This window comes from Schistocerca cancellata, chromosome 2, assembly GCF_023864275.1.
Source record: "Schistocerca cancellata isolate TAMUIC-IGC-003103 chromosome 2, iqSchCanc2.1, whole genome shotgun sequence".
Lineage (NCBI taxonomy): Eukaryota > Metazoa > Arthropoda > Insecta > Orthoptera > Acrididae > Schistocerca > Schistocerca cancellata.
The window spans coordinates 546,735,429-546,879,607 of NC_064627.1; the positions used below are offsets into that span (position 1 = coordinate 546,735,429).

At 40.4% G+C, this 144,179-nt stretch overlaps 1 protein-coding gene across 4 annotated transcripts; it reads right to left on the bottom strand.

Moving 5' to 3' along the window:
• Positions 1-22,517: 22,517 nt before the first annotated feature.
• LOC126162125 (zinc finger protein 883-like) lies at positions 22,518-118,394 on the bottom strand. 4 transcript variants are annotated; one of them, XM_049918414.1, is made up of 10 exons: positions 118,125-118,394; positions 115,650-115,829; positions 114,821-114,883; positions 89,329-89,391; positions 85,443-85,505; positions 80,356-80,462; positions 67,499-68,071; positions 67,299-67,382; positions 58,832-59,164; positions 22,518-23,296 (listed from the first exon to the last, which is right to left on the bottom strand). In XM_049918414.1, the coding sequence occupies exons 2-10, from the start codon at positions 115,650-115,652 to the stop codon at positions 22,783-22,785; spliced, it is 1,803 nt and encodes a 600-aa protein (XP_049774371.1). In that variant the 5' UTR covers positions 115,653-115,829; positions 118,125-118,394; the 3' UTR covers positions 22,518-22,782. The 4 variants fall into 4 exon arrangements, with proteins under 4 accessions (XP_049774371.1, XP_049774370.1, XP_049774369.1 ...); XM_049918413.1 differs by lacking the exon at positions 115,650-115,829 and having other exon boundaries at positions 67,499-68,068; positions 118,125-118,393; XM_049918412.1 differs by lacking the exon at positions 115,650-115,829 and having other exon boundaries at positions 22,519-23,296; positions 118,125-118,393.
• Between the last annotated feature and the right edge of the window lie 25,785 nt (positions 118,395-144,179).

The following is a 144,179-nucleotide window of genomic DNA, read 5'->3' on the forward strand; positions in this document are numbered from 1 at the left end:
TTCCTTCCATGAAGCAGAGACAATCCATCCTTCATCTGTTGCGTGGATAATGTTATACCTGAATAAATTATTACACATGCTTTTTATCAAGTGTGGGGTGTCAAAAAAAGTAGATCTTACTCCCTTCTTGTACTAAGCATGGATTAACTGGTGTGATACCCAGTCTGTGCCTCCATTCCACAAAATTCGAGCCTTGGTCAGTCACACATGTTTTTACAACCAAACCAATCTCTGTGAGTTTTTTGACAACTTCAAAAAATATGAGCATCAGATGGATGGCTCCTACTGGTCCTTTGGAGAAATAGTATGTTAATGGCTGTTTAAAATTTTAGAAGATGCCGTTAATCATTATAACTAATGCAGTATTGGCGCCGGCCGGAGTGGCCGCGCGGTTCTAGGCGCTACAGTCTGGAACCGAGCGACCGCTACGGTCGCAGGTTCGAATCCTGCCTCGGGCATGGATGTGTGTGATGTCCTTAGGTTAGTTAGGTTTAATTAGTTCTAAGTTCTAGGCGACTTATGACCTCAGAAGTTAAGTCGCATAGTGCTCAGAGCAGTATTGGCAACCACAGATGAAACCCATGTCTTCAAATCTAATAACACGATCCCTAGAGCTGTCATATATCAAATTTTCCATTAGTGACATCTCATCCATAGACAAATTAACAAATATATCAGTTTCTGGTAACTGCTGCACTTTCTGCTTTAAAAGATGAAATATGTTACTATTTATCCCACAATTTAATTGTATATTTTCCACATACCTTTGTAAGGTACGTACTGATGGAAGGCTAAAACAGTGTGAGAAAAAACTGTATGCCTGAGTACTATAACACAACAAATTAAGTGCAAATAATTTAGTTTCATCTTTCCATCTCGCACCACGTTTTCCATTCAATGGTATACTGATTTGGATTATCAATAAATCTAAAGCATCTTTTTTCAAGTACTTGGAACCAATACTTTTTAAAATGAGCTTGTCCTTTTGTAATTGTGTCCTGTGACGTTGTGGTTGCAGTTTATTCTTACGATGGGCACTTTCCTTGTCACGTAGTAATTTTGTATGAAGTCTAATGATTTGCACGTTTTTACATTTCACGTAATCTAAGCATTTCATCTTCAAAAGATGTCTGTGTTGCAGATTCCGTTTTTAGTGATTTTACATATGTCTCTCGTGTAGGAACACTTGTGGTAGCTGTTTCTGTATCAGGAGACAGTTTTATTGTTTTGGCTGTAACACTTTCACGTTTGTATGGCAATTTTCTCTTCATTGTCATTAGTTGTGGCTTATTCGGCACGTCAAATAACGTAGGAACTGCATACCATACCAATGTCTTCTTTTCCGGGCTCATGAACTTCACATTATTGTGCAAATAAAGGACATCTTTTTGCAGCAGGTCCTGTCTTCTACTATTTATTAACAATTTCTTGTTCCTAAAATAGAAAAACAAATTCAGTAATTCAATACAGTTTAGAAAAAAATCGTAAATAAAGAGCGCACTAATGTGATGTTTCTTACCTCAGGGTCCTTAGGAAACCAGAAGAATGACAAATGTGGCGTCTTCTTCCTATTATTACTCCAACTGATTGCGCTACATACGCTGCCTTTCGTAAAAACCATGTTAAAAATGAATATAAACGATACTGTTTGCATTTACTGAATACCGTATTCAGCAGCGTAGCTTCTCCACCGCTTGGTGCGCTGTTGTCTCGGTGTATAACAAAAATCAGCGAGAGTGTCGCGACTGTATATATTAGACTGTGGTTGTAGTTTTGCGGTTTAATCAGTTTGTAAGTAGGCTGTTTGGGTTTTTATGTTGGTAACGCCTGGTAGCGCTCTGCATGAAAATCACTGACTGTGCTGTGTGCAGTCTGTGGCTGCTTGGACTCATTGTTGGAATATTCGCTTCTGTAGTGTTGGGCAGTTGGATGTGAACAGCGCGTAGCGTTGGGCAATTGGAGCCTCCAGCAGTGGTGGATGTGGGGAGAGAGATGCCAGAGTTTTGAGCGGACGACCTGGACATGTGTCCGTCAAAAAAAGGAAATTTGTTTATGACTTTTGAACGCTATTAAAGTAAATAATTGTTTCCAGAATGAGATTTTCACTCTGCAGCGGAGTGTGCGCTGATATGAAACTTCCTGGCAGATTAAAACTGTGTGCCCGACCGAGACTCGAACTCGGGACCTTTGCCTTTCGCGGGCAAGCGCTCTACCATCTTTTTTTTTTTTAATCTCATTTTATTCGCTTTTGTTCGTTGAATCTGCTCGGGGCGGACGTCGTAAGACATCCGTTTAAGTTCGTTGTTGATCGATTAACTCAGTTTTCTTGTTACAGAGGGCTGCTAACCCTCTGACCGAACACGCTGAGCTACCGTGCCGGCTTCCCATCTGAGCTACCGAAGCACGCCCGGTCTCACAGCTTTACTTCTGCCAGAAGTTTCAAATAATTGTTTGTTCTCTATCAAAATCTTTCATTTTCTAACTATGCCTATCAGGAGTTAGTGCCTTCAGTAGTTAGAATCTTTTATTTAGCTGGCAGTATTAGCGCTCGCTGTACTTCAGTAGTTCGAGTAACGAAGATTTTTGCGAGGTAAGTGATTCATGAAAGGTATAGGTTATTGTTAGCCAGGGTCATTCTTTTGGAGGGATTATTGCAAGTCAGATTGCGTTCCGCTAAAAATATTGTGTCAGTTTAGTGATGATCAGAATAAGTAAAGAGAGGAATGTCTGAGTACCTTCAGTTTTGCTCAGCTGTTTGAAAATCAAATAAGGTTTTACTAGCGCAGTCGGGACGTTTCAAGTTCCTTTATGTGTAATGGAGCTTGTTGTGGTTTTCAGAACAAATATCTTCATGTTAGTCTGTTCTGTGCAAGCCTCATCATCTCTGAACAACTACGGCAATCTATATCGATTTAACCAGCTCATTGTATTTATGTCTTGGTCTCCCTCTACAAATTTACCCCTCCTCCCCGCTTCCCCCAACACACAGACACGCGCTTCCCTCCATTATCAAACTGACTAGTCCTTGATGCTTCACAAGGACCCCTTGAAGGCGAGTACGCAAGTTCAGTCTTTAGTAAGGCTCATTTGAAGATGTGTTAACAATTGTGACAGGATAAATATTAGCGGCTAATGTCTCACCAAGTGCAGCAGGAGGGCGGCAGAAAATGAGTGCCCGAGAGGTGCATACATTAACCATCTTTGGGATGTATGTATTATATTTCGCATGAAGGACATCTCAGACATTCAAGAAATATTCAAAACAAACCATTAACTCGCACCATTAACGCCGAATGAAAAATGGCGCGTCACAGGGTCACAAGCGTTCGCACCATCAAGATCGAAGGCGAACTCCTTGGGATTTCCAAAACGTGCAGGACATTGAGCTAGGTAGCCACTCATGAAGAACGCATCTAGGATCATATTGGTGTAACGGGCTGATGAGAACTGGTGGAATATGACGCCATGCAACGGAATGCGATACAGTCTGCCGTGAACCTTATCGTTAAACTGGCTGTCCTTTGAAGCGTATCTGCATACATTGCCAAAATGTGTTTTATTGTCACGGAAATCAAATATCCATCCAGAAGCTGAATTGGTCCAGTGGTTCCAAGTGGTATGAATTGCAATGTCGTACACTTTTCCGGAGGGATAGCTTGCTCTAAAGGAGTGAGATTTTTATACACAGGCCAGGAGTGAAGCATAAGCAATGTATTTTGACCAGCTACTGGGCAAAAGCAGCGCTCATACCATAGTTTTAGTAGTCTTAAGTCCATTTTCTCAACCTTGTTTGCTGTGACGTAAATATTCCCTGTTGACCTTGCAAGATCATCCTATTGGCCTTGCAAGATCACGCACACGAGAAGGAATCGCAGGAGGCAAGGCACCTCCCACCTCTCACAGCACAATAAATAACTTTCCAGCTAATTTATCACACGGATTAACAGTCGACATAATTGTCGTTAAGGCACTGATATTAGCTGATCTTGATACAAGTCCCTTGGTACCTCTAATTTCCAGCGTTACTTTCATATGCATTTGCTCTTCAAATCCCTACTGGTCGGAGTTAAAATCAAATTCGTTACTGAATTTCAGGCTGATTTCGTGCTGTGGCGAAATGTCGTTATCTTACGTCTTCCAGTTCTGTAGCACTGTTTAAGTTATGCAACCACCCACTCCTTCCCTTGAAATCACTGTAACCTATGTCGCTCGCAATGTGATGTGCGTAACGTAGTAGGTCACTATCATTCACATCCTATAAATTATATCGAGCATCCTTGGAACCTGCCAACACACTCCGCCGCTCGTGGTCTCGCGGTAGCGTTCTCGCTTCCCGAGCACGGGGTCCCGGGTTCGATTCCCGGCGGGGTCAGGGATTTTCACCTGCCTCGAGATGACTGGGTGTTTGTGTTGTCCTCATCATTTCATCATCATCCAGGAAAGTGGCGAAATTGGACTGAGCAAAGGTTGGGAAATTGTACGGGCGCTGATAACCGCGCAGTTGAGCGCCCCACAAACCAAACATCATCATCATCATCAACCTGCCAACACCAGATTTTGTAACAAGTGCGCCTTGAACTCCATTGAATATCCGTAGTTTTTCTTATGCCCTATATGGTCGTACTGCTGCGGACTTACTCGAAATCTGTTCATAATTGTTTTTTGTATTCTGTGCATGATCTTCCATGTAGGTAATTATGTTTTGTACCCGTTCCTTGGACAAACGTTGTCCTTCATTACGTTTCACTGGAGAAGAGTTTTGTGGCTACCTGTCCAACAAAAATGATGAACTACATGGCTCGACACCTATTTCAATATCACTTTCACTTGTTAAGCACGAGCCATCACCATTCTACTCCTCATGTACATTATCTCGCATTTGAGCGTATAAGACACCATATATGCCACTGACTCATCCTGCAGAAAAGGCCAGTATTTCATCTGCTACTCCTTTCTCACTCTGCGAAACTCCTTAGGTTCCTTTCTGACGAAATGTCAACTTCGGCAACTGTTGTTGTAGATATAATGCAATGTTTGCTTTGGTTGTCGTTGCCATTGCTCTGCTTTGTATAAACTCACCTAGCACTGTAGCACTATTGTAAGCTACTCGCCGACTAAACAGTTCAACTACGCTCTGCAGGCTCATGCTGTGCTCATCATTGGATACTACCAGTCCCACCCTGTTGCTATTAGCAGGCCGGCCGCGGTGGTCTAGCGGTTCTAGGCGCTCAGTCCGGAGCCGCGCGACTGCTACGGTCGCAGGTTCGAATCCTGATTAGATTAGATTAGATTAGAGTAATACTAGTTCCATGGATCATGAATACGATATTTCGTAATGATGTGGAACGAGTCAAATTTTCCAATACATGACATAATTAAGTTAATTTAACAACATACTTAAGTTAATATAACAACTCTTTCATTTTTTTGTGTTTTTTATTTTTATTTTTTTTAATATTTTTTTTAATTTATATCTAAAAATTCCTCTATGGAGTAGAAGGAGTTGTCATTCAGAAATTCTTTTAATTTCTTCTTAAATACTTGTTGGTTATCTGTCAGACTTTTGATACTATTTGGTAAGTGACCAAAAACTTTAGTGCCAGTATAATTCACCCCTTTCTGTGCCAAAGTTAGATTTAATCTTGAATAGTGAAGATCATCCTTTCTCCTAGTATCGTAGTTATGCACACTGCTATTACTTTTGAATTGGGTTTGGTTGTTAATAACAAATTTCATAAGAGAGTATATATACTGAGAAGCTACTGTGAATATCCCTAGATCCTTAAATAAATGTCTGCAGGATGATCTTGGGTGGACTCCAGCTATTATTCTGATTACACGCTTTTGTGCAATAAATACTTTATTCCTCAGTGATGAATTACCCCAAAATATGATGCCATATGAAAGCAACGAGTGAAAATAGGCGTAGTAAGCTAATTTACTAAGATGTTTATCACCAAAATTTGCAATGACCCTTATTGCATAAGTAGCTGAACTCAAACGTTTCAGCAGATCATCAATGTGTTTCTTCCAATTTAATCTCTCATCAATGGACACACCTAAAAATTTGGAATATTCTACCTTAGCTATATGCTTCTGATTAAGGTCTATATTTATTAATGGCGTCATACCATTCACTGTACGGAACTGTATGTACTGTGTCTTATCAAAATTCAGTGAGAGTCCGTTTACAAGGAACCACTTAGTAATTTTCTGAAAGACAGTATTGACAATTTCATCAGTTAATTCTTGTTTGTCAGGTGTGATTACTATACTTGTATCATCAGCAAAGATGCTTCGGGCATGGATGTGTGTGACGTCCTTAGGTTAGTTAGGTTTAAGTAGTTCTAAGTTCTAGGGGACTGATGACCATAGATGTTAAGTCCCATAGTGCTCAGAGCCATTTGAACCATTTTTGCTATTAGCAGCCAATATTGTGGTTGCATGGTACGCAACATGTGGGGCGTCGAGTGTCGTAAACATTATTGGCCTTTTGCGACCTCGCACTCAAGAGGTTCCTTGTGAGACTGACTTTCCAACCGATCCCTTCTTGTAATCAATTTCTTTTTTCCCCCAATTTTATTCAGTACCTCTTGATTAGTTTTTCGATTTACCCGTTTAATTTTCAGTATTCTTCTAGCACAAACTAACCAAGAACTTCAACTTTTTTCGATCGAAGAAACGAGAGAAAAAATAATTAAGACGTACTGCTTGCCGAAACTTTCTTCTGTGAAAATGTCTTCCCTGATTTTGTATTGGCTAGCTGTTCACCATTATTCGATGGAAGTGTTAAATACCTAGCAATGTTACCAACAACAAAGAAGACATTCCAAACATTTTAGCGCCAATAATATGTCTGCTACAGCTGATGATTGCATCAGCATCACCATCTCAGGTGACAGTTTCTTTTAGGGACTCAATAACAATTATTACTGTCGCTTGCTGAGTATTTTAAGTGCACAGTTTACTGATTCAATACTTAAGACTATGACTAGCACATACCAACAAGCACCATCTTGTGGTGTGTCCAAGTGCTTTCTTAATCACTTCAAAGATTTCTGAGGAATCACGTCTGATGGTCCCATAATACTTTCTAGGTGTTTTCTGCATGTATTTAGCACCAGCTACGTATTACGTTACTTCAATCTACTAGTAATCTGCTTCCATACTGTTATCTTCATCATTCTCCTGAAAAACCAATATTTCTCAAATTGAACCTAATACTTCAATAGGATTCAGATTTGGTTTTTTTTTTTTTTTTTTTTTTTTTTTTTTTTTTTTTTTTTTTTTTTTTTTTTTTTTTTTTTTTGAGACGATTTAATGTACCAAATACTTGAAACTTATCCGATAGAAGTTTGATAAAGACGTGACGGTACTACGAAAGCATATTCTTTGCTCTGTCTAATCTCTAGCAAGAATTTTGAATATTATGATGATGTCATCTCCTGATAGATACGCATAGTTAAAGCATTCGTGTTTAATCTATCTGGCGATATTGCAGAATCATATTTCGCATGCGATATCGAAACGTCTGCGCACATTGCTTTCACTTAGGACACTCTTGGAACCTGAAGCCACGAAGACTGACAGTTTCCAAATCGATCTCAAACTCTCTTTCCTGAAACAGCGTTTCGTAACGGTGCTTCGAAGGAGAATAAGGCGGCTTCCCCATGCATAAACTGCTCATAGCACAGAAAACAACACGTGTGAAAATAATCACTCATGTGAAAATGGATTAAATATACCAGATGATCCACAATAATAAAAAAGTGGCAAATCCATAAAATACAAAGACTCAAGGAATTTATTGTTATTAACTATAATTTTTTCGACACAACAATGAATATTCTCCCAGCCTCCTATCCTCTGCAGATCCTCATGATCCCCATGTGAGCGATATGTAGGGGATTGTAGTGTATTCCTAGAATGATCATTCTGCAAACCACCCTGAGGTACATGGCAGAGGCTATGTCCCACTGTACCAGTTATTAGGGTTCCTTTCCATTCCATTCATGTATTTCGTGTGGGAAGAATGATCGTTTGAATGTCTCTTTGCTTGCAGTAATTGTTCTAATCTTATCCTCATGATCCCTGTGTGAGCGATACGTAGGGGATTTAGTATATTCATTTAAAGCTGTTTCTTGAAACTTTCTTAATAGAATTTATCAGGACAGTTTACGTCTATCTTCAAGAGCCTTCCAGTTCAGTTCCCTCAGTATCTGCGTGACAATCTTCCATGAATGAAACAGACCTGTGACCATTTGCGTTGCTCTCTCTGTATACGGTCAATATCCCCTGTTAGTCCTCTTCGGTACAGTCCGACACATTTGAGCAATAGTTTGGAACTGATTATATAAGTGATTTGTATGCAATCTCCTTTGTCGACTGATTGCACTACCCAGTATTCTACCAATAAACCAAAGTCTGCCACCCGTTTTTCTCATGACTGAGCCTATGTGATTTTTCCATTTCCTATCCCTACTAAGTGCTACACCCGGGTATTTGTACGAGTTGGCCAATTCCAACAGTGACTCATTGATATTATAGTCATAGGATAATACTTTTTTAGTTTTGTGAAGTGCACAATTTTACTTTTCTGAGCATTTAAAGTGAGTTGCCAACCTTTGCACTGCTTTGAAATTTTATCAAGATCTGACTGAATATTTATGAAGCTTCTTTCAGATAGCACTTCCTTATAGATAACTGCATCAGCTGCAAAAAGTCTGAGGTTACTGTTAATATTGTCTGCAAGGTCTCTAATATACAACATGAACAGTAAGGGTTTCAACACACTTCCCTGGAGCAACCCGAAGTTACTTCTACATCTGTCAATGATTCCCCATTTCACTGTGTCCTCCCTACCAAAAATCCTCAATCCAGTCACATATTTTACTTGATACTCCATATGATTAGACTTTTGACAATAAGCATAGGTGTGGTGCTGAGTCAAATGTTCTTCAGAAATCAAGAAATACCACTTACTTGCATGCCTATATCCAGAGCTTCCAGTATGTCATGTGAGAAAAGTGTGAGTCGTGTTTCACACAACTGATGTTTTCGGAATCCATACCAGTTGGCATTGAGGAGGTCTTTCTGTTCAAGATACTTAATTATGATTGAGCTCATAATATTTTCTACGATTCTACAACAGATCAGTGTCAAGGATATTGGATGGTAGTTTTGTGGATCACTTCTACTAGCCTTCTTTTAGTTGGGTGTGACCTGTGTTTTTTTCCAAGAACTGGGCACAGATTTTTGTTTGAGGGATCTACCATAGATTATAGTTATAACACAGGCTAACTCAGCTGCAAATTCAATATACAATGTGACAGGGATTCCATCAGGCTCTGGAGCTTTGTTCAGTTTTAATGATTTCAGCTGTTTCTCAACATCACTGACACTAATTTCATTCATCTTTCCAGTGGTACAAGAACTAAATTGGTGCAATTCTCCAGGGTTTTCCTTTGTAAAGGAATGTTTGAAAATGGAGTTAAGCATCAGCTTTTGCTTTGCTACACTCAAATTTCAGTTCCTGCCTCGTTCACCAGAATTGGAAACTAACTTTGGTGCCACTAACAGCCTTTACATATGACCAGAATTTCTTTGGATTTTGTAAAATATCATTTGACAATATTCTGCTACAGCAGTCACTGAAGGCATCACATATTCCTCTCTTGACAGTCATGAGACTCAGAGGGCCATAGACACGGGTTCCCAGGTAGATGCCATGTTTCTTGACTTTCACAAGGCATTTGATACAGTTCCCCACAGTCATTTAATGAACAAAGTAAGAGCATATGGATTATCAGACCAATTGTGTGATTGGATTGAAGAGCTCCTAGATAACAGAACACAGCATGTTATTCTTAATGGAGAGAAGTCTTCCGAAGTAAGAGTGATTTCAGGTGTGCTGCAGGGGAGTGTTGTAGGACCATTGCTATACACAGTATTTACAGTATTTATAAATGACCTTGTGGATAACATCAGAAGTTCACTGTGGCTTTTTGCAGATGATGCTGCAGTATATTGAGAGGTTGTAACAATGGAAAATTGTACTGAAATGCAGGAGCGGGGGGCAAAGAATTGACGCATGGTGCAGGGAGTGGCAATTAAATCTCAATGTAGGCAAGTGTAATGTGCTGCAAATACATAGAAAGAAAGATCCTTTATCATTTAGCTACAATATAGCAGGTCAGCAACTGGAAGCAGTTAATTCCATAACATATCTGGCAGTAGGCATTAGGAGTGATTTAAAATGGAATGCCCATATAAAATTAATCGTCGGTAAATCAGATGCCAGACTGAGATTCATTGGAATAATCCTAAGGAAATGCAGTCCATAAACAAAGGAAGTAGGTTACAAATAAATGGCTCTGAGCACTATGGGACTTAACTTCTGAGGTCATCAGTCCCCTAGAACTTAGAACTACTTAAACCTAACTAACCTAAGGACATCACACACATCCATGCCCGAGGCAGGATTCAAACCTGTGACCGTAGTGGTCGCGTGGTTCCAGACTGTAGCGCCTAGAACCGCTCGGCCACAAAGTAGGTTACAGTACACTTATTCGCCCATTGCTTGAGTACCGCTCACCGGTGCGGGATACATACCAGATAGGGTTGATAGAAGAGATAGAGAAGATCCAATGGAGAGCAGCGTGCTTCATTACAGGATCATTTAGTAATCATGAAAGCATTACGGAGATGATAGATAAACTCCAGTGGAAGACTCTGCGAGAGAGACGCTCAGTAGATCGGTACGGACTTTTGTTGAAGTTTCGAGAACATACCTTCACCGAGGAGTCAAGCAATATATTGCTCCCTCCTACGTATATCTCACGAAGAGACCATGAGGATAAAATCAGAAAGATTGGGGCCCACATAGAGGCTTACCAACAATCTATCTTTCCACAAACAATACGAGACTGGAATAGAAGGGAGAACAGATAGAGGTACTCAAGGTACCCTCCGCCACACACCGTCAGGTGGCTTGTGGAGTATGGATGTAGATGTAGATGTAGATTTGTTTCATTTAGCATCTGTCTACCTATAGCCCTATGTTTTGTTTTACACCTATCATGAAGTGATTTCTATTTCTTTAGAAATTTCTTTACAGTGGCTGTTACCATGGAGGTTCCCTCCCATTATGAACTGTTCTACTGGGTACATATCTATCCAGTGCATGGTCGACTATTCTTTTAAACTTGAGCCGGAGTTCCTCTAGATGCCCCTACCCTCTGCTGAAAATTTCAGGCTAGTCATTGAGATATGACACTACTGATTTTTTTATCTAGTTTACCGAACATAGATATTTTTCTGTTTTTTTTAGTGATTCTTTGTACTTTGGTAATCATTATTTCACAGTCACATCAGTTACATCGGGAGACAAGTATGGTGGACAACCAAAGGATCCAGTTATCATTTTATGCCCACTCCTGATACTGAGTCTTGCCCAAGCACTCTCACATGCAGCTTAAATTTCTATCTCAGTGGATTTGAGTTTCTTGTCTACTGCGACAAATACACCACCTCCGTTTCCCATTTGCCTATCCTTTCAATATATACTTAAATTTTCCTCAAAAATCTCACTGCTATCAGTTTCAGGTTTCAACCAACTTTCTGTTTCTAGTATTAGGTGAGTTTCACTGCTTCGAACTCTAGCGCTTGTTGTGAATGCTTTGGCAGTTTACCATTAGGATTTTAATTCTCTCACCTGTGGAAGGCATTTCTTTTGACCTTACTCTGATACCGATACTGATAATTATATGGATTGGATGGAGAGTCACCTAATCTAAAAAAAAAAAAAAAAAAAAAAAAAAAAAACCTGGTGTAGCAGCCCCTGATGTGAAGTGCACAACTGAGCCATCTAGGGGGACCCTATAATTCTCAGTCCTATGGCACAAGTCAAAGTCGCAGCCTTGCTTGTCACTGAACCTTAAAAGACTCTGTTTCAGTTCCTCCTCTCAACTCAAAACCAAAGAACCAAGATCAGTTCTGGAGACAATTCTGCAAAGTGTGAGCCTTGTTGAAACTCCATGTGTAAGGCTGGTCTTCTCAACCTTCTCTGCCAGTCACAGGAATGACCCAAGTATGGCCCTGAGGCCCAGATGACAGGCATCATTTGTTCCATTGTATGACACAATCTGCAGTTGGTTGCACCCTGTTCCCTCGATGGCTGCTGGAATAGCCTCTTCAACATGTTGAATGAGGCCCCTGGCATACCACAGTTAGTGAAGCAGGTATCCTTACCTGTTCCTTGCTGCCATTTTTCTAGGGAATACCTTCATTTGCTGTACATTTGAACCACCAACAATTAATGGATCCCTACCCTTTCATGTTTGCCTCCTCTTGACACTGGACGGAACAGATTTCCTAAAAACATTTGAATGGAGTCCCACTGGCCCAGTTTCACATTCAGTGAAAGACAGCACCTAAAAATTGTCAGTTCGGGGAATTGGTACAACATCTTGAGTCCTCCCTTGTCACCATTCATCCTGTACATGATGCACACCACTCACAGTTAAGTGGATGAGTAATAACAGATCCTGTGCTTTCAGGTACACAACTCTGAGGAGCTCTTCCAATACACCAGTTCATAGCAGTTGCCAATCATTTGACAGCATTTAGGGTAAATTCCAGCTGTTTACAAACATCAACCAAATCATCCGGTGTTCAAGAACATCATTAACAGTGGACTGCATTTTGGCTGGTGCAGTGTATTACAAGGCAGAGAATAAATAACTTTATTTTATTTATTTATTTATATACTTGTTCCATAGATCTGTGCATGTGAGCAAGTCACTCAGATGTGGAACATGTCAATGTACATAATAAAATACATAGAATAAAGACATTGTTATAGTATTAATAACAGTGCACAAAAATCATACTTATTAGCTTAAAAACTAGTCAACATAAATGTGAAGATAGCAGTTTCATATTTAGGGCATTATTGCATCTATTTTAACCTTGAACAGTAATCAAAACTTCCCACTTTGGGTTTAAAAGTGACCCAAAAATGGAAATGAGAAAAACAGGAATTTTTACATTAGGGCATTATTACATTAGTTTAACAGTAAACAGTGTCAAAAAATTTAAAAACATCTTTCCAATCTGGGTTTTACTTATTTCTCTGAAAGAATTCCTCTAGTGAATAAAGTGAGGTCTCAAGTAAATAATTTTTCAAGCTACGTTTAAATACTGATGTACTACTCCTTATACTTTTGATACTGTTGGGTAGGGAATTGAAAACTTTTGTCCCAGCGTACTTTACCCCTTTCTGAATAAGTGTCACGTTCTTTAACTCACAGTGGAAATCCTCTTTTCTTCTGGTGTTATGTTCATGATGTAGGCAATTCGTTTCATACAGAGTGGGGTTATTTATTATGAAGCACATCAGTGAATATATATACTGAAATGTTGCTGTCAGTATTTCAAGTCGTTTAAAAAGATTTCGACATGAGGTTCGTGGGGGTACACCACAAATGATTCGTATTGCTCTTTTTTGTGCTGTGAGGATTTTCTTTGCGGCAGGTGTATTGCCCCAGAAGATGATGCCATAACACATGACTGAATGAAAATAGCCAAAGTAAGCTGACTTTGAGATGGTAATGTCATTGAAGCGTGACAAAATTCGTAAAGCAAATGTTGCCGACATCAGCCATTTTAGTGTTTGTAGAACGTGATGTTCCCAGTTCAGCCTACTGTCCACATATATGCCTAGGAATTTTGATAAGTACACTTGCTTTATCATCTGATCATTCTGTGTGATAACTATTTCTTTTGGGTTTTTGTGGGTTGTCTGGAACTGGATAAAATTGGGTTTTTTTTCAGGTTTATTGAAAGGGAGTTAATACTAAACCAACCCAGAACTTCTTTAAGGATATCATTGACCTCGGATTCTAAGTCAGTAGTTGACACATTATCCACCACAATGCTCGTATCATCAGCGAACATTGTAAATTTACACTTCTTATTGATGGATAAAGGCAGGTCATTAACATATATGAGGAACAGCAAGGGCCCAAGCACTGATCCCTGTGGCACTCCATGCTGCACAATTCCCCACTCAGAGTCCACTATATATTGTGATACACTATCTGAAACATCTAGAATAATCTTCTGCTTCCTATTTTCGAGGTATGATTTTAACCAGTTCCCTACAGGTCCTGTAATTCCATAATGACAGGCCTTCTTGAAGAGTATCTGGTGATCTACACAGTCGAACGCCTTTGATAGGTCGCATAAGACACCAATTGGCAGCCTCTTGCTGTTTATAGACTCTAGAACATCATTTGTGAATGAGAAAATTGCGTTATCTATTGAAACTCCCTTTTGAAAACCAAACTGCTGACTGTTAATGATGTTCAGGTCACCAAGGTGTGCCACAATCCTGTTGTACAGAGCTTTTTCTAGGACTTTTGAAAATGTTGTTAATAGAGAGATAGGGCGATAGTTTGACACATTTGTAGCATCCCCTGCTTTGTACAGGGGCCTGACAACAGAGTATTTCATTCTGTCTGGAAACACTCCTTGTTGCATGGATGTGTTGCAGATGTGAGACAAAACTTCGGTCACTTCACTACAGCAAGCCTTCAACAGCTTGCTTGAAATATCGTCTATACCAGCAGAATGTTTATTTATCAAAGACTGTATGATTTTTTTGATTTCATTGGCAGTAATGGGAAGCACACTTATTTGACTGAAAGGTTCTGGAAAATTATTTTTCATTATACAGGCAGCTTTATCTACAGAACCATGGCAACCTATCTGTGTTGGGACAGTTAAAAAATGTTGGTTAAAGATTTCAGCAATTTCCTCACTATTAGTTATCTCTGAGTTGTCAACAGTTAAAACAATATTTTTGTCTTTGGTGTAGTTTACAGTTCCTGTTTCTCTCTTTATCACATTCCAGATTGTTTTAATTTTATTTTCAGAATTAGTAATTTCAGATGCTATACACATACTTTTAGAGTTTTTAATTACTTTGGCAAGAATTTTACAGTAGAGTTTATAATGTTTTAGCTGAGCAGGGTTGTTAGAAGTCTTTGATGCTATGTAGAGTTGTCTTTTTCTCTGACAGGAAGCTATGATGCCCTTAGTGAGCCATGGTTTTTTTGCAGACATTAAACCCCACTGATTATCTTTTAATCTGTTGAGCTATAAAGCTGTTAATTCCCTATCAGAATTCAAGTGAATACATGAAACAAGATTTCTATTAAGGCAACATAAAAACCAGTGGTAAAAGTTACTAGTTACATAAAACATTTTGAGGTCAATTACAGTTGTTAGCAAACTCAAAAATGGAGATAATTTATGATAAATGTAGGTAACATATGGAGCTACTCTTCTTTAATGGAAAAATAAATGTAATGGAATATGTTGGTATATCTGCTACAGTAACTAGATCACAATCGCTGATTTATTACAAAGTGCTCATATATTATACAAAGGACAATAGTAGCTTCTGAAAATTCTCAAAAATGCATATTTATTTGCATTGATATACAATGAAATATGATGTATTCTTTAGCAGAACTGTGACCCAGAAAGGCTGATTTGCTACAAAATAAGATATGTATCTAAAACACTCATACAAGTAACTTACAAAAATATAGTTTTGTAATCATCTGGAAATTCTAAAAAATAACCTGTTTCTCATGTAATTGTACAATGAAATTAAAGAATGATTGTTTTGAATGAAGGCACGCCTACCCTTCTCAAAAATTTTAAAAGGGCACAATTAAGTTTAGCCTATAACTGACAACAACAGTACAAGTTTATCGCAGCTCTTGCAAATGTTCAAAATTTCACAAATATAGCAATACAGAAGTGTACTGATACAATCAATGAAAGATTATGCAGAAGCAACACGAACAATAAAATATGCAGAGCTAGAACCTCAAATCGACACATGAATCTTGTACACTAGGTCTCACACAAAGAAAAATTCAGAAGTTAGCATTCATATATAAATAAACATGCATATTGATCAGATTTTTCACTTACCTGTTTCTGTGCACACTTCTGCACTGGTGTGCTGAAGAATAACACTGCAGTGTGAGTTTGTCTCAGTCAAAATTGCTAAAATGTGCCACACAAACAAAGCAAGTCTTCTGCCTGTTGCAGCTAACTACAACTAACCTACAGTGAATGTGAGGCCAAGGAACCAGTTTAGAAGATTCAAACGTCTGTGAATAATCCTGGTGCCATCACAATGCCCAAGCTAACAAAACAAGTACCATGAGGTTGTGTATATGTCCATTATGAAAAATACATTCATTGTGCACAACTGCATACAAACTAATGTTGAGTCTCAATGGATTTGATTATGCAGCATATGCAGCTCTCATCACAGTCCTAGCATACCCTCAGAACCCAGATGACATGACTTTCAATGATACTGACAGTAGTGAAACTACTGCACCTTCAGTGATTCTGGATGGCTGTAAGTTTCATACAAGAAACCAGTTTTTGAAGAATTATTCTGCAGTACATATCTCAGTTGAAGTCTGTGGCAGAACACTGTAAAAAGATAATCTACAAGAAGTGCTACGAGACAGATTAGTGTGTAGTTTAAGAAATGGAAAACAAGCTGTTTGGAGAATGCAACTTACATTCAATAAATGTCAAGAATTGCAATGATTATGGAGTCTACTAAATGATTATGGAGACTGCCACAACTGATGCTGCAGTGGTTGGCCACAGATACATGATCAGGCTTCTTCTAGCAGAAAGCCTCAAGTGAGTTTGCAGTCTAACAAAGCACAATGTTACTGTAGTGGCAAACAAGAACACATGAAGCCATGATGCTCACTGAAAGGCTTCACTTGTAAAATTTGTAGCATTCAAGGGCATGTTCCACAGATGTGTCACAGAAAAGGCAGCAGTCAACAGTATATAAGTTGGGGCCCAAAGGAAACCAGTAGGAGAAGAAGAAAGAAGAAGAAGAAGAAATGCAGGAAAATGTACAAGATGGTGTTGGAAGATTCTGACACTGATTCAGGAGAATCAAATTCAAACAATGGGGCAGAATTAGTATTTAAAAATTTCATACTTAGAAAATGGTGCTTCAAAACAAGTGTGTATCAAAAAAGTGATCTAAATGAAGAAAATCTCATTGTGTGCCAGGTGTGTCACAGTGCTGGTGTGTGTTCAACTATGGCAGAGCAAGTTCCAATGCATAAAATTGACACCATTAAACAAGTGGGCTATGATGCCAGTTGTAGAGCTAGTTGTGGGTGAAAAGAAAATTCCTTTTGAGTTGGATACAGGTATATACATGGGTGCTGTGAAGATAAGATTAGAATAATTACTGCACACACAGAGGCATTCAAACAATCATTCTTCCTGTGCTCCATACATGAATGGAACAGGAAGAAATCCTACTAACTGATACAATGGAATGTACCATCTGCCATGAATCTCACAGTGGTTTGCAGAGTATAGATGTAATTGTAGATCTAGATATGTACATGCCACTTTTATGGCATATCACAAATGGCACAAGTGTTTCCTAAAAGATAAGTTGTGCAAAATCAGTACAAAAGTTATTCATTATGATAACATGCATGTGAAGGGCTCTGTATATTTGGTTAATGTCACTGATGAAGTTGATAAAGTAAGCTGTTTATTGCCTCTATCTGTTGTAAAGTCATCAGCCAGCTCCATTGTGCTGGGGAGAAACTGGCTAAGATCCATTCCACTTAACTGACACAATATTTGTCAAAATACATAAAGTGAAATAATTATAAGTTTTTGACCCAGAAATAGATTCAGTGGAAAAACTTGTGAAGTCATATCCAGAGGTTTTCACAAAAAAATCCAGAGACCTTAAAAGGCATCAAAGGTACCCTAGAGCTAAAAGAAGGGCCTCAACCTATTGCACTTTATGCCAGGTCAATTTCCCTAGCTCACCAAATTCTTGTAGGAAATAAAATATAAAATATGGCTGAGGAAAAAACCCCTGTCAGATTGTCAGATGGGGAGTTAGCCAAAGCCATGTGGACCACATTTATTTTGCCTATCATTCAGCAGGCTAAACACCAAGCACCTAAAGTAAGAATTTGTGGGGATTTTAAGGTAACTGGAACCCAAACCTTTTCATTCCCCAGTTTCCCTTACCAAAGATAGATGATAGTTTCACCAAACTTGCTTTGTATTTACAATTAGAAATGGCTGAGCAAACTATTGTTATTGCTTGGTGTCTGTTTCAGTTTACTAGACTTGCTTTTGGAACTGCATCCACCGCCAGTACATGGCAATCAGAACTGGATAATATACATGTTGGTCTTAAGAAAACATAACTATTTTGCAGAATTTTATAAGACCATGTTAATTGTAGTGGATGTCCACAGCAGGTGGCCAGAAGTAATCAAGATGCCTTTTACCAACATTTCTGCTCTATTGGATGCATTAATGCCTTTGTTGCTCAGTTTGGTCTGCCTAAGTGACTGCATCAGACAATGTGACCCAATTGGTTGGTGATGACTTCACATCATTTTGTGTGAAAAATGAAAATAGACATTTAATCATTGCACCTTACCATCCCATCCTCTTTACCAGTGTGTTAGGTTTTGTAATGGTTTGCTCAGTAATACATAGACATAAAAACCACACACTTTATTTCACTAACTATATGCTTGCGTGCACGCGCACGCGACATGCGCGCACTCGCACACGCACACGCACACACACAAACACAAACACAAACACAAACACACACACATACACACACACACACACACACACACACACACACACACACACACACACACACACACACACACACAAGACTACACTGCAGATCATAATATTAGCAAAAAACATAGGAAGGCAACTTAAGCCAACTTAATAAGCAATACAGGAGTTATGAGGGAGGAAAAGACCCACTGTGGTTCAAGAACCTTGTTAGAAAGCTGCTACAAAAGCAAAGAGGGCTTCACTACAAATTTAATTGTACTCAAAGCCTCACAGATAAACAAAAATTAGTTGAAACCAAAATTCGTATTGGGAGGGCCATGTTTGGATCATTCAATGAATTCAAATTCTGGTTGAACAATCCACGGGTGTACTGCTGGTGCAAGTGTCCAACAGGCACAATATTTTGGCGATCAGACATGTTGCCATCATCAGTTGTGCTGACAAACTGAGCTCCTGAGGTCGGACAGCCATATTAAATCCACTCCCCTCGCGAGGCGTTCTCTCCGTGGTCCACGCCTGCATGTCAGCGGTCGCTGAGGTACTGGCGTCGGCATCTGCAATCATTGTAATTGCCTCATCTGCCCCAGCTGCCCGTTCATTTCCTTTGCTGAGCATCCTTTTAATTATACTCAGTGCTGGTTCCCATGCCTGCTGAGGTTGTAGCTGCAATCTCAGTTGAAGAGTCTGTCCCTGGTAAGAATTTCAATAGCCTCTCTAACAATGCTGTCCCATATTCAGATGTCTGTGCCAAGACCCTGGTATGTTGGTAGTTCATTTCGTGATTTTCAGACAAACAGTGCTCTGCAACTGCCAACTTGTTGGGGTACCCAAGTCGACTGTGCCTCTGATGTTCTCAGCAACAATCTACGATGGTGCGCACTGTCTGTCCAATATAAGTCTTTCCACATTGACATGGAATCTGGTATATGCCGGCCTTCCACAAACTGAGATCATCTTTGACACTTCTCATAAATGCTCGTGTTTTATTTGGTGAGCAAAAGACAGTGCCTACTCGGTGTTTCCTCAATATTCGTCCTATTTTCCCCGATAGTGTGCCAGTATACGGTATTTAGACAGTTGCTATCTTCTGTCTCCACATACTGTACTGTAGAGGTGGGGCAGAGAGCGCTTCTGATCTGCCATTCCAAGTACCCATTTTTCTGGAACACAGTTTCGAGATGTTCCACCTCTTGGGGCGGACTCTCAGCAGCAGAGATAGTGCGTGCCCTGTGCACCTGTTGTTTTTAGCACCCCATTCCTCTGCGCAGGGTGGTGGCAGCTATCCGCATGCAAATACAGGTTGGTGTGCATTTTCTTCCTGTATACCCCATGTCCCAGGGTGCCATCCACTCTTCTTTTGACCATGACATCCAGAAATGGTAATCTTCCTTCTGCTTTGGTTTCCACAATGAATTTGATGTTCGGATGTATGGAGTTCAGGTGTGTTAGGAAGTCTAGGAACTTGTCCCTTCCATGGGGCCAGATCACAAATGTGTCATCCACATAACGTAGAAATCAAGTAGTTTTCCATTTAGATGATGCCAAAGCTTCCTCCTTGAAGTACTCCATATAGAAATTTGCGACCACAGGTGAGAGTGGGCTCCCCATTTCAACTCCTTCTGTTTGTTCATAGTATTCTCCATTAAAGAGTAAATGCGTGGAGGTCAGAACGTGCTTGAAAAGGTCAGTTATCTTCTCATCAAATTTCTGGGCAATAAGCTCAACTGCCTCTCAAAGAGGCACCCTGGTGAATAATAAAACGTCAAAACTCACCAGGATATCTCAGTCTTTCTGCCCGTCCTCAGGAGCTCAGTTTGTCAGTGCACCTGAGGATGGCAACATGTCTGATCACTGAAATATTATACCTGTTGGACACTGTGGACTGGCAGTACACCTGTGGACTGTTCAAGCAAGAAATACACTAGGAGAAACTGAAGAATCACATCAATTCAAATTCTGTCTCCCAATTTTGCAGAAAATCCTAGGAAGTTTTGGTATTACATTACATAGGTAAACAGGTACATGACACTGTTTTTAACATAATCACCGAGTCTCTGTAAACAATGGTCAGAACATTCTGCCCATCATTCAGTTTCTTGATGATAGAAATCCACTGCTTGGTCGTGGAACCACAGTTCAAACATTCTCATCATTGAAAAATCTCTTTCCCCCAGAATTTTTTCCCTTGATCGCCTGAACATTGCCCTCTGTTATCAATGTTAATGACCTTCCTCTCCAATCAGCATCATCCACATCTGTGCACCCTTGCTCAAATTGTTGGCACCATTTTATTAGAGTTGGAGGCAACATTACATTTAGTTTACACATCACCAAAATTTTGCTATGAATCTGTGTGCAACTGAGATGTTTTGCCCACAAAATTCTTACTGTCCTAAGTACTTCAACTTTGGAGTTGTCTGCACTGCAGTGGATCTGTGTCTGCAGGAGACACAGAAAATGTACTCTCTTGTAACAATGTGTGATTCTTGTTGTGCATTGGTCTTAGTGAGGAATGATACTTGTCACTTACTTTCTTAAAGTCCCTAAGTACTGTACTGAACTTAAATGTTCTATTAATGTTCCTAGTTGCCCTTGCAGCACTATGATTTAGTACAAACTTGTAAAAAAAATGATCATTTCCCTCCAGTTCATGTTTTGTGTAAATTGGTGTATGACATGCTTATAATAAACTACCAACTTGCTCAGCTGAAGGTAAATATACTCATTTCTTTCCAGTACCTTACAGCATCTGGCATTGTTTAGAAAAGTGGACTTGCACCATCACAAAATCCATCATTTCATGGACAATTTATGCATTGAATACAGGCAGTGTCATGACACAACACTTTCTTTGACTGATATTCAACTAATTAAATAAAGCTAGCTACATTTATCACTTAAAATGCTTGAAGATTTCATTTATTTTATTTTACTGAACTAGAAAGAATATCTTAAATAATTCTCTGTAATTTCTCTAGGAATGTCAATGGCAGTCTGAAAATAACTTATGTATATATTTCCTTTTTCTGCTTTCATTCCAGCTATGCTGCAGTACACAGAAGCACTTCCTGTGTTGTGGAAAATGCTTAACACAAATGCTGACCAGTGTTCACAGTACTCAAATATCCTGTTATAAAAACAACAGTACATATCATATATTTTTCCAAATTTAAGATACATAATGAAAGTCAAGCACAACAATTCTGAACACAAAAACTGTGTGAAATGCAGGCACTAATCACTACAAATGAATACTTCAAACTGGTTCAGAATAGCCAAGAACAGAATTCTGAACCAGTTTAAAGCCTTCAGTTGTAATGATTAGTGCCTGCATTTCACACAGTTATTGTGTTCAGAACTGTTCTGTTTGACTTTCATTATGTAACTTGGATTTAAAAAAATCTGTTATATGCATTGTTGTTTTTATAATTCATATTTGACTGCCATGAACAGGTTCCTGAACTGAAACTGGTCAGTAAATAAATTGCATTAATCAGCATTAGTGTTACACATTTCTTACACTATATACATGCTGATATCCACCCGGGCAAGATGTTTTCCTGCACTGCTGCTGGGAAAAGTATGAGAGATTTATGTGTGGCTCCAACTAGAGGAACTAACAGAAATAATAAAAGCTAGTACTCATTGCAGTCTATGTTTACCAAAAAAGACACTTGACTGTTTCATTCCTCATTTTCCATTGATCACTTTAGGCACTGTTTCCTAGCTTGAAATAATATTCCTTGTTCTAATATATGGAAACACACATAACAAAAAGCACTGATTTAAACAGAATGACAGTTTATTCAGTAACAGATACAGAAAATCCAGAAACAAACAAAAAATTAACAAAAAATAATTTAAAGTAAAGAAAAGTGCCAACAGATCTTATTAAGAATTTTAATACATTAATTTATTTTTCTTTTTACAATGGGACTGTGGCAACCACTCACTTTTTACAAGGAAATCTTGGCCCTCACAATAACACATTTTATCTATACCATTAAGAAAGATCTCATTACAGTTATCACAACATTAATAAAAACATAAAAACATAATATGGAAAAAAATTGGTGGTTATTAAAGCTGCTTAGTATCCCTTGGACAGCACTTGTGTCTACTGAGACTATATGTGGTAGTAAAACTCTCACAGCACACAGGACATAAGAAAGGTTGTTCCCCAGTATGTGTGCGCATGTGTTTCATAAGACCACAGGAACGAGCAAATGTCCACTCACACAGACGGCACTTGAATGGTCGCAGCCCTGCGTGTGTTTTCTTATGTGCTGTAAGATCAGAAGGTTCTGAGCAAGCCCAGCCACAAATGTCACACTCCAAAGGGAGTTTTGTGATGGTTTCTGTCAAATGTACTTGTGAAGATATTGCCAGTATCCTGTTGTGGTCTGAAGTATTATCATCTTTTTCTTGTTCACTCCCTTCGTGTGTTGTTTGATGTCTCCCATGAATAAACTCTGTCTCACAATCATCACATCTGCAGTACTGTTCACAAATGTGTGTGCAAACATGTGAAGACAGCTTTCCACAATGTGGACACAGTGCTTGTTGGTCATCATTGTTGGAGCACATATGTTTCCTGTAACAATCAAAAATTTGGAAGAGGAATATCATATCGCAGAAATAAAATGGCAAAAAGACAGTTCTAACTGGTATTGGTAACTATATTTTACTTAACCACTCCATTAATTTTTCAGTATTTCTTTTAGCACATCACAATTACACAGAATCAGTATTGTTACTTTGCAAGCACAGCTTTGTTGCTTGCTTTGACTATCAAGACTTTTATCACAAAGATATCATAATTCTCACATAATTCACAGGAAATAACTTACATTATGAATGCGGGGCAGATTTTTCTGTGAATTGTGAGAAATTATCTGTGCTTTTTGTGTTCAAATAATGCATATCTGAGATAGAATCAGAAAGCCACATTAGTATTTCACTAAATGAAGCTGTATATTGACTGACCATGATGCCAGATCTTAAGTGCATTTCCGATAATCCAACCTAATTGCATTTTTATCTTAAACTGTGCCTTTATCAGTCTTGATAGGAAAACTTTAAAAAGTTACATAGCCTTCCATTGTCACTAATGTTTCCATTTATGTTTTCAAAAACCTACTAGCAGAGGTTCTCCCACCAGGGATGTGGGAATAGCACTACTGCAGATTCAGTATATCTAAAAGGTCTTCACTGACATTATAACATCTTCATTCATTTTTTCAACTTTGGTCTATTCTTTTCATTTCAGTGCATTTAATTTTAAGTGACACTGAATTGTTAATCATGAGGTGGACTTTTGCCTTTTTAGGTTGATGTGTGTTGATGCAATGTTTCAGCAGTTGGTATTGTCAGAGGTTAATCTTCGGAACAGTGGCCTAGCAATTGTTATTGTATAGAAATCATGAACAAATTGTGCTGCTGCTGGCAATTTGTTTCCTTTGGTCATAGCCAATCAGATGATAGTATAGAGTAGCCAATGAGAACTGCTGAATCTAATGACTTTAGTTTGGTGGAAAATATGAATAGTTGACTTTTGTTTATAGACAGATAGTACAAGATTGATGATTATTACTCTGTGTATTATGTATTGTAAAGCTCATTACTGGTTTTTGTATGTATTACTTGTATTGTGTGTTCCTTGGAATATGATAGTATATCTTGAAATATTGTTTTGCATTCCTGTGTTATAGTTTGGTTTTGAGCTGGCAAAGCCAACAAATGTGACTAGAGGGAAAAAAACACTGTGATGACAGACAGATTTTTAACGTGACCAACAGTGTAGGTTAGGTTGAAACATAACGGTTTGATTGTGAGCTGCCAAAGACTACAAATGTAATTGGAAAAGTGGCTGTGGTGATGTACTGATCTGTAGTGTAGTTCAATGATCATTTTGAAAACTCAGTTCGGTATTTTAGGAATATCCCAATTTCCAAGGTTGTGGTTACACAGGAACAATTTCTATTTTACAGAATATTGTTCTGTTTGACATTCTGCACAGTATATTCCACTATGCCACCACAGAGCTTCATACACTATACATTATGTCTATGTTCATCAAAAGCTATTTTCACATTGGTTGTGGCTAATTACTCGTTGTCTTCACTTCCTATCATTCACCACACAAACAGTTACCAACTGCAGCATGCAATACAAAAGCCGTAAGTGCACTTTTACTTCAGTTCTATCTTTGATAGAGTACACAGTGTCAGAACTTAGTTGCCTTGTCTCAACACCCAGTGACCACTGAAGATGTATAGCAGCCAGCCTACTGTTGGGTCACCTGGAAGGTACATGTGGAATATTGCAGCTATCAACAGTTGCAGACCCTGTAAGTACACTCAGTGGTGACAGAGTAAATGCTGCAATGAATCTTGAAACTCAAGAGGTAGAATCTAGCACAACCAGGAAAAGACCAGGTGGGTGGAAACAAAACAATAAAGATGCAGGTAACAGACTGGTGGTAAAATAGGAAATGAAAAATAAGGACTTACTAAGTGTAATAGTAAGGCCTGTGTTGGAAAAGACTTGGTGGCATGGAAACAAAACAATAAAGGTCCAGGTGAAAGACGGGTGGTATAATTGGAAATGACAAATAAGAACATAGTGTAATGCTATGGCTGTTGTTGTTGTATAATGTACACAAGAGCTTAATAGTGGATATCTGCATACTGAATCATAATACAGTTATATAAAGCAGCAGAAAAACATACATACATTGTCTAAGTAGAAGAATCAGACATGAATATCTGATATGCCCACAGATGAAACTTGGAAAATAATTCCATCAAAATATGCCACGAACTTGCAAATTCATTATCTATAGCACTGTATAAACACAAATTGTTGTTTAATGTCATTACCAAAAGTCTCAAAATGTTCTCAATCAATTTACTTCAGAGCTTTACATAATACTCTAACAAATGTTAGGACAGACATAGGCTACTATTTTGTAAATACATGTGGTATATAAATATACAATATATTACATAAAGGTGAAAGATCAGTACCAAAAATTTTGAAAGTGCTTGACCAGTTTACTTCAAATAATTACATGATGCTCTAATAAACATTCAGATGGACATATGCTATATATTTCTTAATATATATGGTATATAAATATATATCTATACTACTATATCAAGACAAGCAGTTGTGTTATGTTGTTAGCAACAATCTTGAAAAGTTCTTGACCGAAATCGTAGGTGTGTTCCTGGTGATATATACACTCCTGCAAATGGAAAAAAGAACACATTGACACCGGTGTGTCAGACCCACTATACTTGCTCCGGACATTGCAAGAGGGCTGTACAAGCAATGATCACACGCATGGCACAGCGGACACACCAGGAACCGCGGTGTTGGCCGTCGAATGGCGCTAGCTGTGCAGCATTTGTGCACCGCCGCCGTCAGTGTCAGCCAGTTTGCCGTGGCTTACGGGGCTCCATCGCAGTCTTTAACACTGGTAGCATGCCGCGACAGGGTGGACGTGAACCGTATGTGCAGTTGACGGACTTTGAGCGAGGGCGTATAGTGGGCATGTGGGAGGCCGGGTGGACGTACCGCCGAATTGCTCAACACGTGGGGCGTGAGGTCTCCACAGTACATCGATGTTGTCGCCAGTGGTCGGCGGAAGGTGCACGTGCCCGTCAACCTGGGACCGGACCGCAGCGACGCACGGATGCACGCCAAGACCGTAGGATCCTACGCAGTGCCGTAGGGGACCGCACCGCCACTTCCCAGCAAATTAGGGACACTGTTGCTCCTGGGGTATCGGCAAGGACCATTCGCAACCATCTCCATGAAGCTGGGCTACAGTCCCGCACACCGTTAGGCCGTCTTCCGCTCACGCCCCAACATCGTGCAGCCCGCCTCCAGTGGTGTCGCGACAGGCGTGAATGGAGGGACGAATGGAAATGGAGGGACGAATGGAGACGTGTCGTCTTCAGCGATGAGAGTCGCTTCTGCCTTGGTGCCAGTGATGGTCGTATGCGTGTTTGGCGCCGTGCAGGTGAGTGCCACAATCAGGACTGCATACGACCGAGGCATACAGGGCCAACACCCGGCATCATGGTGTGGGGAGCGATCTCCTACACTGGCCGTACACCACTGGTGATCATCGAGGGGACACTGAATAGTGCACGGTACATCCAAACTGTCATCGAACCCATCGTTCTACCATTCCTAGACCGGCAAGGGAACTTGCTGTTCCAACAGGACAATGCACGTCCTCATGTATCCCGTGCCACCCAACGTGCTCTAGAAGGTGTAAGTCAACTACCCTGGCCAGCAAGATCTCCGGATCTGTCCCCCATTGAGCATGTTTGGGACTGGATGAAGCGTCGTCTCATGCGGTCTGCACGTCCAGCACGAACGCTGGTCCAACTGAGGCGCCAGGTGGAAATGGCATGGCAAGCCGTTCCACAGGCCTACATCCAGCATCTCTACGATCGTCTCCATGGGAGAATAGCAGCCTGCATTGCTGCGAAAGGTGGATATACACTGTACTAGTGCCGACATTGTGCATGCTCTGTTGCCTGTGTCTATGTGCCTGTGGTTCTGTCAGTGTGATCATGTGATGTATCTGACCCCAGGAATGTGTCAATAAAGTTTCCCCTTCCTGGGACAATGAATTCACGGTGTTCTTATTTCAATTTCCAGGAGTGTAGGTGTTGTCAATTGGGAACGACAAACACTGATTATATATAGGTGTTGTCAATTGGGAACAACAAACACTGGTGTATTCTCTGATGTCATTTCAGTATTAGATTGTTCAACAGCCTAGATGTTTTCCTGTTACCACATGTGAGCCCAATGTTATTGATTTAATTATTCTTTCATTTTGGTCTACATATAGCCCCTGTTGGGCCTTCTTCACGTTATTTTTATAACATTTTTATTTTAAGTGCTTCTGTCACATTCTGAACATAAATTATCAGTGACAATTGGCTTTATGACGTCTGACATCCATTGCTGGTTGCATCAGTAATGCTCCTCGTCGCACCTCAGAACATGCATTAAGCCATATAGGTTTTGTGGGACATTAAACATTTTAAGTAATTTTGTGATAGTGGCTCATGCCTTTTGTTATTAATTCATGGGCCATGGTTTTAATTTTTAGTGTTAAGGATTCTGAACTTTGTAAGTCAGTAGTATGGTTCTTATAAAATTTCTACATAAAAATTTTGTTATGCAGAAATACACCTGAGAATGTATGTGCATCATAAAAACTGGTTGTACCAGTCTCTGAGCAATTACAATGAAACAGCTAACACAGCAAATTCAATTCTCAATGAATTTTACCAGCATTTCAGGAGCTCAGTATATTTTAAGTTTTTAGTTTTCCTTTCGGTATGCAAAATAATGATAGTTGTGGGTGTCCTTGTTATAAGACTGTTTCCTAATCTAAGAGAAAAAATTATGATAATCAATTAACCCTTTAACTGCTCTGGATGTGTTAACATGCATGCCTTTGTACCTGTCCCTGTGTGCTCTGAAAGTGTTTATGCATGCCACCAGTCCTTCTACCTGGTCCCCTGAATGTGTCTACACATAGACACATTCAGAGTACCAGGTAGAAGGACTGGTGGTGTGTGGAAACACGTTCAGAGCACAGGTACAGCTTCAAAGGCATGTGTGTTAACACATCCAGAGCAGTTAAAGATGTTTAAAATTCACCTCAATAGAAAAACATTATTTATCATGGCAGCATAAGATGGAATTTAAGATGATGCATATGTAGAAATACAACTTGCATTAAATATAAGCACAATGTGTTAATTTTAATTACTGAGCCCAGTAGTTCATGAATAATTTCCAAACTATGTGTCATATACAATTATGAAAACTACCACACAAAATTCAGCACAAAATGTATATTTTGTTAGTTTTTATTTATGGGAGAGTACATTGATATGATGGATAAAATTTACAAGTAATGTTTTCCTGGTAATCACTACAGATAAATGATCTTGTAAATATTAACTCAACTGATAGTACATCATGTGTCTATTGGTGCAATTAGAATTAAGATTAGGTCAATATTAAGAAAGATCCTGTGTATGCTGTACAGCAAAAAGAACAATGACTGATGCTGACCTAAGTGCAGGTTGCTATTTTGTATCTGGATCACTCTGGTATAAATGGGCAGTTCAAAAGGTTGCAAGCAGTTGTGAGATTTAGTGAATGAATAGTCTACTTGTCACAATTTGGAAAAAATAGAAATCCAAGCTAGGCCATGACTGGGACTGATTTTTTGAGATGTGATGAACTTTGAAACATTTTTGCAGTGGGATATGCACTCTCAACAGTTAAGTGCAATAACGTCTTTACAATATTTCATTTAATATTATACACAATTGTGACACTGTTATTACTGGAGCTCTCAAGGAATTTTAGCTTGCATCACATGCCACCATCTTACAGACATTTGGACTTCATCTCAATTAATAATTTTAAAGAAACTTAGCTCATCTGTGTAGGAGAGATCTCCTTTAACTAGCTCACATCTTTTTAACTGCAATTGAACAATTTATTTGACAATGCAATGACTATGTGGCCACTTCTGGACAACGTAGTTATCTGCATAAAGATGGAAATTGACCTGATACCGATATGACAGGCTTTCACCGTGGAGGGCGCGAGGTGCAGCGCACGGGGCCGTTTTGAATGCGCACGCTGGGCACTGCATGCGCAACGTCACCTCAGTACGGCTTTAAATAGCGGAGCTCAGCATGTACTCACCAGTACTACTACAGTGGCACTCACGTGAAGATGGCCAGAAGACTCTGCGCCGAAATATCGTTGCAGGACATTACTGATATCTGGCAGTTCTCCCGTGTTTTTATGGAACAGTGCATTTGTGCTTTGTATTATGCACTGTTTGCTTAGCTTCATGGAGCCTTACTTATCAACAATCTGTATGAAATGATAGATAATGTCATACTTGAATGTCTTAGAATTAGATAGTATGGGTAGCTGGAGAATTCATAAAATTTCATTTGTTGGTTTGCTGACAGTATACAAAAATTACACTGCAATGCCAAAGAAACTAGTATAGGCAAGCGTATTCAGATACAGTAATATGCAAACAAGCCAAGACAACAAGTGTCTGGCACTGTTGTTAGATCAGTTACTGTTGCTACAATGGCAAGTTATCAAGATTTAAGTGAGTTTGAACATGGTGTTATAGTCGTGCATGAGCGATGGAGACAGCATCTCCGAGATACCAATGAAATAGGGATTTTCTCATGTGACTATTTCATGAGTGCATTGTCAGTAACAGGAATCTGGTATAACATCGCCACATTGCTGTGGCTGGAATAAGCTTCTGCATGAACAGGACCAATGACAACTGAAAAGAATTGTTCAACGTGACAGAAGTGCAACCCTTCCACAAATTTCTGCAGATTTCAACAAGTGTCAGCATGTAAAGCATTTAGTGAAACATCATCGATATGGGCTTTCTGAGCCAAAGGCCCACTTGTGTACCCTTGATGGGATGACACAAAGCTTTACGCCTTGCCTGGGCCCGTCTACACTTGCACTGGCCTGTTGATGACTGTAAACATGTTGCCTGGTCAGATGAGTCTTTTTTTCAAATTGTATTGAGTGGATGGACATGTAAAGGTATGGAGACAACCTCATGAATCCATGGACCCTGCATGTCAGCAGGGAACTGTTCAAGCTGGTGGGGGCTCTGCAGTGGTGTGGGGCATGTGCAATTGGAGTTATATGGGATCCCTGATATGTCTAGATATGACTCAGATGGGTGACACATACGTAAACATCCTGTTTGATCACCTGCATCCATTCATGTCCATTGTGCATTTCAACAGACTTGGGCAACTCCAGCAAGACAATGCAACACTCCACATGTCCAGAATTGCTACAGAGTGGCTCCAGGAACACTCTTCTGAGTTTAAACACTCCCCAATTGACCATATCTGGGATGCCTTGCAACATGCTGTTCAGAAGAGATCTCCACATTCTCGTACTCATATGGATTTATAGACAGCCCTGCAGGATTCATGGTGTCAATTCCCTCCAGCAGTACTTCAGACATTAGTCCTGTCCATGCCACATCATGATGTGGCACTTCTGTGAGCTTGCAGGGGCCCTACACGATATTAGGCAGGTTTACCAGTTCCTCTGGCTCTTCAGTGTATTACAGCTACAAGATTTTCATAACCACTCCAATCCCTCACAGTAGGTTGACACCTCATGTCACACTTCACAAATGTTTCCTCTTTGATGAGAAACAATGCTGCTGCTGCTGCTGATGCTGTTAATATTTATGGCACCCCGTGTGAAAGAGAAATTTAATGAAAAAGCTTTTATAAACTTGTTTGCAAGCACATACAGGTTCCTTTCAGGCTTAAGATTACTCTTTTAGATCATTTTCAGCATTATGATGACTGAGTGTTCACACACAGAACAACAACATTGTCCATATTCTTCATATGGTTGATGTTGGTGGTAAACTGTGCAATATAGTCCATGTGATGGGAATCGCCTGGGACATGTGTCTTTCAATGGATTTCAGACTGAGTCCACTAGCAGTTGGTGGTCCATGTAAATGACTAGTGATCTGCCTTCCATGTCATATATAAACTGGCAAACTGCTTCATAAACTGCTAAAAGGTCACAGTCATAGGTGGACCAAGTAACCTGTGAAGCTGTCTGTTTATGTGAGAAAAATTAAAGTGGCTGCTTTATACCTGTCACTTCTTACTGGAAAACTGCCTCTGACTCCACATCAGAAGGTTGTAGTTCACATCACATCAGGTCACCAACATTACGTACTATCCCGGGATAAGATCGGAGGGATAGCAGTCCCTTGGTTAAAATAATGAAAAAGCACAACAGGAGAAACATCCATACAGGAGATAGCCATAGAACTAACTAGGCCTACGTTGTTGTTGCTGTTGTGGTCTTCAGTCCTGGGACTGGTTTGATGCAGCTCTCCATGCTACTCTATCCTGTGCAAGCTTCTTCATCTCCAGTACCTACTGCAGCCTATATCCTTCTGAATCTGCTTAGTGTATTCATCTCTTGGTCTCCCTCTATGATTTTTACCCTCCACGCTGCCCTCCAATACTAAATTGGTGATCCCTTGATGCCTCAGAACATGTCCTACCAACCAATTCCTTCTTCTAGTCAAGTTGTGCCACAAGCTCCTCTTCTCCCCAATTCTATTCAATACCTCCTCATTAGTTATGTGATCTACCCATCTAATCTTCAGCATTCTTCTGTAGCACCACATTTCGAAAGCTTCCATTCTCTTCTTGTCTAAGCTATTTATCATCCACATTTCACTTCCATACATTGCTATACTCCATACAAATACTTTCAGAAATGACTTCCTGACATTTAAATCTATACTCGATGTTAACAAATTTTTCTTCTTCAGAAACACTTTCCCTGCCATTGCCAGTCTACATTTTATATCCTCTCTACTTCGACCATTGTCAGTCATTTTGCTCCCCAAATAGCAAAACTCCTTTACTACTTTAAGTGCCTCATTTCCTAATCTAATTCCCTCAGCATCACCCAATTTAATTCAACTACATTCCATTATCCTCGTTTTGCTTTTGTTGATGTTCATCTTATACCCTCCTTTCAAGACACTGTCCATTCCGTTCAACTGCTCTTCCAAGTCCTTTGCTGTCTCTGACAGAATTACAATGTCATCGGCGAACCTCAAAGTTTTTATTTCTTCTCCATGGATTTTATTACCTACTCTGAACTTTTCTTTTGTTTACTTTATTGCTTGCTCAATATACAGATTGAATAACATCGGGGATAGGCTACAACCCTGTCTCACTCCCTTCCCAACCACTGCTTCCCTTTCATACCCCTCGACTCTTATAACTGCCATCTGGTTTCTGTACAAATTGTAAATAGCCTTTTGCTCTCTGTATTTTACCCCTGCCACCTTTAGAATTTGAAAGAGAGTATTCCAATCAACATTGTCAAAAGCTTTCTCTAAGTCTCCAAATGCTAGAAACATAGGTTTGCCTTTCCTTAATCTTTCTTCTAAGATAAGTCATAGGGTCAGTATTGCCTCACGTGTTCCAACATTTCTACAGAATCCAAACTGATCTTCCCCGAGGTCGGCTTCTATCAGATTTCCATTCGTCTGTAAAGAATTCACGTTAGTATTTTGCAGCTGTGACTTATTAAACTGATAGTTCGGTAATTTTCACATCTGTCAACACATGCTTTCTTTGGGATTGGGATTATTATATTCTTCTTGAAGTCTGAGGGTATTTCACCTGTCTCATACATCTTGCTCACAAGATAGTAGAGTTTTGTCATGACTGGCTCTCCGAAGTCCGTCAGCAGTTCTAATGGAATGTTGTCTATTCCCGGGGTCTTGTTTCGACTCAGGTCTTTCAGTGCTCTGTCAAACTCTTCACGCAGTATTGTATCTCCCATTTCATCTTTATCTACATCCTCTTCCATTTCCATAATACTGTCCTCAAGTACATCGCCCTTGTATAGGCCCTCTATATACTCCTTCCACCTTTCTGCTTTCCCTTCCTTGCTTAGAACTGGGTTTCCATCAAAGCTCTTGATATTCATGCAAGTGGTTCTCCTTTCTCCAAAGGTCTCTTTTAATTTTCCTGTAGGCAGTATCTATCTTACCCCTAGTGAGATAAGCCTCTACATCCTTACATTTGTCATCTAGCCATCCCTGCTTAGCCATTTTGCACTTCCTGTCGATATCATTTTTGAGATGTTTGTATTGCCTGCTTCATTTACTGCATTTTTATACTTTCTCCTTTCATCAATTAAATTCAATATTTCTTCTGTTACCCAAGGGTTTCTACTAGCCCTTGTCTTTTTACCTATTTGATCCTCTGCTGCCATCACTATTCCATTCCTCAAAGCTACCCATTCTTCTTCTACTGTATTTCTTTCCCCCACTCCTGTCAATTGTTCCTTTATGCTCTCCCTGAAACTCTGTACAATCTCTGGTTCTTTCAGTTTATCCAGGTCCCATCTCCTTAAATTCCCACCTTTTTGCAGTTTCTTCAGTTTTAATCTACAGTTCATAACCAATAGATTGTGGTCAGAGTCCACATCTGCCTCTGGAAATGTTTTACAATTTAAAACCTGGTTCCTAAATCTCTGTCTTACCATTATATAATCTATCTGATACCTTTTAGTATCTGCAGGGTTCTTCCATGTATGCAACCTTCCTTTATGATTCTTGAACCGAGTGTTACCTATGATTAAGTCATGCTCTGTGCAAAATTCTACCAGGCGGCTTCCTCTTTCATTTCTTAGCCCCAATCCATATTCACCTACTATGTTTCCTTCTCTCCGTTTTCCTACTGATGAATTCCAGTCACCCATGACTATTAAATTTTCATCTCCCTTCACTACCTGAATAATTTCTTTTATCTCATTATACATTTCATCAATTTCTCATCATCTGCAGAGCTAGTTGGCATATAAACTTGTACTACTGTAGTAGGCATGGGCTTCGTGTCTATCTTGGCCAAAATAATGCGTTCACTATGCTGTTTGTAGTAGCTTACCCGCACCCCTATTTTTTTTATTCATTATTAAACCTACTCCTGCATTACCCCTATTTGATTTTGTATTTATAACCTTGTATTCACCTGACCAAAAGTCTTGTTCCTCCTGCCACCAAACTTCACTAATTCCCACTATATCTAACTTTAACCTATCCATTTCCCTTTTTAAATTTTCTAACCTACCTGACCGATTAAGGGATCTGACATTCCACGCTCCGATCCGTAGAACGCCAGTTTTCTTTCTCCTGATAACGATGTCCTCCTGAGTAGTCTCCGCCCGGAGATCCGAATGGTGGACTATTTTACCTCCGGAATATTTTACCCAAGAGGACGCCATCATCATTTAATCATACAGTAAAGCTGCATGCCCTCGGGAAAAATTACGGCTGTAGTTTCCCCTTGCTTTCAGCCGTTCGCAGTACCAGAACAGCAAGGCCATTTTGGTTAGTGTTGCAAGGCCAGATCAGTCAATCATCCAGATTGTTGCCCCTGCAACTACTGAAAAGGCTGCTGTCCCTCTTCAGGAACCACACATTTGTCTGGCCTCTCAACAGATACCCCTCCGTTGTGGTTGCACCTATGGTACGGCTATCTGTATCGTTGAGGCACTCAAGCCTCCCATGGTTCATGGGGGGAGGACTAGGCCTACAGCATGCTCAAATTCCAAATCACTTGTGCAAGACCACAGTCAACAGTCAGCAAGTTTAATATGCCATGGTGTCTGCATGCCTTTGGTATCATAGCAAGAAACAATATGAGAAAAACTGGTAAAAAGTAGCCAGTTAATTGTTTTAAGGAGGTGGTTTCACTTTGGAACCACTGGGACATACAGTTTCCAAGCACCCATAATTTCATGAGACACATTTGAAAGCAATTTCACATTCTTCCTAGATGCAACAGCAAAACTTCCATGAACTCCTAATACCCAAAACAGGTTATAGTCATAAATAACAAGCAAAAATGGGCCTAATAAATTTATGTCAAAAGTACATAGTGCTCCACTGGTTTCATTTTGAAACAACTCATAAAAGCAGTAATACAAACTCAAATTTCCAACAATGTAGGAAAAGATAGACAGCTACTTATCATAAAGATAATACGCCAAGTTGGAGACAGGCACAATTAGGACACTTGCACATCAGCTTTCAGCCACAGCCTTCATTGTAAAAAAGAGAAACACACACCATTCATTCACACAAGCAAGCACACGTCATGCACACATGACCACCAACTATGGCAGCTTGGGCCAAAGTGCAACCATCATGTGGGATAATAGCTACAACCTGGAGGGATCGGAGAATCGCCCCCTTGAGACTGCTGCTACTATCCCATGTAATAGCTGCCTTCTGACCCAAGCTGCTGGTGTTGGTGATCATGTTGCATGAGGTGTGTTTGTTGTGTGAATGAATGGTGTGTGTTTCTCTCTTTACGACAAAGGCTGTAGCTCAAAGCTTATGTGTAAGTGTCTTTTAATTATGCTTGTCTGCAACTTAGCATGTTTTCTTTATGGTTTTCTTGAGTTTCGCTCCCATTTCTGCTGATTTAAATGTCAGTTTTTTACCCTTCACTATGCCATGGAGTGGGCGCTTATGACCATAGCAGTTTTGCACCCTAAAACCAGATTAAAAATAAAAACAAAAAATAAAAAAAAACAGCAGAGGTAAGCACATATTTGAATTTCTACTACAAAATAGTCTGGATTTCTTAAAGAGGGGTAGGGTCCCTACCTTCCAGGATAGAAGAAGTAACTGACATAACTTGCAGGCCTACTCTAACAGGTACTTACGTCAAACAATGGTCTTTGGCAATGGAGCCATCCTTATCTGATCACATGTATATCAAGTTTGATGTTTAAATGGATGTTAAACAGACCATGGTCCATAGAAATCCTAGGGAAACAGACTGGAACTCATATAGGAAAGACTTAAACTCACGCCTATCTGAAGCCAGAACTTCTATAAGGAACCCAGCAGATTTTGAGGTAATGGCAGATTCAGTGACACTGGTTTACAAGTAATAAAAAGGAAACCTGGGGAAAAAATTATGTGGGCAGTGGAAACATTTCAACCATTCAGCTCACCAGACCCAGATTGTATCTTTCCAGCTCTACTGCTACAAAACAGGAGAGGATTTAATGGCTTTAATTAGATTCCTGTGTAGACTGTTTAGGGTCAGGCTAGCAGCATGAATCATTCCTAATGCTTGGAAGACAGTGAGTGTTGTTTCCATTCTGAAACCAGGGAGAATTACTCATACCAAGGCCAAGGATATGAGACCAATCAGTATGTCCTCCACTTTTTTAAAGGCATTAATGTGCATGTTAGGGAGAAGAGGTTAACTGAGGTTCCTTGGTGTACACGAACATATATACAACCAATAAATCATATGAAACAGCACTTCACCAACTTGTAGGGAAGGTGGAAAAAGCTCTACACTTTCAGGAAATAGCTCTCTGAAGCTTCCTGGTTAGAGAGAGCTTTTAGCAATACAACCTTTGAATCTATAGTTAGAGCTGCAGAAGAGCATGGCACTGAGACACCATATACAGGTGGATTAAGACCATGCTCAGTAGAAGAATGGTGGAAACCACCATGATAAATGAGAAAATGTTGATCAACAACAGCAGGGGATGTCCACAAGGAGGGGTCCTGCCCCATTGCTGTGGAACCTAGTGATGAATGAGCTCATTGAAGAGTTAAATATTATATGCTATTTTTTTCAAGGATATGTAGACAACTTAGTCATAGTAAAACTTGGCAAATTTGCTAATACTGTGAGAACAATGGCACAAGGTGCAGTAGACATTGCAGAAAACTGGCGCAGAAAACATGATCTAAGTGCTAGGCCCAATAAAACTGTTGCAGTACCATTTATGAGGAAGAAAATCCAGCAAACATACTGGAATCTCAAGCTCCCTGATGAAACTCTACTAATAGAATGGGTAGTGACTAGAATAACCCTGGCCTTCTCATATAAAGAATGGATGTTTCCAGGCAAAAAGTACTCTTATGAGTACCAGAAGGGCCTGTGGTAAAAACCAGGGTCTAAACTGCAGGAGTATATACTAGATATACACCACTGTATTAAGACCTATGATAGTTTATGGGGCTACAGTATGATGAAATAAAATAGAACAGAAGGTGACTGCTAAGGAGCTTGGCAAGATGCAGAGATTGGCCTGTCTAGCCATAACAGGTGGAATTAGCAGAACAGTAACTGCTAGGATGGAAACCATGCTGGACGGGCCCCATTACATCTCTGAGTCACAATGGAGGCAGCAGCAAGGACAGACAGTTTAAAAACTAGAAGTAAATGGATTCCTTTAGGATATCCAGAATCTCACACCAACACAGTGAGTGTGGTAAATATAGGAATGGTCAGGGAAATGCCAGTTGACCGTATAGTAATTTCCTGTTGCTTCAATAAATCTTTCATTATAACATTGGAAGAAGGGAGCAGTGGAAGAATGATCCATGACACTGTGCAGGAGACATAGTCTGGTTTACTGATTGGTTGAAAACAGAAGAAGATGCATCAGCATGAGCATAAGGAGTTCAGCCTAGAGAAGAGACAGCTGTCTCTCTAGGGAAGCTAGCCACAGTATTACAGTAGGAAATATCTGCTAGCAGAGTGTGCACAGAAGAGAATTTGCATGGATGAGAGCAGGATTGTAGCACCTGCAGTTATTCAGACAGCTAAGCAGTTCTGAAATCTCTATCAGCCCCTCCAAGGAGATCAAAGATAACTACAGGATGCCCTTGGGAGACTAAAGGAAAGAAACAGGGTAAACCCACTGTAGGTTCCTGCTAGAGATCAGAAACACACTACATGAACTCACTTTAAACACCACAGTGGGTCCTCTGGCGTCATCTCTGAACTCGTCATCTCCGCGTGCTCAGAGACTTGACTCAGGAGTCTCTGCTGCTCCCCTGTAACCAACAACATGTCACTTGAGTCTGTTGTCAGGTGTTACTGTATTGTGCCAACATGGAAAAGAGAGAGAATACATGAATCTGAAAGTATAACCAAGGACTTGCAGCAGTCCCACTAAATGCACACGTCTCGGGATGATGACTATATACATGTTCTTGTTATAGTCTCCAGTCTGAAGACTGGTTTGATGCAGCTCTCCATGCTACTTTATCTTGCGCAATCATCTTTGTCTCCAAATAACCACTGCAACCTTCATCCTTCCGAACTTGCTTAATGTATTCATCTCTTGGTCTCCCTCTATGATTTTTATCCCCCACACTTCCCTCTGATACTAAACTGATGTTCCCTTGATGTCTCAGAATATGTCCTATCAACTGATCCCTTCATTTGGTCAAGTTGTGCCACAAATTTCTTGTCTCTGTGATTCTATTGAAGACCTTCTCATTAGATACGTGATTGATCCACCTAATCTTCAACATTCTTCTGTAGCATCACATTTCAAAAGCTTCTATTCTCTTTTTGTCTAAGCTGTTTATCATCCTTGTTTCACTTCCATACATGGCTACACTCCAGAGAAATACTTTCAGAAAAGACTTCCTAACACTTAACTCTAAATATCTCTTTTTGAGAAATGCTTTTTTTTTGTCATCACCAGTCTACATGTTATACAATCTCTACTTCAGCCATCATCAGTTATTTTGCTGCCCAAACAGCAAAACTCATCTACTACTTTAAGAGTCTTGTTTCCTAATCTAATTCCCTTACCATCACCTGATTTCATTCGACTACATTCCATTAGCCTTGTTTTGCTCTTGGTTTTTATCTTCTATCCTCCTTTCAAGACCTGTCCATCTTGTTCAACTCCTTTTCCTAGCCCTTCGCTGTCTCTAACACAATTACAGTGTCATTACAAACCTCAAAGATTTTATTTCTTCTCCCTGAACCTTAATTCCTACTCCAAATTTTTCTTTGGTTACCTTTACTGCTTGTTCAAAGTACAGATTGAACAACAACAGGGATAGGCTACAAACCTGTCTCACTCCCTTCTCAACCACTGCCTCCCTTTCATACCCCTCGATTCTTATAACTGCCAACTGGTTTCTGTACAAGTTGTAAATAGCCTTTTGGTCCCAGTATTTTACTGCTGTTACCTTAAGAATTTCAAAGAGAGTATTCCAGTCAACATTGTTAAAAGCCTTCCCTATGTCTTCAAATGCCATTCTTATAAGATAAGTCGTAGGATCAGTATTGCTTCATGTGTTCCTACATCTCTCCGGAATTCAAACTGATCTTCCTCAAGGTCAGCTTTAACCAGTTTAGAATTTTTATTAGTGTTTCACAACAATGAGTTATTAAACTGATAGTTAAGTAATTTTCACACCTGTCAGTACCTGCTTTCTTTGGAACTAGAAGTACTATGTTCATCATGAACTCTGAGGATGTTTGCCAGTCTCATACATCACACCAGATGGAAGAGTTTTGTCATGGCTGGCTCTCCCATGGCTATAGTTTTGTCATGGCTGGCTCTCCCATGGCTATCAGTAGTTCTGATGGAATATTATCTACCACCTGGACCTTGATTTGACTTACATATTTCAGAGCTCTGTCAAATTCTTCTCACAGTATAATATCTCTCCTCTGATCTTCATCTACATCCACTTCCCTTTCTATAATATTGCCTTCAGCAAACACCTCTTTAATTTTCCTGTATGCAGTATCTGTCTTTCTCCAAGTGAAATATCCTTCTACACCTTTACATTTGTCCTGTAGCCATTCCTGCTTAGCCATTTTGTACTTTGTCAGTCTCACTTCTTAGATGGTTGTCTTCCCATTTGCCTTTTTCATTTGCCACATTTTTAAATTTTCTCCTGTAAATCACTTAAATTCAATACCTCTTGTGTTATCCAAGGATTTCTACTGGTCTGGTCTTTTTACCTATTTGGTCGTCTGCTGCCTTCCCTTTCATCTCTTAAAGCTACCCATTCGTCTTCTATTGTATTTGTTTCCCCTGCTCTAGTCAATTGTTGCCTAATCCTCCCTCTGAAACTCTCAACAACCTGTGGTTCTTTCGACTTATCTGGGGTCCTTCTCCTAAATTTCCTACTTTTTGCAATTTATTCAGTTTTAATCTACAGTTCATAACAAATAATTTGCGTTCAGAGTCCACATCCAACCCGGGAAATGTCTTACAATTTAAAATCTGGTTCCTAAATCTCTGTCTAACCATTATATAATCAGTCTGAAAACTTCTCATGTCTCCACATCTCTTCCACATATACACCCTTCATTTATGATTCTTAAACCAAGTTTAAGCAATGATTAAATTATGCTCTGTGGAAAGTTCTACTGGGCAGCTTTCTCTTTCATTCCTTTCCCCCCAGTCCATATTCACCTACTATTCTTCCTTCCTTTCCTTTTCCTACTATCAAATTCCAGTACCCCATGACAATTAAATTTTCGACTCCTTTAACTATCTGAATAATTTCTTTTAGCTCATCATACATTTCTCCAATGTCTTCATTATCTGTGGAGCTAGTTGGCATGTAGACTTGTACCAGTTTGTGGTGTTGTGTCTTACCTTGACTACTGTAATGCGTTCACTATGCTGGTAATAGTAGCTTACCCACATTCCTATTTTCTTATTCATTATTAGACCCTCTCTTGCATTATTCCTATTTGAATTTGTATTTATAGCCCCGTATTCACCTGAGTTCTGTTCCTCCTGCCACTGAACTTCACAAATTCCCACTATATCTAATTTCAACCTATCCATTTCCTTTTTTTAAATTTTCTAACTTACCTGCTCAATTAAGAGATGTAACACTCATGATTCCATGTTAGTTGTGTTTCTCATAATGAAGACATTCTCCTGAGTAGTCCCTGCCTGGAGATATGAATGGGGGCTATTTTATCTTCTATATTTTTTATCCAAGAGGACACCATCTTCATTTAACCGTACAGTAGAGCTGCATGCCCTTAAGAAAGCTTACGGCTGTAGTTTACCCTTGCTTTCAGCTGTTCACAGTACCAACACACTGAGGCTGGTTTTGTTGATGTTACAAGGCCAAATCAGTCAATCAACCAGACCATTACCCCTGCAACTACTGAAAATGTTGTTGCCACTCTTCAGGGACCACACATTTATATGGCCTCTCAACAGATAACCCTGAATTGCGTTTGCACCTATGGTACAGCTATCTGTATCACTGGGACATGCAAGCCATCCCACTGATGACGAGGTCCATGGTTCATGGGGTGTATCTGTACATAGTATAACTTAAGGTTCCACATCGGGGTTTTCTGTCTGTATGTAAAGAATTATCTCAGAAACTATAGTAGGGATTTTGATATGGTTTCACTAACAGATAGACTGATTCACAAGGCTGATTTGTGTGTATAATTTATTACTGCTATGCCAGACAAGTCATCTGACCATAGATAATTAGTGCAACTCATGAAAAATTGGGGCAGATTGCTGTTTATTTACTGATACTGATCTGTCATATATATATATATATATATATATATATATATATATATATATATATATATATATATATATATATATATACCTAAAAACAAAGATGATGTGACTTACCAAATGAAAGTGCTGGCAGGTCGACAGACACACAAACGAACACAAACATACACACAAAATTCAAGCTTTCGCAACAAACTGTTGCCTCATCAGGAAAGAGGGAAGGAGAGGGAAAGACGAAAGGATGTGGGTTTTAAGGGAGAGGGTAAGGAGTCATTCCAGTCCCGGGAGCGGAAAGACTTACCTTAGGGGGAAAAAAGGAAAAAAAGGGGGAAAAAAGGACAGGTATACACTCGCACACACACACATATCCATCCACACATATACAGACACAAGCAGACATATTTAAAGACAAAGAGTTTGGGCAGAGATGTCAGTCGAGGCAGAAGTGCAGAGGCAAAGATGTTGTTGAATGTAGGTGAGGTATGAGTGGCGGCAACTTGAAATTAGCGGAGATTGAGGCCTGGTGGATAACGGGAAGAGAGGATATATTGAAGAGCAAGTTCCCATCTCCGGAGTTCGGATAGGTTGGTGTTAGTAGGAAGTATCCAGATAACCCGGACGGTGTAACACTGCGCCAAGATGTGCTGGTCGTGCACCAAGGCATGTTTAGCCACAGGGTGATCCTCATTACCAACAAACACTGTCTGCCTGTGTCCATTCATGCGAATGGACAGTTTGTTGCTGGTCATTCCCACATAGAATGCATCACAGTGTAGGCAGGTCAGTTGGTAGATCACGTGGGTGCTTTCACACGTGGCTCTGCCTTTGATTGTGTACACCTTCCGGGTTACAGGACTGGAGTAGGTGGTGGTGGGAGGGTGCATGGGACAGGTTTTACACCGGGGGCGGTTACAAGGGTAGGAGCCAGAGGGTAGGGAAGGTGGTTTGGGGATTTCATAGGGATGAACTAAGAGGTTACGAAGGTTAGGTGGACGGCGGAAAGACACTCTTGGTGGAGTGGGGAGGATTTCATGAAGGATGGATCTCATTTCAGGGCAGGATTTGAGGAAGTCGTATCCCTGCTGGAGAGCCACATTCAGAATCTGATCCAGTCCCGGAAAGTATCCTGTCACAAGTGGGGCACTTTTGTGGTTCTTCTGTGGGAGGTTCTGGGTTTGAGAGGATGAGGAAGTGGCTCTGGTTATTTGCTTCTGTACCAGGTTGGGAGGGTAGTTGCGGGATGCAAAAGCTGTTGTCAGGTTGTTGGTGTAATGCTTCAGGGATTCCGGACTGGAGCAGATTCGTTTGCCACGAAGACCTAGGCTGTAGGGAAGGGACCGTTTGATGTGGAATGGGTGGCAGCTGTCGTAATGGAGGTACTGTTGCTTGTTGGTGGGTTTGATGTGGACGGACGTGTGAAGCTGGCCATTGGACAGGTGAAGGTCAACATCAAGGAAAGTGGCATGGGATTTGGAGTAGGACCAGGTGAATCTGATGGAACCAAAGGAGTTGAGGTTGGAGAGGAAATTCTGGAGTTCTTCTTCACTGTGAGTCCAGATCATGAAGATGTCATCAATAAATCTGTACCAAACTTTGGGTTGGCAGACCTTCACCTGTCCAATGGCCAGCTTCACACGTCCGTCCACATCAAACCCACCAACAAGCAACAGTACCTCCATTACGACAGCTGCCACCCATTCCACATCAAACGGTCCCTTCCCTACAGCCTAGGTCTTCGTGGCAAACGAATCTGCTCCAGTCCGGAATCCCTGAAGCATTACACCAACAACCTGACAACAGCTTTTGCATCCCGCAACTACCCTCCCAACCTGGTACAGAAGCAAATAACCAGAGCCACTTCCTCATCCTCTCAAACCCAGAACCTCCCACAGAAGAACCACAAAAGTGCCCCACTTGTGACAGGATACTTTCCGGGACTGGATCAGATTCTGAATGTGGCTCTCCAGCAGGGATACGACTTCCTCAAATCCTGCCCTGAAATGAGATCCATCCTTCATGAAATCCTCCCCACTCCACCAAGAGTGTCTTTCCGCCGTCCACCTAACCTTCGTAACCTCTTAGTTCATCCCTATGAAATCCCCAAACCACCTTCCCTACCCTCTGGCTCCTACCCTTGTAACCGCCCCCGGTGTAAAACCTGTCCCATGCACCCTCCCACCACCACCTACTCCAGTCCTGTAACCCGGAAGGTGTACACAATCAAAGGCAGAGCCACGTGTGAAAGCACCCACGTGATCTACCAACTGACCTGCCTACACTGTGATGCATTCTATGTGGGAATGACCAGCAACAAACTGTCCATTCGCATGAATGGACACAGGCAGACAGTGTTTGTTGGTAATGAGGATCACCCTGTGGCTAAACATGCCTTGGTGCACGACCAGCACATCTTGGCGCAGTGTTACACCGTCCGGGTTATCTGGATACTTCCTACTAACACCAACCTATCCGAACTCCGGAGATGGGAACTTGCTCTTCAATATATCCTCTCTTCCCGTTATCCACCAGGCCTCAATCTCCGCTAATTTCAAGTTGCCGCCACTCATACCTCACCTACATTCAACAACATCTTTGCCTCTGCACTTCTGCCTCGACTGACATCTCTGCCCAAACACTTTGTCTTTAAATATGTCTGCTTGTGTCTGTATATGTGTGGATGGATATGTGTGTGTGTGCGAGTGTATACCCGTCCTTTTTTCCCCCTTTTTTTCCTTTTTTCCCCCTAAGGTAAGTCTTTCCGCTCCCGGGACTGGAATGACTCCTTACCCTCTCCCTTAAAACCCACATCCTTTCGTCTTTCCCTCTCCTTCCCTCTTTCCTGATGAGGCAACAGTTTGTTGCGAAAGCTTGAATTTTGTGTGTATGTTTGTGTTCGTTTGTGTGTCTGTCCTCTCTCTCTCTGTGTGTGTGTGTGTGTGTGTGTGTGTGTGTGTGTGTGTGTGTGTCTATAATATTACTTTGCCCATGGCCTTGCCACAGTGGTAACACTAGTTCCCATCCGATCACCGAATTTAAGTGCTGGATGGATGACCATCCGAGTCTGCCAAGCACTGTGCTGACCACATGCCTCTCCATACCCACATCCATTGACAACATTTGGCTGACCTATCGGTCCGTACCATTGGGCTTTCCAAGGCCTGTTCTGATGGAGTATAGTATTAATCTATGTCAGAAGTATTTTAATAGATTATTGTTATTTGAACCAATAAAATGTCATCCACAACATTAGGATCCAGATGACTGCGAAGTTTGGTAACAACCAAACCTGTAGCACTGAGGTTCCTTTCACTAGATCCGCTTGAGGCTGGAATACACAAGATGCTCTTAGCTACACCTGCCAGAGATGGCACTGTCATTTCATGTTCTTTCCACTATCAAAGAATATCAGTTTCCGACTCTGCATCTTTTTCAGTGGTAGTGACTGAGAGGTACAACAATACTTTGCAGTGTTTGCCTGTATGGTACAGACTTCTCGCACACCTCTGCAACTTCTACAGTTGCGGCAGTTTAGATGGGCATGGTGTACTTTCCTGTGAACCATGAGTAACTAGACAGAATGAATGTCACAATTTGTAGGAACAGTCACTGATAAACATGTTCCACAAGCAAAGAATATTTGGAATATTTAGTTGTCACTCCCCTGAAATGTTCGCATGCAGAGCACCAACCTCTTTCAAAACATTATCTCTATCTTATGTGCTCAGCATCAAAAGATCATGATATGGGGGACACAAAAATGTTATGATCCTGTGGTAAAAGTGCACTTTAATCTTCTCATTACTTCTGTCAATGTAATTTCTGCATCTTAATTTAAGTATTGCCAAGGCATCACTATCTAATTCATTAGGGCTCAAGTGCTCATCCAGAAGTTTACATCACCAAAGTAACACTAAATGGAGAGTCGGATAGTTGTCATGTTCTAGATCATTACTAGCTTGTTTGAATGGCTCGAGGAACATTACAAGCTCATTTAGGGTATGTTCGTCTGTACTCTGAAGTGTACTTAACTCTTTTTTTTAGCAATCCCTAACTCTCAATCAAATGATCATGTACTGAAACTGCAAGTCGGACAAACTGTTTGATTGGACTTTGATCTCTAGTTTCAGTGGTTTTGCAAGTCTTTTCGAAAAGCCAAGTTTCCTACAATGTGCCACTAGTGCTTTACACAAGTTTACTGTCTCTCCTAAATGAGTTAGTTCTGGTTGTGATGTTTAAAACTCTGACATGAAAGTATAACAACGAAAACAAACAATTATTGACAAAATAAGGTAACTAGATACATTAAAAAAATCTACTCACAAAGTGGCTGCAGAACACACACATAAAAGATTATAATTAGGCAAGCTTCTAGAGCCAGTGGCTCCTTACAGCAGAAGGGTTGAAGAAGAAGAAAGAGGAGTGAAGGAAAAGGACTGAAAAGGTCTAGGAAAAGGGATAGATTTCAGAAAGTTACCCAGAGGGGTACTGCGAACGGCTGAAAGTAAGGGGAAACTACAGCCGTAATTTTTCCCGAGGGCATGCAGCTTTACTGTATGATTAAATGATGATGGCGTCCTCTTGGGTAAAATATTCCGGAGGTAAAATAGTCCCCCCTTCAGATCTCCGGGCGGGGACTACTCAGGAGGACGTCGTTATCAGGAGAAAGAAAACTGGCATTCTATGGATCGGAGCGTGGAATGTCAGATCCCTTAATCAGTCAGGTAGGTTAGAAAATTTAAAAAGGGAAATGGATAGGTTAAAGTTAGATATAGTGGGAATTAGTGAAGTTTGGTGGCAGGAGGAACAAGACTTTTGGTCAGGTGAATACAGGGTTATAAATACAAAATCAAATAGGGGTAATGCAGGAGTAGGTTTAATAATGAATTAAAAAAAATAGGGGTGCGGGTAAGCTACTACAAACAGCATAGTGAATGTATGTATTATTGTGGCCAAGATAGACACGAAGCCCATGCCTACTACAGTAGTACAAGTTTATATGCCAACTAGCTCTGCAGATGATGAGAAATTGATGAAATATATAATGAGATAAAAGAAATTATTCAGGTTGTGAAGGGAGACAAAAATTTAATAGTCATGAGTGACTGGAATTCGACAGTAGGAAAAGGAAGAGAAGGAAACGTAGTAGGTGAATATGGATTGGGGCTAAGAAATGAAAGAGGAAGCTGCCTGGTAGAATTTTGCACAGAGCATAACTTAATCATAGCTAACACGTGGTTCAAGAATCATGAAAGAAGGTTGTATACATGGAAGAACCCTGGAGATACTAAAAGGTTTCAGATAGATTATATAATGGTAAGACAGAGATTTAGGAACCAGGTTTTAAATTGTAAAACATTTCCAAGGGCAGTTGTGGACTCTGACCACAATCTATGAACTGTAGAAACCGCAAAAAGGTGAGAATTTAAGGAGATGGGAGCTGGATAAACTGAAAGAACTAGAGTTTGTACAGAGTTTCAGGGAGAGCATAAGGGAACAACTGACAGGGGTGGGGGAAAGAAATACAGTAGAAGAAGAATGGGTAGCTTTGAGGAATGAAATAGTGAAGGCACCAGAGGATCAAGTAGGTAAAAAGACGAGGGCTAGTAGAAATCCTTGGGTAACAGAAGAGATATTGAATTTAATTGATGAAAGGAGAAAATACAAAAATGCAGTAAGTGAAGCAGGCAAAAAGGAATACAAACGTCTCAAAAATGAGATCGACAGGAAGTGCAAAATGGCTAGGCAGGGATGACTAGAGGACAAATGTAAGGATGTAGAGGCTTATCTCACGAGGGGTAAGATAGATACTGCCTACAGGAAAATTAAAGAGACCTTTGAAGAAAAGCGAACCACTTGCATGAATATCAAGAGCTCAGATGGAAACCCAGTTCTAAGCAAAGAAGGGAAAGCAGAAAGGTGGAAGGAGTATATAGAGGGTCTATACAGGGGCGGTGTTCTTGAGGCCAATATTATGGAAATGGAAGAGGATGTAGATGAAGATGAAATGGGAGATATGATACTGCGTATAGAGTTTGACAGAGCACTGAAAGACCCGAGTCGAAACAAGGCCCCCGGAGTAGACAACATTCCATTAGAACTACTGACAGCCCTGGGAGAGCCGGTCCTGACAAAACTCTACCATCTGGTGAGCAAGATGTATGAGACAGGCGAAATACCCTCAGACTTCAAGAAGAATATAATAATTCCAATCCTGAAGAGAGCAGGTGATGACAGATGTGAAAATTACCGAACAATCAGTTTAATAAGTCACAGCTGCAAAATACTAACGCGAATTCTTTACAGACGAATGGAAAAACATAGAAGCCAACCTCGGGGAAGATCAGTTTGGATTCCGTAGAAATGTTGGAACACGTGAGGCAATACTGACCCTACGACTTATCTTAGAAGAAAGATTAAGGAAAGGCAAACCTACATTTCTAGCATTTGTAGACTTAGAGAAAGATTTTGAAAATGGTGACTGGAATACTCACTTTCAAATTCTGAGGGAGGCAGGGGTAAAATACAGGGAGCAAAAGACTATTTACAATTTGTACAGAAACCAGATGGCAGTTATAAGAGTCCAGGGACATGAAAGGGAAGCAGCGGTTGGGAAGAGAATGAGACAGGGTTGTAGCCTCTCCCCGATGCTATTCAATCTGTATATTGAGCAAGCAGTAAGGGAAACAAAAGAAAAGTTTGGAATAGGTATTAAAATCCATGGATAAGAAATAAAAACTTTGAGGTTCGCGAGTGACATTGTAATTCTGTCAGAGACAGCAAAGGACTTGGAAGAGCAGTTGAACAGAATGGACAGTGCCTTGAAAGGAGGGTATAAGACGAACATCAACAAAAGCAAAACAAGGATAATGGCATGTAGTTGAATTAAGTCGGGTGATGCTGAGGGAATTAGATAAGGAAATGAGACACTTAACGTAGTAAAGGAGTTTTGCTATTTGGGGAGCAAAATAACTGATGATGGTTGAAGTAGAGGATATAAAATGTAGACTGGCAATGGCAAGGAAAGCATTTCTGAAGAAGAGAAATTTGTTAACATTGAGTATTGATTTAAGTGTTAGGAAGTCGTTTCTGAAAATATTTGTATGGATTGTAGCCATGTATGGAAGTGAAAGTGGACGATAAATAGTTTATACATGAAGAGAATAGAAGGTTTCGAAATGTGGTGCTACAGAAGAATGCTGAAGATTAGATGGGTAGATCACATAACTAATGAGGAGGTATTGAATAGAATTGGGAAGAAGAGGAGTTTGTGGCACAACTTGACTAGAAGAAGGGATCAGTTGGTAGGACATGTTCTCCAATTTAGTACTGGGGGGCAGCGTGGAGGGTAAAAATCGTAGAGGGAGACCAAGAGATGAATACACTAAGCAGATTCAGAAGGATGTAGGCTGCAGTAGGTACTGGGAGAAGAAGCAGCTTGCACAGGATAGAGTAGCATGGAGAGCTGCATCAAACCAGTCTCAGGACTGAAGACCACAACAACAACAACCCAGAGGGGAGACTTATCGGATGGGATCAGAAGGAAAGACTGATTGTTGGGGATTGCACCAGACGAGGTTTGAAAACCTGAGAGCTTAAAAATGGAAGACAGGGTAATATCCAAGACAGAGACTACTGCTTAAACACTGTGCACTAGTTAATAAGAGTGAAAAGCTAAGTGCATTGTACGTAACAGAAGAGGGAGGGAGGGTGGCGAAAAAGACATGTAAGAAATTGAAAGATGTAGAAAATTAAAATGGAGTGAAGAAAGGAGTAGTTACTGTGAATAATGGTTGGTTGGTTGATTTAAGGAGAGGGGACCAAACAGCGAGGTCCCATCGAATTAAGGAAGGATGGGGAAGGAAGTCGGCCGTGACCTTTCAAAGGAACCATCCCAGCATTTGCCTAAAGTGATTTAGCGAAATAATGGCTGGCCGGATGTGGGTCTGAAGTATCATCCTCCCGAATGTGAGTCCAATGTGCTAACCACTGTGTGAAGAATGCTCAGGCAGAAGAAATTAACCTAAATTAATGCCAGGTGGGTGGCGAGAACCAAGGACATGTTGTAATGCTAGTTTCCACCAACAGAGTTCTGAGAAGCTGGTGTCTGGCGGAAGAATCCAGATGGCATGTGGGGTAAAACAGGCACCAAGGTCATGATTGTCACGTTATACAGCATACTCTGGAACAGGATATTGCGTGTTGCTAGTATTTCAGGCAGAATGGATCTCATTTCAGGACATGATTTTAGGACGTCATGGCCTTGTCAAAGTAGCTGATTAATACATTCCAGACCAGGAAAATACTGGGTGACCAGTGACTTGCTCCGAAGTTGTTTCTAGGAGCAATCAGAAGTACCCAGATTGGAATTGATGGCCCGGTGAATCTGCTTTTGAACTAGGCTGGTGTGGACAGAAATGTGTAGCTGGCAGATGTCATTCATGTACCTAAAACAAACCAGGGTCTGAAGACTTATAGATCCCAGGAAAGCCCCCTCAGAGAGACCCATGAAAAGGTTCGCATAGAAAGGAGCCATCCTGGTTCCCATGGCCGTACCCCTGATCTGTTTGTATGTTTGCCCCTCAAAGGTGAAGTAGTAGCTGGTAAGTAGGAAGGATGTCATAGGTTTGGAATCAAGTGGGTACTGACTGAAGATATGTTCAGCAGCAGACACACCATGTACATGGGGGATGTTGGTATAGAGGGAGATGGCATTGGTGGTGACAAAGAGACATGCACAGATTTTAGATGACCTAGGAAATGGTTGGTATCTTTGATATAGGAGGTAAGTCTCTGTACTATGAGCTGCAGGTGCAGATCAACTAAGGCAGATATGCATTTGGTGGGTACTTTGAAGCAAACAACTATAGGATGGCCAAGATGATTGGGTTTGTGGATATTAGGAAGAGGGTAAAAGGCGAGGGTGTGTGATTTGGGTGGGGTGAGAAGTTTTAAAGGCAGATGCTGTATGTAGAGACGTCACACAGCTGGCATAGACCTTCACTAACATACTCCTTTCGGTCAAGTACCACAGTGGTAGATCCTTTGTCTGCTGGGAGGATAATGATGGAGTCATCAGTTTTTAGGGAATGCAGAGTGTGGAGTCATGTTGTAGGGATCCGAGGGAGGGTTGCAAAGCAATACTGGATGTGAGGAATCTTGGAAAGCTTGTAAGAAATGATTTTGAGGTGGTGATGGTGAATCAAGTTGGGATTGCAGTTGGAACTGTTCAACACAGGATCAATGTCAGGTTTGCTGTTGGAAAGGTTTTGGGATTGGGTTGCAAAGTGATATTTCCAGTTGACATTACATGAGAAGGAAAGTAGGTCCTTCACCAAAGCAACATGATCAAATCCAGGTTTAGGGCTGAAAGTGAGGCCCTTGGAAAAATTATATAATTCAGGAGGAATAATGCTTCAGACAAGAGGTTGAAGACACTGTACTGTTATGACTTGTTCTTGTGATTACAAGTTATTTTTTGGTCTTGCAGGCAGTGGTGAAGGCTGTGAAATGTTCAGGAGATTGGCCAAAAGTATGTTTGAGCAAAGAGTTAAACCATGACAAGTGCAAAAAAGTCTTTTGAAACCTTTCAGAGTTGCCACTGTATTAGAATCTCAATCTGTTACGAAAGGTGCGGACTTCATTGCGTCCTCAAAAATTGTAAAGGACTCGAAATGGCGAACAAGCTCCAATAAAATGTTAGCTGCTGTTCTTTCCTCATCACGCAATTGACATTGATCTATGTCCTTTTTTCTTTTGATGGAACACATATGTTTCCTCATGGTAGAAGTACAGTAAACAAGAATGCAACCATTTTGTATGCACTGTGCAAACTTTTTCTGTTTTGCATCTGCAGTGTACAAAAGAGCATTGAACTTTTCTACTTGTTACTCTTCCTAACCTGGAGCACATTTGAAGTTATGTAAACTTCATCACATAATTTTCGTTCTACCATCCTCTGGGCCGTGGCATGCACAACCACACAAATGCAACGGTCGGCTACCATGACAGAGTTAAACAGCGCCTGCAACTTAGTACCGGCGCGTTCCGCCAGCCAGCGCTAGAGGCTCACGTGCACTTCTTACTTCCAGGTTGACCGTTGAGTCATAAAAACTAAGAGAAACTTTTATGACCTCTCACTTGTTGAAGAGTGTCTACAAACCCTCAAACATTTCTTGAACATTACCGGATAGACCAGTCTCGGAAAAATTATATTTAAATGATTACTGATGTTTCAGTATACTATAAGACATTTTAATGTATTTCTACATCAGGGGCAATATAATGCTTTATTTTGCCCATTAATTATACATTAGCCTGGATTCATTCTCTCTGCAGACACAGTAGCTACTTAAAAAGTCACCATCACATCACTGGATACAATTACATTTTACACATATTAGTCCTGTCTTTTGACGTCTCTCTAGTATCAGTCTTCATAGAGTTATGAAGCAAGTGTGTCTACTCTGCTTAATTTGCTCTTAAAGGAACACACAGCAACAATATGACATGTACACTAAGGTGAAAAAAGTCTTGGGATCCCTCCTATTACTGTGTTGGACTTCCTTTTGCCTGCCATAGCACAGAAATTCAATGTGGCACAGACTCGACAAGATACTGGAAGTCCACTGTAGAAATACTAGTCATCCTGCCTCTACAGCTGTCAATAATTGTGAAAGTTTTGCTGGTAGAGGATTTTGTACACGAACTAAACAATTAATTATGTCACACAAATGTTCGATGCGATTCATCTCGGGTGAGCTGTGTAGCCAAATCATTTGCTCGAACTGTCCAGAATATTTTCCAAACCGGTGACATGGGCCCCCACTGTTATGGAGCCACAACCAACTTGCACAATGCCTTGACAACAACTTGGGTCTATGGCATTGTGGAATCTGTGCAACACTCAGTCCCTACCATCAGCTCTTACCAACTGAAATCTGGACTCATCTGACCAGGCCACAATTTTCCAGTCATCTAATGTCCAACTGATATGGTCATGGTCCCAGGAGATGCACTGCAGGTGATGTCATGCTGTTAGCAAAGGCACAATGTTGGTCATCTGCTACCGTAGCCCATTAATGCTGAATTTCGCTTCACTGTCCATATGGATATGTACATCGTTCATCCCACATTGATTTCTACAGTTATTCCATGCAGTGATGCTTGTATGTTAGCACTGACAACTCTACACAAATCCTGCTGCTCTTGCTCATTAAGTGAAGGCCTTCGGCAACTGTGTTGTCCATGATGAGAGGTAATGCCCAAAATTTTGTGTCCTTATCACATTCTTGAGACTGTAGATTGCAGAATATTGCATTCCCTTATGATTTCTGAAATTGAGTGTCCCATGTGTCTAGCCCCATGTACCATTCCGCATTCAGAGTCTGTTAATGCCCATCATGTATCCATAATCATGTCACAAGCTTTTTCAAGAGAATCACCAGAGTACAAATGACAGCACTGCCAATGCACTGTCCTTTTATACCTTGTGTGTGTAATACTACCACCATCTGCACGTGTGTATCACTAACCCATGACTTTCGTCACCTCAGTGTACAATGGACTTAGTGGTGTTGCAGCTGATGTATTTTGATGTCATGAAGAAACTTTAGTTGAAAATATACATTTTTTAAAGAGAAGTGTACCTATTTTACTGTGTTGGCATTCCAACTTATCTAACAACAAAGTGAGAGTGCTACAAGGTAAAAGGTTTTATTCCTCGCCGATCATCTTGAATAACTGGGTAAGAAAGAGAGCCTGCTTCACAGTCTTCATTATTTGCCACCACTTACATGTCATTTTTATAATTCCACACATTAAGAGAGATTTACATTATTATTACTATTATTATTCTTAATTATTAATTCTCTGTTGAACCTTATTCAATCGTTACTTATTTATTTATTGGAGGCCACACTATCCAAGAAAGTTTTCGTTTATTCAAATAACACAATTCAGTAAACTTGTATAAAGTATTAACACGTAAAGTGACAATTACAACAATATGAATATGAGTTAACACAGATAATTAAATGATAACTACTTTACCTAAATGCATTATAGAAACAGTTAACAATCTTATTACAAATATGGTATGTGATTTGTCAGTGAACAACCTGTGATACATGTTGTCTGATAAATCCACATTTGAGTGTGTATTTATTGGTTTAGCAACCTCATGCATAGTGGTAACAGAAAGAATCAGTATGTAGCAACCACGAGTCCAAGATGCTTGCTATTATGTTGCTGACACAGCTCTGCATGTTGTGGTGGTGAGCTTAATACCTTTCGATTGGCACAAATCTAAAGCAATGAGATTGTTTTAACTGATCTGGAAGTATGGAGAATGAAGAGTCATTTTGATTCAGATTGGGGAGGGGGGGGGGGGACAAGGCTTACTATGATCTACTCTTTGTTGTAAATATAATATGGCACCTGTTAAACTGACTTCTGTTTTAGTTGCTAATATCCTTTCACAATTCAACAATTTAAATTGGCTTCACATTAATCACTGACTAAATTCACTGTTCCAGTCTCAAAATCATCATTTGAAAAGTTCCTAGATCTGCTTTATTATCTACATTTAATTGCCAATGGTAAATTAATGTTCAATTATAACTAGTAGCTAATCTGTAGGATTGCACAATTGCTGCATTAAAAATACTGAACAGCCAGAACTAAACCTGGAAGTAGTCATGACTCCTTGGACTGTGGAATCTTTAAAATTGTATCCCTGAAGTATCACATTTTCTTGTCAAGTATATTTACAGTGTGAATGTGCATATAATTCCAAGTTGTTGATGTCTTGTTCAAAACTGTCATAGTCTGCATTCAGCCCTGCATCACACAAACAGCATTGCTGTGTATCACCAGTTTGTTCTATGATACCAATCACAATTTTTAGGGAACTCTAGTACTTTCTGCTCCTTAAAGTTCTGAACCAGACAGCCTCAGTGAGATAATTTGGTCTTCTAGATTTTTCTAAGATACCTAGGTTTCTGTGATTGTTTTTTGGTGAACCTGAATTGGGAATTTTCCATATAATTTGAAACACAAAATCAATGCCCAAATTCCCAACAGATTTGGCCTATGTATAACTAAACTGAACTCCCACATTTATTCCTACTGCTTCGCAATCAGTACAAAGCATAGAGTTAATGGCACACTCACGAGTGATCAAGTTAAAATTTCTCTTACATTTGCAGCTAACAAAATTAGTATTCAATATTGTGAGAAGGAAAGTTGCTACTCATCATATAGCAGAGATTCTGAGTCGCATACAGGCACAACAAAAAGATTTTCACACTTAAAGCTTTCGGCCAATGGCCTTTGTCAACAATAGACACACATACGTGCGCGCACCCCCACATGCACACACACACACACGCGCACACACACACAAGCGCGCGCGCTCACACACACACACACACACACACACACACACACACACACACACACACACACAAATGCAACTCACACTCACGACTGCAGTCTCAGGCAACTGAAACCACACTGCAAGCAACAGTATTAGTATTACTACTATTCAAACTATTATCTTGTAATGCTGACAATAAATGTCCCCCATAATACCACTTTGTGCTCCTGGTATGGAAGTAGCTTTTAGTAACTAAAAGTTAAGAAATTCTCCAGCTGTAAAATGATGGTTTCTGCAGAATTAAAGATCAAACGCTTTCCACCCCTCCTCCTACTAATGGCCAAACAATAAAGATGAAAATTTGTTCTATCAAGTACCTTCTACTGAAACTCCACTATACAAGAGAGCTTTAGCAACAAGCGGAATGGGGCAGAATATTGTGACATTAACAGAGCACAATGTGGTATAGTGAACTCTGGCTGCTTATAATATTTACAATGTATTGACATTTAAATTTCAAAAAATGGCTCTGAGCACTATGGGACTTAACTTCTGAGGTCATCAGTCCCCTAGAACTTAGAACTAATTAAACCTAACTAACCTAAGGACATAACACATATCCATGCCCGAGGCAGGATTCGAACGTGCGACTGTAGCGGTCGCGCAGTTCCAGACTGTAGTGCCTAGAACCGCTGGGCCACTCCGGCCTACATTTAAATTTCACCAACACTGATCTGGAAGATGAATTGTCACAACATAACCACAAGCTAGTTTTGTCCTGAAACATTCTATAGTCAACACAGCTAAAAATATAATTTCTGAGGCACCACCAATAAACTATACAGCAATTTATTTCTAAGTGTACATTTACACACAATAGAGAGTTCAGTTTATGTTCATTTAATTTAATAGGATGGTTATGTTGACAATAAGCAAAAATTCTCCTACAGAAGAACAGTCAACTTCATCACCTGTCATTACAATTTTATTAGTTTCCATATTTACCACACAGCCTGTTCTACTCTAATCTACTCATCTCCCTACATACTCAGTACCTATTTCAATCATTCTTCCTCCAATCCACTCCTACCTCACCTGAAACCAACCGCATCAATTATTTCCCATAACTGATGGTGCATCCATCCATCGGTTTTCCCACAATTTCATTTTCTCACTATTTGTTTCATGTTTTCTACCTTTTCCTATTGTTCTAAAAACAAAGATGATGTGACTTACCAAACGAAAGCGCTGGCACGTCGATAGACACACAAACAAAAATACACACAAAATTCTAGCTTTCGCAACCAACGGTTGCTTCGTCAGGAAAGAGGGAAGGAGAGGGAAAGATGAAAGGATTTGGGTTTTAAGGGAGAGGGTAAGGAGTCATTCCAATCCCGGGAGCGGAAAGACTTACCTTAGACATATGTCTGCTTGTGTCTGTATATGTGTGTGTGTGTGCGAGTGTATACCCGTCCTTTTTTCCCCCTAAGGTAAGTCTTTCCGCTCCCGGGATTGGAATGACTCCTTACCCTCTCCCTTAAAACCCAAATCCTTTCGTCTTTCCCTCTCCTTCCCTCTTTCCTGACGAAGCAACCGTTGGTTGCGAAAGCTAGAATTTTGTGTGTATGTTTGTGTGTCTATCGACGTGCCAGCGCTTTCGTTTGGTAAGTCACATCATCTTTGTTTTTAGATATATTTTTCCCATGTGGAATGTTTCCCTCTATTAATTTCCTATTGTTCTTTGCACATTAGCCTTTTTCGTGATCTGGTTCTTAATAAGCTCATACTCTAGATAGCTACTGGATAACCACCCCACCCACTAAACAATCTCTGGCACCATCTTTGACAGAAGCACCTCAAAACCGAAATGGCCCAGTTTTTACAGTCATTTCGGTTTTTTTTCCATTAATGGTTAAATTAACCTGTTATGGGATACTCCTTACAATATACTTTTGGAACATCTCTAAGACATTATAAAAATAAAACCTGTCTTCTCTTCAGATAACATGAAGATTACTGTGATAAACATTTACATCAACTCTGGAAACTTCACATTTAATTTTATTGTAAATACAATATAGTATGCATTATATCCCACCTTTATTAAGGAAACCATAATTTGTTCTCAGTTTTTGCAATTCAGATCAATCAGAAGTTGACAGCACTATAAGTAAAACACATATGTTAAGTCATACAGAGACCTGCTCAAAAAAATAATTGCTTCCTACCACTAATAGCAGAAGTTACATTTTGACAATCAAGAAACCACACTGCATGGGGAGTGGGTGTAGTAGGAGGCAAAATAAAAGCAAATATGACCCAATACTGTACAGCGTAGCATCAGCTGTACGGGAACATATGCATTTATTACTTAGAAACTTACCATGACAAAACAGAATAAATTAGTAATAAAACAGGAGTCTAGTTTTTATAGTACAATTTTATAAAACATTGAAAGGGGTGCACAAATAAATCAATTTCAAAGTTATTTAAACAAATTTTACTTACAAACTGAACTACACACATAAAAAATTACAAATTTCACAACATTTAACACCTCAAGGAACAAATCATTCAATTAATTCCTGAATGACCACACTTCATGTAAGTAATGAGAAAACAGTAATAAAAAACAATAACACAAGATTTGTGGTGGATTTGTCCATTTTTCCCACCATTTGATATAAAATACAAAAGTAACAAAACTGCATTACACATGCAACGGTATTATTTTAATGTGAGGCTTATAAAAATTACAAATTTCACACAACTCCATACAAACTTACACTCCAAACACTGTAGGCAAATCCATGACATGACCAATTTCACAAGATTCAAGTGTAATAAGTCATTATGGCTGCAGCTATCCTGTTTTGAAGTATGGAGTGAAGTAACTGACACAAATGCAGCTCTACATATTATTTGGTTTGCAGTTTGGCTGTAGATAGGTCTCTACTTTTTGTGTTAAAATATAAACAAATAAATAGCAAGTTTAAAATGGTATAATGTAGACTGACACTACAAATGGCTGTAACACAAAATTAAACAAAGGGTGCCTGCAAAGACGGAACACACAAAAAATGTCCATTCCATAATAACAAGTTGTTATAAATAATTATCTACCAAGCAACATGGTAACTACTGCAGAGATTCCAAAAGTGAAGGCACTCTGCTAATCTTGTGTCAATATATATTGTAAAATGATGGGAAAAAGTCTATGAATTCGTAGACACAATATCATAAACTAAGATCTTTTTTTCTAATCCATTATGAATCAGATCACATTACTTCTCTAACATCACATTTCTTAAATATTTCACAAAGTTTCAACACCTAATACTGTAAACGTAAAGAGTACAACAATTCAATGTGTACTGGGGTGAAAGGGGGTTATTTACATATGAAACCTCAGAAATTTTGAGTAAAGATAATTACTTGTTATGCAGTGGAGTCGCTGCACAATGGTACACACAGACAATAAACATTTCTTCTTTAGTAGTTACACACATAATTATTCGCTAAATGCCAAATTAAGCACACTGTGTTATGATAACAGTTATACAATGAGACAATGGCAAGAACTTAAAGTGCACTTGAATCTTTGTGAATTGGTTCACTATGTTGTTTTGAGTGTCATCCATTTGCATTCATAAAGGTTGTTACTGCACAAAGTTCTTTGGTTCATACTTAAAATTCTTGTTAGCATAATCCTCTGTTATTACATGTCATTTGTGTTATGTCTGCTGAAGACCCAAATGATAGGACGTAACATGCCTTAGAAAGTCAGGACGCGCAAATGTCAGCCCACACTGGTGACAAGGAAAAGGCCTCTCGCCAGTGATGGGTGGGACTGGGTGTTGTGAAGTGCTCAGTTTTGGCTTGCTTAGTGCATTCACAGGCTCACAACTGATAGCACTTGAAGGTCTGTCACCACTGCCTCCACTTCCTACTCCACTGCTGTGAGCCCGCTTATGCTTAGTAAGTTTTCCTGACTGTGAGAAGCACTTTCCACATTGCTGACACTGGTAGGGCCTCTCACCGGTATGGATGCGGCGGTGCTCTGTCAACTGCGAAGTTCGGGAGAAAGCCTTACCACACTCTTCACACCTGTGTGACAAATCGTAAAAAAAAAAAAAAATTATACTCTTTGAAACTTTAGGTCTTATCAGGAGAAGAACAAAAATAAAATGAAGACATGAATAACATAGTATATTCTAACTTAATTAATAAAATATGGTCAACATGTTCTTCAATTTTGAGATTAAAAGAAATCAGGGGACTGCGCAACAACTACAGTCAAATAATTTTTCTCCTGTAATAAATTAAAATGGAAATAAAAGGTAACGGCATGTCCAACACAACAATACTCTAATGACACTGATAACTGTAGATAACATAGTATGAAACTGTTATTTCCTGACATGGTCAGTGTGAAGACAACTGATTGGGTGAAAAAAACACTGTCAGCAATATAACGCATGCTTCCACATGAAAGCAACTATAGGAAAAGTTCTGCATGTTACAAACCAATGAAACACATCATAAGCAAATCCTTTCTTACTCAAACATGTAAGAATGTGATACACACTGTACAGTAACATTGTACCACTTAATAACAAGGTGTGTTATGTACCCAATGCAGAGCAGTAAACAGGCTATTCACTGATCTGTGGTGTCTGCTCACTGCACATAACACATTTATTGTTATTAAGTGTACTGTGCACTGTGTATGACATTCTTATATGTTTGAATAAGAAAGGTTTTGCTTACATAATGTTTCATCAATTTGTAATACACAAAACTTTTTCTGTGAAAACTTTCTTGCATAAGGATATGTGATACTGATATAATGTGTCTTCACCAAATCTTGTGATTAGACACTGCACTCATTTTACCAAATGATCTAAAGGTGGCTTATTGCTCTGCCAAGACTAATAATCAATGATTGTTAAAATATTGTGATCTGCACTATTAAAGGATTTTAGTCTGCCTTGATAGCTGAGTGGTCGGTGCGATGGAATGCCATGCTATGGGGCTTGGGTTTGATTCCCGGCTGGGTTGGAGATTTTCTCTGCTTAGGGACAGGGTGTTGTGCTGTCGTCATTGTCATCATCATCATCATCATCATCATCATCATCATCATCATCTCATCCCCATTAACGCACAAGTCGCCGAAGTGGCATCAACTAAAAAGACTTGCACCAGGTGACCAGTCTGCTGAATGGGAAGCCCTAGCCACACAACATTTCATTTCAAAGGATTTTATATAAAAAATGTGTAATGCGTAATGAAATGATTTACTTCCAACTGATAGGCTGCCTGCACAACAAGCTACTCAAAAAGAATTAAATTGGTAGACGGCTTAAATTACTGACACTTGTTCCACATTGATTGGTAACACAGTTCTGAACATGGTGCTACTATGAAGTGACAGAAACTGCAGTCAACATGTATGATCTTAGAGGATTCTAGGTGCTGACTGTTACTACACTTTAATATCTTTTTGTTACACTCTATTTGTTTGAGTAAAAATTTAACATCAAAAGAAGATGTGATACTGTATTATTATTAAAAGCACATAAAAAACACTAATAAAATTTTGGGTTCACCCATATGTCCAGGAAAAAGTAAGCTGCAGACAGATAAAGAGCTGCAACAGAGTTTCAAAATGCATAACTTTCTATAAATACCTAAACAGTTGCAGTGATTTAGTACAGTTTAAGTATCCACTTATAACCCAGTGTAATACAGAGTACACATTACAGCAGAGGAACTGACAAGTCACTCTGAGGTAAGGAAATGCTGATTTAATTTATGCGTACAGTAAATAAATACAACTTTACTGTTCCACACAAAGACAGTTCACAAGTGTTTCCACTTTTCCTTAGGTCCCGGCAAAAATATGAACTCATGCCTACAAACTAACAAGAAAAAAATAATTATGATATAAACAAATAACTGAATCCATCACTGTGAATAACACAAAAACAGTTATGGTATCTTCTGAACAATATTGGTGCAATGAGTGGTAAACATGTCTGAATTGAAAAATACATAAACAGTGGTTTAACATACTTCATTTACAAATCATACCACTCCATTTTGTTAATGGCACATTATGATGCTGTCACGAGGAATATTCCATGCTATAGTAACCAAACACTGAATAACACATAAATTACCATGGATAGTAATGTACAATGAGAATAATAGCCCCTTCCCATATTATTTTGTAGTCTATGAAGTACAGGGTGTTGATAATTAAACTTTCACTATTTGAGAGAGACTTCATGACAAATGAGTGATTGTATGACAATGAAACTTTGTGGAAATATTTGCAGGGACATGTGGAAAAAAATAATGAAAAGAAAAATACCACTGAAACGAATACATCTCAATTTTCACATGAGAGGGCAACATTTGTTAATTGTGCACAATGTTTATGTTCTATGTTACAAACACTGCTCAATGTGATGAGCATTTACATCCACGACAGCCTGGACTGGCACTATAGATGGCAACAGTAACTGCTTTAACAATTTGTGTTGCACTTGGCTGTCAGCCTCTCCCAGCAACAATTCCCAAATCACCAGTTAATTTGAATTTCTGAATCACATTCTTCAACCTCAGCGAGTATAGAGGACCTCTCCATATTCCTTTAATGTGTCGATACTCTCAAAGAGCAACAGCACTATTGCTGTTATTTTGACAAAACAGATTTACAAGTAAAGCCCTGCACATGTTGTTCAGACACATCTTGGATTTCTGCAGCTGTAATGCACACTGATGCTTGTGTTTCAGCCTCAACATCGCTTAATGGCCAAGTCACTATGCTAACACTACTAATAATGCAAGCCCTGCAGCACACATTCTGAAGATCATTTCTATAAAGTTGGGTACCCACATAGTAAATAGTTTTCCACCTACACTGGCTCAAGTACCAAAAATTTGATTATAACTACTTTGTATATGTAGTGTATTAAGCATATTTCTACAAAAGAATTATATTATAACATCTATTCAATATCCTTTCTACAAGATGACAAAGACCTGCATCTTCCTCCTGGTGCCTGGAACACTTCATTTCTCCAGTGACCTTACTACAGAAGGGAGTAAGTTCTTTCATATAATCTACACAGATCCCAACTGAAACCCATTAAGCCCAGTGATCTTTTCTCTAATGAGGAATGTCTGTGGATCTTCAATTCTGCAACAACTCATTTGCCATGTTTACCATTAATCGCACTAATAATGAGATACATTTCCAAATAAATTATGGATAACATGAAAATAATAAAAAAAATTAATCAAATAAAATAATTTTAATGAAATTTAGACAGGAAGAAAAATGATTCAATGCAGAATGCAGTCCGAGAGGTTTGTTATTAAACACTTCTCCATTCTAACGCACTTCCTTTACAGGAACTACAATTGTTGACCACCAGCAAACAAGTCGCCAACTTATTACAAAGTGGTTACTTATGGGTTTCTAACAGCACACTGGCAGCATTACACTGAATCACACAGAAAGTGGCTTCCAAGTAACCTGTTATTGACTTGCATCACAAATGAGTTCCCTCTGAGTAGCCGCGTATATGGATAGCCTTACTCAAACACACAGGTATAATTTCTTTTTCTTAGGTTATGACAGCATCCACAGCCGTGGTAAACATCTTGAAAGAAATTAGTTTCCTGCATTGGCTGTTTCTTTATATCAATTTTATTTTGTATAATATAACATTTTCAAGCAGAATTTTTAACCCATTAAACATACACCTTTTGGGATAAAGTTGTATAATTTCATGGGCAGTGTGCAGCTGGCTGAGCTTCAGAGTTGCAGCCATGATATCCGTTTCTGTACAAACAATAGCACACAGACAAGCCATTTACTAGTGTGAGGGAGCACTGAATTCCGTGCAGTGACAAGATGTCGCTGCATACAATTTTTGGCTGTGTGCTATTGTTTTCACAGAAACGGATATCATGGTTGCAGCTCTCAAGCCCGGCCAACTGCACACCGCCCCTGAAATTGTATGACCAAAAAGTTTGTGTTTATCTGATTAAACATTTTCTTTGAAAATGGCTATGCAGCTGAAATGTCACAGTATACAAAATAAAATGCATATAAAGAAGCAGCCAATGCAGGAAAACAATTTCTTTCAAGATGTTACAAAGCCTAGATTTTCTATGAGCATAGGATGGGGTCTGATGCTTGTGTAAATCCACACATTGATGCACATAAAAGTCTGTGCACCTATAAACATGTTGAAAGTCGCCCTCTGCAAATAGTTTCTAATGTATGGAATTTCTTAAGTTGCTAAATTATGTGTTGAATTCACTAAATGCGCTACCACCCAGCTGTTTTGACCCATAACATAACTTTGTTATGTTGTGTGACATCATGGTGGTGCGGCGTATTTGAAACGGATTGTATTCGCAGAGGGCATGTTGGACTTCACAGTGGCACTCTCTAGTAAATGATATTTATGTTTCTAAATTGATGGGAGTGCTGTTGGTGATTCACTGTACTTCTTGAATGCTTTGTGAGAATACTACTGGAAGAGTTTGTGTCAGTTTGATGAGTTATTTTGATGCTGGCAGTTATGAGTAATAGACTAGTTTTCAGATTCAGAAGTATAGGTTGGTGGTTTGCAGCACTTTTGTTTTGTATATTGGTATTCTGGTTGCTATGGGTCTATTTATCAATTGTCATTTTTTATTTGTAATTCATTGTTGCTATGCAAGTTTAGATACTGTCATTTGGAGGAAGTGAGTGGAACTGTGGATGCTACAAAATGGAGTGTGAACTGGAGAAATCTGAACATTTCCGACATATTCTTCTGCCTGAGCTCAATAGACAGGCAACAGCAGCGCAGGCAGCCAGAGATATTTGAGGCACATATGGAGATAATGCCATTGAACAGATCACGGAAAGAAAACAGTTTTACTGTTTTAAAGAGGATTGTTTTGACGTTTGTGACTCTCCACTTTCTGGAAGACCTTCAGTGTTTGATAATCATTTCAATGTTATTAATCCACAATGAACCACATCAGTGTATTCGAGAACTGGCAAATATGATGAACTGTGATCATTCTGCGATTGTACGACACTTGCATGCAATTGGGGGGATCTAAAAATCTGGTGCATGGATACTGCTCTGCATGTGCACATACATGCATCTGCTTGCTTGTCATAAACTGGCTTGTGAATGACACTATCATTATCCTGTATAGTTACTGGTGACGAGAAATGGTGCCTTTATGCTAACATGAGGCAGAGATAGTTATGGTTGAGCCCAATCAAAGCAGCAACCCTCATACAAAGACCTGCACACATTCACAAAAGATAATGATACACATCTGATGGAACAGCGATGGTGTGATGTAATACAAATTGCTTCCCTGAGTTGTAACCATCACTGCTGACTGACATTTACTGCCAACAACTGAGGTGTCTTGCAGATGCAGTTCAAGAACAATGACCAGGAAGACTGCGTGAAATGATGCTACTCCAAGACAAAGCCTGCACATTTTTTGCGAGACTGACAAAAAACACTATACAGGAGCCGTGTTTGGGGAGTCATAGCGCACTCACCATATTCATCTGATCTTGTGCCCTCTGATTTTCAAGACACTATTGAACAATCTTCAAGGAACTTCCTTTCCACATGTAAATGGGCTCAACCTTCAAGGAACTTCCTTTAAAATGGGCTCCAAACATGGCTCAAACAGTACTTCACCACAAAACCTTGTGATTTCTACAGCTGTGGAATCGAAAAGTTACCTCAGTGGTGGCAGACTTTCATAAATAATGAAGAAGAATACATTATCCATCTGTGACCAAAGCCTCTGTTAGGTGTATTTGTTGCTTCTATTAAACTTATGGGAAAACACTACAAACTTATTCACCAACCCAATATTAGTGTGGTATGTTCTATCAGTTAGAAATTTAATTTTATGTTTCATTTTTCAGTAACTATGGATACGACAATGAAGTTCATGAGTAGGACCCTGAATGCTGCAATGGAGAAATGCAAGTTGATCACAATTAAATTCCTACAGTTATTTGGTTTAAGTGGTGATTATGTGAGGTGTTATGTTTGTGGAGAAGGTGTGAGACTGACCAAAGCTGCTGCATCTAGGACAAGGGGCCACGACATTGGCATAGGACAACGTATAGTTTTCTATCCAGAGAGGTTACTGGTTTGAAAAATTAGGGCTGGCCATTCGGAAGACTATATTGATGAAGCAGTATTTGTGCTAGCACTGATTTTGAAGGTATGCCCCTCCGCCCAGCTTTGTGTAGGTTCAATGTATCATGGCCTTCGTTGAGTGAAATTTCTGTCAAGTTTTTTTTACTAGAATTTTTTATTGTGGTTTTCTTGATTTCTGAGGATTTTGTTTGCTTAATTTTTGCATTAGTATTTGTTTTGAGACATCTTCATTATTAGGATTGTAATATATTTAGTTTGTCCCTGCCCAAAACCCCATAATTTCCGCAGTTGTCCCACTGGTCACAAGCCATTTCTGTAATTAAATATTTTTCATTTTATTTATGACTGCTCCCTTGTGTAATGGGCAATGTTATAATTGCCATATTGTATAAGCTTAAAACAGGGCGCTCTGCCATCTTGATGATGTCTTGGGTAAAAGCTGAAAGGTTGTGCTATAATCTTGTAATTTACCCACTGTGCATTACAGTTCGTAATGTTGATGGAATTACCACAACAGTGATCAGACATTACAGAACTATTATGTGTGATTACATTTTATGAGTATAATAAGTGAACTGTAGAATATGATGTGGCAACAAATATAATATAGGGACAAAGGTAACCGAAAGAGAAGCATAAGAGAGAGGATATCCCATAAAACCAAACCAACATTCATCCAAAATGACAAATTGGTGGTTAACAATAGAACTAAGTATCAGATAGCCTACAATCCTGCATAGGTATCCATTATATGAACACACTGATTTCCTTTCTTTCCTCCTCCTTGCTACACATTTTAAATCTTATCAAAACATTTGCAAGTGCTGCATCTGAAGCAAATAGTGGGAAGATTAAAGATTAATACCTAGTATAACCGAAAAATGTTCCCATAACTTTCGTGACCACTGAAAAACAATTGATCAGCATAACAATCAGCAAACACTGCAAGTGCTATGTGAATCATAATGTGTTTAGATAAAGTTAATTTTTTAAATAATTTTAACTTTACTTTCTGAAGATACATCAGTGTCTGAAGTAATACCACCATCCCAATGTCTTGGAAATCAGACAAAAGGATTCAGTTATGAAACTCAAAACTGTTTTACAAATTACAAACAATATAAAGAATATCCTGACCGAGAAACAATATAAAAATACCTACAAAGATATGAAGAATGTAGTAATTTTGTGCTGACAAAGAATACTTGAACAGTACAGTACAAGCTAGTTCATCTGACCCTCATTTATTATGATGTCAATTAATCTCTGATGAACATTTTTCAGTTGCAATTTACATTTTTCTTACCTGACAGCTTTTAAATGTGGTAGTGCATAGTTTATCAATATTACATTAAGAGTCAGTTATTTGTCTGAATTTTCATTTATGGCTGCCACCTGTAACTGTCTCAACCACCACCCAAAACATCTCAGCAGGGGAGAAAACTATTCCTTGTTGTGTGTCCCTAGCACAACTGGCAAGCAACAACTTTTACATCATGGCTGATGACATCATTTCACCAATGTTTTCAAAAATAACAGAATGTTCAAATGTTGGGGCAGACAATTGGGAAACCGAGGACAGGGAGGAAGTAATGACAACACAACAGGAGCAGATGACATGCAAATATTATGCATCTGCTCACTCTTATCACGGTGGAGTGTCAGTTTGATACCACTACAACTGAACTAACAAACAATTCTATTATCATGCTACTGAAAAATGTCATACTATACTTGTTTGAAGCAAAGGACATTACGTCAAGCCTCAGTAAGAAAAGAAGGGGATACTGTTGTTATATCTCATTATGTTGCAAGTAATTTTGTTACTGTACAAGATACTCCTTCTTTCAAAATATTCTCCAATTTGATTTATCGTATCACTTCTGGTCCCAGATAAACGAGGTTGTACTGTGTACTTCATACATGCACACTCCCAAAGGTCACTCTGAAGCTAATGACAAATAGTTTTCTGAAAGATATCACACTAAATTTACCTCCCTGGGGAATTTATGAAAATTTTAACTCACCTGAAAGGGCGCTCGCCCGTATGACCGCGATGGTGCCGGACGAGGTTGCACGAGTCGGAGAAGCCCTTGCCGCACTGCGGGCAGCTGTAGGGCCATTCACCAGTGCTCAGTCAGCTAGCTGTCCTCCCTCAAGAACCCACTCAAACTAATGCAACACACACACACACACACTCAAAAAAAAACTTAACAGTACAACTCACCTGTAAGGCCGCTCTCCTGTGTGACTGCGATGGTGACGAGCGAGGTTGTAGGAATCTGAGAATCCTTTGCCACACTGTGGGCAAGTATAAGGCCAGTCTCCAGAATGGATGCGCCTGTGTTTAGTCAGTTTGCTACCTTCTGTGAAGGCCTTGCCACACTCTGGACAAGAGTATGGCCTCTCACCAGTGTGGATTCTCTGATGGGTAGTCAAGCTGTACACTTTTGTGAAGGACTTCCCACACACATTGCAAGGGTGAATCCTTTTGGCTGCCAATGCACGAGCATCTGAACTCAGTTTTGCAGGTGTCACTTTATTCACTACACTTGGATTATTGAAAGGTTCCTTACTCACTGCACCGTGAGACTGAGAAAAAATTCCACTAGATAACGTCCTCTCTATTATCCTATCATATTCCTCCTTATACTGCATGTATGGCGGAACCATAGTTGGTGTTCCAGAGTAGAAATATGTATATGGTTCACTCATTATACTTCTCATGTCTTGAGCATTGTATGGAAACTTCTGTGTTCGGTCACTGCTACCTTCTCTTCCTGAGTTAGACACTGACCTGCTGGGCAATTGAGATGAAACAATATAAATTCAAATTAAATATTTTAAAATTTACACAATTATTAGAGCACCCTTAATCCTTAGTTTTACACACTTTAAATTTGAAAAAAATCCAATCTCATTAATATCTCAATAGTTAAAGAACAGTATTGATTATTTAATTTCATATAGAACAGGAGGAAATATAATTCAGGTCATGAAGGCTGTCAATAAGAACAACATCTGCAAAAGCTCAGAGTATATGAAGGTTAATTAGACCCCAATTATTGCAAAAAGCCTGCCTGTTTTTGCAAAACAGATGCTTGTCAGATTCATTGCACAACCATAATTCAGCATATCTGTGCTGTAATCAGTGGTTTCTTATTTTTGTAACACACCATGATTACCAGTTTAACAAAAGTGAAATAATATCACCCTCACCAACGTGGCACTGAAGGAGAGGGGGAATGAGATGTTTGTGTGTGTGGGCAAAATTGCTAGAAAAGGAGCAGTAATTTGAAATATAGTGTAGCCTCTGTACAGCAATATGCATCTACATTTGATGCATCAATCAGGTTGTTGCCTTTTCATGCTGTTTATTGATTACTGATTTGTTTAGTTAGTGTGTCGTTTTATTTCATTAACTTTATATTGTCATCCCCATATACTGTGGAATCCGAGCATACAATTTCAATTGGTGTATGGAATATCACTACATAATTATCTTCATTCACATGTTCCTCTTGTTAAAGGCACTAAAATACGTCTATGCCGTAACTGTCCCCTCCATACGCATTTGAGAAATTATAATCTTCCTACATGGCAGACACAAATTATTTGAGATCATTATAACCACATATATAACAAAAGAAATAAAAATAATTTTATATTATCCACAGTTAGGATTTGTAGTCTCTGAAATAATGGGCGACAAGACTCTTGTTGGCTGTGCAGTACAAATGTATATGACAATTTTCTTTTGCAGTATCAGTATTTGAGATACACTTCTTGAACTTCCCAAGAAAATTATATCATATCTAATAACAGATTCAAAATTAATACAATATGAAATTTTTTGTCTGCTCAAGTAAGTGGTATTTGCTGGTATTCACATAGCAAATGCGAAACCATATCATGCTAAAAACCAGGCTCATAGAGTAGTTTCTCTCAACCAGTCTAAGTTCTGTTTCATGTGTACTATTAACATTTGCAGACAGCCAACACAAGATGAGCTGCACAACAAGCAATCCTTGCTTTTATAATTAAAGACAAACTTTTCCTCATTATCTACTGCTGAAAAAGGTGCCAGAAATCACAATGACTACATCCAAATAACCCATACAGAAAATGGTTTAAGTTAACTGATGAGTCTGCAAGACATTACATATCTTTTTTTCAAAAACAAGAAAAGTAGTTTTCATCCACAGGGTGTCCTTTGACACTGGTCAAATAACCCCTACTTATGATTTTTGCAGCTCAAGATCAACTCTATCTCAATTGTGTTTTCCAGCCTCTTGAGCTCTTGCTTTCCTACAACGTCCTCTTCATGTTAGAAATTAGCAAACTCTACGAATATGCAGCACAAGACAATGTTCCCAGAAGCAGATACCCACTGTTAATATTCATTACATTTAAACTGAACAGTTAACAAACTCAAGTTTCCCACACTGAAAACTAACTTCCTCCCATGTATAAATGAACAGTGTTGTTGTTGTTGTTGTTGTTGTTGTCGTCTTCAGTCCTGAGACTGGTTTGAAGCAGCTCTCCATGCTACTCTATCCTATGCAAGCTTCTTCATCTCCCAGGACCTACTGCAGCCTACATCCTTTTGAATCTGCTTAGTGTATTCATCTCTTGGTCTCCCTCTACGATTTCTGCCCTCCACACTGCCCTCCAATACTAAATTGCTGATCCTTCGATGTCTCAGAACATGTCCTACCAACCGATCCCTTCTTCTAGTCAAGTTGTGCCACAAGCTCCTCTTCTACCCAATTCTATTCAATACCTCCTCATTAGTTATGTGATCTACCCATCTAATCTTCAGCATTCTTCTGTAGCACCACATTTCGAAACCTTCTATTCTCTTCTTGTCTAAAGTATTTATAGTCCACGTTTCACTTCCACACATGGCTACACTCCATACAAATACTTTCAGAAACGACTTCCTGACATTTAAATCTATACTCGATGTTAACAAATTTTTCTTCTTCAGAAACACTTTCCTTGCCATTGCCAGTCTACATTTTATATCCTCTCTACTTCGACCATTGTCAGTTATTTTGCTCCTCAAATAGCAAAACTCCTTTACTACTTTAAGCCTCTCATTTCCTAATCTAATTCCCTTAGGATCACCCGACTTAATTCGACAACATTCCATTATCCTCGTTTTGCTTTTGTTGATGTTCATCTTGGACCCTCCTTTCAAGACACTGTCCATTCTGTTCAGCTGCTCTTCCAAGTCCTTTGCTGTCTCTGACAGAATTACAATGTCATCGGTGAACCTCAAAGTTTTTATTTCTTCTCCATGGATTTTAATACCTACTCCGAACTTTTCTTTTGTTTCCTTTATTGCTTGTTCAATATACAGATTGAATAACATCGGGGATAGACTACAACCCTGTCTCACTCCCTTCCCAACCACTGCTTCCCTTTCATACCCCTCGACTCTTATAACTGCCATCTGGTTTCTGTACAAATTGTAAATAGCCATTTGCTCCCTGTATTTTACCCCTGCCACCTTCAGAATTTGAAAGAGAGTATTCCAATCAAAAGCTTACTCCAAGTCTACAAACGCTAGAAACGTAGGTTTGCCTTTCCTTAATCTTTCTTCCAAGATAAGTCGTGGGGTCAGTATTGCCTCACGTGTTCCAAAATTTCTACGGAATCCAAACTGATCTTCCCCGAGGTTGGCTTCTATCAGTTTTTCCATTCGTCTTTAAAGAATTCGTGTTAGTATTTTGCAGCTGTGACTTATTAAACTGATAGTTCGGTAATTTTCACATCTGTCAACACCTGCTTTCTTTGGGATTGAAATTATTATATTCTTCTTGAAGTCTGAGGGTATTTCGCCTGTCTCCTACATCTTGCTCACCAGATGGTAGAGTTTTGTCAGGACTGGTTCTCCCAAGGCTCTCAGTAGTTCTAATGGAATGTTGTCTACTCCGGGGGCCTTGTTTCGACTCAGGTCTTTCAGTGCTCTGTCAAACTCTTTACGCAGTATCATATCTCCCATTTCATCTTCATCTACATCCTCTTCCATTTCCATAATATTGTCCTCAAGTACGCCGCCCTTGTATAGACCCTCTACATACTCCTTCCACTTTTCTGCTTTCCCTTCTTTGCTTAGAGTTGGGTTTCCATCAAAGCTCTTGATACTCATGCAAGTGGTTCTCCTTTCTCCAAAGGTCTCTTTAATTTTCCTGTAAGCAGTATCTATCTTACCCCTAGTGAGATAAGCCTCAACAACCTTACATTTGTCCTCTAACCATCCCTGCTTAGCCATTTTGCACTTCCTGTCGCTCTTATTTTTGAGGCGTTTGTATTCCTTTTTGCCTGCTTCATTTACTGCATTTTTGAATTTTCTCCTTTCATAAATCAAATTCAATATTTCTTCTGTTACCCTAGGGTTTCTACTAGCCCTCGTCTTTTTACCTATTTGATCCTCTGCTGCCTTCACTATTTCATCCCTCAAAGCTACCCATTCTTCTTCTACTGTATTTCTTTTCCCCATTACTGTCAATTGTTCCCTTATGCTCTCCCTGAAACTCTGTACAACCTCTGGTTCTTTCAGTTTATCCAGGTCCCATCTCCTTAAATTCCCACCTTTTTGCAGTTTCTTCAATTTTAATCTACTGAACAGTGTTATCATCCACGTACATAGTGCGTTGTTTGTATCTGACGTTCTTATTTAGTAAAGTGGTAAAATTTTAATGTAAATGATAAATACAAAATTAAATTACTGTTCTACATTTAAGAAGATAAAACAAATCATTTATGTAAGGTCTGAGGCCATCCTTAACTTAATATTATCTATTATTGCAAAAAGTAGCAAAACATGCATCTGACAGAAGAAAGCCACTAGGCTTTTACCCTTGTTTTTCCACCTGGAGAATGCTTTTTCCTAAAAGAGAAAATGTGATGTAGGTGGTGAGACAGGTGGCCCTGTTGCATTCAATTTTGGAAATGCCTTATAAAAGGAAAAAACTTTACCGCAGGCAGACTGAGCAGGGTAGAAGTAGCCAGACACCAGTGACATGAACAGTCATGTTTCTTTGTTGCACATAGGCTAACACCTGCACAAAATATTGGAGGAACACATTTATTAATATTTCTGTATAAAAAGTCATCTGTGGTAATTACTGGGCATGGTTACAAGAATTACCAAGCTCAATTATGGGTTTGCTGTGGTTGCACAACTTTGTTTCAAGTGTGCTGAATAAGTGTAGGCTAGATGACACCACTCTCATATTGTTTTAACCAGGGGCGTGAAAAATTTGCACAACTGTTCTGACATCACATCATCAACTGAACTACAATTAGTATAGCAAGCTGTGACCTTTCTTACTGTCATTAATGTAAAGGAGAGCCAGACTACTCCAACCTGTTCTGTGATCTAATGAACTTTGTTCAATATATTGTCATTTATACCTACAGAGTGGTTCTGTTTCATTTCAAATATCCATTTCGGTTTTCTTACTTCTTAACAATGATAAATGTACCAGCAGCTACAACATTGTCTTAAATGCTTTTGAGGGGGTCACTTTGCTAGATCCCTTGAGTAAAATTCATCAGCATAAAGATATTTCCTTAAAGTTTCAAGAGCATATTTTGTTTATTTAAATGATACATATTAATTTTAACTGAACTGTGGAAAGCCCTAAAACTACTGAAAAAAGTGAATAAATATCTTCTCAGTTTCATTCTTGTTTTTGTACTTTATTAATTCTCCTCCAGAACATGGTGACAGTGTATAGGAAATAAAAGCATTAATTTGAGGAGGAATTTCTCAAGGTGAGTTTAACCACAATTACTGTTCCAGTAGTGGATGCAGCCACTATGTTTAGTGGCTGCTTCGGAAGTTCGACAGCCAAATTAAATTTCAGTTAAAATCAAACAATGGAAAATCTAGGGCTGAATAATGACAATATTATGAAAAGGAAAGATTGACACTCACCATATAGCAGAGATGTTGAGTCGTAGACAGGCACACTAAAAAGATACTAACATGTAAGATTTTGGCCAGAAGGCCTTCTTTCAAAATAGCAAAGACACACACACACACACACACACACACACACACACACACACACATTGATGCAAACACAGCTCACACACGTATGACCACTGCCTCTGGCTGCCTTGGCCAGACTGTGAAAAACTCCACATGGTGGCAGAAACAATCTGGGTGGTGGCTGGCGGTAGCTGGGGCAGGGAGGGGGAGGTAGAGCACAGTATAGGTGGTGGACGGAGAAGTACTGTTTGTGGGAACATACAAAGACAAAGTGGAGAGAAGGTAGAGAAGTTAGGTGCAGTCAGGAGGTTAGACGGAAGAGAAGGGGGAGGCAGAAATTGAGTGTAGTAGAAAGACCGGGGTGTGCTCATGGAATAGAATGCTGCACAGTGGAAACATGGAGTGGGATAGCTGGGTGCAGGACGACGACTAGGGAAGGCTGAGGCCGGGAGGGTTATGGGCAGAAAGGATGTATTGCAGGGAGAGTTTCCAACTGCGAAATTCAGAAAAGACGTTGTTGATAAGAAGGATCCAGATAGCACAGACTGCGAAGCATTCATTAAAATGAAGACTTGTGTTGGGCAGTGTGCTCACCAACTGGGTGATCCAGCTGTATTATGGCCTCAGTTTGTTGATGGCCATTCGTGCAGACAGACTGTTTGTTGGTTGTCATGCCCACATAGTACAAAGCACAGTGGTTGCAGCATAGTTTGTAGATCACATGACTGGTTTCACAGGTAGCCCTGCTTTTATGAGACATGTGACACTTGTGACCAGACTGCAGAAAGCAGTGGTGGCAGGAGGTACGGGGCCGGTCTTTTATCTAGGTCTATTACAGGGATATGAGCCAAGAGGCAAGGGGTTGGGGAGAAGGTTTTGTAGGGATGGATTAGGATATTGTGTACGTTCATTGGGCAATGGAATACCACTGTGGGAGGGGTGGGGAGGATAGTGGGCTAGACATTCTTCAGGGCACAATGCGAACTAGTCGAAACCCTGGTGGAGAATGTGATTCAGCTGCTCCAGTCCTGGGTGGTACTGAATCATGAGGGAATGTTCCTCTGTTGCTGGACAATGGGACTTTATAGGTGGTGAGGTAAGGACAGGAGATCTGTTTCTGTACAGGGCTAGGAGGGTAGTTACGGTCTGTGAAGGTCTCAGTGAGACCCCTGGTACGTTTTGAGAGGGACTGCTCATTACTGCAGATGTGAGGGCCACAGATGGATAGGCTGAATGGAAGGGGCTTCCTGGTGGTTGGTAACTGTCAAAATGGAGGTATTGCTAGTGGTTGGTACGTTTGATATGTAGCCGTCTTTGAGGTGGAGATCAACATCGAAAAAGAGGCTTGCTGGGTTGAGGAAGACGGGGTGAAGAAAATGGGGCAGAAGGTGTTGAGGATCTGGAGGAATGTGGATAGGGTGTCCTCACCCTTAATCCACATCAAGAAGATGTCATCAATGAATCTGTACCAGGTCGGGGATTTGGGATTTTGGGTGGTTAGGAATGATTTCTCTAGAAGCCCATGAACAGGTTGGCCTAGGATGGTGCCTTGCCAATGCCTATTGCCATACCCCAGATTTGTTTGTCGGTGACACCTTCAAAGGAGAAGTAATTTGTGGGTGAGGATGTAGTTGGTCATGGTGACTAGGAAGGGGGTTGTAGATTTGGAATCCCTAAGGTGTTGGGAAAGGTATTGTTCCATAGCGCCTAGGCCAAGGGCATTAGGGATGTTAGGTCTGTTTCACACTGGGACACTGGTGACAGTCACCAGCGACTCTCACCGACAGAGATACATTCGTTTGAACTGGAGCATTCACACTGGGACACGACACTGCCTCACCGAGCCACTGTGACCCAGCAGTGACTCATCCTCGCCACATGACAGAGGAGGTCACTGTTCTCACAGCAGTCACCACTGGACATGCATTAGTTTGAATTGGAGTGTTTGCACTGGGACACAGATCACAGAGACAGCGCTGCAGATTTGCCAACCGACAGGCAGTCATTTCTGAGACAGTGACGCGAAACACTCATTGTACATTATACTGTACACACTGTAGCCATAAGTTTAGATTTGATTAACATGGGAGATTTTATAAGAGAAGTAGAAAGTCGTCCTGCTATTTGGGATGTGAAAAGTGATGACTATAGCAACAAAGTGATGAAAACGAATGCGTGGCAAGAAATTATAACAAAGTGTGTGTGTGATTGCAATGAGAAGAGCATGGTTGAGAAAAACAAAATTGGTAAGTTGTATGTTCTTTGTTCAAATTTAGTACCTTATTTTTTGGACCACAAAACTAGCAAAATTTAGTTGCTACCCATGTACGAGTCCATTTCATTAACTAATCAGTTGGCAATACCTGTGGTGTCAGAGACCAGTGATCCAGGAGTGTTCACCACAGTCGCTGGTGACCATCACTGGCAACCGTCACCAGTGTCCCAATGTGAAACGGGCCTTAGGGTATAGGGAGGTGGCATTGATAGTGACAAGCAGCACACCATATGGTGAAGGAACAGGAGCTGTGGAGAATCTGTGGAGGAAATGGTTGGTATCTTTTATATAGGAGGGTAGGTCTTTTTACTTTCCTCTTTCTCCACATTCCCATCTAACATCCCGACTGCAACTAGCTGCCCTACACTCTCTCCACCTTTTCCCTGTCAGCTCCCACAATAACATTACACTGTCCACCACCAGTACCCCGCTCCTACCGCATCTACCCTCACAACCCACATTGCTTCCCCCACCATACACAACTGCTCGCAGTCTGGCTCTGGCAGCCCAAGGCAGTGGTCATGTGTGTGCGAGCTGCATTCGCGCGCGCGCTTGTGTGTGTGTGTGTGTGTGTGTGTGTGTGTGTGTGTGTGTGTGTGTGTTTGTTTCGGAAGAAAGCCTTCTGGCCAAAAGCTTATGCGTTTAGTAGTTTTTTTGTTGTGCCTGTCTGCGACTCAATGTCTCTGTTACATGGTGAGCAGCAATCTTTCCTTTCATAATAACAAATTTCAGGTAGGTAAACATGGGGTCAAGATTAGTTAAAGAGTGCACTGTAATTAAGTATAGCATTCACCACACAAGTATTATTATTGTTTGGGTTTGCGGTTAGACTTTTCGATGTTATGTCAGACAGACAAAGCCATAGCACAGTCGCACTGCTTCACAGATGTGAAGTGATTTTCAAAAAAATTATCATAAAGAGAACACTACATATGAGTACTGGTAAGAGGGTTATAGGGTCTTATAACTGACCACTAGAAACAAAGCTCACATATCCAACAACATCAATACAAGATGACATATACTTGCAAGCCCATTACATATCCAATTCTTACTGTGAAGATGTAAACAATTCTGTCATTTTTCCTCTTGTTTTGTCATTATCTTTTGATAAGTTCTGGCTCAGAGCCAGCAACACAACAACCTAACGAAAAATTCTCTGTTTGGATTTGCACCAAGCCTATTTACTTGACAACACAGTCTCCTGTTATGTCTTGATTCATGTGAAAGGTACACCAATGTTACATCTACTTTGAACATTACATAATCAATGGGCAACTTATGTCTAGAAAGGAAGACAAACACATAGGGGATAAATTCCATTACAAAAATGGAATTCTTAAACACTCGATACATGTTTACAGGCCTGTAAACAGGACTAAGCATGAAAAGAAATGGAAGACATCGCCAGCAAGCTATTGGAAGGACAATTTATGGCAGCTGCCTCAGTTCACTTCACACCGCCAGCAAAGTTCAGTTATCTGACTACTGGTTAAAGTAGGAGGAATGCCACTGGCACTGCTCAGAATGCCCTGATCGTGTGAAGCATAAAGATATCATATGTTACAAACTTTAGAAAGTAGCTTACTAAAGTTAGCAGTTCAAAGCACAAGAAGAAATGGTAAAGAAGCAGAGGCAAGACAAACAAAAATAATGAAATAAACTTCAAAACCGTCAGAGAAATGTTACAGCCAATAGCAGAGAAAATAGTAGCAGTGCCACAGAGAGAAGATGGAGATAACAAAGCTAAAATTTTATTTTATTTTATTTTTAACTTACTCTACTGGAAGAGCTCATGGCTAAACTTTGGAAAAAATACACATCACTGATGTTGACTACTCAGTTCCTCAGCAAAAGAATGTCTTGTGATACACTAATGAAATTGCTGAGTTAAACATTCTGACTTAGGGACACATACATTTTCAGCAGTCCACACTGCTATAGCTGCTGTGCTTTTCTGACGACATGTCCACTATGGCAAATTACATTGAAGCCACGTAGCTTTAGGCAGGAGACTGCTACCTCGTGCCCACAAATGGCATAGCTGGCACTGACAAGAGTACAAGTTATTTAATGTGACATCAGTAAAATTATGATTTTCTGCAAATGCACGGGTTACAAGTAAAGTATTGATGTACAGGCCAAATGATCGTTAAATCAAGTAGCTCAGAACCCCAGCTTAATTTCCTGAATGCATCTGTGTCCAATTTATACGTAACTTGTTTCAAATTAATAAATGTGGGATATTTTCCCCTCTGAAAATACTTCACTGGCACCCTGGGACTTAAGGTCCCACTGTGTAATAATGCAAAAGGACTGTAAACACAACCTGTGGAATACTTCTGACTGCATGACATTTTAAAACTGTTATATAGTGAGTGTTTCATTCAAATAGATAAATTAGAACACCATGTCAATTCAATTAATACTATTTGTTTTGGGTGATTTATTAGCTAACAGAAATTTACCCAAGCTCATGTAGCTTTCTAATACTCTGCTCCTCTCCAACAGTCAAGAAATGGGCAGCTTAATTCAACTGTCGCCATAATTCTCTTTACACAATCTATATGCAGGATGACACAAAACTGCAAACAGAGATGAAAATATCCAGAAAGTACAATCGGTGATTAAAGGTATGAAACAGCTGACACTATAGGCAGTGCTACATTTTACACAAACAATTAGCTTTTAGAAAGCTTTGCATAAGTTGCAGGTTGGCAGGTTTGTTGCTGTACATGGGATGTGATTCAACCATTCATGACAGAAGCAAATTAGTAGTCAAAGATAGTGTGACCACGAATGGAAAAGGCAAAGCCAGTTTCATCTGCCAGAAAGATTACATAACTTGATGGAAGTGGAACATCCATACTATTTATGAGATTTGCCAACATCTGACTTCTATTTGGTCCTACATCAAAATAAATCTTTTGGGAAAAATATTTTGATTCCAGTGAACACACTGTGGTAGCTGTGACTCCATATAATGGAAAGTTGCATAGTGAGCATAATTCATTTCAGAATCTTGCTCTTAGTGTGAAACACTCATTAAGCGAAACAATTTCTCCCATGTAAATTAATGTAAAATAAAGTATACTACTTTTCTGCATTTTGTAAAGAGCACAATTTAATATTTCTAAGCCTTCAAAACAAGCTGTCTATATTTAGACTTTAAATCTTATTAAGAACTGACTGTATACTGGGGTCATTTTTCGCAGATAGTACTTCATTATAGTCAACTGCATCATCTGCAACAAGTCTGAGGTTGCTATTGATATAATCAGACAGATCACTAATACAGAACATCAATGGCAAAGCATCCCCACGCACTCTGTGGGGCATTTCGGAATTAATTTTTACAGTTGTTGATGACTTTCCACTCAAGATAACATGCCATGTCCTCCCTACCAAGAAATTCTCAACTCAATCACAAATTTTGTTTGCTATGACACTTTAATTGTATTATGATTTTCTGTAACTGTACAAGAACTTCGTACCCTCCAGAGCTACTTTCCAACAAGTCTTTCTATCAACCAGTCATCTGAAGTGACTATTTCATCAGTATGTTATGTGCAAAATAAGATACAAAATACACTTACAGATTTTTTAAAATGAGGTCTATATGTATTTCCCTGTGTTACCACATTCATTCTTCATCATTAATTGAAGAAACTACTGAACAAAGACAATTTGATCTTCTTTCTGGGTGCTTCCATAAAATCAAAAGAGCATGTTGAATTTATATGTGACTTACAAACGAAAACAGTAAAACTTCTCATGGTAGGGGTTCACATCATGTTGCATTTTCTTTTAAAGGATCCCATACTTGCTGTTGACTGTAGAAATTATTTATTTCACAATTGCAATTTCAGTCTTTGGGCCATTTTCTCTGAACTGCAAAAGATTTTTGCTTCAGTATATGTCGGAGGATTTTAAGTCTGATACTCTAAAGCAAAATCTTATGAAGTACAATTTGAAAATGGCCCAAAGGCCAAAATTGCAACTGTGAAATAAATAATTTCTACAGTCAATGGTGAAAACACACACACACACACACACACACACACTCATAAGTTCATACTAAGGTGTAATGAAGTTTGTAGCAAATGATGTGCTTTTGATTATATATTACTTACTGTACACAACTTCAGAGTAACTGAGCTAAAAAGCTACTTAAGAAAAATACATTCGTATCAATATTATTAACTAAAAATGTGATTCCTCAGACCTTCCTTCAACTTAAAGCAAGAGAATCTAGTGTTTGGTAGTGGTCACTGAAATACAAATACACTATTTAGTTAGGGGTAGAGGCTGTTACCAATTCCTAACTTGGTATCTGTTGTTTGGTAACCCTTTTAAACCAATGAAGGAGAGGTCACATGAAATACGGTTAATAAGCTGTTATTTTTACAAGAAGATTGTACTAGTAGATAACGTACTAGTAGATAACAACTGTTTGCCTGAGAAAAATCAAACAGAAGTGTAACACTATCACACATTTGATATAGTATTTGTGAGATCATTCCAGAACATTCAAAACGAAAGATGGCAAAAATCATATTAATAGTGACGAAGTGGCCCACTTGGATATCATCAATGGGTACCTAATTCCGAAATTAATGACCAACATCATATACATTATCAGATGCTTATTGCGGCACAGCTGAAGATGCAGTTCATTGGCTAATGCTGTATATTATGTTTTCCAACACCGTAGAGGTAAAAGTGTATCAAATAGAAATGGTAAAAATATGCTTTATCCCTCGTTTTTTCAATTTTCACAAAAACACTGTTAGAAATTTACCTTTCTCTAGAATGAGCAAAGCTGCTTTCCTTCTGCTCATTATCAGTTTGGTTTTGCTTATGGCATAATGGCTGCAACTGATCCTGCTGCTGCGGTTGTACTGCTTCCTGAAATAACAAAATACAAAGTACATAAACATAAGATAAAAGTTTTTGTAAATGCACAGGCATTGTATATACAAAGAGTTTTCAACATTCTGCAAGTAAATTCCAAACAGTATCTATCAAGAATTTTCTTACTGAAGCAACAGCATACAATAAAAAAAAAAAAAAAAAAATTCTGTCTGCTTCCAACGAAGTGAACAAATTGTCTTGAATGAACGCAGGTTTGGGTTTGTTGAACGGTGCCTTGCTCAGGAGTAAGCAATGAGTCAAATAATGTCAGCACCATAGCATCATTCACTGCACAATACATTGTCGATGTTACATGAAAGAATGTGATGACTTTTTCAGAATAGTGCATGTTCAGTTTTGAAAACAGTTTATTTAGAAGAGATGCAAAGGTGTGACAATTTTTGAATGGGTCTGGAACTCTTGCAAAATACAGGGTCCTACCAACAAGAATTGCAAACAAGTGTCACAAAAAGAAACATTTTTCTTCTCTATCTTATTGATCCTGACTAACATCCAACATGTTTAACACTGGTCTGGAAACAGGAATACACATTTTTTTCATGATATGAGTCCCTGGTCTTATGCTGTTGAATCAATGGAAAAAGATTACCACTGACTTCAGATGCAAAATATAACTTAGCAAGTAACAATGGAGAAATAATAAAGCTGCACCCAAAATAGCCAAGTTTGTTTACTTTTATCAAAATACCCAATTTTTTGAAGAGATTTTTGTGGGAGATTCTTGAATTAAGGACATACATAATTCTTATATCATGTTTCTATGTTCCGAAAATACTATCCTGGAACATTAATTTCCCCATAAAATGACGTGATAACTCATTAGTAAATGGAAATATGCAGAGTAAGCTACTTTCATCATTTTTTAAATTGCCTGTGGTAACAATCATGCCTTCTGCAAACATAGCTGAACCAAGGCACTTCATTAATTCTCAGTAGTGGATTTTCCAACTGAACTTGTGATCTATCTGTAGATCCAAAAAATGAAAACTTCCTACTTCTTGAATTTCGTTGTTTGTGTGGTGTCACCGCCAGACACCACACTTGCTAGGTGGTAGCCTTTAAATCAGCCGCAGTCCGCTAGTATACGACGGACCCGCGTGTCGCCACTGTCAGTGATTGCAGACCGAGCGCTGCCACACAGCAGGTCTAGAGACACTTCCTAGCACTCGCCCCAGTTGTACAGCCAACTTTGCTATAGATGGTTCTCTGACAAATTACGCTCTCATTTGCCGAGACGATAGTTAGCATAGCCTTCAGCTACGTCATTTGCTACGACCTAGCAAGGCGCCTTTATCAATTGCTATTTATCTTGTGATGCATATACCGTCAGACTGATGTTCACCAATTATGAATTAAAGTTAAGTATTCCAGCAGCAACGTACCTTATTGGCTATATTAATTACATTGTCCTGTTCCAGACCTCACGCCAGCCTGCGTGAGCTTAACGCGTGCTTTTCGGCTACCAATCATAGTGGCTTGGCTGTCTTGCCAAGTCACAACAGTTTGAGGTAATTATTTTTATGGCTTGTTTAGTTCTACGAGATGTATGTAATGAATCTTGAAATACAATGATAATCCATTTGCCTTGAACCCGCTGTTGATGTTTTCGAATCTTTCATTAGGAGCCTGGTACTATTTTTGATTCACAAACTTCTATGATCTGCAAAAAATACAAAATTTGCGTAGTCTGAAACTACAAGTGGAAGATCATATTTGTATGTCAGAAACAACAGCACCCCAAATCAAACGCCATGGTACACCATGCCTCAAATTCTGAGAGCATATCATTAGGTGATTAACATGGAAGTGACACACGTTGTTTTCTGTCATTCTTATAAGATAAAAACCACAAACATGTTGTGCCTACTATACTGTAACATTTTAACTTTTGTATTAGGACATCACGGTCAACACAAACAAAAGCCTTAGCCATGTTGCAAAATATTCCTAATGGTAGTAATTTTTTTATTTATTGATTCATTAAGGGGCGTTCAAAAAGAAAAGAACCGGAGGCATAATTACAGAAACCAATACCTGTATCTCAGAAGTACTGACACTGGCTGTTGAGACACTTGTCCCACTGCGACACAATGTGGTGAATGACTGTCTCATAAAATTCCCGGGCTTGCGATTTTAACCAGTTCCACACATACAGCTGGACGTCATCGTCCGAGGTGAATCGTTTGCCCCTCAGAGCCTTTTGAAGGGCACCAAAAATGGCGTAATCACAGGGAGAGAGGTCAGGACTATACCAAAGGTAGCCAAGAACCTCCCATTTGAATTTCTACAGAAGTGTGTTGGCTGTATGAGGCTTTGCATTGTCGAAGTGATGACACCATGACTCTTCTCCAGCCACCACTCATGCCAGGAACACATTCCCTTCCTGAGTATAGCATTGTAGATGAGTAAATTGGGCACACACTTTGTGCATGTGCAGTCATTCCTTCAAGATGGTGTGAACTCTTCCGATGCTCAATCTGACCACAGCAGCTATGGCTTTCACTGTCACTTGGCAATCCTGGGTAACGAGTGCATCCTCCAGCTGGACGATGTCATCGGTAATGCAGTGTGGTGCTCCAGACCAGGCATCAGCAGCTAACGACACCCATCCTTCCCTGAAGCCCTTGTGCTATGCCTTGACCCTTGCAAGGGACATGCAGTGTTTGTCGTACACTTGTGACATTCGTCGATGAATTTCCATTCCTCCTACTCCTTCCGCTGTCATAAAACGAACAATACATCTTTGCATTCTTTCGACGCCTCCATGTCACTGTTTGCAATGCGATTGGCAGCGCTGGATGACTGATGCATGCTGCTGCTAACTCTGTCTAGTCACGTGACGTGCACACGTGCCGCTAGCAAAGGGCTGCGAACTTCCATGCTCTGGTCAGAACCACACCTCGTTACACACACCAAGATATTACCCTCCTGTCACCGGTTTACACATTCCAGACTCCGGCTTTTTTTTTTTTGTTTTTTGTTTTTTTTTTTTTTAATCCCCCTTATAATATATCACCTGTTGAGTTAACAGTCCTTTTTGGAATCCAAACTGTTTTTGACGAAGTATGTTATTCTAAGTCTTTCACAGCGCATTGTCTGAATAAAAATCTTCCCCGTTTTCAAGGTGTGTCAACTCGAATAAAACACTTGTGCTTTCTACAGTTACTTCAGTCATCACCATGAGTAAAACCCACTGACTGCTTGGGTATGGTTTCCACTTATACAGGCACAACTGCAGCCTCTAGCACCAATCACAGAGGGCCGAAACAACGCATGCATGAAAGGCAAGTTGAGCAGCTTATGGCAACTCTGGCCCAATTCGGGACCGAGTGTCATCACGTGACACCAGGGGTTGGCACCAAATTTGAAACTGCAGCTCCCACCTTCCTAAAAACATCAAACATCTGTCTGATTTCTTTGGATATCCATAGCCCGCCTGCACTTCCTACTAAGTGTGTACCCCTGGTCCATTTTAAAATTTTTGTTGTTTATTATATATCTCAGCTAACTCCTTTTTAACGGAATCCCGATATGTTGATGCTTGAGCAAAGACTATCATCTCTTAAAACTGTATTTTGTGTCCACTGTCCAGGCAACCCTCTGCTATGGCCGAATTGTCACGCTCCCTTTATTTAATACATTGTTTGTGCTCTGTACAACACTGCAACTGTGTGAACAGTCTGACCTATATAGAACTTTTGCATTCACAAGGGGCATGATACACACCAGACACACGAAGAGCAATGTTGTCTTTAAAAGGGCACGGAATAACTCATTTCTTGCGAGGCAGGCTGGATCACTGGTCTCAGTTCATGTCTCTGCAGCACACATTATAACTTGCTGCTTGTTGCCCCACGGTATGGAAGGAAAGCAGCTGGCATGGCATCCTCTGCCAACTCACGAGGCATCCTTCACACTGGTATTTGAAAGTGTTATTGTCTCCCTTGCTACCGCCATTCTCTCTTAACACATGTCTCAATTGTTACAATTCCGATTCTACGTGGTCGTCATCCAAAGTAATCTTCGCTCTGTGTACCAGCATGTCCATGACCACCTTCTTGTGTACCTGATGGTGAAACCTATGAGTGTTCAAGTACCGGTCAGTGTGTGTTGGCTTCCTGTATGCCGAATTATCCAGCTGGCCTCCTGCCTTCCTCTCAACTAAAAATCCACCAATGGTAGCTTGCCATCCTTCTCCAATTCAAAAGTAAATTTAATGTTGGGGACAGACAGCATTCATGAGATTGACAAACAAGATAATAACAGGAAGGTGTCATCAATGTACCCTACAAACCAAGAAGGACACAACACTACCAATTTCAAAATCTTCTCCTCAAAGCGCTCCAGGAAGTAGTTCGCAACTGCCAGAGACAGTGGTGATCTCATCGCTGTGCCCTCTGTCATTTTATAATATTTGAAGCGATACAACAAGTAATTTGAGTAAATGTTCTGCAAATACCTCAAAATGCCCACATCACTCACCAGATATCAACATACATAATTTCTTCCCATGCAGTTTGAAAACAGAAAAAATTACATCTGTTTACACATCCAACAATGCTGCCAGGTATAAGTAGGTGCATTTCCAACATCTTTGAAGTACTTACACCAGATCTGCTTTGTGTGTGTGTGTGTGTGTGTGTGTGTGTGGGCGCGCGCATGTGTTTTATTCTACATGGATCTTGCATTTAACACACACAAACTTGGCCTAAGAACTTAGTATTTCCTTCTATGACACTGTCATAAGACCATGTATTTACAGTCAATGTTGCCGAAAATGTAGCCTTAGGAAAATGACCAGTAATTTGTAATCAAGCTACACTGAATCAGTTTTCTAGTCACAGACAATTTCATTTACATTGTTTACTCTACAATTAGCTATATAGAACTTTTATCAGACATTTGGCATTAATTGTCAAGCAAACCTTTATTTCTAATAAATCCAGAACATACCTTTTCTTTCTTTGGAGCATCAGTGGACTGAAGCCTCGTAAGGCCGCTAGTTGACAAACAACCCTACAACAGAAACAAAGCTTTTTGAACTGCAGTCTATGTGTGTGATAAGGAGAAAATAACACTACATGCAGTTGCAAGGTCATCATATCAGTGTGTCCATGTAAAAGAAAATATAATTACATACAGCAAGTATTTACAAACATTCTTATCATATAATACCACAAAGAAAGAAAAATATGAACACTTCAGACAGTAGAAACTAGTACTACATTTGTTACTATTTAAGTTATTTAAAATACAAGGCAGTTAATTTAACTACCATTAAGTTGATTTATCTTTAAGCAAGTAAAACATTCAAGGAAAACATTTTTACAAATACTGATAATTTACAAGTTATATCCATGGTGGCAATCTTGACAAGAGTATTGTACCAGGAGTAAATGTAGCTGCAAATAGCTTTAATTACATGCTTATTTTACAGGTCAAGTCTGCACAAAAAATTAATGGTTTTCGACCTGCACTAGGTACTCCACACTTATCTTCTGCAGCAATGCCACTTTTCACGAATGCTGGGCAGAATAAAGCTGAGCACCCACAGCGACTAATTAGGTAGCCAAACAATCAACTGGGACTATCCAGAGGCTGCCTGCAAATGGCACACTTTTGACTTCAATCATGAAATAATGAATACAGGCACATGCCAGTTTTCAATATTTATCAGCGTTGACAAGAAAGTAATAGCAGCAGTTTAAATGGACAATGACATGTCAGTGTATTTATACTGTTTGCACATGCCAATGCTGAGGTGTGGAAAACTGAATGCAACTGTTGACATGAGTGATCACAAAATGAAAAGTCTGATAATTAGCCGATCTAAAGAAATATTAATCAAAGTACTGTATAACAAAATTCATAAGAAGGAGAAGTTCGTGGCTATGACACACTACTGCACATTTAAGCAGCAAGGTTGTTCAGCGTGTGTTGTACCTGGTACATAAAACTCCCAATTTGACTCACCGTGCTCACATGTACAAGACAGATGAGTAGGTGGTGAAAATGGCCTGTTTGCTGCTGTCACGAAGTTACCCCTCAAGGTAGAGCTGTCCTGTCAAATTGCATAGCAAACCATGAAAAATACGAGCAAAATTATAGCAAACTATAGCTCATCATATTACTGAAGTGCAACAGTGCACTGGTGTGCAGTAGCTGGTTTGTACTTGGAGAGATATCGTAATGATGAACATGCATGCTGCTTATTATTTCTGGTGTTTATTAAAACGTGAATGGCTACTAACATACAAAAACCCCTATTCAGTTGAATGAATGATTTCTCCAAGCAGCAATGCAACCAAACATATTACAACATAAATTTAATAAAATGGAAGTGATGCCTGTAGTGTTGTACAACTACAAGACAGCATTTCTGTATCATGCCTTATTTGCAATTGAAACTGTCACCTACCTACTGCTTTTTTTATGCACACCATGACTACTCCACTGCAAATGAAGCAGTGCGATTTTGATCTCTTGCCAGGGATGAAACAAACCCCCCAAAGCCTCTATTCTGGTATACACTCCTAAATACACTGATCAGCCAGAACACTATGACCACCTGCCTACAGCCAGTATGTCCACCATTTCAGTAATAGTTGTCAATGTCGTGGTGTTAACATTGGCACCTGCATGGGTTGTTGGCTGCAGAGGCCCATCGTTAGGAGTGTTCAGTGCATTGTGTGTTCTGACACATTTGTACTCTGCACGGCATTAAAGTCTGATGTTAGTTCCACCACAGGCTGCCGACTGTCCTGATTTACAAGTCTGGTTAGACTACAACGTCGAATACCTGGGATGTGATTTCACCTTGGTTTCGCCACGTATTGAAAAAACACACCACACCACTCCTCAAACACTCTGTAAGTTGTGCAGTTTCCCAAATGCTTGTGCCGGGGGCCTTCAGTCAAAATCAGGCAGATCGCGCACCTTCCCCGTCTATGCAAGGACAGCACGCTCGCTGATACTACAAGCACTGTGCGTGTGCCTGACTAACTAGTAAGTTGGTGGTCACAATGGTCTGGCTGATGTGTAATATGGAGTGTATCGGATGACAGAGAGAGAGAGAGAGAGAGAGAGAGAGAGAGAGAGAGAGAGAGAGAGAGAGAGAGAGAGAGCGTGTGCACACCCGAATCTTAGTTAATTTGCCACTACTTTCTGCACTACCCTTGCAAAAAGAAGAGCGCACACAAACATGCGCAATGTCCTGGCAAGTGTCACAAAACATTTCGCAAAAAAGTAAGAGCCTAGACCAAGAGCAGAGCCATTACATGTTTAGCAGATGATAATTGATAGTGCTTGCCATTATATGTGATGGAAATGCAAGGGAACATGTCAGTAATTGGTTAAAAGTAGGCAATGAGAGTGCAGTGTGTTGAAGTGTTTCAGTGCCAAGAGTAGATGCGATTGCAAAAATAGTTATAGTAAAGTCTATATAAAAGCTGAATGCACAGTTTGTGTGTTTGTGTGTATGGGGGGAGGGGGGGGGGGGGTAAAACTTAGTAAAACTAAATTTGTGTCATATGATATAGAGCTGAGATGACAATGCAAACTAATGTGAGATGATATGATCACTGACTATCTTCTGAATAATTAATATTTTGGCTCACACAGCTGGATTCCTGTAATGTCCCATTGATGGCTTTGCCAGCTAACTGGGCAATCAGCTGTAAACCTAATCCAGACCTCTGATCTCTGAAAACCAGTCTGTCACCACAATCTTCATTCGAAGCAGAAATAAAAACGTAAAAGCTTTGGTGGTAAAATTTTATGCAAATCATGAAAAACCTGTAAAGAATGCTGGTTGCTGTATTTTAATTTTAGTACACTGCCTCTCACTGACTACCAAAAACTCTTCTCTCATTTGCTACACAAAACTGACACATTACAAACATATGTTCCTTTAAGAAAAAGTAAAATGGCTGGCAGATGATAATTGATAGTGCTTGCCATTACATGTGATGGAAATGCAAGGGAACATGTGCCACAGAAATGACTTACACAGACATTCAACAACATTTGTTAACATCTTGTGCAAAAACAGTTAATCACACATGAAAGGTTGAGAAACAAACAGCGTTACAGTAGGTCTATACTGGAGGCAGACGTGCTATAAATATCTGTAATTTATGACAAATTGTAATCTTGAGACCCAAACATCTAACCAGTTAACAGCTACATTATGTTTATACAGGGTGTACATAAAGTCCGGGAACACTTTCAATTCTTTATTGCACAAGAACCAAACATTGTACAGATATCATACATATGTCATTTTGAAGAGAATTTCTGAAAGTTTTCTCTCATGTATACCGCAACAGCGTAGTTTGGTAATCTGCTGATAGTCAGCGCTAGTCGCAAACGTGGCAAATCCAGGTGCGGACCGAGCTTTCTGTAGTTCGACAAAAACACTAGATCTCACTCCGTGTGACTTTTTTTCTGTGGGAACATATTAAAGATCTGGTGTATGTACTGCCTCTACCATGTGATGAAGCAAAGCTCCAGGAGAAAATATGAGAAGTGAGTGCCACAGTCAATGGTGCCATGCTGGGACATGTATGGCGAGAATTTGATTACCGTATTGACATCTGCCGGGTCACTCATGGTTCACATATCGAATGTTTGTAAAAAACACTTTCCTAGTTTCTCTTCAAAATGCAATATGTATGACATCTGTACAATGTTTAGTTCTTGTGCAATAAATAACTGAAAGTGTTGCCGGACTTTATGTACACCCTGCATATACTCAGTCTGATCTTTGTATTAAATTTTATATAAAAAAAGCATGATATTCTTAATGTAAAATACATTAAACAGAAAAAATAACACTTACAAACTCCTCTTTGATGCCATATGAATCTGCTAAGTTCTGAAGTGTTTCATCAGCTGAAGATTTCTGCAAAATAAAAGAAGAATATACTGTGATCTCTCAAGTTTTCTCGACACAATTGATTAATAATGTGCTTAAGAGTGTTCTGCCGAGTTGTTGTTTCCATTTTACACAAGATATTTTGACAACTGACCCAGCTGACTTCAGGTGTTGCCAGTTTTACTGTTATGAGTACTACCTGGACTCCAACAGCAGAACTCACAGTACCTGAAGAAGACAGTTGGGTCAGTCATCGAAATATTGAGCATAAAATGGAAACCACAACTCGGCACGGCACCCGGAAGCACAGCAGAGCACCCAGAAGCACACTATTAATTGAAAAATTTGTCATGTCTCACAATCTTTCATTACACATGTAGTACACAAAAATTATGACTTTTTTCTTTAGTTTGTCAACATAAAAAGCAACTGGAATGTACAGAGGCTAATTAGCCACTGAAAGAATGTGCAGAGTCCGCTACATGGAAAAAAAAGGGGGGGGGGGGGGGGCAGGAGGGAGGCACACCTCCCATAACAGCCGAACACCCGCCCCCAAGTATAGTTGAAACATTAACCCTCCAACAGGCACAACATTATTAATAACACAGACTGATGCAAGTGGTATACTCTGTACACACGTCAAGAATAGCCCTGTTTATGCTGCCAAGGTAAACAAGTATGAAGATCACAGTTTAATCTTAGTTTAATTGAACAAAAATAAAACAGACTTACATTATAAGAACTAAATCACTATTTAATTAAACAATAAGAAAATAAACTTTGATTATGTCACGCTGTTGCCATGTACATGTGTTACCCCACATTAATGACTCACTCGAAGCATTAAACATTACTTTTGCATCATATCCTAACCAATTGCTTATATGATTGTTAATTATCTTATACACAACTGCCTCGTTGTGGGGTTGCGCTGCTAGATCAGAATCTGGGTAATTTTGCTGTTTGGATCATACTTTTTTTCTCATCCAGTTCACTGTTTATTTTATATTACTGCTGCTCTCTTGGATGTATGACAACACAGCTTGCTGAGGCAATAATGAAGGAACAGATACCAGCTCACAGTTGTAAAACACCAATGGAATGGTGCATGAAAATTATTTGTAATTCATGTACTTTATACATAGGTGCACACACTCAAGGGTTAAAGCTGGAAATAAAAGGCACTCCCTCCAACTGCGTTTATGTGAATGCCTTAAGGAAGGCTGTGAGTCATTGTCATGTTGGGTGTGGACACGGTGTGAGGGTAGGGGTCATCTTATTGCTCAGGATAAAACCTAGTCAGAGAGTGTCTAATACGAAGTTGGGGTAATAAGGAGGATTCTTTCTGGGACAAACGGAAGAACAAACGCAACAGTGGTCTCCTTGATGATACACTGTTAGCTGGAAGGAGTGGCTGCAATGGATCAGAATGTCCGCACTGTGCTAGCAAGATAGTGCCTGGCATCACCATTATCAATTTTGGCCATGTGGTCAATTTCCTGGATAAAGTGATCAGGTAGCTCGTTCTCAAGGCTTCCCATAGGGATAGGGATCCAGAAGAAAGAGACTGTGCATGCAGTACTGCTGAGACTAGAAAGATGGTCATCAAGGCTAAATGGCAATGCAAGATGGAGAGGTCAAAATCAATCAGTAGGTGCACTTGCTCACAGTCACTGAATACCAAAAATAAGTTGAGAGTTTACTTCTTCATGGAACAGACAGCTCTAACAATAGCCACCAGTTTCACTGTGAAGATGCAACAGGTACATGGCAAACTGTATTGTTACTGGCATTTAATGCATGTGAAAGTGTATTCCAATCATTTGGACATCTTTAGTACCATCAACTTCTCAGTATTCCCACAGAAAAGCAAGGATGCAACAACAGAATCTTGTGAACTGGATACATAGCAGAGTCTGCATATGAATCAGCCTGTGGGAACATTTCAGAAGTTAGATATGAAGTGCTCTATGAGCGCTGATAGAAAGTACCGAAGCTGAAATCATTATAGGTGCAGAAAGCTGGCTGAAGCCAGAGATAAATTCTGCCGAAATTTTTACAGAGGCACAGACGGTGTTTAGAAGGGATAGATTGCATAAAACCAGTGGTGGCGTGTTTGTCACTGTTAGTAGTAGTTTATCCTGTAGTGAAATAGAAGTGAATAGTTCCTGTGAATTATTATGGGTGAAGATTATACTCAACAACCGATCTAGTTTAATAATTGGCTCCTTTTACTGACTCAGCAGCATTAGTGGCAGAACAACTGAGAGAAAATCACATTTCACATAAATTTCCTCAACATGTTATAGTCTTAGTTGGAGATTTCAATTTACCAGATATAGACTGGGTCACTCAGATGTTTAGGACAGGTGGTAGGGACAGAGCATCGAGTGACATTATACTGAGTGCACTATCCGAAAATTACCTCGAGCAATGAAACAGAGAACCGACTCGTGGAGATAACATCTTGGACCTACTGATAACAAACAGACCCAAACTTTTCGACTCTGTATGTGCAGAACAGGGAATCAGTGATCATAAGGCCGTTGCAGCATCCCTGAATATGGAAGTTAATAGGAATATAAAAAAAGGGAGGAAGGTTTATCTGTTTAGCAAGAGTAATAGAAGGCAGACTTAAGACTACCAAACAGATCAAAACGAAAATTTCTGTTCCGACACTGACAATGTTGAGTGTTTATGGAAAAAGTTCAAGGCAATCGCAAAATGTGTTTTAGACAGGTATGTGCCAAGTAAAACTGTGAGGGATGGGAAAAACCCACCGTGGTTCAACAACAAATTTAGGAAACTACTGCAAAAGTAAAGAGAGCTTCACTGCAAGTTTAAAAGCAGCCAAAACCTCTCAGACAAACAGAAGCTAAATTATGTCAAAGTTAGCATAAGGAGGGCTATGGGTGAAGTGCTCAGTGAATTCGAAAGTAAAATTCTATGTACCAACTTGACAGAAAATTCTCGGAAGTTCTGGTCTTACATTAAATCAGTAAGTGGATCGAAACAGCATATCCAGACACTCTGGGATGATAATGGCATTGAAACAGAGGATGACATGCATAAAGTTGAAATACTAAACACCTTTTTCCAAAGCTGTTTCACAGAGGAAGACCGCACTGCAGTTCCTTCTCTAAATCCTCGAATGAACGAAAAAATGGCTGTCATCGAAATAAGTGTCCAAGGAATAGAAAAGCAACTGAAATCACTCAACAGAGGAAAGTCCACTGTACCTGACGGGATACCAATTCGATTCTACACAGAGTACGCGAATGAACTTGCCCCCCTTCTAACAGCAGTGTACCGCAAGACTCTAGAGGAATGGAAGGTTCCAAATGACTGGAAAAGAGCACAGGTAGTCCCAGTTTTCAAGAAGGGTCGTCGAGCAGATGCGCAAAACTATAGACCTATATCTCTTGACATCGATCTGTTGTAGAATTTTACAACACTTTTTTGCTCATGTATCATGTCATTTCTGGAAACCCAGAATCTACTCTGTAGGAATCAACATGGATTCCGGAAACAGCGATCGTGTGAGACCAAACTCTCTTTATTTGTTCATGAGACCCAGAAAATATTAGATACAGGCTCCCAAGTAGATGCCATTTTCCTTGACTTCCGGAAGGTGTTCGATACAGTTCCGCACTGTCAACTGATAAACAAAGTAAGAGCCTATGGAATATCAGACCAGCTGTGTGGCTGGTTTGAAAAGTTTTTAGAAAACAAAGCACAGCATGTTGTTCTCAATGGAGAGACGTCTACAGATGTTAAAGTAGCCTCTGGCGTGTCACAGGGGAGTGTCATGGGACCATTGCTTTTCACAATATATACAAATGACCTAGTAGATAGAGTCGGAAGTTCCATGGAGCTTTTCGCAGATGATGCTGTAGTATACAGAGAAGTTGTAGCACTAGAAAATTCAGGAAGATCTGCAGCGGATAGGCACCTGCTGCAGGGAGTGGCAACTGACCCTTAACATAGAAAAATGTAATGTATTGCGAATACATAGAAAGAAGGATCATTTATTGTACGATTGTGTGATAGCGGAACAAACACTGGTAGCAGTTATTTCTGTAAAATATCTGGGAGTATGTGTACGAAATGATATGAAGTGGAATGATCATATAAAATTAATTGTTAGTAAAGTGGGTGCCAGGTTGAGATTCATTGGGAGAGTCCTTAGAAAATGTAGTCCATCAACAAAGGAGGTGACTTACAAAACACTCGTTCGACCTATACTTGAGTATTGCTCATCAGTGTGGGATCCGTACCAGGTTGGGTTGACAGAGGAGATAGAGAAGATCCAAAGAAGAGCGGCACGTTTCGTCACAGGGTTATTTGGTAAGCGTGATAGCGTTACGGAGATGTTTAGCAAACTTCAAGTGGTAGGCTCTGCAAGAGAGGCGCTCTGCATTGCGATGTAGCTTGCTGTCCATGTTTCGAGAGGGTGCGTTTCTGGATGAGGTATAGAATATATTGCTTCCCCCTACTTGTACCTCCCGAGGAGATCACGAATGTAAAATTGGAGAGATTCAAGCGAGCACGGAGGCTTTCCGGCAGTCGTTCTTCCCGCGAACCACCATACGCGACTGGAACAGGAAAGGGAGGTAATGATGTGATGATGATGATGTTTGGGTTGTGGGGCGCTCAACTGCGGGGTTATCAGCGCCCGTACAATTATCCAATCTTTGCTCAGTCCAATTTCGCCACTTTCCTGGATGATGATGAAATGATGAGGACAACACAAACACCCAGTCATCTCGAGGCAGGTGAAAATCCCTGACCCCGCCGGGAATCGAACCCGGGACCCCGTGCTCGGGAAGCGATAACGCTACCGCGAGACCACGAGCGGCGGACGGAGGTAATGACAGTGGCACGTAAAGTGCCCTCCGCCACACACCGTTGGGTGGCTTGCGGAGTATAAATGTAGATTTCCAAAACATTCCAATTTGAAGGTATGTCATGGTTTGATTTCCAGAGTGTTGGTACTCCTGAGAAAGAAAAAGAATGTGATAATTCAGATGGCTAGGGAATTGGGAAATAGTAATTGCATAACTGAGTAGTAGATGGTGGTATCAAAACTGCAGCGGTAGGATCCCATATTCAGCCAGAAAACTATCAAAGGGGCTCAAATGAAAGGTGCTCATGATCAGACTTATCCCTCAATGATAAAATGACTAACTCTCTCAATGTCTATAGTGCTGTTGAAACATGTATCTGGTATTGGTAGTGTAGTCACCACAAGGCCAATAACCTATATTTGGAGAATGGTGCTCGAGATGTACGGCGAAGAGGGCGGAGACTATTAAGCTTATGAAGCAACTTCTTCTGTTCTCTTAGACAAGGGGTAACTGTGTCATTTCACTGCTGGAGAGGCAGCCCTCAAAACAACACTGTGTGACTACGTTGACAAGTTGGTATCCCATGATGAGCTCAGTCTGGATGGTCCATGCTGCAGCAACAAAGATGGATGACTTGTTTTTTAGCAGGGGAAAAATGAAAAGCGATGGCAGAGGGGCCCAAGAGAAGGCCCACTGTTTGGCTCCTTTGAGGTGATACTTGGCAAAGCCTACAGACAGAGTACTATACCAAATGCAAAAGTCCTCAACATAATGAGCAGGAGTAATCAGCAGACTCACAGAGTGCACAACTCCCTCGATGTCTGTGAGAAAACATATAACATGAAACACTGACAGACACTGTTCTCCTGGACTAGTGGGGACCTGAGAGATGCAACACTAATCTAAAAGGACCAGGTGACAAAAAGCTGCAGATAAAAATTGGTGAAGTATCTCAACATCCCCTCAGTGAAGTGCTGTTATTATGTGACAATGCCAGGTAGTATATGCTATAACCCAGGCCACCTGAGCACTACACTTCAAATATTCTGCCAACGGTATCTGTACAGACCGACCATCAGAGGCGTCTTCTACTGGAGCCCTCCTCTTTATAAGCACAATGGATCAGGCACCCACCATCATATTGTACTCTTATTTATTGTCAGCAACTGCTTGTATAGTACCTGGATTCATTAGTTAAAACTTCCGGGCTGAGAGGCCGCGGTCGATCTGTAAGACTTCCTGACATTTCGTTGCCAACTGTGGGCAACATCTGCCGAGGTGAGTCAATGACTGGCTGCTAGACCGTGGAGGTCTCGTTTACATAGAGCGCATAGAGGGCATCACCATACATCATGTGGGGCCAACTATAAGTCTTATCTCAGACTAACATCATTGCTCTCGATTGAAGGTAATCGATTGTCGCATCTTTGGTGCAAAGTCGATTACCATATCTTATCTAACTTTAAGCGTTCCTCTTTTCTATTAAAATCACGGTGGTGTTTCTGAATCTATATAGCTTCTCTATAAATGCATGCATAATAATGTGATGTGCTGGCTAGCAAGCTCGTCTCATTAACTTTTGTTTCATAATCACCGTCTTTAAAAACATGTTCTGCTACAGCTGATTTGTCGGTATGTCCCAGTCAACAGTTCCTTTTGTGTTCGGATAAGTGGGTATTGACATTTCTTCTGTTGTTCCAGTATAAACCTTCCCACAGCTACACGGAATTTTATACACTCCAGGAGTTGCTAAGGATTGTCGTGCATGTTTCGCCAATCTTGAACATCCACTAATCTGCGTGGTGGGTCTAAAAAATGTTTCAACTTGAAACTTGGCCAGAACCTTCCCAATACAGTCCATAATATTGTGAATAAAAGGAAGAAAAGCTTTTCCAGCAGACAGTTGTTGTTGCTGAATGTTGCCAGACTCTTTTCTTCTGTAATAGAGTGCTTGATCTATGGTGTTATCATATCCATTTTTCTTAAAAGCTCTTCGCAAATGATTTGGTTCATCTCGCAAATAAACTGGCTCACAGATCTTATTAGCTCTGTCCAGCAATGTTTTAATGACACCTCTCTTATTCCTGGGATGATGCTTCGAATCCTTATGGAGGTACCGGTTGGTGAGTGTACCTTTTCTATACATTTTATGCCCTAGGCTCCCATCTGCTTATTTTATTACTAATAAATCCAAAAAATTAAGTTGTCCGTTACTCTCTTTCTCCATAGTAATTAATACTATTTTGGTGCACAAAGAAATCATACAATTCCTCTTCAACGTGATTCCATACCACTGAAGTGTTATCCACACACCGACACCACTTCAAAGGACTTTTACTGGCAGACTGCAGCCCCTGCTGTTCAAAAACTTCCATGATAGATTAGAAACAGCTGGACTCTGAGGGCTGTCCATGGCCACCCCTTCAGTTTCTTCGTAAAACTCATTAGCATACTGGAAATGGGTCATGGACAGGCGATGTCGAAACAGAGCTACTATATCAATTGGAAACATATCAGCTATGTATAAGAGCTTTGTCACAAAGAATCATGGTAAACAGGGATACCACATCAAAACTGAGAAGGATATCACCTGCACAGACAGTAATCTCCTCCAATTTTTCAATAAAGTGCATAGAATTTTTAATGTGATAATCAGTTTTACCAATATGCGGTTGTAGCAAGGAGGTGAGATGTCCGGCCAACTCTTGAGTAGGCGATCCAATGGTCTCAATGGGGCAACAGGCTTATTTATCTTCGGTAGCCCATACAATCTAGGACGGCAAGCTTCCGTTTTGCATAGATATTTTTTTATCCTCAGTAAGAATAGAAGACTTTTTTTTATTAATCAGTTGGTAGCTCATAACATTTTCGTTCTAGGATCCTTTAGAATCCAAAAGGGCTGTCTATGCCACTCTGGTTTGTTCGTAAAACTCATTATCTTCCTATGGTAGTCCTCACTCTTCATCACAATGGTAACATTACTCTGATCAGCATTAAGTACAATAATATTCCTGTCCGTATTAATCTCCTGTAATGTCTTCCTTTCTCCTTGCTGCCAGGTGGCTTAGCTTTACTTAGTATCATGGCTGTTTCCATTCTGATTACATCAGCAGAATATGGTGATAACTGACAAATCCCCACCTCTACATTAGCTACAATATCCTCTGTGGGAACCTCAAATGGAGTAATTGCAAAATTTCCTCCTTTGGAGAGAACAGGAATTTTTTCCTTACATAATTTCCTTCCCAACAAGTTAATAACCACATGGGAATCATCTGTAACTGGTGTTTCCTGTCTGACATTCTGTAAATTCTTGAACTACTTCTGCCTATCAGAAGACACTTCTGCAATCAGTTCCATAGATCTAAATGTTAGGCTGTCCACCTTTCATATCACAAAACTGCATTGCATTGCTAATAAATAAATGGCGATTTAACAGTTGACTGTTAGTTACCACCAGTCCTCAGCGTGTTTGATGTATCTGCTCCCATAGGATCGCCACTTCCATGTGTGAATAGATACAGTTAGCTTGCACCAAGTAAAACAGTTTTCTCACATTCAAAAACTTCGGAATTGTCCCAGGACAGTTTATTTGCAAGATGAACTAAATCATTTGTGAATGGCTTTGAAGCAAAATGGATACACTGACAATGGGATAGATTGAGCCCTCCATCCCAGATGAAAAGTATCTGACAACACTCAGCAACAACAACTTCCATTTATTTGCAATATTATGGACCATACTGGGAAAGTTCCAGCGAAGTTTCAAGTTGAAACAATCTTTAGACCCACCAAGAAGATTAGTCAACGTTTAAGATCAGTGAAAGACGCTCGACACCCCTTAGCAACTCCTGGGGTGTATGAAATTCAGTGTAGCTGTGGGAAGGTTTATATTGGAACAATGAAAAGAAGTGTCAATACTCGCTTAACCTACACAAAAGGAACTGTCAACTGGGACATACCGACGAATCAGCTGTAGCAGAACATGTTTTTAAAGACGATGATCATGAAACAAAATTTAGTGAGATGAGCTTACTAGTCAGAAAATTGCACTATTATGCACGTATGTATAGAAACGAGGAAGGCTTAAAGTTACATAAGATATGGCAGTTGACTTGGTACCAACAATGTTTATTATTATTATTATTATTATGGTTTTAGGGCACAAAACCGCTATGGTCCTAAGCGCCCATTCTGTGGCTCAGTGAAGGGTAAAAACCGGAAATTTAAATCAGCAGCAATGGGAGCGAAACTCAAGAAGGAGAGAAACTACAAATAGAAGGAAATTTGAGAAAACTGCTATTGAATGGGGGGGGGGGGGGGGGGTCGGGTTGTTTTCCCCAAAGAGTGTTTCAAATGACTGATAAACACAGGATGTGATCGGCTGAGCACGCATCATCTGCTAAAAGGGAAGGGTAAATGGGTACGGTGCGGATTAAAATAAGGTCACTGAAGTAAAGGGTGTCTCACCATCCATGGTTGAGAGCAGTGGGGACGGAGAGAGTGAAGATATATCAGGCTACAACTGTAAACCGGTACGGTGCGGATTAAAATAAGGTCACTGAAGTAAAAGGTGTCCACCATCCATGGTTGAGAGCAGTGGGGACGAAGAGAGTGAAGATATATCAGGTTACAACTGTAAACGGGTACAGTGCGGATTAAAATAAGGTCACTGAAGTAAAGGGTGTCTCACCATCCACAGTTGAGAGCAGTGGGGACGAAGAGAGTGAGCACTGCCACTTAAACAATGTCGATGGCTAAAAAGGCAGTGCCCATTCCAGAGTTTAGTTAAAATTACTTCCTCCTGACGACGAGGCAGAAGGAAGAGGTCCAAGCACAGGGAAGAGGTTTTATGTCCCATAATTTATTATCGGGACATGCAGACCAATGTGTGTGCCATAAAACAGCAACATGACGACATAAAACGCTCTGTAGATCGGCAAAGGGAACCAGAGGGCCAAGGAAGAGAGACTGCAGCCTTTGCCGCTATATCGGCTGCCTTGTTTCTACGGATACCAAAATGCCCTGGCATTCAGAGGAATGCCACAGAGACGCCCCCCAAGTGGAGCATGTGGAGGCAGTCCTGAATCCGGTGGACCAAAGGGTGGACGGGATAAAGAACTTGGAGGTTGGGAAGAAAGCTGAACAAATCCAAGCTTATAACATACTGTAGCCGCTTATGGTGACCGATGTACTGGACATCCTGGAGAACAGCGTAAAGCTCCGAAGTAAAAACCAAACACTGGTCAGGAAGCCGAATTCTAATAGGGGTGTCATCAACAATATAGGCACTTCCAACACCAAAGGTGGTCTTTGAGACATCAGTGTAAATAAAGGTGGCATCCTCCACTTGTGCGCATAGAGCAGCAAATAAAATATAAGGGGGTGCTACTACCCTTGGGAAACTGGCAAAGATCACAGAGAAGGCAGGTCCGGAGGCAAAGCTAAGGTGGCGCCTTACCCCCATTTGTTGAAAAAGTTTTAGGAAATTGGAAGGAAATGGAATGTAGCAGTTGACAGAAGCCGACTCCCGGTGGTGGTAGAGATGAAGGGTGGCCTGCATACCCTAAATTCAAGGAGGCGCCGAAAAAAAGGGCATGGGTCAGATGAGCAGCCACGGAGGAGAGATGACTAGCATAATGACTCAGAAGGACAGCTTGCCGATTGGACAGCGGAAGTTTAGCAGTCTCAGTGTAAAGAATCTCCAGCACAGTTTTCTGTCAAGCATAAGTCCCAAGAATTTGGTGATGCCTGCAAACAGAAGGTCGATAGAGTTTAGATGTAGGGGAGGCAGATAAAACTCTGTAAGATACCAAAAATTTACTCAGACAGTCTTACTAGGAGAAAATCGGAAGATGGTTTCGATGCTCTGTGAGTGGAGGCGATCGGGATACCCTTGAAGACATCGTTCAAGAAGGCTCGTCCATTGAGAGCTGTAGTAGATTGTAAAATCATCAACAAAGAGGGAGCCTGAGATATCGGGAAGGAGACAATCCATAACTGGATTTATGGCGATGGCAAACAGTAAAACACTTAGCACGGAGCCATGGGGCACCCTGTTTTCTTGGGAGAAAGTACAGGAGTGAGTAGCGTTCACTCGCGCCTTAAAAGTGCGCTCTGTCATAAATTCACAGATGAAAAGGGGTAGCCGACCTCGAAAGCCCCAAGAGAGCAGTGTGCGGAGGATGCCTGACCTCCAACAGGTATCATATGCCCTCTCCAGATCAAAAAATATAGCTACCGTTTTGAATTTCCTGAGGTTCATGATATAAATGGAGAGAGCAACAAAATAGTCAACTGCAGAACAATGTTTTCGGAAACCCCATTGGGCAGGTTTCGGGACTCCAACCACCAGCCTAAACGGCAATTTACAATACGCTCCAAAACCTTATATACACTACTCATGAGAGAGATGGGGCGAGAGCTAGAGGGGAGATGTTTGTCCTTTCCAGGTTTCAGGACAAGAATGCCGATAGCTGTCAGTCAAAAACGGACTACCATATGATAAATGCAGCAACATTTTGACGTGGATGCCATCTGGTCCCGAGGCGGAAGAGCGTCCACCAAGGAATTTGCAGGCACTGGGGCAAAGGGGAGGTACAGGGTATTGAAAGTTCCATGGCTCTAAGAATAACTTCCGTAACATGAGTGACCCGATCGTCAATGCTGCGAAAATTGAGAGTCATCAAATGTTGCTAGAGTGGAGAAAAGTGTCCAATCCGCTTGGGAAAACTGCCAGCGTCTTGGGGTGCATAGTGGCTGTAATCGAAGGACACATGGAAAATGGTCACTTGAGTGTGTATCAGCAAGAGCAAACCATTCAAAGCACCAAGCTAGCTGAACAGTGCCGATCAAAGGTCCAAATGATAGCAGGTTGAAAGCAGGCAGTCAAAAAAGTAGGTTCCCAAGTGTTGAGGCAAACACGATCCGCTGGTGGAAGAGGTCAATCAATATGGAGCCTCTCGGATAAGGACACGGAAATCCCCAAAGCGGGTGGTGGGCGTTGAAGTCCCCAACCAGCAAATAGAGGGTGGGAACTGACCACGCAGACGAAGATCGGCTCTTGCGATTGGTGTGGATGATGGAATGTATATGGTACAAAGTGAGAAGGTGTATCCAGAAAGGGAAAGACGCTCAGCGACAGCTTGGAAGGAACTGTTTAAGGGCATATGGTGATAATGGATAGTATCGTGGAGAAGAATCATAAGTCCCCCGTGCGCCGGAGTGCCACCAACAGAGGGGAGATCAAACCGGACCGATTGCAAATAAGGGAAGACAAAGTGACCATGAGGACATAGCTTTGTTTCCTGAAGATAGAAGATGACCGGGGAGTAGGATCGTAAGAGGATTGACAATTCATTCCAACTGCAGCGAATTCCATGAATATTCCAATGGATAATTGGCATAGGGTGGGCAGAAAAGGGAAAAATCTCACCACAGTTGCCATCAACTCAACAACTGCTGACAGCCGGCAGCTGACGACGTAGAGTGGCATTCTGCCAAAGGCAGAAGATCCTGATCCATAGGTTGTTTGGGGACAGCTCCTGCTGCCAGTGATTGGCTGGTTGATTGGCCACCAGCGGTGCGTCTCGGCGACACGGAAGACGGCCGAGGGTGGCTACCACTGGGTGGTGCCGTAGAGGAGACATGCTGTGGCGGAGGAGAGGAACTGTGTTTCTTGTGAGCCTTCTTGGAAGCAGGATATTGAGATGTAAGAGGAATTGATGGTTGTGAGGTCTGGGTATGTAAAAAATCTTCATGAGTAGGCTCTTTTTTGGAAGTCCAGATGTCCGATTATGGGGCCCATGATTTAGCAGGAGCCAATGAAGGTTGAGCCTTAGAGTGAGCATGTGATAGTGGGGAGGTTGAACGGGTGATCTTTGAGATGGCGATCTGACGACCTTGAAGCTAAAGGTGAGATCCAAAGTCTGCATGGCTACCTCCTTAGTAGGTCGAGGAGAGGCAAGGACAGTGCTGTATTTAGCCGCTGGGAGCACAGTGGGCTTTCTACTGGTGAATAACTCACAATCAGCAAAGGTAGACATATTTTCCTTCACTCGAATTTCCTGACATTTTGTTCATCTTTAAAAATAGGGCACGATCACTCATACAGTTGATGCAACAAGGGGATGCAGGTGGACAATCGCCCTCAATGGCATCCCTGCCACAAGTAACGCATTTGTTCGTATTGGACCACCACTGGCTGGTATGATTAAACCACAGACACTGATAGCAACACGTAGGGTTGGGGATGTAAGGGTGAACTGAAATTATCTCATAGCCTGCTTTAATGTTTGATGGAAGTTGAACTCTGTCAAACATCAAAAAGAGAGTGCAGGTGGGTATCAATTCCTTTTCAACCCTTTTCATGACTTGATGTACGGCCTTTATGCCCTGGTCGGACAGGTAATTTTGAATGTCCTCATTGGATAATCAGTCGCGTGATCTTGTATAAACCACCTCGTACGATGAATTTGAAGTATGGTGTACGTCCACTTGGACAGGGAAGGTGTGTAGCAGTGTAGTTCGAAGAAATTTATGTGCCTGGAAGGCACCGTCTGTTTCTAACCACGAGGTGCCATTTCGTAACCGGAATAAGACTTTACAGGACCTGCAATTGCGTTGACACCTTTCTGAAGAATGAAAGGGTTGACAGTGGAAAAGTCTGGTGAGGGGGGAAGGATGGAGGGGGAGGGGGGGAGGAGGATCGGGGACAGGGTGGGATGTGGAAAGGGAAGTTATGCAGCCTGAAAAGGAAAGAGAACTGCACTAGCTCGGGGTCCCATGCTCGCCGCACACATATCCACAAAAGAGTTGTGGACCAGCTGGGGGGGACACCAACAACGTGACAATCGATTACTTTCAATTAAGAATAATGACATTAGTCAGAGATAGACTTACAGTCAGCCCCACGTGATGTACGGTGGTGCCCTCTATGTGCTCCACATAAATGGGACCTCCACGGCCTGGCAGCCAGTCACTGACTCACCTTGGAAGATGTTGGCCGCAGTTGGCAACGAAATGTCAAGAAGAAGAAGTTTTACGGATTGACTGAGGATTCTCAGCCAGAAACTTTTAACTAATGAAGACGCCACCTGCGAAAGCCTACAAGTTATGATTAGCACCTGGATTGTTTTTATGTTTGTGTCTATATTCTTAAATACTGTTTGCTTGTTTGTGGAAGAAGATTAAATTTTGGATGATTATTGCCGTACCATTGTTTGTGTCTTACATTAAGACACAACTGGTGACAAGTGTGGTGTTCATTTTTGTGTGCTCAGTCTATTGGTTGTTCCTTAGGTTCTTCTGGCCATAGAGCCAGTGCTTAAATCTCTCATCGAGCAACAGCAGCATCTTACGGTTGCTATCACGAACTTGTGACCACGCTGCCTACGCAGGCGCCAATGCCGATGGTGTGCCCCCCATCCTTTCCCCTTTATGACAATGTGGCCGAAGACTGGGAGGCTATGTAGCTTGGGCAACACTTCCTCAGCTCTGGTGTCACTGATGCAAACATGTGTAAGGCTTTGTTCCTTTCTTTGTTTTCTCCTTGGATCTACCAGTTGTTGTACCAGTTGGTCCAGCTCAAAGAACTCGTGTCACTTTTATTCAATGAAAAGTGTAGGCTGTTTCAAATTACCACCACAAATGCATACATGTCATTGCAGCACTCGTACAGTTCTACTGTTGTCATACACAGCCCCCCAATCCTACCAGGCTGGGTGACCAAACTCCCTGGCCTCGGTCACAAATGTCAGTTTGTTACTGATGCTCATCACGACTGCTATGCTCACTCTATGGTCCGTGAGACAACCATTCAGTTGGCTCCTAACAAGGAGACGTTTCAACTCCCACTGCAGTGCAAGTATCCACCTTTGACTGAAGTATTAAATATTGGTCAATCTTTCGAGGCATCTTGTGCTGTGGGTTATCAGTCTGATACTTGGTGTGACATCACCGCAGTGGCTCCTACTTTTGGTCATCAAGCATCAGTCAGTTCTCTGCCAGTTCTCAGGGGAGGACGGCGCAGCAGGCATACAACCACAGCCTCTGCACTATGCTGCACAGCTACATGCCAAACAACAATCAAAACAATAACAGCAGCGCTCTGCGCTCCCATCTTGGCCATATTGTTTTGTGCAACATGACAGGGCCGTGTGCCGTAAGTGCTGGGTGACTTGCAACAACTGTAGGAAAGAAGGATCTACAGCGTCTGTGTAATGTTTCCAGCCTCCTCCTGCACACATGGATGTAACTGTGCGTCTCAAGTGCTTATACATCATAACAAACTGTTCATCGAAGTGCAAGTGATAGAAAGAAGAGTTTAGATTACAAGTGGACACGGGTGCAGCTGCGACTCTATGGAACTCCCGAATTTATGTGGATTTGGGCCTCCTGAGTTATCTCCAGTTACTCAACATTTGGTGAGTTACAGCAAGCAGCATATTCGAATCATGGGGAAGTTTATGGTTCCCACTATGTATACAGCTGTGGTTCATACTGTGACATTTTTTGTAGGTGATGATACTGACACTGCAAATTTGTACAGTTTGGATGCTTTCAATGCTTTTTGTTTTTCCTGGTTTCCGACTCGGACCCTCACCAGCAGTTAGACCCTCTGTTTTCCAAGTTCTCTTCTCTTTTCTTGAGTGGTTTAGGTTGTCCCACTAATTTTGTGGCCCACTTTCCAGCCATATTTTTTCTGTTCGTGCCCTGTTCCAGTGGCTGTGCATGATCAAGTGAAAGCGTAATTGGAGAGGCTGATATTATTGGGGCCATACAGTCTATTACATCAAGTGAGTGGACTACCCCCCCCCCCCATGACTGACCAGCTTCACCTCTGTGGTGACTTTAACGTACCATTAATGCTCAATCTACCACTGACACCTACCCTTTGCCCCATCTCGACGAGTTATTGGCTAAACTCACCAGTTGACAGTTTTTCTCCAAAACTGAATTTATATGAAGCGTACTTATAGCTCCCATTGGATGGGGATTCTAAACAGCTTCCTGTGGTTAACACACCGTATGGGTTCTACCAATAGCTGCTCCCATTTGGTGTGGCTAGCGGCCTGGCAAGTTTTCAGCCTTTTTTGGAACAACTGACTATTCCCGTTCCAGGCTGTATCAACTATCTCAACAGGCATCAGCGTGATGGGTACATCTATGGATAAGCATTTACATAACTTATGTATCTTGCTTGTGATCTTACATCCTGCACGGCTGAAATGCCACTTGGCCAAGTCATCACACTTTTTTCAGTCATCCGTTGTGTGTATGGGGTTTGAGGTTTCTTGGAATGGTATTAAGTTTTAATGTCATCAAGTCGCCAAAGTCTGCCTTGTCTTACAAATCTCAAAGAACTCCAAGCATTTTTAGGTAAAATATTCTGTGTGAAGCCACACTGGCCCATAATGACCCCCCCCCTCCCCCAAAAAAATGCTCCACAAGAATGTTCCTTTTCAATGGAAGCCAACCTGCAATGCTCATTCCCACTTTTGGAATATAATTCCATTCTGCTCCTTGTTTGGCTACTTTCCATCCTGGTCACCACAGGTTTTGGCTTTGGACGTCTCTCTTTGGGACCATTCTAGCACATCAATATGAGGATGGTTCCGAATGCCCCCTATCAAAAATGCACAACTCAGCTCAGCAGTGCTACTGCCTAGTTGAAAAGGAAGAGCTCGCTATCGCCTGCACCCTCAAAAAGTTTCATGTGTTCTTTTAGGGGTTTAAGATCCACCTATTACTGACCACAAAACTATATTTAGTTGTTAAATGCTTCTGCTTCATTGCCCAACAAAGCAGCAAATTGCCTCCAGTGTGGGGCCCTGTTTCTGTCTCACTACAACTATGAAATACTTTTTTTTGCCTACCACACAGCACACCAACGTCAATGTGCTCTCCCAGCTTCTGAGGGTACCGGATCCTACTTTTGACCACGATGAACTCCTCCGTTTTCATTTAGATGTTGAGGTGCCAACTGCAGTGGAAGGGTTTCTTACCATGGACTTCTGACCCTCGGCACACCTATTTTCCCCTCCACCACTGCTTTTTGGTATCTGATAGCGGTGTTCTCTTAGCTACAGATAGGCTGTCGGCTATGGTTGTGGTCCTGGCTGCTCTATAGCTCCTACATCAGAGACACTGGGGGCTCTTGCATACCAAGTTATTGGTCTGTCTACACATTTTGGCCTGGTATCAAAAGTGAAATTGTACATCTTGTCATGGACTGCTCTCAATGTGCTAGCCAACAGGTGGCACTGAGGGGCGACGCTCTCTGTAGCTCGCACCACAACATCCACAGGAACACGTCCGTGTTAATTTTGTGGGACACTTCCTACATTCTTACTTGGTTGTCAATGCTTTCTCTAAATTTTCATATGTTATCCGCTGCTCTTCAAAGTCTATTGCAGCTGCAATTCAGGACCTCCCCCTTTTTTTCTTTTCTTTTTCTCTTTCTTTTGAAAGACTGCCTTGTACACTTGTGATGGATAATGGTCAACAGTCTGTGCCTCATGCCTTCCACATTTCCGCATGCATCAAGGCATTTACCAAGTGAATGCTTCTCCTTTTTATCCACAATCTATGGATGGATATGGCCATCTCATGCATGTCCTCCGAGGTAAAGCCCCTTGGCGTTTGTTGTCTAGTCTTCTTGCGATGCTTCGGTGCCACTGGCAATTCAGCTGCTGGCTGGGCTGGTTCCTTTGGGCCCTTCAACACCGCCACACCCGACAGAGCAGCTGGCGCCTTCACCATTGGTACAGTTACACCACGTTGAGGAACTGGATGTCAAGATGTTACCAGTAGCCTTGACACTGGCCCTATCTTATGACATTTTGCAAGGGAGCACATGGTGCGCATGTCCACAGCCACATCACTTCTGCCCCAAAATCTCTTTACATCTACATCTACATTTATACTCCGCAAGCCACCCAACGGTGTGTGGCGGAGGGCACTTTACGTGCAACTGTCATTACCTCCCTTTCCTGTTCCAGTCGCGTATGGTTCGCGGGAAGAACGACTGTCTGAAAGCCTCCGTGCGCACTCTAATCTCTCTAATTTTACATTCGTGATCTCCTCGGGAGGTATAAGTAGGGGGAAGCAATATATTCGATACCTCATCCAGAAACGCACCCTCTCGAAACCTGGCGAGCAAGCTACACCGCGATGCAGAGCGCCTCTCTTGCAGAGTCTGCCACTTCAGTTTGTTAAACATATCTGTAATGCTATCACAGTTACCAAATAACACTGTGACGAAACGCGCCGCTCGTCTTTGGATCTTCTCCACCTCCTCCGTCAACCCGATCTAGTACGGACCCCACACTGATGCGCAATACTCAAGTATAGGTCGAACGAGTGTTTTGTAAGCCACCTCCTTTGTTGATTGACTACATTTTCTAAGGACTCTCCCAATGAATCTCAACCTGGTACCCGCCTTACCAACAATTAATTTTGTATGATCATTCCACTTCAAATCGTTCCGCACGCATACTCCCAGATATTTTACAGAAGTAACTGCTACCAGTGTTTGTTCTGCTATCATATAATCATACAATAAAGGATCCTTCTTTCTATGTATTCGCAATACATTACATTTGTCTATGTCAAGGGTCAGTAGCCACTCCCTGCACCAAGTGCCTATCCGCTGCAGATCTTCCTGCATTTCACTACAATTTTCTAATGCTGCAACTTCTCTGTATATTACAGCATCATCCGCGAAAAGCTTCATGGAACTTCCGACACTATCTACTAGGTCATTTATATATATTGTGAAAAGTAATGGTCCCATAACACTCCCCTGTGGCACACCAGAGGTTACTTTAACGTCTGTAGACGTCTCTCCTTTGATAACAACATGCTGTGTTCTGTTTGCTAAAAACTCTTCAATCCAGCCACACAGCTGGTCTGATATTCCATAGGCTCTTACTTTGTTTATCAGGCGACAGTGTGGAACTGTATCGAACACCTTCCGGAAGTCAAGGAAAATAGCATCTACCTGGGAGCCTGTATCTAATATTTTCTGGGTCTCATGAACAAATGAAGTGAGTTGGGTCTCACACGATCGCTGTTTCCGGAATCCATGTTGATCCCTACATAGTAGATTCTGGGTTTCCAAAAACGACATGATACTCAAGCAAAAAACATGTTCTAAAATTCTACAACAGATCGACGTCAGGGATATAGGTCTATAGTTTTGCGCATCTGCTCGACGACCCTTCTTGAAGACTGGGACTACCTCTGCTCTTTTCCAATCATTTGGAACCTTCCGTTCCTCTAGAGACTTGCGGTACACGGCTGTTAGAAGGGGGGCAAGTTCTTTCGCGTACTCTGTGTAGAATCGAATTGGTATCCCGTCAGGTACAGTGGACTTTCCTCTGTTGAGTGATTCCAGTTGCTTTTCTATTCCTTGGACACTTATTTCAATGTCAGCCATTTTTTCGTTTGTGTGAGAATTTAGAGAAGGAACTGCAGTGCGGTCTTCCTCTGTGAAACAGCTTTGGAAAAAGGTGTTTAGTATTTCAGCTTTACGCGTGTCATCCTCTGTTTCAATGCCTTCATCATCCCGGAGTGTCTGGATATGCTGTTTCGATCCACTTACTGATTTAACGCAAGACCAGAACTTCCTAGGATTTTCTGTCAAGTCAATACATAGAATTTTACTTTCGAATTCACTGAACGCTTCACGCATAGGCCTCCTTACGCTAACTTTGACATCGTTTAGCTTCTGTTTGTCTGAGAGGTTTTGGCTGCGTTTAAACTTGCAGTGAAGCTCTCTTTGCTTCCGCAGTAGTTTCCTAACTATGTTGTTGTACCACGGTGGGTTTTTCCCGTCCCTCACAGTTTTACTCGGCACGTACCTGTCTAAAACGCATTTTACGATTGCCTTGAACTTTTTCCATAAACACTCAACATTGTCAGTGTCGGAACAGAAATTTTCGTTTTGATCTGTTAGGTAGTCTGAAATCTGCCTTCTATTACTCTTGCTAAACAGATAAACCTTCCTTCCTTTTTTTATATTCCAATTTACTTCCATATTTAGGGATGCTGCAACGGCCTTACGATCACTGATTCCCTGTTCTGCACTTACAGAGTCGAAAAGTTCGGGTTATCAGTAGGTCCAAGATGTTATCTCCACGAGTCGGTTCTCTGTTTAATTGCTCGAGGTAATTTTCGGATAGTGCACTCAGTATAATGTCACTCGATGCTCTGTCCCTACCACCCGTCCTAAACATCTGAGCGTCCCGGTCTATATCTGGTAAATTGAAATCTCCACCTAAGACTGTAACATGCTGAGAAAATTTATGTGAAATGTATTCCAAATTTTCTCTCAGTTGTTCTGCCACTAATGCTGCTGAGTCGGGAGGTCGGTAAAAGGAGCCAATTATTAACCTAGCTCGGTTGTTGAGTGTAACCTCCACCCATAATAATTCACAGGAACCATCCACTTCTACTTCACTACAGGATAAACTACTACTAACAGCGACGAACACTCCACCACCGGTTGCATGCAATCTATCCTTTCTAAACACCGTCTGTACCTTTGTAAAAATTTCGGCAGAATTTATCTCTGGCTTCAGCCAGCTTTCTGTACCTATAACGATTTCAGCTTCGGTGCTTTCTATCAGCGCTTGAAGTTCCGGTACTTTACCAACGCAGCTTCGACAGTTTACAATTACAATACCGGTTGCTGCTTGGTCCCCGCATGTCCCGACTTTGCCCCGCACCCGTTGAGGCTGTTGCCCTTTCTGTACTTGCCCAAGGCCATCTAACCTAAAAAACCACCCAGCCCACGCCACACAACCCCTGCTACCCGTGTAGCCGCTTGTTGCGTGTAGTGGACTCCTGACCTATCCAGCGGAACCCGAAACCCCACCACCCTATGGCGCAAGTCGAGGAATCTGCAGCCCACACGGTCGCAGAACCGCCTCAGCCTCTGATTCAGACCCTCCACTCGGCTCTGTACCAAAGGTCCGCAGCCCCTGTCGACGATGCTGCAGATGGTGAGCTCTGCTTTCATCCCGCTAGCGAGACTGGCGGTCTTCACCAAATCAGATAGCCGCCGGAAGCCAGAGAGGATTTCCTCCGATCCATAGCGACACACATCATTGGTGCTGACGTGAGCGACCACCTGCAGATGGGTGCACCCTGTACCCTTCATGGCATCCGGAAGGACCCTTTCCACATCTGGAATGACTCCCCCCGGTATGCACACGGAGTGCACATTGGTTTTCTTCCCCTCTCTTGCTGCCATATCCCTAAGGGGCCCCATTACGCGCCTGACTTTGGAGCTCCCAACTACCAGTAAGCCCACCCTCTGCGACCGCCCGGATCTTGCAGACTGAGGGGCAAGCTCTGGAACAGGACAAGCAGCCATGTCAGGCCGAAGATCAGTATCAGCCTGAGACAGAGCCTGAAACTGGTTCGTCAGACAAACTGGAGAGGCCTTCCGTTCAGCCCTCCGGAATGTCTTTTGCCCCCTGCCACACCTTGAGACGACCTCCCACTCTACCACAGGTGAGGGATCAGCCTCAATGCAGGCAGTATCCTGGGCAACCACAGTCGTAGTCCGATCGGGGGATGCGTGGGACGAGCTGGCCGTCTCCGACAAACCCCCATCCGGACCCCCACAGTGATGCCCATTGGCAACAGCCTCAAGCTGAGTGACCGAAGCCAACACTGCCTGAAGCTGGGAGCGAAGGGATGCCAACTCAGCCTGCATCCGAACACAGCAGTTGCAGTCCCTATCCATGCTAAAAACTGTTGTGCAAAGAATCTCTGAACTAATCTACAGAGAGCGCAAACAAATCGACACAAAATTTAAATGGTTATTAAAATACAAGATTGCCTAGTAAATGCAGTAATGCTGCTACTTGCGCACTTCTGACACACTGCTCGGCGGCGGAAGGAGACTACGCGATTTTACACTATTCAGGTACTAAAACGCGATGCTACAACTCTCAAATACTATAATACGCCAGAAATTTATGAATTAAACAATGCAAGTACCAAAAACACGCAAAGAAATTAAGAATTAAACTATGTAACAAATGAGTGAGCTAGGAGTATACGACTTGCTGGTGCAGCTGCTTATCCAACGGCGGCAGGGAGCACACTGACTCTGACCAACCGACACTGGCCGTTCAAAACAAAAACAGAAGACAGACGACTATGCGAATTTACACTATTCAGGTACTAAAATGTGACGCTACAACTCTCAAATACTATAATACGCCCGAAATTTATGAATTAAACAATGCAAGTACCAAAAACACGCAAAGAAATTAAGAATTAAACTATGTAACAAATGAGTGAGCTAGGAGTATACGACTTGCTGCTGCAGCTGCTTATCCAACGGCGGCAGGGAGCACACTGTGGCCATAGTCATCGGCTGCGTCCACCACAGAGGCAATGGATGTTTCAAGTCACCCCAATGTCCACATCAGCTGAGCGCCCTTCCCCCAAGAGGGACGAGTTGCTGTAACCCTGTATGTACTCAGCACCCACTGCGTCATCTACCAGTGCCCTCATATTGTGTTCTTACTTATCGTCAGCAACTACTTGTATCAATACCTGGACTGTTTCTATGTTTGTGTCTATGTTCAACTGCGGTTCACTTGTATTTCGAAGAAGAATAAACTCTGGTTCACTTAAGCTGTACTGTTGTCTGTGTCTTACATTACAACAGCAAAGTATGCTTTATGCAAGCCAAAAAGATAGCAGTAAGATGCTTGGTAAAAGTCTTGCAGATTTCATGTCCAACAGGACCTGATGGTCAGTTGTGGACTGACCCTCCTGGAAACCAAATTGGCAGGTAAATTAAAAGGGCCTTTCAATTCAAGGATGCTAATTAATCGATCGGCCACCAGGTAATTTCCAAGAAGGATTGCTTACCAAAGTTGTGGTGTCCAAAGAATACATATTTAACGTGCAATTGTAAATCAATCGTGCGACTCTGGTGGTGGGCGTTGTGATCAATCATTTGTGATCATCATTTTTATCTATTTTCTGTTGTTCCCTTAGTTGCTCTAAATTACATACCTCCGCGAATTATTTGTGACTTGTTAGGGAATCCCAGACGATTTATGTCGTTAGTGAGTGGGATGTCTGGCGTTCTTGAAGTTTCTTCAGCGGATTCTCTCACATGGAAAAAACTAATTCCATGTTTATCCAGCATAGAAAATTGTTCGACTTTTTGTTGCAAAGATGGACTACTACTGGAAGAGGAAAGAAGGGACTGTGTAGACTGTGGTGGTGCAAAGTGTGTAAAACTTCGTAAGGACAGTTTTGATGCTGAAATACCATTTATAATTTCATTGCGGCTAGTGCGGGAAACAAATGAGTATCAGGAAGAATACACAGTTCGACTCTTCCAAATTATCCATCCAGACCACTGTAATGGACTTTCACGATTCCAACACTGACGACGAGTAAGGTAAGTCGTCTCCTTGGAATTAAATGTATTTTTGTAACGCTCTTCTCTTTTTGTTGCTGTAGTGACCACCGTAAACATACTCGGGATCTATCAACGATCGCACGTTCGATATGTATCATTTGGACCCCACGACTTCGATAGACAATCATTCTTGGAAATTACTGGCCACCATGCTCTCGAGCAATTTTCATGGCACTATAGAAAAGTACTGGTCTACAGCAGTTAACAGAACTTGGGAGTATGCCTGGTTTTGAAACTGGGTTATGGTACTGTCTCACCACTGCAAGGGCAATCCACCTCTTAAGCCTATATATTTAAAAGATAGGTGATTTCCAACCACTATTTACATGTTTGGAAGTTTGGAGGATAAGAATTACACACTTATACCATCAGAAAGTGGATAGTGAAATTGTGGTAACCCATCTTTCAGTGAAAGACCAGGGGTTGTTGTTAGAGGCTGATGGCCTATGATCATGGAGCTTGGCTCACATCTGGGAAGAAGGCACATACATTTCCAATGAGGAGACCCAATGGTCCCCATATTCTCCTCCTTTGCTTAATTAAAATATAATGCCAGTTAACACTTACAAGGCTGGTCATTAAGGGGTTTTGTTTACTGTTAAAAGAGTTTTTTGGTGATTCTTTCAGCCCACCATGAGCCCCGCTGCCAGTAGCAAGGGCCTATGGAGCTGTTCCAGCAGCACAGATGATGGTAGTAGAAAAACACAGTAATGCATAAGCAGGACGGAGCGCTGAGGGGACTTGATGAATTGATTTGATCAGCTTGGAATATATTATTTCCCTGTCTGGAGCTAGGCAACTATTACAGTAGTTATCATCTATCATCCAAACCTACACAGTCATCACTTTTAACACTGCATGAAGTGACATCCATTCACTATAAGCATTGATGTGAATGAGCTTACAGGTTTTTGCTGATTCTCTCTCAGAGAGGGCACAGTAACATAAACCTGAGGCTATGTTAAAAACAGTTTGCTATCACACACAAGATTTCATGAAAATCATTAAGAATTAATTAAATGCAACAATTGGAATAGCACTGAATAACAGAAAAAATATTATGCAAATGCATAAACTGAAGGGCTCTAAATCTAAGGGCTGCTTATTTGCAGCAGGCTAAATTCTAGATCAGGGCCAGCGGCGGTCACGCCGGAGTTTATCGAGTGCTCATAGGTTGGCAACGCGTCAGTTTCATATAGCCGATGCAATGATACTTTCAAATAACCAAAGAGAGGCAAGAACACAAGCAATGTATTTTTAGTGCCAAAATTGAAACCATTGTCTCATTTGCTGTTTTTTGGTGCATTAGCGAATTTAGAGAGGGGTATTCTGTGATTATGTGAGTAAATAGTATGAAGTGGAGTGGTTTGAGAGATTTAGTATCCCTCTATCTCCTCCCATGATTTAATTAAAAACAGTGATCCACCTACCCCCTACCACGATTTCATTAAAAACATTGACTCACCTACCTTCCCCAGTGATTTAATTCGAAAACATTTCTTCACATACCTACTCCCATAATTTAATTAAAAAAACACTAGTCCACTTACTCAGTGTGCTCACACAGATTGACTGTGTAGCAACACAAAGCAGAGAAATATTTCATGTTTTTTTATTTTTATTTATTTATTTATTTTTTTATTAATTGTAGGCTGCGTTACTGTCCTTGCATTACGTTTGCAATCTTGTTTACCACAATGTTTTAATTTCCCTTCCGAATATATTCAAAACATGTCTGTTTGCTGCTCTCTCATTGGCTGTGCAACACAAACAGCTGACACACCTTCTTCTGTTCCCATCATACACGACAGCACACACTGACAACACTCCTGCGCGAAACACATAAGTACGCCACTGGCCCTATTCTAGACTTTTATCTTTCCAGCATATATACTCCATGCTGTTAAGAACTTATTACAGACTACCCCTTATCAAACTCCCTTTGCTGCTTTTTTTACTTTTACAGATCAACGCCTTTCAGCACTGACTGTGACAATCCTGAAAGCACTTAGCTTCTAATTCACTGTAATCTGACTTGTGATAGGGTTACCTTGCTGTACTGAGAAGCATTAGCAGAAATTCTGCATAGATCTTACTACCTGCCAATGTTCCGTTTCTTAATAAAACCCACTTTAACATTAATACATACCATGTCTGCTTTCAGAAACAGGGAACTCTTCGCATCTTGTACTCCACTTATGGAGGGCCACTTCTATAAAACAAATTATCAATAAGAACAATGAAAAGTAATACCTCATTAAACACCTATAAACCCATAAAAGGGGAACATATGAGTCACAGTGCTTCAAGTTCAAATTACAATTTGGAGTTCGTAACATACAATTTTCAATTAAAATTGTTTGTGCACACTGTCCTTATCAAGAAATAATTGCCAAAAATTCATACACATAGGCGTAAGTATGGCTTGAATAAGTTCTTTCTAATACAAAAGCATTGCTTTTCCTTTACTAAAAATTTCACTTGTTCATTTTCATTTTTTATGTGACTAATAATGAAATACTTTGAAAAAATTCTTTATTATACATGTGAAAGTTATCTGTAACTTAGAAATTTCCTACTTTACACGAGTATTATACATACATGCTCAACACTGCCTCTCAACCTTACATATTTTGTAACCCCTGGTATCTCATCCTTCCCAATTCCTCACTTCTCTAACGTCAGCTTCAATTCAGCCTCGACAACTTTTCCAATATTTCCCCACTCAGTGTTATAAGTTATTTCCCTGTGCTCTCTGAGTAATAAAAAGGTTTCTTAGGAAAACCAATTGATGCATGTATGTTATTATTAATATCACATAGGCTAAGATGAATACTGTGTACAATCTGACTTCAGTAAAAATTTTTGTGGAGTAACGTGATCACCGTAAATAAGTGCTGTAAAATGTTTTCTGTTTTATTTGATGATGCATGGCTACAACAGCCTACAACTTACCATACACTCTCAAGTGTACTGACCATTTAATATTTGATGATAAGTTTCACATCCTTTTAAATATGCTAAAGGCTGGGCCATTTCATTTGGGATCTGTGGAAGGTACATTAGCATATCTGTTCTTATTTTGTAAATATTCATTGTGTATTCTTGTTTTCAGACATGTCCCACAACTGCAAGGATCTCTCCTCACTTTGGGTCAACTGGAATGAAAAGTGCATCTAATGTAATCTTGGCATACTTTTATTGTCCGTCTCCTCATTTTATTGAGCAAGTGCATCACTATATATATCTTGCAAGATATCTGTGTTACTCCAGCACAGACTACTAATCCAATGGCCAAGCATTTCAGAACAGGCTCACTACACTGGAATGTTACCAGGCTTAAAGTACAACCTACAATAACAAAAGCACTTATATCTCTGCATATTAGCCAGACATGGAAATGCTTGTTTTAATAAGTTCTAGAAGTTCGCATCAAGTTATCCGAACCTCTCTGTTACATCGGATGACAACAGCGTGGCTGGCTATAAGTAGAGTGTGGAATACTAACTCGGAAAAAAAAGAAAGAAAAAAGAAGGAACTTGAACAGCTTTACATTAATAGCAGTTAAATATGGTAAAGATACCTCCTTGTCTCCTGCCATAAGGAGAGAGCAAAAAGCCATTCTTTACATCTTATTTGTGTTTGTGTGTGTGTGTGTGGGGGGGGGGGGGGGGGGGGGCGCACACGAGTGCAAAAAGAATCCACAACTTCCATATTATGTATTAGGCCTACAACAGTTTTGGTAATTTCTTACTATTGTAGCTATTTATTTAAGAAAGATGCACTTTACAGTGACAATTTTGACAACATTGAACCGAGACTTCAGGCTGTTACAAAGCAGTCTATTCTCGCAACCAAGAACAGAAATATTCATTGGTTTTACCAACTCACCACAAAACAGCCCTCAGGCTATGCCACAGTTCCCGATCACCTCAATCAATGTGTCTAATCAGGTGAAGCTGCTGAATACTTCAAAAACTACTGTGAAACGTACTGGAAGAAATATGGTGATACATAGTTAAATCTAGAGCTGCAGGGATTCAAGAGAAATACATGTTATGTGGACTTGTACTGGACCTAAAAGAGTCTTACAGTGCAATTTTTGTATAAACATAAACGAAGTTAACATATTCAACAAGAAGAGGGCAAATCAGTTTTGTTATGGAAGCTACAGATCAACAAATGTCACAGTACATCTTGTGATAATGTGTCACTACCAAACAATTTCCTGCAACAGCGACAGCTGAACCATTAAAATTTCAAAATGTCAGTAAACTCCAGTCATCAGAAGAGCATCAATTATCCTTAAAGTTCAATATACTGCACAATTAGGCTTACTCCATTACTTACTGAGTCAGATAGTACTCTAAGTGAACCTAAGTTCAGTAAAACTAAAAATATCAACCATTCTGAAATATCTCTATAACCTACAACATCGACATGCACAGCATGTGGCATTCACAAACCGCTGCACTGAAAGTAATAAAATGCTAAAAAAAAAAAAGTCACGAAAAGGGCAGCAGGATAGTACTTTCACATGGATTCCCAGATGAATACATAATAAATCCTGTAAAATGGTTTGTGTCACGAGAGGTACCCAAGGTTGCATCAAATCTAAAATGAAGCACCTATCTACCTTTTGTTTTACTATCGCACTGTGTACGATTTACAGTCTATATGAAACTGTAAACTACTTTGCAGTGCAAATACGAACAGGTAAGAATTGTAAATTAGTGTGTGAATCAGAATAAAATGTACGTTTATTGGTTACTACTGCGACGAACTTTCAATGAGACACCAACAACTAACAGCGACCGTGTGTGCATCACAAGCACATATAAACTAACTGAATTTAAATATATTTCTCTCAATTTCACTAAGTACTCTCTTGGACAATTCAAAAACAAATAGTCGACCGACAAAACGTTAACCGTCATCTTACCACTCTCAAGACATTTCGTCAATTATTTGCGATCAGTCTGCCCCTTACTCAACTGGAACTACTACTTGTTATTACCATAAAGCTGTCTTTTGACGTGCTTGCTCCTAGGAATAACTATCTCTTACGAATCCACCTACGTTGTTACAGTTATTATTTTCTGCGTATAAGCTTCCCTGTTACTTTTGTTTTACATTAAGGATTATAGTCCTCGTAATCCATTTGATAATGGCTCTAGTAAACACTTATTCACTGTTCCCTCACAAAAAGTTATCTGTGTACGATAGAGTCCATTACACTATTTCGAATCCCGATGTTTGCTCTTAGGTAAACAATGTGTCAGAAATGTCTTCTGGGTACGACCAATAATTATTTTTTACTGAAATAATATCTAACCTCGCCCCAACCATCGAGACAAATGCATTAACTACCAGTAATTGCACATTCTGTGGCAATTATATGTGATAACATAACTGACAAAGTAATATTTAAAACCTGTTATTGCAAAACTCACCTCTTTTGTGAAATTAAACATGACTGCTATTGCACAAAATCGCAGACCTTCAGTAAACAGTGCAGAGGAACAAGTAAAAATGATTCCTTGACACGCATTTTTTCCGCACACAAACACAAAATTCAAAACAAAACATAGCGCAATATTGTATCTCCAACGCACATTCCTACACCATCATAGCAGTAACCTTTACTGAACAATGTGCTTCGATAGTAGTTTATAATTGTTCTAAATCGATTGATCGAGGGAATCGCGGCAATACAATATAGGTCAGTAACAAACCAGATCGTAATCATATTATGAACGTACTCTTCTTTCAGCACCACGAAAGTAAGTTACTAATGTCTGCAACTTACGACTATTTTTACAACAGAAAATTCTACATGCGTTTTATTACTCACTTCCTATGCTTTGAGAGTTCTACAAATTATGTAGCTCGTTTGAATGCAGTTGTAAACACAGTTAATATTGTATAAGTAAATAAAGTGAGAGTTATCAACACAGTATTAAAAAGAGGTAGTGCAGACTGGATCTAGTAATTAATCAGAGAATAGAAATTGCGGATAAGCTACAATGAAGAGCATAGTGAACGCAGTCAACAGATATAAATAAAGCCAACACACACCACTGTAGTACAAGTTCATATGCCTTCTAGTTCCGCAGATTATTTAGAAGCTGAAAAAATTCATGATGAGATTAAATAATTTTTCAGATACTTTGGGGAGACGAAAATTTAACTGTGATATGGGACTGTAATTCGGTTGCAAGAAAAGCAAGGGGAGGAAAAAAAGTATTAGGAGACAATTGATTGGGGGAAAGGATCGAAAGTGGAAGCCGGCTGGTAAAACAATTTAATCTCTTGGGGCAAAGCTGTATACATCGAAGAAACCAGAGGACAACAGAAGGTTCCAGATTACACAATGGTCAGGTAGAGATTTCGAAATCAGATTTTAAACTCCAGTACATTTCGAAACTCAGATGTAGACTCTGACCACAATTTAGTAGTTATGAACTGCAGATTAAAATTAAAGAAATTGCAGAACGGTAGGAAATTAAGGAGGCCGGAGCCGTATAAATTGAAAGACTGCATTGTCAGTCGCCCCAAATAGAAAACGTACTTCGCTGGTGCCCCACAATTTGGAGTATAATAAACGCACGGAGGTTAAATCTTGGGCAGCAGCAGCTGGCTGAGACACAAGCAGCAACAGGGTAGTAATCGACTTTTTGACATTTTACGAGTTCCTAACTAAGAGCGAATTCTATAGTGTCATCTGCGTGCTTTGGAAGTTTAGTTTCTTGAGTTTCTGTGCGTTATTTTCATATGTAATAGACACAGTTCTTATGTTTTTGTTTTCATCGGAAAGTAAACCGATTTTGTGAGATATTAAAAGTTGCTAATCAGGAGCGAATTATTTAGTGTCACTGGAGTGCTTTGGTAGTTCAGTTTTTGAGTTTCTGCGTGTTAATCTAATTCATTGAAGTTCTTCCGTTTTCCTCCGTGTCCACAGTAGTGTTCCAGAGCGCATGTCGATTGTCCATGTAGTGCAGTCTTCCACAGTCTATAGTATGGATAGGAACTGTGATGGCTGTGTGCGGATGCGAGATGAGTTGGTGACACATCACTCTCAACTCTAGGCTGTGATGGCTTCGGTTACACAGCTTGAAGCTGCAGTGGAAGATCATCACTGTTGTTGACCAGCCGAGTGGATCCCATAGACGTCCAGCACGTCTGAGTCCGCCAATCGGCCTGCACCAATGACCAGCCCAATTACTGCTCACACTGACATTGACCATTCACCCGTGGTGGAGTGGGAGGTTGGCAAGCTGTGTGGCAGGCAGCGAAACATTTCCCAGGGGACTGCACGTAAGGCCTCCCCAGTTACTCTGACAAACAGGTTCCAGGCTCCATCTGTGGCTGACTCTGTCCATCAGCCAGATGCAGTCACTTGCCCTGTTTGAGAGGGAACCTCTCCGCCTGCAAGATCTGGACAATCACAGAAGGTGGTATTATTGGTAGTTGGGAGCTCCAATGTTAGGCACATTATGAGTGTCTTAGAGACATGGCTGCCAAGAAGGGGAAGAAAACCAATGTGCATTCCATGTGCATAAGGGGTGGAGTCATTGCAGACGTGGAACAGGTCCTACCGGATGCCATGAAGAGCACAGGGTGCAGCGAACTACAGGTGGTGGCTCAAATCGGTGCCAATGATGTGTGTCACTTTGGATTGGAGGAGATTCTCTCTGGTTTCAAGAGGGTAACAGAAGTGGGAAAGGCTGCCAGTCTTGCTTGTGAGATGAATGCAGAATTCACCATTTAGCGCAAAGTCAACAGGACCGATTGAGGACCTTCGGTACAGAGCCGAGTGGAGGGTCTGCATCAGGGGTTCATAGGGTTCTGCGACCATGTAGGCTGCAGTTTCCTCGACTTGCGCCATAGGGTGATTGGGTTTTGGGTTCCGCTCAATAGGTCAGGAGTCCACCTCATGCAGGAGCAGCTGCACTGGTAACAAGGGCCGTGTGGTTTGGACTCGGCGGTTTTTTTGGGTTAGTGGGTCTCATGGAAATAAAAAAAAGGGCTTCAGCCACAAAGGGTGCAGGCTGAACACAGCAAGAACGTAGATACCTGAACCATCAGTATAACAGTTGTAAATTGTCGTAGCTGTGTTGGGAAGTAACAGAGCTCCAAGTGCTAATAGAAAGCACTGATGCTCAAATCGTTATAGGCACTGAAAGAGGGCTAAAACCGGAGATAAGCTCAGTTGAATTTTTTGCGAAGACCCTAATGGTGTTCCAAAAGGATAAGCTAAACATGGTTGGCAGTGGAGTGTTTGTTGCTGTCAGAAATAGTTTATCTTGTCGCGAAATTGAAGTAGATAGTTCATGTGAGTTAGTATGGGCAGAGGTCATTGTTGGCAACTGGAATAAAATAATAATAGGATCCTTTTACCGACCTCCCAGTTCAGATGATACAGTTGCTGAAAGGTTCAAAGAAAATTTGAGTTTGATTTCAAACATGTAGCCGACTCATACGATCGTAGTTGGTGGTAACTTCAATTTATCCTCGATACATCATTAAATCCCGAGGAATGCATAAATCGTCATTTGAAACCATGCTAAACGCCTTCTCTGAAAATTATTTCGAACAGTTAGTTCATGAGCCCACGCAAATAGTCAACTGTTGTGAAAACACACTTGACCTCTTAGCAACAAATAATCCTGAGCTAATAACGAGCATCAAAACAGATAAAGGAATTAGTGAAGACAGGGTTGTCGTAGCGAGACTGAATACAGTAACCCCCCGCAAATCCTCCAAAAATAAAAGTGAAATATACCTATTCAAAAAAGCAGATAAAAATTCACTTGACGTCCTCCTGAAAGACATTCTTCACTTCTTCCAAAAGAACAATGTAATTCAAAGAAATAGTATCGACAGAAGTTGAGAGATTTATACTAAATAAACTAACAAACGACGAATCTGATTCCTCTTGATACACAAAACGAGTCAGAACGCTGTTGCACAAACAACGAAAAAAGAATGCTAAATTTAAGCGAATGCAAAATCTCTGAGATTGGCGATCTTTCACAGAAGCTCGAAAATTACGGCAGACATCAATATGAGATGCTTATAATAGTTTCCACAACGTAACTTTATCTCGAAACCAGGCAGAAAATCCAAAGAGATTATGGTCATATGTAAAGTATGCTAGCTGTAAGACACAGACAATGCCTTCTCTGTGGGATGCCAATGGAAATACTGTCGACAATAGTGCTTCGAAAACAGAGTTACTATACACAGCCTTTCGAAATTCCTTCACCAAAAAAGACAAAACAAATATTCCCGATTTCGAATCAGGATGAACTGCCAACATGAGTAACTTAGAATTGTGAAGCAACTTAAATCGCTTAAAAAAAGCAAGTCTTCTTGTCTAGACTTACACCAGTTAGGTTCCTTTGAGAGTATGCTGATTCAATAGCTACATACTTAACAATTGTATACAACCACTCGCTCGACAAAAGAACGGTACCAAAAGATTGGGAAGTTGCACAGGTCACACCAATATTCAAGAACGACAATAGGAGTAATCCACTAAATTAAAGGGCTATATTATTAACATCGAAATGCAGCAGGATTTTGAAATATATATTGCGTTCGAACATTATGAATTACCTTGAAGAGAACAGTCTACTGACACACAGTCAACACGGATTAGAAAACATTGTTCTTGTGAAACACAACTGGCTCTTTACACATACAAAGTGTTGAGTGCTATTGACAAGGGATTTCAAATTTATTCCATATTTCTAGATTTTCAAAAGGCTTTTGACACTGTACCACACAAGCAGCTTATAGTGAAATTGCATGCTTATGGAATGTAGTCTCAGTTATGTAACTGAATTCGTGATTTCCTGTCAGAGAGGTGACAGTTCGTAGTAATGGACGGAAAGTCATTGAGTGACACAGAAGTAATTTTTGGCGTTCCTCAAGGTAGTGATATAGACCCTCTGCTGTTCCTAATCTATATAACCGAGTTAGGAGACAATCTGAACAGCGGTCTTAAGTTGTTTGCAGATGATTCCATCATTTGTCGTCTTGTAAACTCATAAGGAAGATCAAAACAAATAGCAAAGTGATCTAGAAAAGACATCTGAATGGTGCGAAAATTGGCAATTGACCCTAAATAAATAGAAGTGTGAGGTCATCCACATGAGTGGTAGAAGGAATTCGTTAAACTTTGGTTACACGATAGATCAGTCTAATCTAAAGGCCATACATTCAACTAACTCCCAAGCAATTTTAATTATGAACAATTTAAATTGGAAATAACACATAGAAAGTGTTGTGGAGAAGGCAAACCAAAGACTGTGTTTTATTGGTATGTAGAAAACGTAACAGCCTTCTACTAAAGAGACTGACTACACTACTCTTGTCCATTCTCTTCTGTGCAGTCTGGCATCCTTACCAGATAGGATTAACAGAGAATATCGGGATAGTTCAAAGAAGAGCAGTACGTTTTCTGTGATCGCGAAGTAGAGGAGAGAGTCATGGACTTGATACAGGATTTGGAATGGACACCATTAAAAGAAAAGTGATTTTCGTTGCTGCGAAATCTTCTCATAAAATTTCAATTGCCAACTTTCTCCTCCAAATGCGTAAATATTTTGTTGGCGCCAACCTACATAGAGAGAAACGATCATCCTAATAAAATAAGGGGAATCAGAGCTTGCACGGAAAGATATATAGGTGTTCGTTTTTCCTACACACTTCTTCGAGAGTGGAATAATAGAGAATTATTATGATAGTGCGTGGCGAAACAAGCGGTGTATAATTTGAGAGTTACAGAGGCGAGCAAGTGTGCTGGTTCAAGTTAACTGGTATTAGCACTACGTCATCATAATGCGCCTGTGCATCGCATACAGAGTATTGCGCCTTAATTTAAAAATGAAATTAAAAATTAAAGTAGTTTTCCCAAACTTTGTCAACGTATGCTTCAGTATATTAATGGTAAAACTGTTAAATCTCAGGATCATTTGAAGAATATGTTTCACTAAATACAATGCTTTAAGAAAAAAGTGGCGCTAAGTAATGAATTTAGAAAGCCACAAATTGTTCAGAATGTCCATGTGTATGTCACAATCAACTGTTACAAGTCTCATCTTGATTGGAGCTTTTTAAGAAAAATTGAAAGCGCCAAATATTAGACCCAGAATGAGGGAAATTGGTATGAAGCTTCAGTCTGATATAAGAACATTAACTAAGTGACCCCACTAAGCTACCTCAAACAGTTTTCAAGGAATTTACTAAAAACTAAATTTGGAACAAAAGTTTCCTTATTTGTAATGGATTAATCGTTATTTGTATAAATTAGAAAAAGTTCTGATTACAGCACTTGATTACATCCATTAAATCATAAAGATATGACAAGTTTCAAGACTTTGATGTAAATAACAATCAATACAAGGACTCTTAAAGAAGTAGTTCAGAGGTTATGTTCTACTGTTGGTGCCATTTTAAAAATTTGGCCCAGCAAAGTTTAAATGCAGTCAAGCTTAAACTTTTTCTGTAATTAAAGTCAACTTAACTCCATTAATATCAAAATTCTGAAGGTTGTAAATTGATACACAAAGTGTTATGAAATACTGTGTGTCTGAGAAAGTAGCCATTTAGATGCTGCTACCTGGGCATAGAGCAGATGACAGCAGATGTTCTGTTCAAACCATCCACTGCGCCCATATATAAATAAAGCCTAAGAGGCAGTGATACACACACTTTGTACCCATCTATCAATTGCTCCGCATCAGTCAAACGCGGGCTTATACGTTGCCCCAGATGACGTCACAGCCAATCCACTGCTGAACGTATGTTTTCAGTACAAATATAAAGTGATCTGGCGAGTACTGTACACCGTCCTGGATAGCTTAGATTTCATGGAAGAAACTGTTTGTGTGCCGCCCGTAATGTTAACAAAACCTCTTGGCAATCGGTGAGATTATTTTCCACTTTTGTGGCGAACTATAAACTTCGATGATTAGAAGTCAGTGGGAAAGACCATTTAAATTGAACATGAAGTCGCTTCCGAACTGCTCATAGTGATGTTATGATAGGGACATAATCGTTACTATTATCGGGAATGTTAATATATTTGTGCATGTATGCTGTTACTGATTATATGAATCAGAATGAATGCAAAACTTTTATTTATAATCATAGTTCCTGATCCCGCTGAGTAAATAGAGGGTACAAACATTTCTTTCAGTGATCACAAGAAGAATGTTGACTTGCGGACTGGAAACTGTGGTCAGTATGTTCTCCATCATCTCTGGCTGACCGCAGAAATAGTTTTTAGGCTTTCGTAAAAGACAGCAAAGCTTTATATGTATGAGATAATCAACCTCCTGCTCCATAGGCAGTTCAATGAACCTTCTGCCAGACACTTAAATTTAATTTGCAGAGTATCCACGTAGATGTAGGTGGATAAACCAAAGAGTGTAAATGAAGTGAGAGTAGCCCATGAGGTATAATAGTTACCTCCATGGCATAGGCTACTGGGCATGTTCCATAGCGTATAAACGTCTACAGAGTGAACAGTTGGATGTGCAGAATGAGAATTCTGTCCACAACATCTCCTGCAGCGCATTTTACCTGGTACAGCATTTAGCATACTTTGATTGTTACTACTTCGCTGCTACAGATAGATCACGTTTTTGCAGTCTCATCAGGAAGTAAAACCCACAACAAAAAAATACAAGATCAGTGCTCGAATTTTGGAGTAATAAAGGAAGTAACAGTACACTTTTTTTACGTTTTCTGTTGCACTGATTCAGAGTGCCGAATCTGTTCTAATTAATTACGTTACAGTGACACTGTATAGGAAATTGTTTTATGCAGAAGTACAGTAGATAGGCAAAATAATGTGAACACCTGTACTTACTTGGGAATGGTTTATTAGTAAGGGATTGGACTCCCATTTGCCCCTAACACAGTTGTGATTATTCTTGGAATACTAGCATATCATGATTGTATAGACTCCAGTGGAATGTTATCCACTCTTCGATCAGAACCTCTCCGAACTCCTGTAGTGACGAGTGGGGCAGAAATCTGCTCTGGAGTCTGCACTCCAATACCGCCCACAATGGTTCGAGAATTTTCACGTCTGGGGACGGTGCTGGCCAGTGAAGACGCAACAGTTCAGTTGCATGCTCCTCATACCATGATTGTATTGTCCTGGCTGTGTGAATCGATGCGTTATCGTCATGAAATATGGCATAATTGCTCGGGAACAACATTTGAATCAGGGGGTGCACCTGATTACCTAAAATGCTCACATAATCGTTGGCTGTAACACAGCCTTTGATAGTAATGATGTGAGCAGCAGAGTACCTTGATATGGCTACACACACCATCACACTTCCACCTCCATGCTTAAACCGTTGGAATCAAGCAGTCAGGAATCTAGGCTTCTTTTGGCGTTCTCCAGAAGTAAACTTGGCCCAATGTTGGAAATAACGAAAACGTTGACATGTCGGACCATATGACACATCTCCACTGATCAGCCATCCAGGATTTATTCTCCTGACACCATGTTTTGCGCTTCTTTCCTTTGTTTGTCATCACTAATGGTTTTGGTATAGCAGATCGTCCATGAACACTCACTTTACGGTTCTCGGCTTACAGTGTTGATAGACACAGGGTCTTGAAGATGGATATATAGCTCTGCAGTCACTTTAGGTGCTGTAGTTTTGTATTGTTTTGATACAATTCATGTTAGCGTACAACGATCTCTTGTCATTTAGTTTTGATTTTCATCTACTATTACATTTACAAGATGATGTCTTTCCATGTTTTTTGTAGGTTAACATGACTGTTGCACTGTTGGCTGTCACTTCTTTTATTACTCCAAAATTCTAGCACTGACCTTGTATTTTTTTTGTTTATTGTCCATGGTTTTACTTTCCTGATGATTAGCTGGAGCATCAGTAACCAAGATGACCAATCGGCCCCCCACAATCTGCCCTCTTTGGAACTCTGTTTGGTCTTTCGTTGCACATCAACCTCAGCCTCTGAATGCAAATACGAAGTGTGTAATACTCGTAAACCACCTGCACTTATGCCTAGTACATACTGAACATGCACAGACCAGTGTGACACTTATCTTACCTGTGTTGTTGACCGTCAAACACATCCTCCCATTACTACTACTGTTCACATTATTTTGCCTATCCCCTGTACTGAGATATGTACAAGGATTTGAGAACATGCATAAATTGGAGGAAATTAATCAGACTGTCATGTGTAAATTTTATATTAACGTAGCACCAATATGTACACAGATACTGGCAGTTTATTCAGACACACTTGCAAATTTGTCTAGCACATGTCTCGTAAATAAATTGCTGTAAAATCGCAGAAACGATCTTCGCAAGCCACGATATTTTTCAACATATAAAGTGCCTCATATGAATATATTTACAATTATACATTTGTTGTGCATACCGGTATCTATTAAAAGGAACAGGTTCTCCTTTCCAGTGGCATAGTTACATAACCAAAGACGCTGGGGTAAAAATTAAGTTGGGACCCTATTTAAATTAAGCTAAATACTGTACAGATACAAAACTACTTCATCATCATCTCTTTACTGCCCACTGCATGTCGTAATAAGCCATACCTACTAATTACTAAGTAAATTATTATGTGTAAAGTAGCGAATAGTATTTAATTGTATTTCCTAACAATATTATAAATGTGAAAGTTTGTTTGTTTGTTACAGTTTCACACAAAAATTACTGGCTGAATCTGGATGAAATTTTGCACATGAATAGAGTTCGACCTGGGTAGTACATAGCCTACAGTAAACGGATCCTATGGGATAATTTTCAATGTTGATCAATACAAAGTGAACAAACTCGTGGGCAGAAGCTGACAAAAAATAAACAATGAAGAAGTATTACTTAGCCATGAAGACATGGACCCTTGTCGCAAAGTGCACTGGGAACTGTCAAATCAGGATCTGCGCATCATCAATGGCACAGAGGTGTGGTGAGATGGGCTGCTCTCAGTGCCGGCAACTTACTAGTGCAACTAGTGCACTGTGAGCGCTGTACCTGATAGCCTGATTTCCTGATTTCGCTTAGAGCTACGATTTCCGATTGATAATTGTCGGTAAGCGTCGAAGGCAGAGGCCATGTTTTCGTGGCTGTAGTAGATTACAGTTGGACAATAAAATGAAGTTGACAATTTTATTTGAACAATATATTATACAATCTTTTTATAGCTTTAGTTTTTGCAAAATTATCAGTAAGTATTGTTAAGGGGGTAGGACATCAAACGGGACGACTTGGAGCAGGAGAGACACCACAGGAATTTTTAATTTCCACCATCCATACTTTTAAAAATTAATTCATAAAACTTTGTCAGAATGACCAGAAATGATTCAGGACTTCACTTATAGTGGTGGAAGTTCAAAAATATAAGAAAATAATTTATTTTTTTAGATTTGTATTTCACCTTTTTTTCACTTATCATTGCCTACATTTGTTGCTATAGGTACACGTTTCTTCATAAGTAAGGGAGATTCTTCAATGAATTTTGCACAGCATACAAACCATACTTGCAGGTGTATGAAACTCTAGAATTTTCCAAATCTATTAAAAATGTGGTAAAAATTGAGATAATTGAGTATAAAATTTGAATTTTTTCCAAACATGAAGTTTAAAATGTAACAGCACATTCATTTTTTCATAAATTAAATAATTTCTAGAGTTTCATACACCTGTAATTATGGTTTGTATGCTGTGCCAAATTCATCAAAGAATCTCTCTTACTTATGAAGAAATGTGTACCCAAAGCAACAAACGCAGCCAATAGAAGTGAAAAAAGATGAACTTTCACATGTGAAAAACATTTATTTTGTTATTTTTTTGAATTTCCACTGCTATGATTGTGAATCCTGAATCCTTCCTGATCATGCTGACAAAGTTTTATGAATTTATTTGTAAAATTATAGACAGTGGAAAGCAGTGTGCGATTTGTGCTTTTATCAGTGAGGGGGGGAGGGATGTCTTATGGGGTTACTATAATTATATATGTTACTAGCTTGGATGGTGGCGGTACCCACGGTTAAACAGTTAAATGCAAATAGATGTTAATGCCAAAACTCACTATTCACATGTATGCACTATTAGAAAAGCCATCCCTTGTTATATCTTTAAAAGTACATTATAGGTAAAACTTATTTACAAAATTATCTACATACAGGTTTACGAGGGGAATTCAAAAAGTAAAGGCACATTTGTGAAAAGCTGTACTTATTCTGATGGTAGAAAACTGAAATATGCATTATTTTTCTAAGTAACCTCCCTGGACTTCAATGAAATTTTCCCGACATTTTAAGAGTTTTTTTTTATTTCATCAGAAAGTACGTTTTTCGATTGCATCTGTAACCAATTTTGCACCGCAGCAATGATGTCTCCATCATTTTCAAATCTTCTTCCCTGTAGTGCTTCCGATAAGGTTCCGAACATTTGAAAATCGCTTGGAGCCAGGTCTGGACTGTATGGTGGATGTTCCAGCACCTTTATTGCGTCGGCTGTCCGTTTGGCAGAATGTGGGCGAGCGTTATCTTGCTGCAGGATGACACCTCTTCACAGTTTTCCACGACGTTTGGATCTGATTGCAGGTTTTAGTTTCGTACGCAACACATCACATCCACCATACAATACAGACCTGACTCTAAAGCCTCGTTTATGCTGGGGCGATATCTTGCAACATTGTGGCATGCTACAGAAATGTGGCGTGCGTCGTCTTGTAGCGTGCTACAGCAAGCAACATATTGTGGCGTATGTTGCATGCGGCAGGTTAATTTATACCAAAGCAACAGAATTTGTGCCACACATGTGTCGGTCTTGCAGTATAATGGATGATAAAGTGACCGCAGCGGCGGCCTACTTGTTACTTGCACATGCAGCTAACAACAGAAATGAAAACCAAAGGAAAAGAAAACGATAGTGGAAGAGAAGCGTATTTAAAGAAGGTCCACAAAATAGTATCCTAGGAACTATAAGCAGACGATGGTGCGTTATTTAGTAATTTTACGAGAATGTCGACTGAAGATTTAATTACGATATGCAGTTAACTACACCTCTTATTGTAAAGAAAGATAACAACTGCCAAGACAGTACTTCACCAAGAATTCGATGGGCCATCACATTACGATTTTTGGCCACTGGCGAGTCATACAAGTCACTAATGTACTTATTTAAAGTATCATATTCTGCTATTTCCCTCATAGTGCCAGAAGTATGTGAAGCTATTTCATTGGTGTTGAAGAATTACATAAAGGTAAACACGCAACATTCAATACTGATTTCATTTAAGTAGTGTTTTATTGGCATTTTTAAGCAAATTAAAATGGATATTAAAGAACTGTTAAAATACTTATTTCTAAAATCGAATTAATTCGAGCTTTTTTGTTTCTGTTTGAGCAAATTCGTCACAATTATTATTGTCCACATATACAATTTCACAGCTAAGTTTTGCAACCAATGTTTCGATGCTCGGAGTTTAATGTTCATACTTCCCCAAGGCTGCTTTAAAAAGAACATTTGAAAATATGTGCTTGACATAGATCGTCAAGAGCTACATCTCCGTCATCTTTTGATACATTTCCTCTGTGTCATCAGTCTGAAAAAATAGGGAAGTAATGAGTATGTTTTACTTTCCAGATTCCAAAGGATACTGAAGAATGGTAGAAGGTAGCAAGAAATTTCGAAGTGAAGTGGAATTTTCCTCTTTGCATAGGAGCCATATATGGCAAACATGTGCAAATTTATGTGTCCTCCAAATACTGGAAGTGAATACATCAACTACAAAACAACATTCAGCACTGTTCTTATGGCAATTGTAGACGCAAATTACTGCTTTCAATATGTAAATGTTGGATGTCACAGGGACAGAAAGAGAGGGGAGGAGGAGATTGACTTAGAGGGGGAGAGAAATCGACCTTAGTGAAGGGGAGAGTGACGAAGGGGGTAGGAGGTGATAGAGGAGAGAAGCAGATGGACAGAGAGAAGGGCAGTAGAAGACGGGGAGTGGAAAAAGAAGGAGATGGACACAAGAGGAAAGTAGAGAGATCTGAGCAATGCCGAGTTTATTTACCTCATTTACAAAATTAATAAACCTTCATATGTTGTTAATTAACAACTCTGTAATTGATTCATGTAATATACGATACTCAAACTATACTAAAATATGAGATGAATAAAACGTAAAATTAAAAATTTTGTGTTGTTTTGTGCTTAATTTTAACACTCTGAAATTATAAGTGAATGTTAATTTGTTAAATCATCATATTATGACAAAGTCACAGCAAAGTGTGGCCGGTTCAGCTAGTACTACAGTATATAATTGTCATTTTAACTTACAGAGTTTAGTTGAAGAGACGATATGAATGAGACTGCTCCTGAAGATTCGAGGGTTTGCCTGTTGGTTTGACGAGGGCGCTATGGTGCTGAGACTTGATCCACCTTGCTGCAAATTTTTATGCATCGAAGCAATGCAGTGGAGGTCGATTTATTGAAATGAAACGTAGATTTGAAAGTGTCGGAATTTGTAAGTGATTTCTCTGATCAGTCAGTGTTAAATTCATGGCACTAAATCCGCGTTCACATTCAGCCGTAGATATAGGTATAACTTCGACTGCTTTCACAAGTTCCTTCACAGAATTGGGCATGTGTTGAGGATTCTTTATAGATTCGAAAATCTTTAACTAGAGACGCACACGTGCTTTCACGTAATTTAAAATCCACCTTATTACACAAGCGAGAAATTGACATGTCACCATAAAATACACATTCATAATCATTTGAAGGTCATGTATCTGAATTTAATACGGCTACATCCGAAAAGAAATCCAGGTCCTCAAAGCGGTTTTATACATTGTCTACCACAGACTGAAAAAAATTGTTTCAAAATGTCTGAAATCTGTTACATTCATCACAAGATGGTTCTTTAATTAATACCCCTTTGAATGTGCGCTTTTCCTCCAACTCTGTACTATCATCCTAATTCGTGGTGAGTCATTTGTTTTCAGTGTTTCAAGAGTTCTTATAGCCACATCAGTTTCCTGTTTTGCTTTAAGGACTGAAGAATTTCTGTTCTGCATTAAGAATGATAATACTTGCAGAACTTCTAGGGCCTCATAAAGCATAACTAATTCCATTACAAGAAACCTTCAAATTTAGATCTCTCCTGAGTTGATCGGGAACCATCATGTCTCAGTTTTTCAAAAAGATGGGCAAGACGACTGTGACTTTCAAGAAGAGCTCGAACAGCATTAAATGTGGAAGCAACGCAACGTATGCAAGAAATACAGCCTAGTTTTAATAGCTGTGAGGATAATTCTTGTGAAACACTTTGTAGTAGTCTCTGATTTTTGGGACCTCGAGAAAACACAGAATATAAGGAATCCAAAAAAACCTGTACATGGTATATATCTGCTACATCATTCATAACATCGTGGACAGCTAATTCCATTTGGTGGTTCATACAGTGAACGACAGTTAAATCCTTATGTAAATGACTACACAGTAGAGCGGCTACACCTTTGTAAGGTGCAAACATTGTTGAGGCACCATTTGTTGCGATACCTGCAAGGTGTTTTTTTAGTATGTCATTTGTAATGCCATACTTTTCAAGAGCTTCTAACAGTGTGCTGAAACTGCATTCTCCTGTCCCACTTTCTAATTCAACAATGTCAAAGAAATAATTGCAAGCAACTCCCTCAAACTCCCTTAAATATTATTAAACAAGTTTTATTGGAAACCGTTGTACTTTCATCCATCATGATACTAAAGTTTGTACCCAATTCTACAAGGAAGTGAGCAAGATTATTTTTCATTTCTTCTCCTACAAACATAATGATATTTCAGCATGCAAGGTCAGAATGAAGCATATTACTGACTGATAAACCATTAAGCTTTTGTAGTTCGATTACTGCAGGATACGATTTGAATGATAATTTCTGTTTAGCTATTACATATGCAGATCTGAACAACGGAGCAGTTGCGATTACTTTTTCTTGATGCTGCTATCCCCACAACTTTTCACTTTCACGCACGCATTTTTCTAAACTTTTATTTTCTTTTATACTCATGATTTCTACGCACTTCATGTGTGATTTACTCTTTGCATGACCCCCGATTTTATCATTTAGTTTTTTTGGCGTTATTTGCAGAAACACCAGCTAAAAACGCGTTATCGATACGCACACGTTCACTGCTTTCCACTTTAAGTTCACGAACTTGTGAACACACTGTGCATATTACCAAGTTTTTGTCATTTACGGACAGCCACGGCTTAGTCTTTTGTAGATTTGAAAACGTGATAAGGCAACACAATTTCCTACTATAATCTCAATTCCTACTTTGAGATGTGTCACAGTTTTCAGTCACCGGAGATTAGTCTCTTCCCCTGTATTAGCACCATCATTACCGTTTTCTTTTTTCCATTCACTGGAAACTCTTTTAGCACCAATGTTAGTACCCTGACTGTCAGAGTTTGTACACGTATTAGGTAATGCACTGCTCTTAAGGAAATCAGAAATTTTGCCTTGTTTGAATGACACCCTGAAATTCCGTAGTTCTTACAGGCCCGGACACACTCAACTCACTAATGAAGCTACTGAAGCAGGAACGTGTGAAGGACGCCGTGTGTTTGGCGGACGCGAGGCAACAAACGAACGGCACCAATTAATTTGGAGTAAGCGATAATGGGGAGCCTGTGTAAAGCTCCACCCACGTGGTTCGCGGCTAGCGAAATCAGACTGTCCGATCCCGTCTGGTAGGTATTGTTGCTCACTTCGCACTACTTTGTGCTTTCGTCCCAGGCGCGTTAGTCCGCGCCATACCATTGCCAAAAGGTGGCCTAACGGTAAATGTTCACACAGGTACCGGGTCGCTCACCACCCTGTGCCAGGGCCCGGGGTGGGAGGTGGGAATTTCAGCCCCCAGCTCACCCAACTCTGCGGTACGACTGCTGCAGTATGACTGCCACACTACTTCCCTCGCAAGCTCGCAAGTACACGGATGATGCACATTAGACGAAACAACAATGACAACATGAGAATGATGATTTAGTTCTAAATGTTTTGAAATGCTTACTACTACATAACACTTTCAAAATTAATAAGGAAACATATTAATAGTAAGACTGTATTAAAGACTTTCAGTGTTCGGCTCCACAAATTTAAATTATATGTAAAGTTTAACTCCAGTGCATGGGAAATAAACATCCCAGGTTGGGATGCATAAACTAAAACCAGAGGAGTGGATGGTCTGATCCAGAGGGGGGGAAATCCCCTCCATCCCCACACCCCTGCAAATCGCACACTGGTGGAAAATAAAATGTCCTGTGGTGTCTCTCCTGCTCCAAGATGGCCCATTTGCCATCCTACGGGGGGGTAAATCTAGATCTGACCCAGCCTGGTTTTCTATTGTTGTGAGTGCCAAATGTCAGAATTAACCTTGAACCATAATGTTCTTTGAATAAGTTTTGGTTGTTTTTAATTTGCTGAATGAGCTTTCGACTGTTGCGGAAGTGACAGGTATTGTATAAAATGATAAAACTGTGGCAAACACTTCCATAATGTCGCATTCTAGCATTGCGTATTTAGTTAAATTTCCTTACATAATTGGCGAACAGTCCATGTTGGAGCCAGTTTAGGTAGCAGAACATGATAAGTATTAATAACTTGAAGTGAAAAATCAGGGCTTATTATATCAAAATATTTGTTTTGGAATTGATCACTTTTTTTGTAATAAAGTTGCTTCATCTACACTGAGCAAAAATGATGGTGTTATGAAATTAAATGTTCGACAGACTGCAGTCATGCCTATAAAACGTATATTTAACTGAGTTATTATTGTGTCTAGTACATTTTTGCAAATACTAAATTTAAATATCTCTTCCCTGTTTCGAAATGAGTGGTCAGAACCTAGTTCATCAATATGTTTTTTAATTTTCATTTGCTGTTTTTCGTGGTAACTGGGATCTAGGTCATACGAGGGCAGTTCAATAAGTAATGCAACACATTTTTTTTCCGAAACAGGGGTTATTTTATTCAGCATTGAAATACACCAGGTTATTCCCCAAGCTTTTAGCTACACAACACTATTTTTCAACGTAATCTCCATTCAATGCTACGGCCTTACGCCACATTGAAATGAGGGCCTGTATGCCTGCACGGTACCATTCCACTGGTCGATGTCGGAGCCAACGTCGTACTGCATCAATAACTTCTTCATCATCCGCGTAGTGCCTCCCACGGATTGCGTCCTTCATTGGGCCAAACATATGGAAATCCGACGGTGCGAGATCGGGGCTGTAGGGTGCATGAGGAAGAACAGTCCACTGAAGTTTTGTGAGCTCCTCTCGGGTGCGAAGACTTGTGTGAGGTCTTGCGTTGTCATGAAGAACGAGAAGTTCGTTCAGATTTTTGTGCCTGAACACGCTGAAGTCGTTTCTTCAATTTCTGAAGAGTAGCACAATACACTTCAGAGTTGATCGTTTGACCATGTAGAAGGACATCGAACAGTATAACCCCTTCAGCATCCCAGAAGACTGTAACCATGACTTGACCGGCTGAGGGTATGGCTTTAAACTTTTTCTTGGTAGGGGAGTGGGTGTGGCGCCACTCCATTGATTGCCGTTTTGTTTCAGGTTCGAAGTGATGAACCTATGTTTCATCGCCTGTAACAATCTTTGACAAGAAATTGTCACCCTCAGCCACATGACGAGCAAGCAATTCCGCACAGATGGTTCTCCTTTGCTCTTTATGGTGTTTGGTTAGGCAACGAGGGACCCAGCGGGAACAAACCTTTGAATATCCCAACTGGTGAACAATTGTGACAGCACTACCAACAGAGACGTCAAGTTGAGCACTGAGTTGTTTGATGGTGATCCGTCGATCATCTCGAACGAGTGTGTTTGCACGCTCCGCCATTGCAGGAGTCACAGCTGTGCACGGCCGGCCCGCACGCGGGAGATCAGACAGTCTTGTTTGACCTTGCGGCGATGATGACACACGCTTTGCCCAACGACTCACCGTGCTTTTGTCCACTGCCAGATCACCGTAGACATTCTGCAAGCGCCTATGAATATCTGAGATGCCCTGGTTTCCCGCCAAAAGAAACTCGATCACTGCCCGTTGTTTGCAACGCACATCCGTTACAGACGCCATTTTAACAGATCCGTACAGCGCTGCCACCTGTCGGAAGTCAATGAAACTATACGAGACGAAGCGGGAATGTATTAAAATATTCCACAAGAAATTTCCGGTTTTTTCAACCAAAATTGGCCGAGAAAAAAAATGTGTTGCATTACTTATTGAACTGCCCTCATATTTTTTGCATTTTCACAGGCTTTGCACTTGAATGATTCTAAATAATTCCAGAAAATATCAATTTTGCTTTAATATCTGCTAAAGCTCTACTTGCCTTGTCCAAATCGATATAGCGTTTCTGTAAAATTTTGGATGCATAAGTAGCCTCATTCAATATTTGGTGCATGAATTCACAAAGGAATATGAACTCAATTTTTACCAATTTCGTTTTAATACTTCAGTACTGTTTCAGATAATGCCTTCCTAATATAAGTTGTTGATATTCTATTAAGTCTACTAGACTAGATTTAATTTCTTAGAATGTCTTCTGATTCACCAGTGAATTTCGACAGTAGATCCCAATGTTTAAGGCTATTCCCAAAAACAATGTTTAATCTTGCATTTTTGCGAAAAAGTCTGTGCTTCCACACAACTGATGACAGGATTATTTATCACAAAATTCAAGCTATGACTAGCGCAATGTACTTACTCCACATTTGCCTGAATATTCTTAATTCGTTTTTGTACACCATTGTAAGCACCATTCTCCACACTGGCCCCATCATAGCCTTGACCCACACACTTTTTAAATGAAGAATTTTGTCAATAAAAAATAATTTAGTCACCTGTGCCATGTTTGATGACTGCATAAAAGCCTATAAATAGTTCTTTTACTTCTATATCGATTGGTTGTCCATTTACTGATCTAGTTACTACTGTTTATCCGAGAACAAAGGTCTTAGCTGATGTACCTTCGACACATCCTGTGTGGTGCCCTTAGCAAAACAACGGTGCTGCTCTAATTCGTTCTAGAAGCTTTTTTCCCATTTTGTTCCCAAAGTGCTTAATTATTTCATTTTGAATTTTTGGACGCACATACCTTATAGACTCTAAGAACAAAAAAGTATGATTTAAAATTTTTTTTCAATTGTAAACAACAGAGAAAAAAACAAAAAAGTAAAATGTTAAAAAAATTTCTTAGAAGTGGACAGAAAATAGCCATGGTATCCTTCCTCCAGACTGAACTTCTTTAGATGTCTTCTGAAAGCCAATGGACTTTTTGCTAGGGGAAGTATGATATCGAATAACCTTGTATGAATCATTTTCCAAAGTTACTCTTATTTCCGCATTTCATTTTTTGCTTCCTTGTGGATGGTATTGTTCTTTTTCCAAACGCTGTACACAGCACATGTTTTCATGTGGGCACTTGAGAAACTGTGTTCTTTAGTTCTTTCTAATAAGAGCTTCCAGTCCCAGTCACGCATAACCCATACATTATCCCTTCGTGAAACAAACAACCAGCAAATTTGACAATAGGCAGCATCTAAGAGTTTGGAACCACACAGCCAAAAACAATTAACTGGTCAACACTTAGAAACTGAAACATAGTACAACTTGAAAAACACCTGTTGTTCTGGTGGGGAAATGGTCCTGAAGGCACTAACGGCCTCGATGCAAGAATTAGACGTATTTCTTTATCACTGAAAGTCCTGTTTCCTATGTCATGGTAAGATGAAGAGCGTATAGGTCAATGGTTCTTTTGCTGGTTCATAAGCTGTGCAGATGTCAGCGACATGACCAGTGGCGTCGTCGTGGCTGGCGGTGTTTTTAACTGCAATTACTGTCGAACCGTCTTCAATATGCTACTCAACAGATATCACACTATCTGAGTGACAATCAAGACGAATGTTTGGGCAGGAAATAATTGTAGAAGGTGAGTAAAATATTTGTCAACTTTAGTCAATTTTTGTTTACTCTCTTTTTCGTGACTTTGTTTTCGCTTAAACGCAGCACTGGGTTTCTTTTCTATCCATGATTTTAGTTCACTTCAACAAAAACTTACAAGCCCAACAGTCTTTATTTATTAATACATGGATATGCATATTTGCTCGAGTCGAATACTCACTGCACTGCACTGACTTTATAAGTTAAACCTGAGGTATACATTGCACTATGAATACTTCTTCATTTGCTGTTACCTCATTGGCCTGTTGTTTATGTCGAGCTTAAAGCACATGACCCCTCGAGTACACACAAATATTATTATCATCTAAGAGAAGTTGTGCCACAATGTTGCTGATAATACCCAAAAATCTCACAACCACATACATATTACCAGCATATTTGTGCTGAGGGGCCGAGATGTACTAGCTAACTCATAGTTATGTGAACTGCCACAGATCATTTGTAGAAATGATGACCAACAGAGAAGCAACAAACAGGAAATGCTAATTGATTTTAAGACAATGAATTAAAATATTGCAAAACTTCGGAAATGCGCACTTAAACATCCAGGTCCAAAGCATATGTCAGTTCAGAAAAGAGCAGGTAAAGAAAGTGAAGCCACTGAAGGCAGTATGTACCATCATTAACTCATCCGAAAATCTTTTAACTCCCTTGGTATCTGAATCCAATTGATACAGCGATACAGGTGAGCACTGGAGCTTCTATTTGCTGTATTGATGACGAGCCGATCACTTGCACAGTCCACAAACTACCCAAGACCAAGATCCACATTTTCTCTTCAACCTTTATGAAATTTAGAGTGCAATTGATTACCACACTTATCGGGATCTATGATTATGGATCATTCGCTTAGCAGAATTCCCTACACAAACAGTTGCGTTACTATGCTTAAGGCCATATTATTGCTTGTCAGCTACGATGTGCACCATGGTGCTGAGGAGAATTCTGAGGCCATGCGGAGCAAGGTCTTGGCAGACATGGCGAGAAAAGGATGGTGCTTTGCACGACCTGCAATCGCAGTCTAATGTAACAGTCGCAACACTCACTGCTGTAAAAGTTGTTACTGTTTGACAGCTGAAGCGACACTAGCGCTCCAAGTTGGGAGAAAGGAGAATGTCAGATGCGTCATAAGCATAATGTTTGTTTTGCATACCTTTCCTACGTGATTTACGAAATGTTCGAATTATTTTTTTGTCTCCAAGAGTTTGTATAATAACAGAATATGTAGATGTTTCTACAAATGATTCTAAAAAATGTGCAAATAGGGATAAAAAATCATGAATCCGGTGGCAAGCTACAACATATTCGTGAAGAAACACTTGTGATATTATATAGAACTGCAGCTTCCCACGTTGATATCAAAAGAATATAAACACACAGATTCACATGTAAGAAGCACAGAGACATGTACCTCTATGTCCAAAAGGGATCGACGCCCCATTTGTCGTTCCATAGGCCTATTGTGTTTTAGATATTGTCGTCTGTTACCACATTACACTATTGTAAGTAGGATAAGCAACTGCCAAATAGTGGGAGAAATATGCTGTGCATGTAAACTCCAAGTCCTCAAATCCAATAACACTGTCAGGACTGCTGTCATTCATTAAATCTGCCGTTAGAGACATTTCAACCAATGACATTTGCACCAGTTTATCAGTATCAGAGAAATGCTTTGCCTTCTGCTTTAAAAGGTGGAATATTTTGTCATTTATCCCACATTTTATTTGTGTGCGTTCCACATCCCTCTTTAATGTACGCACTGATGGAAGCAAAAACATTACGACAAAACCTGTATGCCTGAGTGCTTTAATATAATAAAGTTAGAGCAAACAGCTTATTTTCATCTTTCCATCTTGCTGGCTTAACAACAAATCAAGGACATCTTTTTTTAAATATCGGGATCCTATAGTCCCAAAAATTTGTTTTTCCGTCTTCATTCGATCCTTCTGATACAGTTCCTGTTGCTGTCTGTACCTAAAATGAAAGGCATTTTCCTTGTCTTATAATAGTTTTGCAAGAAGTCTAGCGATATGCACATTCTGACACTTCACAGGCTTTTGCAAGACACGAATAACTGCACTTAATCTAACCACTTAATCGTCAAAGCAGATCTGTGTTGATGATTCAGATGAATCTGACACTGATATATGGAAAGTTGAACTGGCTGCTTCTGTGCCATAGTACTATTTTAGAGCTTTAGGTAGATTATCGACCCTTTGTGGCAGTTTCCTCTTCATTATCACTTGAAGTAGCTCGTTCAGGATGTCAAACAGTGTGGGTACTCCATTCCATAAGAGTTTACTATTGTCTACATTCATGAACTGGTTTGGTTCGAAGTGCAGCGAACAAATTTTAACATTATTATAAAGGTAAACAGGATCTTTTTTTTCATAATATCTTCTCGTCTGCTACTCGCTAGGCATTTTCTGCTACTAAAACAAAAAGTTTTGTCTCATGATGGTATATACCTCTCAGGGTCCTTAGGAAATCTAAAAAAAAAAGACAGATGTGGTATCTTCTTGTTGTTGTTGTTGCAATTTATTGTGCCACGGACGCTACTGTTTGTAAAAACCATTGTACAAATCAAAATAATCAACTACCAGTCGATTTCGCTTTCACGATCGCGCTGAACTCGACAGTTTTACTTACTGGCCGCTTGGCGCGCTGATGACGCAGTAGACAACAAAATTGAGTCAAAGTGTCACGACCGTTACATCAGACTATGCCTGCAATTTCACGCGGAGTACCTACCGTTTTCGATGTAAGAAATGTCACGTGGCAGTAACAGTGTTCTGTAATAATCCACAGTAGAGACTTCATATCAAAATTGTAGTTGCACATTGTATTGTCAAACACTCTGTTAGTAATTCAGCGCCGCTCACTGTTAGTTCGCAAAGGTTGGCAGCCATGTCAACTCCGACTTAAACACATAAAAATCAAATGGCGTCGGGGCCCACGTCTTAGCGGACAAGCAATACACCCTAATATATTTAGAGGTTGGGGAGATTTTTGTGACTTCAATTCGCGCCGTTCTAGATTTGTTGGTCAGAGACCAGCAATTTAAAAGTCGAAAATTCTTGATACGACTAAGATAAATACCTTTTTCTAACGTTGGTCATGGAAGCTGAGGGCCCCATTGACCTTGAGGGCCCCAGGGCACTGCCCCACTTAGCTCTATGGTAACTACGCTACTGCTCCTTTCATATACTTCTCTTTACATCTGTAGCAACGAAAATACTCTATGATAGGTGTCACTAAAACTCAAATGTGCAGAAACATATATAAAATAGGTGAATACGAGTAATATTCAAGTTTCGATGTTATCGCAAATTGCAGACAAGCAGCGTCGTCCCAAACCGCATGACTAGCCCGTTATGACGTTGAGAACATACACTCCTGGAAATTGAAATAAGAACACCGTGAATTCATTGTCCCAGGAAGGGGAAACTTTATTGACACATTCCTGGGGTCAGATACATCACATGATCACACTGACAGAACCACAGGCACATAGACACAGGCAACAGAGCATGCACAATGTCGGCACTAGTACAGTGTATATCCACCTTTCGCAGCAATGCAGGCTGCTATTCTTCCATGGAGACGATCGTAGAGATGCTGGATGTAGTCCTGTGGAACGGCTTGCCATGCCATTTCCACCTGGCGCCTCAGTTGGACCAGCGTTCGTGCTGGACGTGCAGACCGCATGAGACGACGCTTCATCCAGTCCCAAACATGCTCAATGGGGGACAGATCCGGAGATCTTGCTGGCCAGGGTAGTTGACTTACACCTTCTAGAGCACGTTGGGTGGCACGGCATACATGCGGACGTGCATTGTCCTGTTGGAACAGCAAGTTCCCTTGCCGGTCTAGGAATGGTAGAACGATGGGTTCGATGACGGTTTGGATGTACCGTGCACTATTCAGTGTCCCCTCGACGATCACCAGTGGTGTACGGCCAGTGTAGGAGATCGCTCCCCACACCATGATGCCGGGTGTTGGCCCTGTGTGCCTCAGTCGTATGCAGTCCTGATTGTGGCGCTTACCTGCACGGCGCCAAACACGCATACGACCATCATTGGCACCAAGGCAGAAGCGACTCTCATCGCTGAAGACGACACGTCTCCATTCGTCCCTCCATTCACGCCTGTCGCGACACCACTGGAGGCGGGCTGCACGATTATGGGGCGTGAGCGGAAGACGGCCTAACGGTGTGCGGGACCGTAGCCCAGCTTCATGGAGACGGTTGCGAATGGTCCTCGCCGACACCCCAGGAGCAACAGTGTCCCTAATTTGCTGGGAAGTGGCGGTGCGGTCCCCTACGGCACTGCGTAGGATCCTACGGTCTTGGCGTGCATCCGTGCGTCGCTGCGGTCCGGTCCCAGGTCGACAGGCACGTGCACCTTCCGCCGACCACTGGCGACAACATCGATGTACTGTGGAGACCTCACGCCCCACGTGTTGAGCAATTCGGCGGTACGTCCACCCGGCCTCCCGCATGCCCACTATATGCCCTCGCTCAAAGTCCGTCAACTGCACATACGGTTCACGTCCATGCTGTCGCGGCATGCTACCAGTGTTAAAGACTGCGATGGAGCTCCGTATGCCACGGCAAACTGGCTGACACTGACGGCGGCGGTGCACAAATGCTGCGCAGCTAGAGCCATTCGACGGCCAACACCGCGGTTCCTGGTGTGTCCGCTGTGCCGTGCGTGTGATCATTGCTTGTACAGCCCTCTCGCAGTGTCCGGAGCAAGTATGGTGGGTCTGACACACCGGTGTCAATGTGTTCTTTTTTCCATTTCCAGGAGTGTACATGGTAGGCTATACTCACTCCATATATATACACTGCTGCGTGGTGGTAGCAATTAGCGCGGATCAGGGCATTCCTGCCATTGCTGGTGTACTGATAAATCATTCTATTTTATGACTGCGGTTTTGAATAACTCTGTGGGTTTTACTGTCCGTGTTAATACATATCGATAAAATAAGTAGCGTATTGGTGTAATATGAGCCCACACAATCGAATGGACACGTAAATTTCCGCTTTAAAATTCATTTTGCTTGTAATGGGGAGGAATCCAACGCTTTCCGTCTACAATGGGCATCATGTGAAAGACACGATGAGTAGTATGTGTTTAGGCTGATTCCAAATTCAAATTGTAAATATCTACCGAAAAGAGGAGACAATGAGTCTGACTGCTACTGGGGTAGATACCTGGTATAAGCTGACTTCTGGAAATTCCTTTGTGAGAGACTGCATTGTATGTGTTGCATAGGGCTGAGTCAGAATACTAGATTCAGTTTTGCTGTTCATGTCGTTTTCCCTCAATATCTCACTGATTATGCTTAGGCTTGTATATGTCATGATATATTGTAGGTTTATATTTTCGATAATTTACAGATGCCAGGCACGCAAAATTAGTACTACAGGCCTGTAACATCAATTCTAAACTAAATCTGCACTTCTTAGAAAATTTTAGCAACTGTATCCTCACACACAAGGAATCATTCCCTAACTTCAATGGTATTTACATGATAAAATATATATTTTGAGGAAATTCGGATCCCTTATGGGTGTTGTGCACAATGTAGTTCATAATATATTGTGAGCTGTATTGGTGTATTTTGTGAACTTTTACCAAAATATCTTTTCAAAAAATCAGTTCCCATAATTGCAGTGCAGATACTAATGTTATTAGTGTAATATTCTCGTATTTCTCTGTTCCCTGATCCATTTGTTCTAAGTCAGTGTTTACATTTGCACATTTTTTCCAACCATTCAACTCTTCCTTCTGATTCAGAGTTTGGGTTTAACAATTGTGATGTAAACTTTTCTTATAGGGATCCAACAGATGCATTGTAATATTGAGTTTTGTGCAAATTATAACTGGTATATCATGTTCCATATAGTTTTCCACTTCAGCAAAAGTGTGTATGGTCCTTACTACACATTAATATTGTTTACAAAATTGTTGCATTAGTTCGTTTGTGAGCATAACCTCGCAACAAAGTTATCTTGAGCAATCGGTAAACGTTATTTCAGCACTTTTTGTCTTTATACACACAAACCCCCTTCTTGTTTGTTGTAGCTTCAGATTTAAGAAGGAACTTGCATTCCCTGTATCATTACAGATCCTAAAATGAAAATATTATTATTAGTTGGGTAAATTCAAAGTTAAGTACAGTGTAAACTCGATTAACCGTCATCTTCGGGACCATGGTCGTGACGGTTGAGCGAATAGATGGATAACAGAAACACTGTATTCCTCCAAAACATAACCTCAAACAATTATATTATATATAGACACATTTCACTCTCACAGTAATATAATAATATTTCGGAGCGAAAACAAATTAAACACGATTGTAATAGCAAATAAAACTATTTATTACAATTTTGTACTTTTAAACCTGGAGCAGCTTTTTCAGA

Excerpts from the sequence above, each read along its gene's own strand:
- LOC126162125 (XM_049918412.1), bottom strand. The coding sequence starts at position 118,145 with ATGTTTAATTTCACAAAAGAG. Across the intron at positions 68,072-80,355 it reads TTTGCTCATTCTAGAGAAAG|CAGGTCAGTGTCTAACTCAG; the intron begins GTAAATTTCTAA and ends TCAATTGCCCAG. Across the intron at positions 59,165-67,298 it reads ACGGGCGAGCGCCCTTTCAG|GTGTGAAGAGTGTGGTAAGG; the intron begins GTGAGTTAAAAT and ends TTTGTCACACAG.